General features: G+C 47.4%; 2 protein-coding genes and 1 pseudogene across 6 annotated transcripts; 2 read left to right on the top strand and 1 right to left on the bottom strand.

Moving 5' to 3' along the window:
- Nucleotides 1-57,552: 57,552 nt before the first annotated feature.
- On the bottom strand, nucleotides 57,553-109,358 carry SNAP47 (synaptosome associated protein 47). Of its 3 annotated transcripts, none has more exons than XM_045850508.1 (5): nucleotides 109,141-109,350; nucleotides 99,017-99,560; nucleotides 80,742-81,232; nucleotides 74,749-74,873; nucleotides 57,553-60,533 (listed from the first exon to the last, which is right to left on the bottom strand). In XM_045850508.1, exons 2-5 carry the CDS (start codon nucleotides 99,514-99,516, stop codon nucleotides 60,387-60,389), a joined length of 1,263 nt encoding a protein of 420 aa, XP_045706464.1. In that variant the 5' UTR covers nucleotides 99,517-99,560; nucleotides 109,141-109,350; the 3' UTR covers nucleotides 57,553-60,386. The 3 variants fall into 3 exon arrangements, 2 of the variants coding, with proteins under 2 accessions (XP_045706464.1, XP_045706467.1); XR_006787087.1 differs by lacking the exon at nucleotides 57,553-60,533 and adding an exon at nucleotides 75,956-76,194 and having other exon boundaries at nucleotides 74,764-74,873; nucleotides 109,141-109,358; XM_045850511.1 differs by lacking the exon at nucleotides 74,749-74,873 and having other exon boundaries at nucleotides 60,420-60,533; nucleotides 109,141-109,358.
- LOC123826529 lies at nucleotides 87,769-88,496 on the top strand (annotated as a pseudogene).
- Nucleotides 109,359-109,547: 189 nt separating the features above from the next.
- JMJD4 (jumonji domain containing 4) lies at nucleotides 109,548-114,643 on the top strand. 3 transcript variants are annotated; one of them, XM_045850506.1, is made up of 6 exons: nucleotides 109,548-110,075; nucleotides 110,324-110,489; nucleotides 112,522-112,647; nucleotides 112,970-113,237; nucleotides 113,833-113,907; nucleotides 114,229-114,643. In XM_045850506.1, the coding sequence occupies exons 1-6, from the start codon at nucleotides 109,811-109,813 to the stop codon at nucleotides 114,526-114,528; spliced, it is 1,200 nt and encodes a 399-aa protein (XP_045706462.1). In that variant the 5' UTR covers nucleotides 109,548-109,810; the 3' UTR covers nucleotides 114,529-114,643. The 3 variants fall into 3 exon arrangements, with proteins under 3 accessions (XP_045706462.1, XP_045706463.1, XP_045706461.1); XM_045850507.1 differs by having other exon boundaries at nucleotides 109,549-110,075; nucleotides 113,761-113,907; nucleotides 114,472-114,643; XM_045850505.1 differs by having other exon boundaries at nucleotides 109,550-110,075; nucleotides 113,761-113,907.
- The last annotated feature ends 7,551 nt before the right edge of the window (nucleotides 114,644-122,194 follow it).

Genomic DNA, 122,194 nt, shown 5'->3' with positions numbered 1-122,194 from the left:
TGGGTCTGCTTGCTGCTGCCTGCAAGCCTGGGGTGGGCCAGCCACCGCTTTTTTTTTTTCTGTAACCCCTCTCCGCCCAGCTGCCCAACTCTGCCCCTCCTACCAGTCTGGATGAATTGTATCTACTTTATCTCCTTGGTTGTCGGACTTCCATACAGTTCAGTTTTCTGTCAGTAATGGTTGTTATTTTGTTTCTAAATGTTTATTGTCCTCATTTTGGTTGTGCAAGGAGTCACAGTGTGTCTACCTATGCCTCCATCTTGGCTGGAAGTCCTGTTTATAAATTTTTGACTCAACTCTCATCAGATGTATGATGTACAAATGTCTTTTCATAGTAATGTGCTGTCTTTTCACCTTCCTGAATGTGTTCTATAACACACAAAAGTTTTAATTTTAAAGATGTCCAATTTATCTATTTTCTTTTACCATTGATACTTTGGGTTTTATATCTAAGAAACCATTGCTTAACCCAAGATTGTGAAGATTTACTCCTATGTTTTCTTCTAAGTGTTTTTTATAATTTTAGCTTTTACATTTAGGGTTATGATCAATTTCTAGTTAAATTTTCTGTGTGATTTGAGTTAGGGATCCAATTTCTTTCTTTTGTTTGTGGATACCTGCTTATCCCTGTACCATTTTTTGAAAAGACTAATCTTTTCCCTTTGATTGTCTTGGAATCTTTGACAAAAGACAATTGGCCACCAATGTAAGAGTTCATTTCTGGACTCTTAATTCTGTTCTGTTGATGTATGTTTCTATTCTTATGCCAGTTTCACACTACCTTTTTAAAAATATATATATTTACTTACTTTTAAAGAGAGAGGAAGGGAGGGAGACAGAAAGGGAGAGAAACATCAATGTGTGGTTGCCTCTCCCATGCCCCCTACTGGGGACCTGGCCTGCAATCCAGGCATATGCCCTGATTGGGAATCTAACCAGTGACCCTTTGGTTCACAGGCCAGTGCTCAGTCCACTGAACCACACCAGCCAGATGGCCACACTGTCTTAATTACTGTAGTTTTGTAGTAACCATGTAATCATGAAATGTTAATCTTTTTCCAACCTTTTATTTATTCCGATATTGTTTTGGCTGTTCTGAGTCCTTTTTCATATGATTCTTTGGGTGAGCTTGTTAATTTCTAGAGGAAGTCCAACTGGAATTTTGATAAGGTTGCAATGAATCTGCAGATTAACTTGGAGTGTATTACCATGTGTATGGGTTGGATTGTGCCCCCTGAACAGATATGTTGAAGTCCTAATCCTAGTACCTCACAATGTGACTTTATTTGCAAAAAGGGTCATAGTAGATATAAGTAGATTTAAGGTGAAGGCAAACTGGAATGAGGTGGGCCCCTAAGCCAATATAACTGGTGTCTTCATAAGAAGAGGAGAGAGAGGGATACAGGGAGAAGTAGGCTTTGTGAAGACACAGAGGCACAGAGATTCACAATGTGAAGATGGAGATAGAAATTGGATCAGTGCATTTACAAGTAGAGGAATTCCAAGGATTGCCAGCAATCACCAGAAATTAGGAAAGAGAAGTGTAGTCGACACTCCTTCAGAGCCCTCAGGAGGACCCACCCTACAGATGGCTGGATTTTGGACTTCTGGCCTCCTGGACTGTGAGATAATCACTTTGTGGTGTTTTAAGCTACTGCATATGTGGGAATTTGTTACAGTATCCCAAGGAAACTATTACAAATTTTGGTAGAGGAATAGAGTCTAACAAGCTCAAAATGTATAGAGAAGTCAGTAGCCTGGAAATTCTGGCAATAGTTGAAGTTACAGTCTTGTATCTGAAATCTGTAGGGCAGGTCAGCCTGCCTGAAACTGGGCAGCGTTTCTGTTTTGGTTTTAAGTCAGACCTCTTTCTCTCTAGGAAACCTCAGTTTTTGCTCCTGAGGCCTTTAGCAGACTGGATGATGCCCACTCACATATTGAGGGGAATCTCCTTCACTTAGAGTAACTGAATATAATTGTTGATTACTTCCACAAAAGACCCCTCAACAATATTGAAACAACACCTGAACAAACAATGGGCACCGTGGCCCCGTCAAGTTGAAATACAAAGTTAACCATGACATTCCTCCCTTTCCAAGATCTCCCAATCCAGACTTAATCTCCAGATAAAGGCAATAACCATGTCTCCCTTCTGTGTAACATAACACAGACACCCTGAACAACTGAAAAGCACTAGCCCTTTCCCCAAGAGAGGATGCAGAGTCCTCAGGTAAGGAGGCATGCTTTTCTCCTTAACATCCTATAACACATATACACATACATGCTTGTGTGTGCACACACACATACACATGCACACAAACACATTCATAACAAAGGGAGGAAAAATACTTCTATTATAGTCCTGGTTTCTTCAAATGGTCCTGGCAAGGACTTACAGCTTTCCTCTTCCACTACTCATTACGTAGTCCCTTTGCCTTCAGCAAGCACCTTAGCTGGGTATTGTTTTTACTTTCTGGGGGACTCAAACCTTCTCCCCTGAAGGATCTGGGCCATCAGCAGTCCTGCCTAAGTCAGGGTGTTGCAGTTTTTTAATTTTACTTGTGGAGTATGGTGACACCAGAGACACTGTAAGGGACCTCCTGTGGTTTTCACCTCCACTTTGGTTATCTGGTAATCAGGATCAATCACCCAGCCAGCACAACTTCTCCTTGTTGCCTGTTGATTCAGAGACATGAGGCAGTGAAACAAGCTGGGCAACAGTCTTAACTTGCCATTCAATGGCCTTGTTGCTGTGCTTCCTTTTGACAGCATCCCTTCCTGTGAGCTAAGACCCCTAGACCAGGGTCAGGACAGTAATACATAATGTTAACAGTATTAAATCAGGTACAGGGACATGAATGTATTTTTATTTATTTAGATTTTTGTTTCTATATGTCTATATGTTTTAGTTTCTAAAATCTATGTATAGAAACATATATAGATTTTGAATATCACGATTTCTTACAAATCTTGTGTTTCTTTGTCAAATTTATTCCTAAAGATTTTACCCTTTGTGATGCTGTCGTAAATGCAGTGATTTCCTAATTCCATTCTGGATTACTGTTGCAGTGTGCAGAAATGCATCTGAGTTCTGTGTATTGATATCAGGTCCTATGACTATTATTAGTTACAACATTCTTCAGTGGATTCCTTAGGATTTTTGTACATGCAAGATCATCTTGTCTGCAAATATGGGTCATTTTACTTCTTCCTTTCCAATCTTGATGAGAAGTTTAACTTTCTTTCATTTCTTTTTCTCAGGTAATTTCAAACAGAAGTAGCAAGAACAGGCATCCTTATCTTGTTCCTGATCTTTGGGGGAGAACTTCCAGGATTTTATCTTAACTACAATGAGAGCTGTGGGTTTTTCCTAGATGCTTTTTATCAGGTTGATGGAATTTTCTTATATTCCTAATTGATTGAAGTTTTTTCTTTTAAATCATGAAGGGGTGCTGGATTTTGTCAAATGCTTTTTCTGCATCTATGAAATAATCATGTAGATTTTTGGCCTTTATCCTATCCATACAGTTAATTACATTGGTTAATTTTTTTTATTTATTTTATTTTTAGAGAGGGAAGGGAGGGAGATAGAGAGAGAGACAGAAACATCAATGTGCGGTTGCTGGGGGTTATGGCCTGCAACCCAGGAATGTACCCTGGCTGGGAATTGAACCTGGGACACTTTGGTTCCCAGCCCGCACTCAATCCACTGAGCTACGCTAGCCAGGGCACATTGGTTAATTTTTAGAGGTTCACCCAACCTTGCTTCCTTGGGACAAATCCCCTACTTGGTCATGGTGTATGTTAATATGTTACTGGATTCACTCTGATAGCATTTTGTTGAGGACTTTTATGCCTGTATCATAAGAAACAATGGTCCATAGTTTTCTTGTGATTTTTTTTCTTGACTTCAGTGTCAGGGAAATACTAGCTTCAAACAATAAATTGAGAAGCATTCCCTCCTGTTCTGTTTTTTAAAAGAGTTTGTGAAATGGTGGTGTTAATTTTTCTTTAAGTGTCTGGTATAATTTACCACCAAAGTGATCTAGGCCTGGACATTTATTAATGGGAATGTTCTCAATTACTAATTCAATGTCATTACTTGTTCTGTGTCTATTCATATTCTGTATTTCTTCTTGAGTCAATTTTAAGATTGTCCAGTTCATCTAAGTTATCTCATCTGTTGGTGTAGCTATTCTCAATTTCCCTTCTCACCCTTTAATTAATTAATTAATTAATTAATTTCTAGAGAGAGGAGAAGGGAGGGAGAAATAGAGGGGGAGAAAGATTGATGTGCAAGCAAAACATTGATCTGTTGCCTCTTGTGCACTCGCAACTGGGGACTTGGGCGACAACCCAGGCATGTGCCTTGACCTGGAATCAACTGGGAGACCTTTCAGTTTGCGGGACAACACCCAACCCACTGAGCCACACCATTTAGGGCTCCCTTCTCATCCTTTTAATTGTTAGGGTCAGTAGTGGTGATTCCACTTTCATTCCTGCATTTAGTAGTTTTAGTGTTCTCTCTTTGTTTCTCTTGGTCAGTCCAGTTAAATCACATTGATTCTTTAGGATTGAACAATATATTTAAATATCAGCGAGAGGCAGTTCAAAACCATTATTTCCCAGTTCTTCAGGTTATTTTCTCCTGTCTGATATTGGGCTAATAATTTAAGTGCTGGGTGATTTGGAAGTGTACTTGCTTCATGGGGAATGAATCTGGGACTTTCCCTTAGGAGATATGATGATTTGGGGGGTGGAATGCATATATTCATCATGAATATTATGAATCCATAAATTACTGTTTTAAGTGTTTTGATGAGAAATGCATTGTGCATTTAATGCAATGTCTTCCTTACCCTTCTTTCTGAAGTGATGCAGCTTTGGTTGCTATTCCTTCTTTCACCCTTCCTATAGGAGAGAAAACATACCCCTGGATCCTCTTGGGTGGAGAGGGAAGCCAGTGCTACCATTCTGACACACCACGGCACCTGTAGAGCCCCCTTCTTCTTGCAAGTTGCCCTGCTCTGTTCTCATGGGGCTCTTGAAACTCCACTCCTGTGTCCCTCCAGAGGACCATGGGGTTCTGTTGGTACAGGTCAAATGTAAAATTCTTAGGCTCTCTCATGTCATAATCCATTCAGGTCTCCATCAGTAACTCAGAGGCAGCTCTCCTGACCAGTAAGCCCATTCTTGCTTGCAGGCCACCCCCAAACACCCTGCATCCCAGCATGCAGCTTGGGACCACTGCCCTTGGAGGCTTGCTGCACCCACATCATGTTTTCATGGACTCAACACCCTGACCTCACCTGCTGAGCCCTTCCCATATCCCCAGGCTGCAGCACCTATGCCTGTGGATGGTCCGCAGACAGTCTGTGCAATTGGAAGAAGACAAAGAGGATTTGGAGAAGAAGCTGCCCTGTTTGAAGAGGCGAGGGGATGAAGATCTTGAGGAGGGTGGGTAAGCCTCTCACAGTCCCCAGGGCGGAGCTTGCCCCTCTTGGGGTTAGATGCAGGAGGTGGACCGGGCAACTCCTGCAGAGTGATACTGACCTGTCCACACAGCTGGCGACATAGATGAAACATATGGATATAGCCTGTTTCCTTTATCCCCAAGCAGTTTGGTCCAGATAATCATTCTAACTGATGGCCATTTTTCTCCTAAGTATAACACCCTGGGAAGAAGGAATGAGTTTGCTTTGAGTTAGGGAAAAAGTGGGTTTGTCTGTCTCCTGTACCCACAACCCAGTCCCCAGGATTTCATGGCCAAGTGACTGTGTGCTGAACTGGGAAGCAGCCAAATGCTGGATCTGGCTCACCCATGCAGGTGTTGAGACAGGCCTCAGCCCTGCCCCCCACTGTCTTCAGGGCTTCCAGAGCCCACGAATGGTGTCCCCACATACAGAGCTGGAGCACTGCAGGACACAGGAGGCCTGGTGAAGACGGCACCTATGCTGCCATTCCCTCTTCCTTTGGGCCACTGTGTTTAGCAAAGCATGTAGCCCTAGGCTCTTCTCACTAGTGCTGGGGCCTCAGGACTCTGGGCACCCCTGGCTAGGGTGGGGGACTTAATTTTCTGCCTGCCAGTCCATGACTTGGGTAAGTCCCTGTGGGTGCTTTCCTAACTATCACTCAGACCAGGTGTGAGTGGTGATCCCAGAGCCCATCATCCCGTACTTAGACTCTAATGCAAGCTCCTGTTTGGTGACAGCATGCCCTCATAAGCTAAAACATTTGAAAAATGTTAGCTTTCATCTCTCATTTCTGCCATGAGCACCCATACTTCATGGAGGCTCTCACTTCACAAGAAACCTTTGTTCTATTGTCTTGGCACATAACAGGTCATCTTGGACTTTCTTAGATGAAGACCAAACATAGATAAAGGATCACCAAGGTGCACATGCATTTCAGTCTCTGGAGAAACTCTGAAGTTATGCCTGTTGCAAAGGCCAGGGTGGGGGAACTGGAGGAACGTTCCTATTATTTCTTCAAGCCACAGTGAAAACCATGATCTGTGAGCAATAAAGCAAAAACATGTCCTTGACAGGGGATGGATGGAGAGCCTGCTAGGGTGAATGTGGACCAAGGTTTCACCATGCACCTGTGACTTGTGACGAAGACCCAGGTGAAATTCTCACTTCTCAAACATGAGCACATTAGTGAGCCTAGGGAACAGCAAAACTGAAGTAGATTATTGCCCAGGCAGAGCAGGGGAGTTGCTGCAGACAATGTCAAACAGATGATGTGAGCCAGAACCCCTTCCTAGTCCCAAAGTCAAAGCAATGTCCTGAGCTCAACCCAGGTCAGAGAGAACTGGGTAATACACTTGTGATTATTTGGGTGCAGCCTCCATTGTTTTTGTTTTGGATACTCTTGTTAAGAAAGTGTCTTTCTTTTTCCACTTTACTAACAGTTTTAAATCATATATTAATGATGGTCATTATTAAAAACCTTTGTACTATATTGAAATGAAATTGTTTCTCTTTTATTAATGTGAATTATATATATTGCTTGTATTTTATAATATGATTCCATCATTGCCTCCCTGCAATGAAGAAACTGAAAAGAATAAAAGGAAAGGGGTGAAAGAGATGAAGTAAGTGTGTTCTGTGTAGAGGACCTTTTTTAGTTTAAAATCCAGAAGAATCTAATGACAAATTATTAGAAGAGTAGAAGAGTTTAATAAGTTGGCTGGAGATGAGGTAGGATATAAACACTCATATGCATAGACATGAGCAACAAACACAAACTGATATGACAGCATTTACCACACAAAAATGCCTAATGCAGCATGAGAAAAATTACAAAACTGTATTGAGGTGTTGAAGACAAATAAATGGAGACATGTCCAGTGTTTTGGATATGAAGGTTTAATGTCCTAAATATAACTATGTTCAAACCAATTTATAGATTCTTTGCAGTTCCAATAAAAATCCTTGCATCATTTTTTGGTATAAATCAATCTTTCTGTGAGACTGTTACAAGCCTCAGAGTCACTCTGCATCTCAATTTTCATTGTTTAGATCAACCCTTAACATGTGTTGCTAAGGTAGCTTTGTTTTTTTAGCTATGATCAGAGACCACTATTTTTATTTTTTTAATATTTACATAGTTTTTAAATGTACACTAAAAAGTTGTATTAAAAGTTAAAATTGTTGACCATCTTCACTGAGGGTCGCTGTGGTTTCCCACTTCAACAATGCTTGGATGAACTGGTGCTCAGCCCTCATCCCAGCCAGTCTCCCAGATGCAGCCCTCTGCCACCTCCTCACAGCCAAAGACACCCCCCACACACACTGCTCCAGTGCCATGCAGCCAATGCAGCCACAGTGATGACCATGTCCCCCTTGCAGATGCACCAGAACTGCCACCAGGACTCAGAAGCCACCATCAACCGCCTGATCCACCTGGAGCTCCTGCTTCCTATATCTACCTGTCCATGTCTTTCTACTTTGACTGTGATGATGTTGCTTTGAAAAACGTGGCCAAATATTTTCTTCACTAGTCTCATAAGGAGAGGGAACATGCTGAGAAACTGATGAAGCTGCAGAACTAATGAGGTGGCCAAATCTTCCTTCAGGATAGCAAGAAATCAGACTGTAATGACTGGGAGAATGGGCTGAATGCAATGGAGTGTGCATCACACCTGGAAAAAAGTGTGAATCAATCACCACTGGATTTGCACAAATAGACCATTGACAAAAATGACCCTCATTTGTATGACTTCACTGAGACGCAGCACCTGGATGAGCAGGTGAAATCCATCAAGGACTGAATGCCCACGTAACCAACTTGTGCAGGTTGGGGGCCTCTGAAACTGGCTATGACAGAGCATCCCTCTTGACAGAGCATCTCTCTTGACACCTGGGAGATAGTGAAGAGAGCTCAGCCTCAGGCTGGCTTCCCACAGCCACGGGGCCTGGGGGACTTCCTTCATCACCAAAGCAGTGCATGAATGTTGGAGTTACCTTTACCTTTTTTATAAGTTGCACCAAATCATCCACTTATGTCTTTCAGTTGTACCATTCTTAAAATAAATTTGCTACCCTCCCAAAAGTTACAATTCTGTGGCTAGGGAGGTACAAGGAGAATACAGCAGACAAATTTTCCCTTCAAGATACACAGTTGTGTTATGATGCTATAGTAGGTAAAGCACAGTGGTACACAGGCAGGGATGAAATAGGCTGGTAATAGGTAAGTGATGATGGAACAGAGCCCAGCGCTAGAGCTGACACACTTGCAACTTTAATCCGTGCCTGAGGAGGGGGCCTCTTCAACATGTGGTGCCTGGAAAGGTGGCTTCCAGTGGAGAAAAATGAAAGAACCCCACCCCACACTATACAAAAATAAATGCAAGTGACAAAGACAACACTAAAACTTTCAGTTTAAATTATGAATAGGTTTTCAGCAATTCCAACATTGCAATAAGAGCCTCCTGATGAAAACAACTAAAAATTCATGAAAGCCATTTCCTCAGAAGCAGGAAATGTCTAAAACATGGTGACGAAGCCCTAGACCTAAGGGAGCAAGGAGATCCAGAGGTGAGTCAGGCACACAAGGCTTTTCTGCCCTTTCAGAAATGCAGCTTCAATGACTTTGTGTCACTTTGGTACTTTTCTGGGGTTAGGGAAATAAAGGCAGGAGCCAGGACCCTCTGTGGGTATGGCCACAACAAAGCACACCTGCTTGGGTTTGAAACCAGATGCGATGTATCCAAGGGGTGAGCCAGCAGGGAGGTAGCCCACTTAGGGACTACAGCCCAGCCCTGAGTCACACGTGTGGCTTGGAAAGCCTCAGCTCAGACTTGTGTAATGTAACTCCACATCAGTAGTGTGCCCTGTGCCTTGAAGAAAGAAACAAAAATCCTCTTAGGATAATGGTAATGTCACCCTTAGCCTTAAAATATTTCTAAAAATAACATAAATACTGTTCCAGCAATAAACAAAGACAACCAGAAATGCGAGATAATACACTATGACCGAGAACCAGCAGAAAACAGACCTGAACCAATTCAGACTCTTGAATTAACAGCCAGAAACCGCGAAACAAATGTGCTTGTGATGTTCAAGGGGATGAAATGAGGCTGGTAAATTTCTGCAACCACTGGGGAGTATATATTTGACAAAGGAGGAGATTTGGAAAAGAACCAAATAGAACTTCCAGAAATGAAAAATAACAAATTAGAGCTCACTGAATGACTTTAACAACAGTTTTAGACACAGATGAGGGGAGCTGTCCATGGCTGAGAAAAGGAGTCAGAAGAAACTACCTGGAATAAGAAGGAAAAAAAAGTAAAATTCATAAAAAAACATGAATTGACTCTAGTGCTATATGTGACTATTTCTAGAAGAAGACATGCTATTTTTGTTTTGATTTTGTTTTCAATAAAATAATCAGACAAACTTCTACTTCTGTCTAAGATGAAGTAACAGGGACTAGATTTATCTTCCATCTGAAACAACCAAAAATACAAAAAAACAAACAAACCCTGGCCCAGTGCCTCAGTTGGTTGGAGCATTGTCCTGCACACCAAATAAAGGTTGTAGGTTTAATACCTGGTTGGGGCATATATAGGAGGTAACTGATTGATCTCTCTCTCTCTCTCTCTCCCTCTCTCTCTCCCCTCCTTGCCACCCTCCTTCACTCTCTCTCTGAAATCAATAAACATATCCTCAGTTGAGGATTTTAAAAAATACAAAAAGAATAAATACAGGAGACTGGTTTTCAAGACCTGAACATCAGATAGTGAATGATGTAATCCCTGAGAAACAGAAAATAAATGGAATTAGCTTTTTGACTATTTCAGTTTCCAGACCACATCAAAGGAACCCAGCTGGAGCTTAGAGGAGCGAGCACCTGAGCGGTGGTTCCAGGTCTTAGGACAGAGAGAGAGCCCTATCCCTGTGGGTGCTCAGCTAAATCTGGTCAGCATGCACATGTGAGAAAACTGCCCAAAGCTGGGTAAAGAATCTCCCAAAATAATGAGAAGGAACAGTGCTCTGCTCGTGCTGAGCTGGAAACAGTGCCTGTCTCCCCAGCCACAAAAAGCTCCCAGCACAGGGTGAGTGCTCATGAAGTTGTCACCTCAGCAGCAAGGAATAATTAACATTAGGCTGAGCACTGTACCAGACCCACTTGACAAATCATAAAAGCAAGACCTGAAAGATCTATTTCTATTCAAGTAACTTAAATGTATTCCAGATCAAAAGATGTGGAGGAATACAAAATACCCAGCACCCACAAGGTCAAAGTCACAACGTCTGGCAGCTGCTCAAAGGATACTGGACATGCCAAGAAGCAAGAAAACACAACCCATAATAAGGAGAATTTTTTTTTTTAGCAGGAAAAAACAAATGTTGGTGAGAATGTGGAGAAACTGGAACCTTCATGCACTGTTGGTGGGAATGTGAAATGGTGAGGCCACTGTGGAAAATAGTAAAGCAGCTCCTCAAAAATTAAACATGGAACCAACATATGATCCAGCAATTCTATTTCTGAGTATACACCCAAGAGGTTTGAAAACAGGAAACTGAAGAGCTATTTGTGCAGCCATGTTGAGAGAAGCATTATTCACAATAGCTAAAATGTGGAAATAACCCAAGAGCCTACTGATGAATGAATGGATAAACAAAATGTAGTCCATCCATATAATGGAATATTTTTCAGTCTTCAAAAGGAAGGAAATTCTGACATAGGCCACAACATGGATAAAACTTGAGGACATTGTGCTATGGGAAATTAGCCTATGACAAAAAAACAAGTGTATGTTTCCATATACATGAAATCCCTAGAGTAGTCAAAATCATAGAGACAAAAAGTATAGTGGTGGTTGCTAGGGGCTGGGGGCAGGCAACAATGGGGAAGTTTTATTTAATGGCTATAAAGTCTTTTTAAAGAATCTTTATTGTATTTTTTTACATTACCTTTTAGTACCCTTATACCTCCTTTACCCTAGCTATAGAGTCTTAATTTTGCAAAATTGAAAGAGTTCATGGTGGTGATGGTTACACAATAACGGGAATATAATTGATGACACTGAACTGCACATTTAAAAATGGTTAAGCTGGTAAATTTCATGCTATGTGTATTTTACCACAACAAAATATGGGGGGAACAACAAAGTTCTAGTATATGCTACAACACAAATCAGCTTTAAAAAATTAGCTCAGTGAATAAGCCTGATACAAAAGGATAAATGATGTATTATTCCACTTATCTAAGTGTCCTAGAATAGGCAAATTCATAGATGCAGGAAGTGATATAGAGGTTTCCAGGGGCTGGAGGAAGAGGAATGGAGAGTTGTTTCTTAAAAGTTACAGAGACTCTGGTTGGATTATGGAAATAAGTAGTGATGATGGTGCACCACATTGTGAATATAATGTAATTAATGCCATTGAATGATACAGTTAAAATTGTTAAATGGAAAATGTTATATATATTTTACCATAGTTTTAAAATTAATAATGTAATCTACCCAAGATCACTGAGTTATACAGTTTAAATGGGTGGGCTGTATGTTATGTATGTTATGTGGATTACATTGTAATAAAGCTGTTAAATTTTATTTTATTTTTATTTTATTTTATTGTTGTTTGAGTACAGTTGTCTGCATTTTCCCCCCAAATTTTTTTAATTTAAAAAAACTTGAAAAAAAAACTACTGCTAATATCTGTGGCAAATATAAAAGCAAAAATTCTCAATAAAATACTAGCAAATTGAATTCAGCAGCACATTAAAAGGATCACAGTGAGTGCACCCTGATCAAATGTGAGTTATCCTGAGGAGACAAGGATGGTTTGACACATGGAAGTCAATAAATGTGATGCACCATGTTGATAGAATGAAAGAAAGAATCATAAGATCATCTCGATGGATGCAGAAAAGGCATCTGACAAAATTCAACACCCACTCATGATTTTAAAAAAAACTCTTAGTAAATTAAGCAAACAACATACTTAAAAAAATAAAGGCCATATATGATAAGCCCACAGCTAACATCAAACTCAGTGGTGAAGGTTGAAAGATTTTTCTCTAAGACAGTAACAAGACAAAGGTGCCCATTTTCATCACTGTTATTCACACAATACTAGAAGCCCAAGGTAAGAAAATCAGGAAGGAAAAAGAAACAAAAGATATCAGAATTGGAAAGAAAGAAGTAAAATTGTCTCTATTTGCAGATGACCTGACTTCATATATAGAAAATTCTGAAGATTCAATCAAGAAACTTGTAGATCTAATCAATGAATTCAGAAGAGTTACAGGATTCAAAATTAACATACAAAAGTCATTACTAGTTCTATACACTAACAACTAATTTGAAAAGAAATAAATATGTCATATTTACAATAATATCAAAAACAATAGAAAAGAATAAAGTAGACAAGGAGGTGAAATATCTCTATGTTGAAAACTACAAGACATTGATGGAATAAACTGAAGAAGGCACAAATAAACGGAAAGGTATTTCGATTTCAATGGATTGGAAGAATTAATATCATTAAAATGTCAACAGTAACAAAAGTTATTTATAGATTCAGTGCAGTTGCTATGAAGATAACAATGGCATTTTTTTTACCAAATTAGAAAAAAACACTCCTAAAATTTACATGTAACCACAAAAAAACATAAATAGTCAAAGGAATCCTGAGAAAGTAACAAAGCAGGAGGCATCACACTTCCTGACTTTAAGCTATACTATAAAGCTATAGTCATCAAAATAATATGGTAATGGCATAAAAGCAGACAAATAGACCAATGGAAGAAAATTGAGATTCCAGAAATACACCCAAGCTTATATAGTCAACTAGTGTTTGACAAGAAGCCAAGAATACTCAATGGAAAAAAGGCAGTCTCTTCAATAAATGATGCTGGTATAACTGAGTATTTACATGTAAAAGATGAAATATTTTGGACTCCTATGCTACATCATTCACACACAAAAAAACTTGAAATGGTTTAAAGATTTAAATGTAAAACCTGAAACTATGAAACTCCTAGAAGAGAACAGAAATAAACCTCCCTGACATGGGTCTTTGTGATGTTTTGGAAGACAGGGATCTGACACCTAAAATGCAAGCAACAAAGTGAAAAATAAACAAGAGTGATATCAAACTAAAAAACTTCTGCACAACAAATAAATCATCAACAAAGTGAAAAGACAACCTTCAAGTGAACAAAAATATTTGCAAACCATCTATCTGATAAGGGGTTAATATCCAAAATATACAAAGAATCTTACAACTCAGGAGCAAATAACCCAATTTAAAAATGGGCAAAATGCCCTGGCTGGTGGGATTCAGTGGACTGAGCACCACCTTACAAGCTGAGGGGTCACTAGTTTGATTCTCAGGGCACAAGCCTCGGTTTGGGACCTGGTCCCCAGTGGGGAGTGCATGAGAGGCAACCACACATTAATGTTTCTCTCCCTCTCTTTCATTCCCCCCTTTGCCCCTCTAAAAATACATAAATGAAAAATTTTAAAAATAATAAAAATGAAAGTGGGCAAAAGACCTGAACAGACATTTTCTCAAAGAAAATATATGAAAGTCCAACAACTACATGAAAAGATGCTCAACATTACGGGTCATCAGGGAAATGCAAATTAAAACCACAATGAGATATCATCTCAGGTCTATTAGAATGGACACTGCCAAAAAGACAAGAGACAACACATGCTGGCATACATGTGGAGACAAGGGAACCCTTGTGCACTGTTGGTGGGACTATAAATTGGTGCAGTACTTATGAAAAACTGTTATGAAGATTCCTCAAAAAGTTAAAATTAGAACTACCCTATGATCCAGCAATTCCACTTCTGGGAATATATCCAAATGAAATAAAAACATTAACTCAGAAAGATATCTGCACCTCCATATGCACTGAAGTATTATATATGATAACCAAGACACGGAAACAACCAAGTATTCGTCAGTAAATGAATAAGTAAAGAAATTTTGAGATATATCCATTCTATATGTACATATTTACAATGGAATACTATTCAGCCATAAAAAATGAGAAACCCTATCATTTGTGACAATAAGGATGGAAGTTAAATACATTATGCTATGTGAAAGTCAGCAGGCAAAAGGAGGTATGATCTGACTCATACATGGAATCCAAAGAAATTCATAGAAAGGAGCTCAGACTTGTGGTTACTAGGGTGACGGGTGAGGGGAGGGGAAATTAGAGGAAGGTGGTTGAAAGGTACAAAGCTCCAGTTATAAGATAATTATGTATTAAGGAGGTAATGTATAATATGATGGTAGCTAACACTGCTGTGTGACAGGTAGGAAAGTTGTTATGAGAGTATATACTAAGAGTTCTCATCACAAGGAGAGCATGCGATTCTTTGTTTTCTTCTTACTCTTCTTTCCATTGTATCAATATGAGATGATGGGCATTAGCTGATTATCTATAATTGTGGTCATCATTTCACAACATGTAAATCAAACCATTCCGCTGTATGCCTTAAACTTGTACGGTGATGTATGTCAATTATTTCTCAGTGAAAGTGAAAAAAATACAATTTATCTCTTTAAATTTTTTAAATATATTTTGTGATTATGCTACTAAAGTTGTCCCATTACTGCCCCTTCATTCCCCTCCAACCTGCACACCCTCTCCCACCAACATTCCCCCTCTTTAGTTCATGTCCATGTGTCATAAGTTCTTTAGCTTCTACATTTACCATACTATTCTTGCCCTCCCCCTGTCTATTTTCTACCTACCATCTATGCTACTTATTTTCTGTACCTTTTCCCCCTCTCTCCTCCTCCCACTCCCCTGTTGCTAACCCTCCATGTGATTTCCATTTCTGTTCCTGTTCTAGTTGTTTGCTTAGTTTGTTTTTGTTTTGGTTTTGGTGTGGTTGTTAATAATTGTGAGTTTGCTGTCACTTTACTGTACATGTTTTTGATCTTGTTTTTCTTAGATAAGCCGCTTTAACATTTCATATAATAAGGGCTTGGTGATGATGAATTCCTTTAACTTGACCTTATCTGGGAAGCACTTTGTCTATCCTTCCATTCTAACTGATAGCTTTGCTGGATAGAGCAATCTGGGATGTAGATCCTTGCCTTTAATGACTTGGAATACTTCTTTCTAGCCCCTTCTTGCCTGTAAGGTCTCTTTTGAGAAATCAGCTGACAGTCTGATGGGAACTTCTTTGTAGGTTACTGTCTCCTTATCTCTTCCTGCTTCTAGGATTCTCTCTTTCATTTTTACCTTGGCTAATGTAATTATGATGTGCCTTGGTGTGTTTCTTCTTGGGTCCAACATTTTTGGGACTCTCTGAGCTTCCTGGGCTTCCTGGAAGTCTATTTCCTTTGCCAGATTGGGGAAGTTCTCCTTTATTATTTGTTCAAATAACTTTCTCACTTGTTGCTCTTCCTCTTCTCCTGCTGGTACCCCTATAATTCAGATGTTGGAACATTTAAAGATGTTCTGGAGGTTCCTAAGCCCCTCTTTATATTTTTTAATTCTTATTTCTTCATTCTTTTCTGATCGTACATTTTTTTCTTCCTTCTCATCCATTCCATTGATGTGAGATCCAGCTTTCATTCCATCATTATTGGTTCACTGTACATTTTTCTTCATTTCACTTATTGTAGCCTTCATTTTTTTCATCTAATTTGCAACCAAAATCAATCAATTCTGTGAGCATCCTGATCACCAGTGGTTTGAACTGTGCATATGATAGGTTGGCTATCTCGCGGCTGCTTAAAAGTACTGCTTGTGATGTTTTCATTTGTTCTTCTGTTTGAGCCATCTTTTTTTTTCCTTTGGTCTGGTCAGACCTGCTATGTATGAGGGGTGGAGCCTTAGGTGTTCACCAGGGTGGGGCACCCCAGTCTCTGGGTTGTGATGCTGTATGTGGGGGTGGGGTCTGGGAGTGAACAATGGCGCTTGCTCCTCTCTCTGTCAGACCTCAGTCCCTTCCCCTGCTTCCCCCGAGCAAATTGGGCCCCTCTGGTGCTAATTCCCGTGTGGGTGGGCTTGTGCACCCTATGGTTTTTTTCCAGCAACCTCTCCTGTGAGACTGGGAGTCTCTCCCTGTGCCTCAACCCCCACAGGTGTTTCCAAGTGCCCCCAGGCTCTATTTCCCAGTGCTGGGATCCTGGGTTGCACACAGTGCCTTGCTTCACAATCGCTGCTTCGCTGGGTCTGCTGGTTGCCACTACTCGGCCGGGATCTGCCAGCTGCCATTTGTTCACCCAGGGTCCGCCTGCTGCAGTCTTGTGCATTCCAGGATCCCTTACAAACCTGGTCCCACATTCTCTGCTCTCTGCGCCATGACCCGAGCCCGACTGCCCGGCTCCGCTCCTCCTACCAGTCTGGATGAATGTGTTTATTCCAACTTCTTGGTTTTCCGACTTCCATAAAGTTCAATTTTCTGTCAGTTCTGGTTGTTATTCTATTTATAAATTGTTGTTGTCCCTATCTTGGTTGTGCAAGGAGGCACAGTGTGTCTGCCTATGCCTCTTTAAATTTCTTTTTTAAATAAGGGTAACTTTTAGTTTCCTGTCTGGCATGTGAGGAGCTGGAAACAGGCACTCCATCCTCACAAGCATCCAAACCTGAACAAACTGAAATTCAAAAACTCCTCTTTGGTCCTTCAGAGAAATGAGGTCATAGGGCAAACCCCCCAAATTGGGGAGACAGGTGAACCCAGAGAATCACAACTTGCCAGAGCAGAAACACACGACCAGAAAGCCCTAGGTGGAGAACCAGTGCTGGGCAGGAAAACCTGAGCTATAACTGACAAATGCTGGAGGCTCAGTGTGGACAAGACAGAGTTCAACACCCCAGGGGCCCACACTTCTGTGAACTTAGCCTCTGGGAGCCATACCAGGTCTTCCCACTGAAGGTGGGAGAAAAATCCTCTCCTGATTCAGGTGGGGTGCTGGGGGAAGTAGCCATTGTGAATCCCAGAACATCAGTTCTTCCACAAGACCTGCCCTCAGGAGAAGTCCTTGCCCCGGAGCCTGACCCACCAGGGGAGGGAAATGCCCACCTCGGCCCCTTTGTCTTCCTGGTCCCAACCAAGGGGGCTGAGGAGCACGTGTGGAGGTCACAGTGAGGATACAGGCCCACCAATCCTGAGATATTCTCATAGGTCTATGGAATGCTCTCCTACCTCACACCTCACCACCACATATAGTAAATCAATTATAGTAAAACAATTTTTAAAAAGTTTCCTTCTCAGACAATATTTAATAAGTCTTTAGGGAAGCTCAAAGATCAAAGAGGACAGGTGAGACAAAATAAGGACCCACAGGCAAGTCTGTCCTCTAACAAGATAGCTACAGCATCAAGAAAACCAAACTTCTCACTAAAGATTGTTTTTACCTCAGTTCCATTGACTCATGTCACCTTTGACACACACAAAAAAACACAAAACAAAACAAAAAATACTAAAGGACAAAAACACAGTTTGAAGAGACAAAGCAAACATTAGGACGAGACTCAGATGTGGCAAAGATGCTCAATTTATGAGATGGGGAATTTAAAACAACTGTGATTAATATGCTAAGGGCTCTAATGGATAAAGTAGACAGCATGCAAAAGAAATGGGAAACGTAAGCAGAGATGGAAATTCTAAGGGAGAATTAAAAGGAAATGCTACAGATCAAAACATCCTAACAGAAATGAAGACTGCTTTTGATGGGCTCACTAGTAACCTGGACATGGCCAAGGGAACAATCAATGAGCCTGAAAATACATCAATAGAAACTTCCAAAACAGATGTGCAAAGAGAAAAATGAAAGGAACAGAATGCCCTAGACCTGTGGGACAAAAAAAAAAGGTATAACATACACATAATAGGAATATCAGAAGGAGAGAAAAGAAAAGAAGAAATAGAGCAACAATAGAGCAACTGAGAATTTTCCAAAACTAATGGCAGACATCAAACCACAGATCCAGGAACCCCAGAAAACACCCAATAGGATGAATACCAAAAAAAGTACACACCTAGACATATTATATTCAATGTAGCAGCAAATTAAAGACAAAAAAAGTCTTGAAAGAAGTCAGAGGGGAAAATCTTACTTATAGAGGAGCAAGGGTAACAATTACATTAACTTCTCAAAACCATGCAAGCAAAAGAGTGAAAGAAAATATTTAAAATGTAAAAAAAATTTTTACTGACTTAGAATTTTATATTCAGTAAAATTATCCCTCAAAAGTTAAAAAATGGAAGTCAAATCTTCCTCAGAAAAACAAAAATTAAGGAATTTTGTCACTAGTAGACCTAGCTTGCAATAAATATTACAAGAAACTTTTCAGAAAGAAAGGAAAATGATATAGGTCAGAAACTTGGATACAGAAGCATTGGAAAAGGAGTAAATAAAGCTAAAATAAAATATTTTAAACATTATTCACAATAGCCAATAATGGTAGCCTCAAGGCAATGACTAAAATATTCAAAGTGCTGAAAGAAAAAAAACTGTCAACCAGGAATCTTATGTCCAGGAAAAGCTTTAAAAAATGAAGACACAAGCCCTGGCTGGTGTGGCTCAGTGAATCAAGTGCTGGCCTGTGAATGAAAGGGCCCTGTGAACAAAAGGGCAGCTGGGTCCATTCCCAGTCTAGGGCACATGCCTGGGTTGTGGGTCATGTCCCCAGTAGGGAGCGTGGGAGAGGCAACCAAACATTGATGTTTCCCTCTCTTTCTCTCCCCCTTCCTTTCTCTAAAAATAAATAAATAAAATCTTTTAAAAATTAAAGACATTAAGAAAAACCCTTTCCAAGATAAACAAAATCTGAGGGAATTTGCTGCTAGCAGACCTACTTCACAAGATTTACTGAGGAAAATTCTTTGGGTGGAAAACAAGTGACAGCAGGTGGAAACCTGAACACCCTCTGGAAAAAACGAAGAGCTCTGGTAAAGGTGATCAATTGCTTGAAGCAATATATATATAATTGGAGAGTCAGTGACATAGGAATGTAATGTATTTTATAATAACAGCACAAAGTTGGTAAGTGGGTAAAGAAATCACATCAGCAAAGACAAATTCATAGAAAGGCATAAACAAACTGTGGTACATTGATACAGTAGAGCACTATTGCAAAATGTGAAGAAAGATTACTGATAAAAGCAACAGCAGGGATGAAAATTTCAAGAACCATTGCATCTGGTGCCTTTTTGTTTACTAGATCTTCCATCTGGTTCTCTTTTCTTTTGCATTTTTCCTGTAACAGCAAGAAGAAACCAAGCTTCCCCTTGAATACTTTGGAAACAATTTTTTCCAAGCATCTTTCCAAAACCTAAGAAGGGTTCTCCAGCCTCCAGTCACCTGTAGGCTTCTCGACATTCCCACTGATGCTTTTGTTCTCCTCCATGCTATCTAGGCTCATCCTGCCACACTTCTCAGAATCCTTCCAGAACCCTCTGCCTAATTCCAGGACATTACACACTTATGTATTTAATAAGGCAGCAGCTCATGCTTGGCACCAAAATCTGTATTTGTTTTTTCTCGGTGCATAGCAAACTCTCAGAAGCCTAACAGCTTACATAAAAACACGTGTTTAATATCTCACAGTTCTATAGGTCAGAAATCTAGAATGGTGTGGCTGAGTTCTCTACTCAGGGCAACACAGGACTTTAAAACAAAAAATATTACTAGAGATAAGCAATACCATTTAAAAATTATAAAGTGATCTTTTATCATGAATTATATCATGTATCATAAAGATACAATAATTATAAACATATATGCATCTAACAACAGAGTTCCAAAATTCATGCAGCAAGAACTGACAGGGAGAATAGATGAACAATACCAATCTGAGTACTTTAATAACTTGCTTTTAATAATGAGTAAAACAACTGCATTGGAGACTAACAATGATGAACAAGACTGAAATGATTACATGAACTGACAAGATGGAGCTGAGGTCTATAGAACACTTGGCCCAACAAGAGCAAAATACACATTGTTCTCCAGACCACATGGAATATTCTCTAGAACAGACCATATGCAAGGTCAAAAATGGACCTCAATGAACTTAAAGTTTTCAAATAACACAATTGTGTCCTCTAGTCAAAATAGAATTAAATCTGAAATGAATAAAATCTGTGAAACTCCCAAATATATGAAAATTAACCAGTATACTCCTAAATAACCAATGGGTCAAAAAATATTTACAAAGCAAGTGAGAAAATACTTTGAGATGAATAAAAATGAAAGCACAACATCACAACATGTCAAAACATAACAAATGTAGTTAAAGCAGGTCTTTTTTATTTTTAAATATATTTTATTGATTATACTATTACAGTTGATCCATTCTCCCCCCTTGAATCCCCTCCACCCTGAACACCCTCTGCTACCCACATTCCCCCCTTTAGTTCATGTCCGTGTGTCATAAGTTCTTTAGCTTGTACCTTTACCATACTATTCTTGCCTTCCCACTGTCTGCTTTCTACCTACCATCTGTACTATTTATTCTCTGTACCTTTTCCCCTCTCTCCTCCTCCCACTTCCCTGTTGCTAACCCTCCATATGATCTCCATTTCTGTAGTTCTGTTCCTGTTCTACTTGTTTGCTTAGTTTGTTTTTGTTTTTGTTTTAGGTGTGGTTGTTAATGATTGTGAATTTGCTGTCATTTCACTATACATGTTTTTGATCTTCTTTTTCTTAGATAAGCCCCTTTAACATTTCATAAAATAGGGGCTTGATGATGATGAACTCCTTTAACTTGACCTTATCTGGGAAGCACTTTGTCTGTCCTTCCATTCTAAATGAAAGCTTTGCTGGATAAAGCAATCTTGGATGTAGGTCCTTGCCTTTCATGACTTGGAATACTTCTTTCTAGCCCCTTCTTGCCTGTAAGGTCTCTTTTGAGAAATCAGCTGATACTTCTGGACAAGATGGAGGCGTAGGTACACACATTGTGCCTCTTCGCACAACCAAAATAAGGTCAGCAACGATTTAGAACCAAGATAACAACCAGATCTGACAGAAAATTGAACTGTATGGAAGTTAGACAACCAAGGAGTTAGAATATACATTCATCCAGACTGGCAGGAGGGGCGAATTCAGGCAGCCGGGTGGAGAGGGGTTGAGGCACAAAAAGCAATGCATAATGAGTCATGCATCCCGAGCGCACAGGGCACTGGCAGACCCAGTGAGGCAATGACTGTGAAGCAAGGCACTGTGTGCAAGGTGCCTGGCTGTCCAGGCCCCATTCCTGTGCAGATAAACAAGGCAAAATTGAGCAGTGAGACAGATGGCGCCACCCAGCAGCCCAGCCCCAGGAAATAGAACCTTGGGACACTAATTGAAAACACCTGTGGGAGTCGAGGTGGTGGGAGGGACTTCTAGTCTTTTTTAATATATATTTTTAAATATTTTATTTATTTTTAGAGAGGGGAGGGAGGGAGAAAGAGAGAGAGAGAGAGAGAGAAACATCAATGTTCAGTTGCTGGGGGCCATGGCCTGCAACCCAGGCATGTGCCCTGACTGGGAATCCAACCTGCGATGCTTTGGTTCGCAGCCCACACTCAGTCCACTGAGCTACACCAGCCAGGGAGAGACTTCCAGTCTTACAGGAGAGTGTGTTGGAGAGACCCACGGGGGAATGTGCACAAGCCCACCCACACAGGAATTAGCACCAGAAAAACCCAGTTAGCTTGGGAGAAGCTGCGGAAGGGGCTAAAATCTGACAGAGCAGAGCAAGCGCCATTGTTCCCTCTTGGACCCCGCCCCCACATACAACATCCCAACCCAGAGGCTGGGTTTCCCTGCTCTGGAGAACACCTAAGGCTCCACCCCTCATATGTAACAGGTGCGACCAGACCAAAAAAAAAAAAAAGGCTCAAGCCAAAGTACAAATCAGGGCCCCAGAGCCAATAGTTTTAAGTGACTAAGAGATAGCCAACCTATCAGATGCACAGTTCAAAGCACTGGTGATCAGGATGCTCATAGAATTGGTTGAATTTGGTCGCAAATTAGATGAAAAAAAAAATGAAGGCTACGATAAGTGAAATAAAGGAAAATGAACAGGGAACCAACAGTGATGGGAAGGAAACTGGGACTCAAAACAATAGAGTGGACCAAAAGAAACAAACAAACAGAAAAGAATGAAGAAACATGAATTAAAAAAAAATGAGGGGAGGCTTAGGAACCTCCAGGACATCGTTAAATGTTCCAACATCTGAATTATAGGGCTACCAGAAGGAGAAGAGGAAGAGCAACAAGTGAGAAAGTTATTTGAACAAATAATAAAGGAGAACTTCCCCAGTCTGGCAAAGGAAATAGACTTCCAGGAAGTCCAGGGAGCTCAGAGAGTCCCAAAGAAGTTGGACCCAAAGAGGAACATACCAAAGAACATCATAATTACATTAGCCAAGATAAAAATGAAAGAGAGAATCCTAGAATCAGCAAAAGGAGATAGTAACCTACAAAGCAGTGCCCATCAGACTGTCAGCTGATTTCTCAAAAGAGACCTTACAGGCAAGAAGGGGCTGGAAAGAAGTATTCCAAGTCAAGAAGGGCAAGACTTACATCCCAGATTGCTCTATCCAGCAAAGCTTTCATTTAGAATGGAAGGGCAGATAAAGTGCTTCTCAGATAAGGTCAAGTTAAAGGAGTTCATCAGCACCAAGCCTTTATTTTATGAAATTTTAAAGGGGCTTATCTAAGAAAAAGAAGATAAAAAACATGTATAGTAAAATGACAGCAAAGTCACAATTATTAACAACCACACCAAAACCAAAACCAAAACAAACTATGCAATCAACTAGAACAGAAACAGAACTACAGAAATGGAGATCACATGGAGGGTTAGCAACAGGGGAGTGGGAGGAGGAGAAAGGGGGAAAAGGTACAGAGAATAAGCAGCATAGATGGTAGGTAGAAAATAGACAGGGGGAGGATAAGAATGGTATGGGAAATGTAGAAGCTACAGAACTATGACACATGGACATGAACTAAAGGAGGGAATGTGGGTGGGAGAGGGTATGCAGGGTGGAGGGGAGTGAAGGGGGGCAAATGAGACAACTTTAATAGCATAATCAATAAAATATATTTTAAAAAAAGAAATCAGCTGACAGTCTGATGGGAACTCCTTTGTAGGTAACTGTCTCCTTTTCTCTAGCTGATTCTAGGATTCTCTCCTTCATTTTTACCCTGGCTAATGTAATTATGATGTTCTTTGATGTGTTTCTCCTTGGGTCCAACTTCTTTGGGACTCTCTGAGCTCCTTGAACTTCCTGGAAATCTATTTCCTTTGCCAGATTGGGGAAGTCCTCCTTTATTATTTGTTCAAATAACTTTCTCACCTGTTGCTCTTCTTCTTCTCCTTCTGGTACCCCTATAATTTGGATGTTGGAATGTTTAATGATGTCCTGGAGATTCCTAAGCCTCCCCTCATTTATTTGAATTCTTATTTCTTCATTCTTTTCTGTTTGTTTGTTTGTTTCTTCCATTTGGTCCACTCCATTGATGTGAGTCCCAGTTTTCTTCCCATCACTATTGGTTCCCTGTCCAGTTTCCTTTATTTCACTTATTGTAGCCTTCATTTTTTCATCTAATTTGTGACCAGATTCAACCAGTTCTGTGAGCATCCTGATCACCAGTGCTTTGAATTGTGCATCTGATAGGTTGGCTATCTCTTGGTCACTTAGTTGTATATGCTGTGGAGCTCTGATCTGTTCTTCTCTTTGGACCATTTTTGTTTGTTTTGTCGGGCCTGTTACATATGACGGGCAGAGACTTAGGTGTTTTCCAGGGTGGGGCAAATCAGACTCTGGATTGTGATGTTGTATGTGGGGGAGGGGTCTGAGAGGGAACAATGGTGCCTACTCTACTCTATCAGATTTCAGCCCCTTCCACCGCTTCCCCCAAGCAAACAGCCTTTCTGGTGCTGATTCCCATTGTGGGTGGACTTGTGCACATTCTAGGACCCCGTGGGTCTCTCCAACACACTCTCCTGTGAGGCTGGGAGTCTCTTCCAGCACCTCAACCTCCACAGGTGTTTTCAATCAGTGCCCCAAGGCTCTATTTCCCATCACTGGGACCCTGGGTTTCTCGGTCTGTCTCACTCCCCAGTTTCACCTGGTTTATCTGAACTCGAATGTGGGACTGCCTGGTCAGCCAGCCACCTTGTGCACAGTGCTTCGCGTCACAATCAACACCTCGCTGGGTTGCCACTCTGGGTTCAGTGTCTGCCAGCCACCACCTGCACGCCCAGGGTCCACCTGCTGCACTTTTGCACACCCAGGATGCCTTATGCGCCCAGTTCCACTGCTTTTTGTGCTGCAACCCCTCTGCACCTGGCTGTCTGACTCTGCCCTTCCTACCACCCTGGATGAATGTGTCTATTTTAACTCCTTGGTTGTGTGACTTTCATACAGTTCAATTTTCTGTTGGTTCTGGTTATTATCTTGTTTCTAAATTGTTGTTTTCCTTATTTTTGTTGTGCAAGGGGGCACAGTGTGTCTACCTATGCCTGCATCTTGGCTGGAAGTCCTCTAAAGCAGGTCTTAAAAGTAAGTTTATAGCATGAAATGTGTACATACAAAAGAAAATTCTCAAATCAATAACAAACTTTCACCTTAAGTAACAGGAAAAAGCAGAAAATAAACTCAAAGCAAACAAAAAAAAGTAAATAATAAAAGATTAGAGGTACTGGCTGGTGTGGGCCACTTGGTTACAGTGTTGTCCCATATAACAAAAGGTTGTGGGTTCAGTGTCCAGTTATGGCACACACCTAGGTTACAGGTTTAATCCCCAGTTGGGGCACATATAGGAGGCAACCAATTGATGTTTCTTTCTCACATCGATGTTTCTTTCTCTCTCTGTGTCCCTCTCTCTACAAGCAATGAACATATTTTTTATTTTTTTTAAGATTAGAGTAATCAATAAAATAGAAATAGAGAAAATCAATGAAACCAAAAGTTTTTTTGTTGTTGTTGAAAATATCAACAAAGTTGACAAACCTTTAGACTGACAACAACAAAAAAAGAAAGACTCAAATTAATAACATTGGGACAACTTTTAAAGTTGCTTTATGTATGGAGAAGCGGGTTTGGGGGAAGCAGTTCTTCTCAAAGGGCCGTACCAGAGCTCCTCTGTGGTGAAGGAATAGTTCTGTGCCCCAAAGGTGGGATGTTACCTGAATCTGTCTATAGGATCAAGTTGCACAGAAACACACTCAAACACATATGCACACACAGAAATGTAGGTTTTAGAAAGGTGAAAATTGACTAAGGTTTGCAGTCTAGTCCAGTATATTGCTCCAATGTCAATTCTGGTTTTGACATCATACCACAATTATGTAAGATGTCACTCTTGGGTGAAAGGTACCTGGGACTCTCTGTAATTTTGTACTTTGCATGTTCCTGCAAGCCTGTAATAATGTCAAAGCAAAAATTTTAAATGCCTTTCAAAAAAACATTTTAAAAATGCCCATTATCAGGAAACAAAGTTAAAAAGAAAACCAAAGAGGGTATTTTTTGAATTTCCAAAATATTTGAAGTTCATAAAGTGGCATCAATTTAAGCCCACAATAGTCACATAATTGACATAGGCTTTCACTGGCCAGGGCTGCATGCCATCACCTGGGACCTGCATGTCATCACCTGTGTGTAAAATGTACAAAATGAGCAGTCCTGACTTTTGGTTCTTTTCTGTGGATCATAAACATATAGGCTACTTGTTATGGGGAAAAGATTGACCTGAATTGTATAAAATGTGTTTAATTAATGTCATAAAATTAGATTTTAAAAAGCTTGTTTTTAGGAATAAGGTGCCAATAATAACAGGGACCCTGAATGTTGGGATCTCCAGAGTGTGTGACTGGAATGCCAGGAGACCATAAGCTGTCTTCTGAGTTCTTTCTCTTCTTTCATCTCTGGATGCCATTGAGTAGTTTCCCAGTTTATGTATTGAAAACCATTCATTTTTTAAATATTTCACTACTACAAGTAATGTTTTAGGCACTTTATTGTCATATGCCTTGTGGTAAAACATGCACTGCAGTAAACTACACATAATACAACATTCACTGCTCTGACAATCTTTTAAGTGTTCCATTCAGTAGCACTAAGTGCATTCCCAGTGCTGGGGAGCCATCCCCACCTTCCATCTCCAGAACTTTTTCATCTTCCCAAATAGGAGCTGTGTACCTGTTGTTAACTCCTGCCACTTCCACCCCCAACCCCTGGGAACCTCTATTCTGCTTTCTCTTTCTATAATTTATCTATTCTAGAAAACTTATCTAAATGAGATGATACAATATTTGTCCTTTTGTGTCTGGCTTATTCCATTTACCAAGGTCCATCCAGGCTATAGCATGTTTTAGAATTTCCTTCCTTTTTAAGGCTGAATAAGATTCCATTGCACAGATAGATCACATTTTGCTTCTCCATTCATTTGTCTATGGACATTTGGGTTGCTTCCATGTTTTACACTGTGAATAATGCGGCTATGAAGATGGGTGCACAAATACCTGTTTGTTTCCCTACTTTCAATTCTGTTGAATATATAGACCTAGAAGTAGAATTGCTGGATCATATGACAATGAGAAGTTTAAATTTTTGAGGAACCACCAACTTTTTCGCAGCAGGGTCCCCATTTCACACTCCCAGTGGCAATGTACGAGAGTTCCAATATCCCACATTCTCACCAGTACTTGTTATTTTGTTTGCTAATTATTTTAAAAGCCATCCTAATGGGTGCGAGGTGGTATCTCACAGTGACTTTGATTTGCATTTCCCCAATGATTAGTGATGTCAAGAATCTTTTTGTGTGCTTATTGGCCATTCACATATCTTCTTTGGAGAAATGTCTATTCAAGTCCTTCACCTATTTTTGAAATGATTGGTTTAATTTTTTTTTGTTGTTGTTGAGTTTTAGGAGTTCCCAATATATCCTGGATATTAATCCCTAATCAGATATGTGATTTACAAATATTTTCTCCCATTCAGTGGGTTGTCTTTTCACTCTTTTTATTGTATGCTTGATGCACAACTTAATTTTTTTTTATGAAGTCTGACAAATGATGTTCCAGGGTCTTCTGAAAGTTGCATGCCTCCCACCTTCCAGGTTCCCACCTGAACCTGATCCCAACCTATGGAATCTGGCCTCTGCCTTCAACCCACACAGTGGCCTGGCAATACCAGTCCCCCCAGTCTCGCCTCCAACTCTCCCATTCTTACCTGGCCTGATTCACATCTGCTCCAGGTAATACCTGTACTACCTCAGACCCTGGTCTTACTACCCACCACTCTGTCCCACCTGACTCGACTCATGTTCTCAGCCTTTCTCCTGTCCTAATCTGGTCTATGCCAACCTTAAAGGGCTTTGAGAAAACCTGCCAGTCACTGGCCACCCTGGACTCACCTCAACAACGAGGACCCCAGTCCTACCCACAAGGCCCATGCAGGTCTGAGCCCTCAGTGCACTGGGGCCCTGGGTCTGAGCATGCACTTTCTCCCCTGTGGCCTCATCAGCCTGGTGGGGCCTCATCATTAGACTGAGGCCTGAGCTGAGGACAGGTGCTTTGCAGGACCCCACCCTGAGCCCTGTCTTGCTCACAGAACAATGCCCCCTCCACTGCTGCAGCTCAGCTAGACTCATGGATGGAATGGGGAGACACCCTGCAGCCGAGCACAAAGAGGGACAAGCCTATCATGATGCCCTTTCTGGCCCTGGCCACACCACCTCCAAAATCTTCCAGGGAGTTAAGTGCTTGCAGCTCACTTTGTCTGTAACCTCAGGAGGACCTGCTGCAACCCCTCAATCTGAATTGGTACCATCACTCAGTGGCACCTGTGGTGCTTGCCACAGATGGTCTTCTCCCCCCAGAGATCCACCCCATTCAGGCCCCTCACAGTGTCAGCACAAAGCCTTCAGATCACCAAGGGCAGTGATCCTCCATCACAGATTCTGGGGATCAAAACCAGCTCTGCGTTTCAGACTCTAGACATCTGGAGAACCACACAGCCATGAATTCAAAGTAGATCCTGAGCCACTACCACCAGTAGAGAGGCCACTTGTCTGTCCACCAAATTGGTCATTAGTGACACATCCTCAACTGTTCTCCACCATCAGAGCAGGTCCCTGTCAACTTGTGCCCATCCCCATGGAGACCAGAGAATTCGATGGGAACTGTACCTTTTTGCTACTGACACAGGGCAGAAAACACTGCAGCCAAATGTCCTGGCCCCAAGCAAGGGCAGTGGGTTCTAGGCAGGTATAGCGGGGATAGGGGCTTCTTGACAGGTATCTGGGGAGGTAGGGGTTGGTTCTAGGACAGTCCAGAGAAGCAGGGGTCCTAGACAGGTCAGGACTTTAGGATAGGTGGAGGGAGAGGGTACCCCAGCTCTCCACACAGGCGTTCTTCTTCAACCCCTGACCCCCTGTACCCCACTCTCCATACAGGCATCAGGGCTCTAGGACAGATGGAGGGAGAGGGTTCTAGGACCATCAGGGAGCAATAGCATTCTAGAATAGATTTGTGGGGGGCAGTGGGTTCTAACCAGGTGTGGGGGCAGGGACTCTAGGACAAATGGGGCAGGGGCTCTGGGACAGGTAGGAGGCAAGGGTATCTAGGCTAGGCCTGTGGCTGGGAGGGAGCTCTAGAACTCCTCTGGTTGGTAGCTAGGGTTTCTATTTGGATACCCTTACCAGGTCAGCACACTAGGAGCCCCTCCCCTATCAGGTCAGCACACTAGGAGCAGTGGGACAGACATGCTACACCAGCCATCTGCCTTTGAACTCAGGAAAAACAGTAGGCAGACTCCCAGGGTGCAAAAAGTGTCTGCTGGTGAGATTGTGGTCGCTAGCACCTGGCCGGGCGGCGGATGAGTTCGCCAGCAGCCCGCAATGCGGGCTTGACTTGCCCTGGGCATAAGGGACTGGACAGCAGTGATAACAGGAAGCCATGGCCACAATGTAATTGCAAAGGCACCTTCAACTGTGGCAGTTGAAGGCCTCTCACCCTTGACGCCTGCTTGGCTGGCATCAAGGGTACTCCGGTGGCTAGGGTCCCGTGGGAGCTACAGGGCCAGTGCACAGGGGATGACAGCACCTCCAGCGGGGTTTGGCTCCCCGCCCCCAGTGCCTGAAGGCCGCGCCCCGCTCTCCGACTGCGCTCTGGGCCAAGGCAGGGAGCAGGGCTTTGGAGTGGTCAGCTGCCCGCTGCCCTCCACGGAGCAGCCTGGTCTCCTGCGCACGGGGGAGACCGCGCTCTCGAGCAGGTATCGACCTCCGCGCGTGCATACTTAACCCGTTACCTCTACTGCCTCGGTAGCCACGCAGCCAGGACTGTTCAGTCTCCTCCAGGACCGCAGCCCACCAGTGCCTGTGTGACCCGGGGAGGCCCCCTCAAGTCCACGCCTAGGGGGCAGGCAGTTACGTGTAGACGTAGGGGAAAGTGGGTGAAAACCCAGTCAACGCACGGAGGGAGCCTCCACATGAGCAGCATACCCTTTTTTACAGAGGTCAACGGTCTGAACAACCCCTAAACAGGTCACTTTCTCACTGTTACAAGTAATGCCCGTTCCTGCACACCACGACTCATTCCTGTAGGATTCATTTTTTAAATGCATTGGCTGGCGGGAGTGCCAGCATTGTCAGAGGCTGGTGGACAGATTCCCCTAAAAAGGTTCTACTAGTTTAACTCCCGCCTGTTACAGGGCCATGGGGTTTTCTGAAAGAGACAGAGCTGCTTCACAGCGCTTAGCAGCGGTGCACACCCCGTGCCCAGTGTTGCTTATTAGTGTGTTGGCATGGTGTTTTTAAAGACATCACAACTCTAGCTCAAGAGTCAGCAAACTCATATTCACACCTATTTTGGATGTCCTCTCAGCTAAGAAAAATGTTTACATTTATAAATAGAGAAAAAAGAGTATTTTCTGACATGGGAAAATTATATGAACCTCAAATACCAGTGAGAATGAATAGGGTTTGATTGGAATGTGATCATGCTCAATTGTTTACAAATCATCCTGCCTGCTTTTCTGAGACTGCACAAAGGTGAGGGCACAGCCACGGAGCAGGGCCCCCTTTCATAGAGAACCATCTCTGGACCCACAGCGGCTCCTAAGCCAGGACCATAAACTGATGCAGTGAAAGTGAGTCCGGAGCCAGCCTGTTCCTTTCACCCCCTGCCCCTCTGTACCCCAACTCCTCCCCACAGGTGTTCTCCTTCACCCCTGACCTGCTGTACCCCAACTCTCCCCCACAGGCATTCTCTCTTCCTCATGTTTCTCCTATACCTCACTCTCCCCCAAGGACCAGCTTCATCTCTGTATGTGTCCCCTATACCCCAATAGTCCCACATGCCTGCACCTTCACCCCCAGGTCCCCCATTTATCCCCCACTGAGCTGCTCACTCCACCCCCCACATCCCCACCCACACCCCGTGTGGCACCCACTGACCTATTATTTCCACCCACATGTCCCTTCTAGTACCCCAATAGTGCCCATTGGCTGGCTGCCTCCACTCCCATGTCCTCTCCTGTACATCACCTGTCCTCACAGGTCAGCCCCTTCAAAACCATGTCCCCTCCTGTATGACATCTGTCCCTCACCGGCTGGCTCCTTCCACCCCATGTCCTCTGCTGTATCCCAATTGTCCCCAAATGCCTGCTTCTTCCACTCCCAGGTCCCTCCTTTATCCCTACTCTCCCAAGCCTTACTTATACCTGCCCATGTCCCTTCTAGTATCACAACTGTCCCTGCCCTGCCAGATCCTTCCAGCCCCATGTCCCACTAATATCCACCCCCCACACACCCTGCTATGGGGACCTCCCCAACTTTAGCCTTTCCTCCATGAGCTTTGTGCTGAGCAGGGCATCCATTAGGGAAGAGGCCTGTCCTGAGACAGGCCACACTGACTGTCAGAGGCCATGGGCTCTTGGGTGTAGGCATCAGCCCAGGTGTAGCCACTGCTGCCCCCTGCCTGACCCACATGACCCACACTGCTCCCTCAGAGCCTGGACAGAGGCCAAGCAGCAGGTGTCTTGTGCTAAGCTCATTGGACTAGTTAGGAAGCCTGGACTCTGCCACACTCCACCTATGGCCCCTATGGTCCTCCCCAGATGCAGCCCTCAGCCGTTGGCCTGAGACTAACCAGCAAGAGACAAAGCCCGTGTCCCTGGGAGACAGGAAGTGGGGAGGTGCCTGGGCCCTGAGCTGAGTTGCAACTGAACCAAAGGAGGGCATGCCTGCTCAGGAGGCCTCCATGGGGCTCTGGGGCCTGACGGGGCTCCTGTGCAGAGAAAGCCTGGGGGAGGAACAGTTTGCCTGGGGCTGAGGACAGGCAATGACCACAGTGACCACAAGGCCACCTCTGGCCAAGGACCCCCAACTGTAGTCTGCCTGATGAAGCCCTGGACATGGTCTGCTGTGGGCCTCAGTTTCCCCAGCTGTAGAGCTACCCAGGCCTTCCCTGGGAGATGACATGAGCAGGAACCATGGCCTGCCCCTCTTACAGACAGCTGGCTCCCATCAAAGCAGGGCTCTGCCCCCCATAAGTGAACTTGTCAGGCAAATGCAGAAACCCGATTGTCTCCTTTACCTACTTCTAATCCTGGGAGCAGGCAGAGCTGCACCTGCCTCCCCGGTCAGCTCATGAGGACTCACTCCGAACAGGCTGCAGCAGCAAGAGCTCCAGGGAGAACAGCTGGGATGTGACCCTTCCATCAGAAGAGCCATATGAAGAGCCCCTCCCACGGGCTGGAACCCAGGGCAGGCCCAGGCCACTTGCCCCTCTTTCAGGGCCAGACACCAGCTTGTCCTCTGATGCTGGCATACTGGGTGGGGCTGCAAAGGGTCCCCTTGCCCTCTGAGGACCCACCAGCAAGAAGGAGGGCAAAAGCTACCCAGGCCCCCAGTAGTCCACCTTGCATGTGCCCCTGGGGTCATAACTGGAGAGCTGCCATGACCTCACATCTTTACCTGCCCCAGTCCCATCTTCTCTCCCTACTCACTGGCCTGGCCATGTCTGCCCCTGCCCTGGCAGAGCCCTGGCCACAGCCGCCTGTCCAGGCCAAAGCAAGGGTGACCAGAACCCAGTGTCCTTCCTTGCCACAGGGCTCCCTGCCTGGGGGTGGCTGTGTGCTTCCCATGCCACCACAGTGGCTCCTTGGCATGGCACAAAGGTTAAAGGGACAGTGAAGGACTGACCCTCAGACAAGCTAGTCCTTGGGATGTGCCGAGACCGTGGCCAGGCTGCATACCTGTATGGGTGCCATGTGTTGTGTGGGTGTGAAAGTCATGCCCTGTGTCCTTTCCTTGGGGCCACCATGAATGTGCCAGGGTGCTCGGCCCGGGGAGGGTAGAGGCCAGTACTGGTGAGACCCGCCAGATAGCAGAGGCCTCAGCCCCAACCCCCAGGTGCATGCAAATGCCGTCCCAACTCTTTACCCTCTAGATCAGGACATGATGCTCGCACCTGGCTAGATGTGCTACTCCTGCTCTGGACCTAGCCCTGACCTGCCCCTGTAGCCTCTCGGTGGAGCCCTTCTGAGTGAAGGGCGACCAGGGCAGGAGCACAGAGATCCTTCATCTTTCCCTGCCATGGGGCACATCCCCTAGGACTCCCTAACCTGAGGCCTGCAAAGTGGCACTGGCCCTGGCTGATGAAAAGCTGGAGACCCAACCAGGTCAGGAAGAAACTCTACCTTGAGGTCCTGAAACTCTCAAGGTTGGAAAGGAGGCCCTGAGGCAGCACAGGGGTGGCCGCTGGTGGCCTGGAGGGTCCGTCATGGGGTTGAGGGGCCCAGGACAAGTGTCAGCCAAGCTGTGCTGGAGAATCAGCCCAACCCCAAGGGAGTCCAACAGGTACTCTGGAGATGGCAGTGGCCTCAGCCTCCCTGCTACACACTGGGAGCCAACCAGGACCCTTCCCAGGTGGGATTCTTGGGTGCAGGTCCAGTCCAGCCCTGGGCTCTGTGATTCCAGCAGACCTGGAGCCTGGAGGGTCTCTTGCTCCTAGGCTCTGAGACCTCTTGGCCCTCAGGTAACGGTCACCACTGCCCAGGAGTTCTGCCCAAACACCCATCTCTCCTGAGGGGCCCACCTGTCCATCTGTTCCATCTGTGCTCTGGGCTTGTCCCCCTTACTGCCCAGACTGTGGCCCTCAGCCTCCATCTGATCCAGCTCCCCACCACCTGGGGCCAGGGCTCACCTGCCAGTAGCATGCCTTTGCACTTCCACTCCATTCCCTTTGGGCATCACTGTGGCTGCAGAATAGTGCCTTGAGGGCATGGCCAGACCCCGGCCCTTTGTCAACCACCCAGGGTGCTGGTCCACACCAGACACACAGGCAGCATGTAGGAGCATACACACTCATGTGTGCACACATGCAATCACACACAAATACTTTGTAGGCATGCAATCACACATGAGCCCTGGCATACATGCATGCATGCACTTGTATGCATGTATGTGATTGTGCATGCACAGTGTATGTGATTCACATGCAGTGGGTGTACACACTGTAACTATACACATGTACACTGCACACTTGCATCTGTGCTATACAGATGTAGGTGTGAACAAAGCAAGCTCCATCACTGTCCTGGATTTCATTTCATGCTTCAGGCCCATGCTGTGACCTTTGACCTACCTCACTATCCTCAGGGAGCATATCAAAGCTTTCTAGTTGATCATTATCTGTGTTTCTTTAAATGTGGCCATAAATATTTTTGTTAAGAACAGCAGGAATGGAATGGCAACCAAGATGAATATCAAAGTGGAGACAGTATAGATTTTAAACAAGCATGTGTCACAAGACCACCAAGAGGGGTGGCTGTGGCTCTAGTGAAGTCTGTGTCTGTGTGTCCTGCTGCAGCGCCCAAGTTCAAAGGTAAAAAAAGGTGCAGTACTGCGGCTCTGTGAGCCGGGATAATCCGCACAGACCTGCTGGGTCGTCGGTCCTGCCCAGCCCCACCTTTCCATGAGTCACCCTGTAATCAAGTGCATTATACTCTTGGAGTTGCCTGCTTCATTTGTCTGTCTGAAAATACCTCATTTCAGCAGCCATTGCAGTTTTGCCCCACTGCCAGACACATGTAGTCACACCCATGAGCATGTGTGCACTTGCACACACGTGTGCACGCACACATTTGTGCTCGTGCCGGCACACATGCACATATGTGCTCCAGCCACACCAGCCATGCCTGCCTTCACTCTCTTTCCTTCTCTGGACTTTGAGTTCAGAAGTCCCCAGCCCTTCTGTCCCTCTTCCTGGTCAGCTCATTGTCAGTTCCCATGAGTTCCCTCTGTGTAACAGGCAGCCCTCAGGTGAACCCTCAGTTGATGGCAGTGGCCATCTTGAGGGCAGGACTGTTCTGGATACATCATCCCCCCAGCAAATGTCTGCCCAGCTGACAGGCAGTGACATACCCTGACTGAGCTTCTCCAAGGGCTCTGGGGTCCAGGCCGAGCGGTGTGGTGTGAGAGCTAGGCCTTCATGCCTGCACACATGGGCTCGGCACCAGGTGCAAGTGCAGGAGCAAGGGCTGCCCGACAGTCCCAGGGCTTTGACAGGACACACTCCCGGCTAGGACTGTCCTGGATGAGCGAATGCTCTGGATTGTGAGTATGGGGGTACCTATGCCCAGCCCTCTGCAGGAAAGGCTCACCTGGGTTGAGCAGGGAGGCACGGGGAGGGCAGGAAGATGAGACGGAGCAGTGTTCTCCCCATGAGTGGGGTTCCTTTCAGGATAGACATAGGTAGCACTGGTGAAGAAGGGCCAGTGCCAGCACATGCAGGCTGCCACCAGATTGGCCTTAGAGAGACTTATGTGTCACCCCCATCATGCCAGTGGGGAGACTTAGGCCCTGGCAGGGAGAGTGAATCAGAGATGAAGCTGAGCAAGGACCCGGGAATCAAATACTTGGGAAAACAGAGTCCTGGCGGGACTGAGGGAACAGTGGTGGCTCAGTTGCAGGGGCAGGTCCTGGCACAGGGACAGACATAGGAGCAACAGGATGGAGCTGGGGGTCCCAACACATACTAGGCAACCAAGGCCAATAGAGTTCACAAGGATTGCCAAGTCTACTCAGGGGAAAAGAATAGCCTCCTCAACAAATGGTGTGGGACAGCTGGGTGGCCCCATGCAGAGGACACAGTTGGACCCTGACTGCATATCACCCCCTGAGCCAGCTAAAATGGACCTGGGACTTGAAATTGTAAAATACATAGAAGAAACCACAGGTGCCCATCTCCATGACCTGGGATTTGGCAATGAATTCTTATCTATGGCACCAAAAACACAAGCAATGAAACAAAAATAGGTTAGCTGACCCTCATTAAAATCAAACATGTCTGTGAATCAGAGAACATTATTGAGTGAGTGAAAAAACAGCATGCAAAATGAAAGAAAATATTTACAAGTCATACATCGGAAAAGGGTCTATAAAGTATGCAGAATATATAAAGAATTCTTACAACTTCGCAACAAAAAGACACACAACTCAGTTAAAATGGTCAGAGGACACCCACAGACATTTTGAGCAGTCACACCAGCAGCCAGCAAACTGGTGGAAAGCCCACATCGCCTTCAGTCACCAGGCCCATCAGACCCACCAAGTCACTGTCGCCTGCAAGAGGGTGAGACTGAAAACAAGACAGAACAAAAGGAATAAGCTGTGCACGAGGGTGTGGGGAGATTGGAACTCGGTACAGTGTTGGTGCAACAAAAAATGGTGCATTCACTGTGGAAAATACAATGATGATGGAAAAAATACAATGGAAATTAAATTTAAAAAAGAATATGAAAATACAATGGTGGTTCTTTTTAGAAAGTAAAATAGATTTGCCATGTGATCCAGCAATCTCACTCCAGAACAGAGTTTCTGGGATTGACTTGGGGGCCCAAGCAAACAAACACACCCGTGTTCATGGCAGCATTTTCACAGTCGCCAAAAGGTGAAAACAGCCCCATGTCCCACAGTGGTGAACACATAAAACTCATGTCAAAGAAAAATAGCAAATGAAGCCACTTTAGCATTGAGCCAGAGCTGCCATGCCCAAGGAACTGCCTCACATGTCTTATGCCTCAAACCTTTGGGACATCAAAGCAAGGCAGAGTGACCTTCGGAGGGAGTCTACACCGGCGACAGCACGGATGAACCTCAAAAACATGATGCTCAGTGACAGGAGCCATACACAAAAGGCCGCACTTTGATCCCACTTACAGGAAATGTCCAAAGCAGACAAACCCACAGAGACAGAAGGCAGGTCGGTGGCTGTGAGGGGCCCAGGGAGGGTGGTTGGCAGGAACTGCTGATTAGAGATGGGGCTTAATTGGGTTTCATGCAAATGTTCTGGAACTAGAGGTTGTAGCTTCACAACACTGAATGCATCAAATACCACTCAACTGGTCACTTAAAAATGGTTCATTTCCTATTAGGTGAATTTTACTTTGTCCTGGAGGGGTGAGAGGACAGCATGGGGTATGTCTTCTTAGGAACAGTGCAGATTGGGGAGGCGAGGAGAGACCTGAGCCTCACCCACACCTCTGCATCCCAGACCCCCACCCTGACCCTGGAGATGGATAAGAGGCTGGTGGAGAGTCAGGCAGGGCCAGGCCATACCTACCCAGGGCAGCTGGCTGGGTTGCTGTATCCCCCTCAGCCTGAGGGTGGGGCCGAGGCCCTGGCAGGCCCTGTGGGCTAGGTGGGGGGTCCAGTGCCACTGCATGCCCTGAGCAGGCCAGCCAGTCTGGCACTCCAAGTCACATCCATCTCAGGGTCTGGGAGCCCCTCAAGGAAGCCCCAGAGATGGCCACACCAGTCGGCACCCCAAGCAGCCCTCACTTTTGAGACCCTGCCACAGGAGAGTCCCCTGTCTGCCATGCCCTGACCCCAGACGCTCCCTCTGTGTGCAGGTCCTGGGGAGAAAGGAGCACTTCTGTCCCTTTTCAAGGAGGGGGCTTAGTAGCCAGGTACAGGTGGAGAAAGGTATTCATAGGCTTCAGGGTGGTCAGGCTCCCCAGGGTTTTGACATCAACCTGTTTGGGGGTCCAGAAACCTGTGTGTGCCTCACAGCCTAGATGAAGTGGGGAGGGGTCAGAGGCCCCCTGACCCTGTGGAAGTGGTATGAGGAGCTGGAGAGAGTCACCCGGGTCTGGGGGTGGACCACCTTCTCCACCTCCCTCAGTAACCAGAGACCCTTGTGATGTGCTGGGTGTACCAGCTGTGGCTCCTCTGTCAGCAGCTTTGCAGGGGAGGCACTCCCAAAGCACCACTGGCTTGCAGACGCACCTCAAGGCACAAAGGGAGGCCCTCCTGCCATGTAGATCCCTCCCATTGAATCCCAGTACGAGGGCATGGGTTTTTTTTTTTTAACCAGAAAAATATTCTAAAGGAGTTGTCTGAGTTTGCTTTGGAAATTACTAATTTCAATTTAGCAACTTTCTGTGTATATTTACAGGCCAACATATGCATTGGGAGGTCTCAGGCATACTGGCAGTTCCTAGGAAAGGCTGCAGGTCCCAGCACTGGGGGGGGCAGGGTCCAACATGGCAAGTCCATACCGGGGAATGATGCATCTTGATCTCCAAGGGGCTTTGCAGGTGGGATGAATACATTCAGATGCAGACTGAATTACACATGTGGGTCCATGCACATGCACACAGGTGCATGTACACACAGAGACACACAGGTCCATGCACACAGACACATGTGCATACCCACAGTCATCCACAGGCTCCTAGACGGCCGCTGCCCTCCCTGAGCTGGTGACTATGCTGGGAGAAGAGCAGGAGGAGCCCAGCCCACTGGGCCCTCTGAAGCCCACTCCTTGGGCGCTGAGACAGGCTCATCTCACAGAGATCCTGGCCCCTCCTATGCTTGACGCCTGTCTGGGGGGTTGAAATCATCTACTTTGAGAACCCCACCATTCAGGACTTTGGGGAACTTTAAAGCAACAGCACAGGGCCAGAGGCTGCAACATGGGGTGAGAAGCTAGGCCTGAGCCTGCCTCCTTCCAGCCCCTCTGAAGGGTGGGACCCGGGGGCCAGGTGGCTGGGAGGCACTGTGGAGGAGCTCTGAAAGAAGGAGCCATGCAGGCTGGCTGGGGTCTGGGCCCAGTGTGGACAGCAGGAGAGAATAGTAGCCAGGACTGCTGCCGGGGAGGGAGTCTCTGGGGAGGCAGGGGGGATGGATGAGTTTATGGTCCTTGGGGTAAGGAGTCTCAATAGGGCAGGCAGGGTCTGAGCAGAATGTGGTATGTAAGCAGGGGCTGCAGACCCACCTGGGCAGAGAAGCCAGATGTTGGGGGCACTGGGAGACCCCAGCCCTTGGCTGCCCAAGGCCAGTTAGGGCCTCTCTTCTCCTTGCACAGAGAAAGCACATCATCACTAATGCAGCACTTATTCCTTCAGTCCAGGAGACTCAGCCAGTCTCGGTGGGGGTGAGAGCTGCTCCAAGAGCAAGGGGGCTGGCTAAGAGGGTGATGGGGGAGTTCCAGCCAAGATGGAGGCATAGGTAGAAACCCTCCACTTCCTTGCACAACAAAAGGAAGACAACAACCAAGCTAAAATCAATAAAAAACAACCAGAAGTGCCAAAAAATCAAACTGCATGGAACTCTGACAACCATGGAATTAAAGAAACAGACAAACAGAACAACCAGACCAGTAAGACGGCAAACGGAGAGAAACCGAGGTGAGGCGGTAGACCATAGGGACGGGGCAGGCTGTGCTGGAGGGGCTGACATAAGGCGAAACTGAGATTCAGAGGTGGCTATGGAATACAGTGGTTGTCGCGGTGGGAGAAACTCCCAGTCTCACACGAGTTTATTGAAAAGTGTGCTAGAGACGAGCAGGTGAAATGCACTATTTCCTCTCTGGCCCCTCCCCCACAGGCAGCTCCAAAGCCACAGCAAGGAGGTTTGCCTTGCTCCAGTGAATATCTAAGGCCCCGCTGCCTTACAACTTAACAGGGGCCTCAAGCGAAGAAATAGGGCCAAAATGAAAGAACAGAGCAAAACCTCAGAAAGAGAGCTAAGCAAAGGGAATATAGCCAATCTATCTGATGGAGAATATAAAGTCCTGGTCATCAAAATGCTCACAGAACTCATTGAGCTTGGTCCAAAAATGAAAGAACAAAAGAAGGATACCCGAAATGAAATTTAAAAAAAATATTCAGGGAACCAACAGTGACTGGAAGGAAACCAGGACTCAAATCAATGATTTGGAACAAAAGAAAACAATAAACATCCAACCAGAACAGAATGAAGAAACAAGGATTCAAAAAAATGGAGAGAGTCTTACAAACCTCTGGGACAACCTGAAATGTTCCAATATCTGAATTATAGGGGTGCCAGAAAGAGAAGAATGACAGCAAGAAATTGAAAATTTATTTGAACAAATAATGAAGGAAAACTTCCCTAATCTGGTGAAGGAAATAGACTTTCCAGGAAGTCCAGGAAGCCCAGAGAGTCCCAAAGAAGTTGGACCCAAAGGGGAACACACCAAGATACATCATCATTAAATTACCCAAGATTAAATATAAAGAATCTTAAAAGCAGCAAATGAAAAGGGGACAGTTAACATACAAAAGGAGTTCCCATCAGACTGTCAGCTGATTTCTCAAAAGAAACCTTACAGGCAAGGAGGGGCTGGAAAGAAGTATTCCAAGTCATGAAAGGCAAGGACCTACATCCAAGATTGCTCTATCCAGCAAAGCTTTCATTTAGAATGGAAGGGCAGATAAAGTGCTTCTTAGATAAGGTCAAGTTAAAGGAGTTATCATCACCAAGCCCTTATTACATGAAATGTTAAATGGACTTATCTAAGAAAAGGAAGATAAAAAATATGAACATTAAAATGATAACAAACTCACAACTATCAACAAATGAACCTAAGAAAATGAAAGAAAAAAAACAATGGAAACAAAAACTAAGCAAACAACTAGAACAGGAACAGAATCAGAGAAATGGACATCCTACGGAGGGATTTCAGTGGGGAGGGGGAAGGGAGGAATGGGAGGGGGAAGTACAGGGAAGAAGAAGCATAATTGGTAGGCATTAGATAGATGGGGAGAGGTCAAAAATGACATAGGAAACAGAGAACTCAAAGACCTTATATGTACAACCCATGGACATGAACTAAGGGGGGATGCTGGAGGGTTGGGGCTGTGGGATGGAGGTGGGATAAAGGGGGTAAACTGTAATAGCATAATCAATAAAATACACTTTAAAAATAAATTATTAAGACCAACTTAAAAAAAGTTAAGTGACTTAAAAAAAAAGAGGGTGATGGGGCACGTCAGGCCAAGGCAGCTCAGGAGTTGCCTCAACAGCAGGAAAAACCCCACAGCAAGCCAAGGCCTGGCGGTCCAGGACAGATCACATCCCTGGGGCCCAGGACACTGGGCAACACAAGACAGGGATGGCCGCTGCCCTTGACCCACCTGTGAGGGACCTCCAAGGGTCCCCAGATCCCACCCCACAGAAGGGGGAGTTGTGGGATGCATGGGAGGGTGGCTCCACTCTTCCTGGAAGCAGATCAGTGTAGTTCTGGTGAGGCCATAAAAATTTTCTAAATGACATTTCTGGACAATCAATGGGTCAGAGCAGGCTGCAGGGGGGTGGGGCGGGGAAGGCTGGGAGCTGCCCCTGCCCTCCTCTTGCCTGTAGCCCAGGCCTGGCAGTCCACCCCTGCCACCCCACCCTGTGAGGCCCACAGCACCTCTCAGTGTCTGGTGTCCCAAGTATAGATTTTACTGAGAGAAACAGGGATCATGGTGACCTCCTGCCCTTTGTTGGGACAGAGGAAGGGTAGGTGGCCAAGAGATGTGTAGCCATATGGCCACAGACATTTCCCTCCTTCTCCAGGTCTGGCCTCCCCTGCCACTTCTACCCAGCCAGCTCCATCATGTCCCAGCTTCATCAATGCTCCACGAACATTTGGAATTGCTCCCTTTCACATGGCTGCTCCCTCTCACCCAGGATGCTCCCTTTTATTTAGGCTGCTCCACCTCCACCAGGCTGCTCCCTCTGACCCAGGCTGCTTCATCTCAATCGGGTGACTAAGCTGGAAAGGGCCTGAAGAGGGAGGAAAATGCCTGTGGCCACATGGCTGCACAGCTGGAACCATGCCTTAGCCACCCATCCTTCCTCTGTCCTAACAAAGGGCAGAGATGGTGACACAGGGAGGGTCCCCCAACCATTCTCAAAGTACCCTCTCTGATCCCCAAACCACACTTGGCCTGTGAAGACAACCTCCAATGACCCAACAATGGTCTTTGTCAATGCCAAAGCTGTGGCATTTGTCTGGAGTGTGAAAGACACAGACACAGCTATGGGAGATCACAGTGTGGTGACCCCAGGAGGGAGCCTGTTCTGTCACCAGAGGCACCAACACGTGCCAGGCATGCCCAGTGCTGGTCACCAATGTGGTTCAGGGCAGTTCCTGTTGGAAGGTTCTGTGCCTTACATGGTGACACCATCAAAAGATGCAGAACAGGAGCTTGTCCCTCACCTATGACACAGGGACTGACACGGGAGCACTGGATGTCACCATTGTCATCATTGTGTTTTCCATTTGCTTTTACTCCCAGCTCCATCTGATGTCACTGTACTTTCTCCTATTTTCTTTCTTGTGACTAACCTATTTTCAGAGGAATTTTATGTGTCCTTTCTAAGGTATCCTAAGATCTTTGGCAACAAGGTGCATTAAGTGAATGTTGTGTGTGTGTCAGCTTGCACGTGTCTGCACATTTCCATGTGTCTGCATGTGTCTGCATGTTTTTACAGGTCTGCATGTTTCCACGTGGGTCTGCATTTCTCTGTGCATCTTTGTGTTTCCTTCTGTGTGGATCTGTGAGTTTCCATGTGCCTTCAAGTTTTCATGTGTCTGCCCATCTGCCTGTTTCTACATGGGTCTGTGGTGGTCCTCATGTCTGTATCTCCACATGTGCTGTGTGTGTCTGTCTATATGTGTGTGCCCCATGCATGCATGCCTCTGTGCACATATAACAAAGAGATAAATAACTTCATAATTACATCTGAGTTGGCAGGGGATAGAGAAGTCCCAGGTGACTGTCCCATGCCCAGGAGCCCTGGGATGGAAGGTATGTTTCCACGTAGTGGCTGCCACAGTTGACCAAGACATGGCCTCCTCCTCTTAAGTCCAGTGCCACAAGAAAGAAATTGTGTGGCAAATGCTGCACAGACAGAAATATTGCACATTACAAATGAACCTGCTGTGACAAGGAGGGCATGAAACTGACCAGCAGTTCGGGTGTGCATTGCTCCCGGGGCATGTGTGGCTGGAAACTGCCGACAGCTCTCAGAGTGGGGGTATCCAGATGCACACTCACCATGCCTGTCTGCAAGTCATAGTTTTCCTGAAAACAATGTGCCTTTTCTTCTGTGGATTAAAACTAACTAGAGAAGAAAACTACTTTCCAGCATTCACGTCCCCCTTCTTTCCTCTCTCAAAGACTATCTCCTAACCCAGTTGTGGGCACATCCCTCAACACCAGCTCTGGAGGGAGGCACAGAGCTCCACCCCCCCCGCCCCCCGCTCAGGCCTTGCGAGGATGTGTCTGCACAGTTACTGCTGAAGATGGGTCTGGTTCTTTGGGGCCAGCTATTCCTCACAGAAATTGGTGTTTGGTTGTCAACCCTTCATTAGGATGAAAACTGCAGGTGAAAAGCAACCCCAGGGAGGAGATCTGGATTCCAAACTGGATTTCAGATTCATCTGTGGGCACACTCAACCTGTGTGTTTACACTGCACTATTCACAAAGGGGGCAGGAGGAGGTCCTATCACCACTGATCTCAGCAGCAGTGCATTTCCTTGGTCGCACAGTACATCCAACTGTGTGATTTTTAGACTTGCCTTGCAATATCAACACATTTCAATTAAGCTCATCCAGAAGCTTGGAAGAAAGAGAGGAGGCAAATGTGTGTCCCATGGCTTAATACAGCTGCTTGCCTATAAAAAAAAAGAAGTGAGCAAGGAGCATCCAACACTTGCAAGGCCCTGGAGCCCTCCCTAATCTCTGCAGGTATTTAGTTCCAGGGCTTGTAGGTCACAGAAACAATAGGCCGGTTCCAGGATGGCAGCCCTGGTGCACCTGCCCTGCCTCCACCTCAAAGATCAGCCCCTGGCAGCTCAGGGGCACGAGGTTTATGGAAAGAGCCTGCCTATCTGGGAGTCTACAGCTTGCCCACGTCCCTCCAGGGACACCACAGCCCCTGTGGCCTAGGCCCCTGGGACTCTGGGAAGAGCCTCCCACAGTGTTTCTGCACACTTTCCTGGTCTGTCTCCTCCTCAACACGGTGAGAGCTCCCCAGGCATTATTCTAATTGTAAGTGTTCCATAGGGATGTTTAATTTAAGCCAGCATGATCCTTTTTGAGAGGAACTGAGCACAAACCACTAATTAGTTGATGGTATGTGCATTAATTACAGTGGTTCCTCATTATTCAAGATTCAGTATTTGTGACTTTCCGTACTTTTTAATTTAGATTTTGGGAAATGCTCTCAACTTGTTCAGCCTCTTTCGGTGGAGACCTGGAAACACAGGACTGGAGTTGGGGAGAATGCCTGCCCTCCCGAGCAAGTGGGCTCTGCTCCCCTCTGAGGGCAGCTTAGAGGGGCAGCTTGGAGCGCCCATTTCCTGCTCTCACCTCCAGGGGGCGCGGTGGAGCCAGGGTCTCAGCCTCCGGGCTGTAAGCAAGAAGAGATGGTGTTGAAACAAGGGGTCTCTCCTCCTCTTAAACCCCACGGGCAGCCACTGCCTCAGCTCTGGGCAGGCTGCTACTCACGGAGAGGATGGGCGGGCAAGGGAATGCTGTCCCCGGTAGAAAGCGGGCCCCAGGCCCTGTTGGGTCGACAGCCCTGGGCGCCCTGCAGTGGGGAGGGTCCGCAGCGCTCAGGGAGCAGCCCGCCAGCTGCCTGGGGGGTCCCGAGCTGTGCCCACCTGGAGCCTGTAGGTTAGCAGAGAGAAAGCCCGAGGGCGTGAAGGGGAGCTGGGGTAGCTGGATGGGGACGATGGGTCCGCAGCTCCTGCCCTTGGAGGGTAAGTTCTTCGGAGGGTACAGGAAGGAGCTGGATCCTGTCGGACCGGCACCCTGATCCTCCCCACCCATCCAGGGCTCACCCCGAGTTTCCCTGGGCGTTGCTTTGAGGAGAGGGCCCCTCAAGGCAAGCATTCCCGGAGGAGGAAGCAGCTGGGGTGGAGCTGCGGGAGTGCGGGCAGTCCCGGAGCCCCCTCCTGAGGACATGCCTGCCCGCGTTTGCCTTTGCGTGGGAACAAGAGGAAGGCTGGAGCTGCTGGGGAAGCACTGCCCCTCTGGTGGGACCACCTGGACCTGCACTCCCTGGGGTTCCTCAGGTCCAAGATCGCGAAGCACCGTTCGAGTCCCGTGTCCTGGGAAGCTCCTCCGGGTATGAAGGGCCAGGTGCTCGGTGACGCTCTCGGAAGACTAGGGGAGCAATGCAAGGGGACACAGAGCCCAAGATTGTGCAAAGTGCTGCATCCGCAGAGGGTGAGGAGGGGGCGGGAGGCACAGGGGGAGACCCTGCTCAAGAGCCTTCCCCTCTCCGCCCTGCCCCCAGACCACGGGGCTTCTGCCCTCACCCGTTCCCATAGGAGATGCCAACGTGCCGTGAGAGCTGCGCACTAAATGGCTTGGGCACAAGGTCCCCAGACCCCTGACTGCCCCTCTAAGAAGACTCACATTTCCTGGTTCACATGTTACAACTAATGTTCAGTGGACAGTGAGCTGTCCCTGCCCAGGGCCTTGCAGCTTCCTGGGGACATGCTGCCAGACATGCCCGCCTCCGCCACCATGAGGTGGGACTAGGCAGAGCACACCCTCCCCAGGCACACCCACCCACCTAGATACCCACCACATGCCCTCCCCTCACAAACACAAGGACACACCCACACACCCTAACTTTTCACACACCCATGCACACACACATACACACTCAAACCCACACTCCCTACTTCCCACACCCAAACCCTCACACACGCCCACACACTCATGTGCACACCCACACCCTCCAACACACACACCTGACACTGCACACACACACCATGTACACATGCACACACCAGATATACATACCATGCATGCCCACTCCATGCACTCACATATACACACATAGTCGTAACCCTCTATCACACCCACCCACTCATACCATATACACACTCACAATGCAAGCGCATACCATGCACATACACCCCATACACACAATACCACGCACACACAATGTGCACACTACACACCATGCACACACACACCCCATAACACCTATCCACACACACCCCATACACAATACAATGCACGCACACTCACACACTCCCAACTTCCCATACCCAAACCCTTACACATGCCCCCACACACTCCTGTACACACACAAACCCTCCTACATACACCTGACACCACACACACATACACACACACCCCAAATACACATACCATGCACACCCATTCCATGAGCACTCACCAGATAAACACTCACATACTTGTAACCCTCTATCACACCCACCCACTCACACCATATACACACTCACTTACAATGCAAACACATACCATACACACCCACTCCATGCACACACTCCATGCACACACACACCACTTGTCCTAAGATATGTCTGCACCCAGCACCAGGATCACTGACAACAGCCCCCAGAGAGCCTGGTGAGTTACAGAGTAGAACACTCTCCCCCACTGGTCCCTTCACCCTGGACACAGGCCAGCCCTTCCTCTTTCACAGCATACTGCTGTCCCCACTGCACCTGTGAATGGTGCCAGGCATGTGTCCCCTAACTAAACATAGCTCTGGAGTCGGGAGGGAAAAAGGTCAGCCCTAGGCAGGGCTCCTGATTAGTCTCCTGTGCAAATCCTGATGGTCAAGTCCTGAAGAGACAGAGGTTAGGGGTTGAGGGGTCAAGAAGTCCATAGATATGGTCAGAAGTGGAATGCTCATCAAGGGGCTAGGAGCCTCCAGGGTGGGCTGATGCCTTCCCAGGCTGTGGGCATATGTGTCTGTCTGGAGGGCCCCACAGTATGGGCAGGTACCACTGTGTCAGTGAAGTTAGTTTCCAGATCATCTGTTGAGGCTCCACCCTGTCCCCTGCTGAGGCCTGGCACCTGGAAAGTGTGGCTCTTTTGTTCCCCCAACCCAGATGCTTACTAAAGACTTACTGCATAAAGAAAAATGGCTCAGCATCCAGCCCCTCCCACCTTCCACACACTCTGGGTTCCAGCTGTAGTGAGATACTATGGAGCTCTGCACCAGCCTCATGCTGCTCCCCTCCACCCCGTCTCCTAACCCCTCTGCATGGATGCTCTTCCTCCACCCAAGTCCAAAGCCCCTGTCCGTGCCACTCTGTCCCTCTGCACCACCGTGGCCATCAGTAGGCTCTCAACCCTGGGGAGCTGGCCAGGAGGGCCAGTACAGCGTGCCCTCCCTGCAGACCAGTATGCTCAGCAAATGAGTGAGTGAAACACTTCCCCCTACATAGAGTTTACCTTAACTCTTTTCAGCACCATGTGGGTAGCAGGGCCTCAATCTGTACCTCATTTCTATCATACTCTGAACATAAGGAAAGAATTAAGCTTGAAAGAGGTATCATTTCCAATCTAAGCAGATTTTTGTTTTGGAACCTTCTCCTTTGAAAATCACAGAAAGCCAATCCTGACAGAAATGCTTTCTTCTGCAATTGCAGAGTAATTTATTTGTTTTTCCAGGCCATGCACTCGCTGGGATGGCATCTAGAGATAAACATCTGCTTTTGATGAGAGTCTGCCATTTAGTCACGTCAGGCATACGGTTCCTTTGGCCACACAAATGCAAAGTGCCAGGCCCACTTTTTAAAATAAGAGACTGGTCAGAGTTAGGCCAGGTGTGGAGTCTGCCACAGGGTGGCTGACTATGGGAAGGAACCTTAGGAACATCCACCTTTCTCTCCCAAGGATCCTGCTCCAGACCGTCTGCTTTCTGCCTCTTTGCCCCACCTCCCACCCCACGAAACACACCCAAGCTGGGACTTTGAGGTTTAGGGCAATAAAGAGTTATGTCTAGGAGAGGCACGCCCTCAGAGGAGGCACTTCCCTCCCCTGCCCAGCTGGGGCTTCAGGTGGCCATGGCCCTAATGGGGTTAGGTGCTGGCTGTATGCCTAACTTGTACCTTACAGATGCAAAGGACTCCCACTTCAGTCCCATGGGCCCAGGGCGAAGGGCAGAGGAGCCCGGCCACACATAGCTCTCATGAACACACCCAGGCCCTAACTGGCCCTCCAGTGTCACTTCTGGACTTCCTTGCCACAACCACCTGCTGAGGGATGTTTGTTGAACAAATCGAGACCTCAGGGCCAGCCCAGAGGGCCAGACTTGTCTCTGGCTCAAATGTGAGCACTTTAAGTCAGGGGCCTTCTTATAACAAGCTGTGAGGAAGGCAGGCTTCAAACCACAGCTTTATGAGGAGGACATAAGAGGCCCCCTTGTCCATCTCTCTGCAAATATGAGGCCATCTTTCTGCAGCCACTGTTTGGGAGCATCCTGATTTCTGGAAAAGCTCCAGTGACAAGGAGCTCACTACCTGTGCGGGATGACTGCCAGAAATGCTCAACGTGTATGACACCAAAATGCTGTGGGAAGGAACTAAACATGGGGCACCTACTTCCAAACAGGCAAGATTCAGACCCCAGAGGCCAGGAGCTCCTGATTTGCCTCCCAACCAGGGACGCCAGCTCCTCATCAGGACCCGGGCCAGGCAGCCTGCCTCTTGCACACATGTGTGGTGTGCAGAGAACTGAGGGACCCCAAGTGGAGCAGAGGGAGCTCAGCAGAGTCCTGGCCCCCAGGCCGCCATCTTTCCCACCGTCTTATGCCTTTGCACTGCTGCACCTGGAACAGTGGCACACTGGAGTGTGCCCTCTTGGACCCTGACTCCCTCCCCTGGTCACCAGGAGCAGGCAGCTACCTGCAGACTGCTGCGTGGTGTCTGGGGCCTACACGACCTCCTGTGTGTCCTAAATTCACTGCTGTAAACACTGTGCACTGCAATAGAAACTACTGAGTAAGAAACATGCAGAGTGTGTGGAACAAGAAAGAATCTGTGGCTGGGGCTGGCATCCACCCAGCCATTTGCACTGGACGTCCCCAGCCACTCCTCCCTAGCCCAAAGCGGATTCTGGCCTGGCTGTCATCCTGCAATCAGCTGGCCAGGAACTACAGCAAGAGGTTCCTGCAGAGGCAGCAAGTGCCCATTACCTCCCCGCTGGGTGGAAAGTGGGGGCTGCACCCTTATGTTGGGCTTCTGCTGCTCCCTCTGCTGCTCAAACACAGCAGCTCTCCCAGACCTCGGAACTAAGGGGCTCCAGGAACAGGAGTGGCTTCGCTGTCTCCCGGTTCTTGAAGCCACCTTAGGACACAGATGACGAACAGAGAGGTGGGAACAGCCTGCGTTGGGGCTGTCTGGTTGTGACAGAGAGCCTTCAGGGTCCCCATGTTACATATGCAGAAAGGGATGTTCAGAGGTAGGAAATAACTTTCTGAGGCCCCAGCACCAAGGCTCAGCCTCCCCGTCCTGTAAGTGAGGAGTAAGGGCCAGCCTTCGGCAGCTCTCAGGTCAGCCTTGGGCAGGTCTCAGGCAAGCCTGGATGGTGAGACAGAAAGTAGAAGATCCTAAGACACCCCTACATTCCTGCCTGGTGGGCACACAGCTTCTCCCAGTTATTCAATCGAATACTAGGTGCTGCTGCAGGATTCTGCAGATGGAATCATGGTGTGGATCAGAGGAGCTGAAGATCAATTCTCAGGGGTGCCTGACCTGACGCATAAGGCCCTTTAACATCAGAGTTTTCTCCAGCTGACCACAGAAGGGAAGTCCAAGAGTCCTGGCATAAGAAGGGTTTTACTACTGCTGCCGGTGTGGCGATGCAGGGGCCCCAGGCTGAGGACCATGCGTAGCCACAGGAGCTCAGTGTGGCCCAGCTGATAGCCAGAGTGGAAACAGGGCTCTTGAGCCCTTTGCCTAGGAGCTGAATTTTGCCAGCAACCTGGATGAGCTCGGGAGAGCCCCAGATGAGCCCAGCCAGTACACTCTCTGATTTAAGAATGCCGGCCTCCATGATGGTAACAGAATAACTTTCTGTGGTTTCAAGTGCCTAATTGTGCACCTTTGTTATAGCAGCCCAGGACACAAATACCTGGATGTAAGAAATACCTACAAATGTAGGGGTGCTTTGGAATTAGATAGCAGCTTGAAATTTCTGGGACACAGGGTAGAAAAAGCCTAGACTACCTCAACTAGCCTGTCAGTAGAAACACAGACACTAAAGCTTCTGCCAGCAAGGGTCAGGAGGAAGCAAAGAGCATGTCACTGAAGCTGGGCCAGCAGGGGGGCGGGGGAGGGGCGGTTGGGGGCTGGTTGTAAAACTGCAGAGAATTTGCCTGAAAAGTGAAAAGAAGAACTTGTAAACAACAAACCTGACAAAATGTCTAAGCAAAATGTTGATGGTGAAGCCTGGTTTCTCCTTCTTGTGTATAGAAAAATGTGAGAGAAAAGAAATAAATTGAGGAAGGAAGTGTCAAGCAAAAATGAACCAGCCCCTGACAATTTGGGAAATAGTCTGTGTAGACTGCAAAAGATGCTTGGGTGAGAAGACTCATGTCTGGGAAAGGCTGCCCTGGAGAGAAGGCTGACAATGTGGCCAGGGAGAGTAAATCTGTGCCCTGAGGCTGCACTCAGCCATCATAGCAGGAGCCCCAGACGGACGGGGTGCCTAGGAGAGCTCTGCAGAAGACGCCCTTCTCTGATGGTGTGCGTCCCCATGACAAACAGGCCACCCACAAGGTGTTTGAGCATGTTCTATCAGCAGAAAAACCACCAGCTTTAGACCAAAAGGGACAAAGTGAAACAGGGCTGCTGGACTTCCAAAACTCTACAGGCAGGAGGTAAGGTGACTGCACTACTGAGCCGCAAGCGTGGTCCCCTCCACCAATGACTATGACCATGGAGTTGTAGGTGCAGAGGGCAAGGCCTGGAATCCCCAGGCTTCTTCTCAGCCTTGAAACCTGATACAACCCACCCTGCTCAGGCCCAGAGACTCTTTCCTTCCTCTACCTCCATCCTTTCCTTCCTGTCTTTTTTTTTAAGTTCACTCTTTTGAAAGATCAGTTTAAGGTTCACAGCAAAGTGAGTGGAAGGGACAGAGAGTTCCCATAAACTCCCTGTCCCCACATACATACAGCACCTCCCGCCATCACCATCCCACAGCAAAGACTGCATTTGTTACAGCAGATGAGCCCACACCCACACACCATCATACATAGGTACAGAGGCCCCAGTTCACACAAGGTACAGCATCACTGGATGCTGTATACCCCATGGCTGTGGACCTATGTGCCCGCCATTACAGCATCATGCAGAGCAGCTTCATTGTCCCGAGAACCCTCTATGCTCTGCCAGTCCATGCTCGGTCCCCACAACCCCTGGCAACCACTTATTCTTTTACTGTCCTATAGTTTTGCCTTTTCCAGAATGTCATTTAGTTGAAATACAGTATGTGGCCTTTCCAGATGGGCTTCTTTCACTTAGTGATATATATTAAAGGCTCCTCCATGTCTTTTTATGGCTTGATAGCTCATTTCATTTTAGAACTGAGTAATATTCCATTGTATGAATGTAGCAGTTTGTTTATTTATTCATTCAGTCCTTTGGATAACAGTCCTTTATCTGATGGGTCTTTTGCAAATATTTTCTCCCAGTTTGTAGCTTGTCTTCTCATTCTCTCGACAGTGTCATTATCGAAGCAGAAAACTTAAATTTTAGTCAAATCCAGTTGGGCCTTCAATGTTTTATCTAAAATTATCACCATAGCAAGGATGTCTAGGGTTTCCCCTCCGCTGTCTTCTAGGAGTTGGACAGTTTTGTGTTTTACATTAAGGCTGATGGTCTCTTCTGAGTTAATTTTTGTGAGGGGTGTGAGGTCTATGTCTAGCTGAATTCTTTTCTTTTCCTCCCTCCCTCCCTCCCTTCCTTTCTTTTGCATGGGGATGTCCAGTTGTTCCAGCACCATTTGTTGAAAAGACTACCTTGGCTCTATTGTATTTCCTTTGCTCCTTTGTCGAAGATCAGTTGCCTATATTTATTATATATTAAGTGGGTCTATTTCTGGGCTCTCTGCTCTGTTCCACTGATCTGCCTGTTCTCTCACCTGTCCCACACTGCCTCAAATACTGTGCCTGCACTGGAGTTGTGAAGTTGGAAGGGTCAGTGCTCTGACTCTGTTCTCATTCAACATGGAGTTGTCTGTGCTGGGTTTTTTGCCTCTTCACATAAACTTTAGAATCAGTTTGTTGGTACCCACAGGAAAGCCCATGAGGCTTTTGATGAGGATTGCATTATATCTATAGATCGAGTTGGGAAGAACTGTCATCTTGACAATATTGAGTCTTCCTATCCATGAACATGGAGTTTATTATTTAGTCCTTTGATTTCTTTCATCATACTTTTGTAGTTTTCCTTGTATGGATTGTACATATTTTGTTAGATTTCTACCTAAGTATTTCATCATGGGGAGTGCTAATGTAAATGACACTGTTTTAAATTTCTGATTCCACATTTTTATTGATGGTACAGAGAAGTTATTGACTTCTGCACATTAACACATCACCTGTTAGTTTCCATAGAATTTGTGCATTTTTTTCCAGGTTTTATACACAGACAATCATGTCCTCTGCAGGCAAGATAGTTGAATTTTTCCTTTCTAATCAGTGTACTTTTTTCTTTCCTTTTCTCATCTTATTGCATTAGCTGGGACTTTCAGTGTAATGTTAAAAGGGATAGTGAGAAGGAACATCCTGCCTCATTCCTGACCTTAGTGGGGAAGCTTCCACTTTCTCACCGTTAAGTATGATGTTAGATGTACATTTTTTGTACATGTTCTTGATGAAGTTGAGGAAGCTCCCTCTGCTCCTAGTTTGCTGGGAGCTTTTATCATGAATAGGTGTTGGGTTTTGTCAAATGTTTTTTCTACATAGATTGATGTGATCATGTGATTTATCTTCTTAGTTTGTGGATGTGATGGGTTATATTGGTTGATTTTTGAATGCTGTACTAGCCTTGCATACCTGGAATAAATCCCACTTGGTCATTGTGTGTAATTATTTTATGCATTGTTGATATGCTAGCATTTTGTAGGATTTTTGCATTTATGGTCATGATATGGATCTGCAGTTTTCTTTTCTTGCTATCTCTTTGGTTTTGTTGGCCTCACAGAATGAGTCAGGAAGTAGTCTCTCTCCTTCTATCTCCTGGAAGGGACTGTAAAGAATTAATATGAATTCTTCCTTACATGTTGGCAAAGTTCATCAATGAACCCACCTAGGCCTGGTGCTTTCTGTTTGGGGAAGTTATTGAGTCAACTTATTTTTTTTTAAAGATTTTATTTATTTATTTTTAGAGAGGGAAGGGAGGGAGAAAGAGAGTGAGAAACATCAATGTGCGGTTGCTGGGGGCCGTGGCCTGCAACCCAGGCATGTGCCCTGACTGGGAATCGAACCTGCGATGCTTTGGTTCACAGCCTGCACTCAATCCACTGAGTTAAGCCAGCCAGGGCGAGTCAACTTATTAATAGGCCTATTCAGATTGTCTATTTCTTTTTATGTGAGTCTTGGCAGATTGTATACTTCAGGGAATCAAATTATTTCATCTAGGTTATCAAATTTGTGGGTATAGAGTTTTTCATAATCTTTTATCATTTTAATGTTTATGGGTTCTACTTGTCCTTTGGCAAGGTGATTTTTTCCCCTTTGGCTTCTTTCAGGATTTTTTATCTTTGATTTTCTTAAGTTTGAATGCAATGTGCCTAGGTGTGGTTTTTGTTTGCTTTTGTTTTGACATTTATTCTGCTTGGTGTACTCTGAGCTTCCTGGATCTGTGGCTTGGTGACTTCCATTAACTTAGGGGAAATTCCCAGTCATTATTGCTCCAAATAGTTCTGGTGGATTCTGTCTTGCTTCTCTGCCTGTCTTCCCATCACACATATGTGTCATCTTTTGTAGTTGTCCACAGTCCTTGGACATTCTGTGCAGGGTTTGCTTATGGTTTGTTTGCTTGTTTGTTTGTTTGTTGTCTCAGTTCTCTTTGCTTTTCCATTCTGGAAGTTCCTCTTGACATGTCTTCTGGCTCACTGATTGTTTTCTCCACTGTGTCCAGCCTACTGAATGAGCCCACCAAAAGCACTCTTCATTTCTTACAATGTTTTGATCTCTAGCACTTATTTCTGATTCTTAAGAATTTCCATCTGTGTTTACATGGCCCATGTGTGTTTGCATGCTGTCTACTTTACCCATTAGAGTCCTTACCATGTTAGTCACAATTGTTTTAAGTTCTAGTCAGACAATTCCAACATCCCTGCATGTCTGGTTCTGATGCTTGCTGTCTCTTCAAACTGTATTTTTTGTCATTTGGTATGCTTGTAATTTTTTCTTGATAGCCAGATATGTGTTGCATAAAAGGAACTTGAGTGATGTGTCCGTGAGCTGTGGGAATGGGGAAGCATTTTATAATTCAACAAGTAGGTCTCAGGATTGGTGGGCCTGTATCCTCGCTGTGACCTCCACACGTGCTCCTCAGCCCCCTTGGTTGGGACCAGGAAGACAAAGGGGCCGAGGTGGGCATTTCCCTCCCCTGGTGGGTCAGGCTCCGGGGCAAGGACTTCTCCTGAGGGCAGGTCTTGTGGAAGAACTGATGTTCTGGGATTCACAATGGCTACTTCCCCCAGCACCCCACCTGAATCAGGAGGGGATTTTTCTCCCACCTTCAGTGGGAGGACGTGGTATGGCTCCCAGAGGCTAAGTTCACAGAAGTGTGGGCCCCTGGGGTGTTGAACTCTGTCTTGTCCACACTGAGCCTCCAGCATTTGTCAGTTATAGCTCAGGTTTTCCTGCCCAGCACTGGTTCTCCACCCAGGGCTTTCTGGTCGTGTGTTTCTGCTCTGGCAAGTTGTGATTCTCTGGGTTCACCTGTCTCCCCAGTTTGGGGGTTTGCCCTATGACCTCATTTCTCTGAAGGACCAAAGAGGAGTTGTTGAATTTCAGTTTGTTCAGGTTTGGATGCTTGTGAGGATGGAATGCCCGTTTCCAGCTCCTCACATGCCAGAGCAAAACAGGAACTGGGGTACCTCTCTCATGTCCATGTAATTTCTCTCTGAAGTGACTCATCCACCCCTTCCCTGTGGCGGCAGCTCATTTGCCTTCTGGTCCCACAGCCTGAGGTGGAGAGCAGGCTGCCCTGGGAGGGGCTATCCCATAACCTCACTGGAGTTAGAGACTAGCACTATGATCAAATGAGGTTTTCGGACAAAGATCTGCTGTGCAATGATTGAGACTTTTGAGATGTTGGGATGGAGCAAATATATTTTATATGTGGAATGGATGTGAATTTGACAGGAATAGAGGGCAGGCTATCATTGGTGGAAGTGTTGCCCGGAAATATATGTCTGAGTTCTAATTCTAGGAACCTGTAATTGTGAACTTACTTGGAAAAGGTATATCTGCAGATGCACTAAGGTTAAGGTTCTTGAGATGAACAGGTCATGAAGAATTATATGGAGCTAAGGAGGAATCTGAAGTCAGTAGACAGTGAGGGGTGGGGGATGAGACCCCACTCATGGCAATGTCCTGGTGTTGGGCAGTATGACAAGGCAGAGCTGAGCAGGCTGTGGGCGTTCAGTCACCTCGGGCCAGTCTGGGATGCCAGGAAGGCAGACGTCTGTCTCACAGGATAAGACATGACAACTTCCCTCGTACCTGGCACACTCCAGCAATGTGAGTGATGGGGCTGCTGGTTCAGGTACTTCTCGGACTTTGGTCTGTGCTGGAGAGATCAGGACACCTATGCCTCATAGGACAAGAACCCTGGGAAGTAAGGCATTTTGTGCTCAGCAGGAAGCTCCCGCCCTAGGTAGGAGCCAGTGTGCTCTGAGAGGGCCCATGAACGGGCGGGTCTGCACCTGTGCACTCGGGTTCTGTCATGTGCACCCTGAGTAGCACTGGCCTGTCCTGGCACACCTCATGATGTGGGACCCTTTCTCTTCTGGCCACACTGTCTCCCCTGCAGGCTTGCTTTCCTGAACAGTCAGGACCTAGTGTGTAGATGGAGGACCGCTGCTGCCAGAGACTCAGGTGTGGACCCTGGGCGTGTCCATCCCCTCAACTGGAAGAGGCATGAACAGAGAGTCTCTGCAGGGGCACTCTGTGCATGGAAACAGACATGAGCATCTGATTTTCAGAGGCAGCACTTGCTGGGCATTGGAAATGAGCCCTGCACTTGTCCTCTGACCTGCTCACATCATCCTCTTTCCTACTCTTCCCTCCCCAGCGGGGGTCTCAGTGCCCTTGTCCCACATGCAGAACTGAACTTCCTCCAGAGCATCACTTCCATGGGAAGGTACAGCCCAAGGCTCAAGCTGGGATCTCATGGAACTGTGCTTTCTTTGCTTGTCCTCACCCCATGGTGTGGAAGCCCAGCCACTGGCTGCTTCCCTTCCCCCAGGATGACTGCCTTGGGCAGTGGGGCAGCCAGAGAGTTCAGAGGAAGGGACTCCAGGGCAACAGTCCAGAGCCATCTGTGCACACGCTGGCCACTTGGGTTTCTGCAGGCACACGACAGACACTGGCCCTTCACTCATCTAGGAAGTGTGCCCCTGCCCTACTGCTCCAGCCTGCTTGAACAGAAAGGATTGTTGGGGGGGAAATGAGTAGCTCGTCCCTCAACTCAAATTCCTCCATCCCCAGGATGAGAGGAAGAGGCAGAGGTCAGGATGAGATGGTGAGTAAAATCCAAAGAGCCCTGAGGAGTGGGTGCTGCTTCAGACCCATGACAAAACAAGCTGGAGGGTTCTGTGGCTCAGGTACCCTAGGACAGCAGCCGTGTGTCATGGGATGGTGGTCACAGCTTCAGGATGCGTGTCTACCTCTGTGGGACCCTGGATGTGCAGTCAGGACAAGAGCACAGTTTGGACCAGTCCTGCTCCCAGCTCCCTGCCCTGCAGCCAGGCTCCTTATCCAGGTCCAGTGGCCTTCACTATGGCTACTTCATGTGGTCCATGCGGCTCTCCAGCATGAGCAGCTCTTGGTGTCTGTGAATGGTCGCCTGCCCTCTCTGCCTCTCTGAGGACTTGGAGGAAGGGCAGAGCCTAACGGCCTTCTGGAAAGCAGGAACGCCCCCGCCCTCAGACAGGCTGTAGGACTAGCCCTGTGGCTTCTCACTTTCAAAGTGAACCAGAGAAAGTGCCTCCCCAGCAAGCCCACTGCTGTGCCAGGTTCCAGCCAGTGCCAAAGCTGGATGTGCATGTAGAGATCGGTTGCAAATGTGAAAACTGATGACAATTTGTGTGTCTTTCAAGTTTTACCCAAACCCACAGCTAACAAACAGGCAGCAGTAGGTGGAGGGGTTCCTCCCAGGGAGGCCAATGGGCCTCAGAGGCACCCCCCCACTCTGTCATGTGGTCTCACAAGGTTCCTGCCTCAGCAGGACAGCTATCTCCAGGCAGGCACTTCATCAGACCCCAAACCAAACCAAAGCCCCACCCCGACAGACTGCATACAGTTGGCTGTTTTGTGGTGTTTGAAAATGTCTCAAGGGCTGATGGATTTTTGTTTTTTCCTCTCTCCTAAAATTTCTGTATGCTGACTTGGGGCATCCAGAGAAAATCACTGTGAAAACTGGCATGGGCTGTCTGGTTGTTCTCTGCTCCCCACCACACCCCTCTTCCCAGCCCCACTGTTAAAGGGCCCCAGAGAGAGGAGTGCAGCCAGGGAAAGAGGCCCCCGGCTGTGGCCCTGGGCTGGCTTTGGCACTGGCAGCAGAGTCATGTGGAGGGCTCAGGCCATTCCAGTTTGGGGCCAAGGGCACTGAGTCACCCTCCAGGACAGACAGTGCTGAACAAGTGCAGCTGCAGCCTGGGGAGGTCACAGCCCCAGGCAGGTAAGCAAACGGCAACCACAGCACAGCACAGCCGCCTGCACACTGAGGGCCCATTTGAATTTTCACTGGTTGAAAGAAGAATATCAAAACAAGAATCACATTTGTGACACATAAAATTCTAGTTTCACCGGCAGTTTTATTGGAACACAGCACACCCACTGCCCCCAAGTCCATGCTGCCTTCCTGCAGACAGCAAATCTGAGGTGTTGTGACAGACCCCATACAATTTCAGAGGATGAAGTGGTTACCACCTGTACTCTCAGAGGAGGCCTGCCAAACCCTGCCCTAACCAAACAAGAGTCAGCCCTTTCTGATGAAACACTGGAGCTGTTTCGGTTCGGTTTGGCTCAGTGTGAGTCTCACAACTGCGTTAGAGGCAGGACTTGCACTATGTTCACCTCCACGTGATGCATAACTGAGCTCAGAGCACTGTCTTAAGAACTGCAAACACCATGCAGGGCAGCAACAAACTGATGCCATTACTGATAGAATTGGCAGACAGGCTCTGGGGCAGGAATATGGGTGGGGAGAGTGTCCGCCCCCCACCCCCGGGGCCAACGTCAGTGTCAGAGCATGAGCTCCAACGCAGCAGAGGGGAGCAGGACCAAAGACACAGTGTGCTTCTGCCAACAGCTCACTGCAGCCTCCATCAGACTCCAGAGGGTCTGCTGGCTTGGTGTGACTCACCTGCGGGGAGCCACCAGGGCATGTCCATTGGGATGTGAGAGATCCCAGCTTGCCTGCTAAACTCCTTCCTCTAGTCCAGCAGGAGCATCATAAGGTCCCCTCCTCTCATGTCCTTCCCCACGGCCCAAAATGAAGCCAGTGAGCCAGGTGAGGGGCAGGGAGAGAGGAAGATGGAGACTTGGCAGTGGGAGCACCACAAGGTGCTCCTATCACGTGGGGTGTGGGAGTCAAGGCATTGGAATTTATGCCCCTAGGTGAAACGGGGGGGGGCGGTACCTAGAAAGGTGGAGCTGATGCACTGGGGTGGGAAGCAGTGGGAGGGAGTGGTAAGTGCCTGGATGTAGAACAGGGCTGTAGTAGTGAGTTCTTGGTGCCATAGGAAACGGGTAAATTTCTGTGCTTTGACTCCAATCATCAATTCAGTTTGGCAGAAGGAGCCTTGGGAGGAGGCCCAGCCCTGTAATACTGACCTTGGATTCCTGGCCTCCTGACCTGTGGGGTGGATGTGCCTGTTGTCCTACATTCTATGCAGGGCTTCATCAGGGCGGCAGAAACCCAGCACTGCACAGTATGGGCACCCTGAGCCCACTCAGAATCAGAATGCAGCAGACAGAGGGCCAAGGTGAAACAGCCTCTGAGCCTGGAGGGCTGCTTATTCTCAGTTTCCAAAGACAGACCACAGTCTCTACTGATTTAATTACAGGTAGGAGTAAAAAGGGAGGGGAATAATTCTCTAAGGGGAAAGTATTTGGGTCCCACACACACCTTCATGCCCAGAGGGGCTGGGGTTTACACATCCCCAGGTGACTGACAGGGAAGGAGTGAGGCCTAGAGCTCACAGGACAGAAAGGGTGAGGCCCTGCTTCCAGAGGCGTGTCCCATGCAAGCTATGGGTGCTGGGTGGTGCCCCTTTTTAGGACACATGGGTGTCACACAGCCTGGGCAGGCTGATGGCACTCCTGAGCAGCACTCTCTGGGTGGGCAGGTTTGTTTTCCTCTCTCTGCTCAGGGTTCTCCAGGGCTGTACGTGGAGAACCCAGTCTTTGGCTCCTGCCTGCCTACCCAGCAGAAACATGTGGAGATCACAACACTCCCACTGATTCAGGCTGAGGGACTGGAGCCCGTGTGTGGGTATGTGTGCTCTGAGTGTCTGGGTGAGCCCAACTTGAGTGCACTTTCTGCACATGCACATGTGTACACATGTGTGAGTCTCTGGGTAAACCCAGCACGTGTGTGTCTTTTCTGGATTTCTGTGTGAACCTAGTGGGCACTGCAGGGCCTGTGGGTGCCTCCCAGCAGCTGCAGACACTCCCCAAGTTCTGAGGAGGCTCTCTGTGTCCATCCTCCGAGCTGTTTCAAAGCAGCCTGGGAGATGCCCACTTCTCTATGTTCCTCTCTTCCCTCTGAGGGGCCTCTCACAGACTCCAAACTGAGCAAAAAGCAGCATCAATGAGTATCTTCAAAAAACATTCTCATAGTAGCACTTTTCTTTTGTTTCTGGATAGAAATGTGGCAGTGAAAGCAAAAATCAACACTTTTTTAAACAGGTACAGTATGTACTATTTTCACATTTGGCTAAAAACTGGGGAATGAAATAGTATTTTAGGTGTTTCTATGATGACCTCAAGGTATACTGGTCTCTTAGATTCAGTTAGAAACTGGCCTGTCCACCAGAGAGATGGACAAGTGAGGGGGTTGCTGAGCGACCATGGAGTGGGCAGGTGCAGGCTGCATGGAGGTGGAGGAGGGACTTGGGATGCAGGATGCGCCTACAGCACTTAGACTACAGCACTTAGGGTTAAGAGTGAGCAGACTTCATTCACAGAGATTTAAACCTTCCCTTTACGCCTAACAATAGCAGAGAAAGGATGACAGTGCAGCTACTGGAGATGCTGGGGACCTCAGGTGTGGCCATGCAAAGCAGTCCCCGAGTGCTGGGCATAACCCACCCTGACTGCGGAGTCGTGTGGCCATGCAGGACCCACCGGGGCTCAGCTGAGTTTGAGTTCGTGGGTGCTTCCAACTCCCCAGCAATTCGAGAGGGCCTGGGCAGAACACCGTGTGCTATGTCCACAGACAGAACTCCCCTCCTGCAGCTGCACCTTGGTGCCCTGCAGGGGACCCTGCATGGCTGCCCCTGGTCTGCACAGCCGCCCTGGGTCCTCCTGGCGTCTGCATCTGAAGGCAGCATGCAGAGGTTGAGGATGACATACCAAAAAAAGTGATTCTCATCAAAAGCTCTCACTTCTGCGCTTTTGTCTTTCTAGGTCAGTTTTCTCACTCGTCGAGTGTGCTTGTCAACTGTCAGGGTTGTCTGGTCCACAGCGGTGGCGATGCTGTCCAAGGCCTCATCCTGTCTCTCCAGCTCCGCCTTGGCCTCCAAGGCGAGACCCTTCAGCCTCCCCAGGATCTGGGAGGAGCACAAAGAAAGAGGGGCTGACTTAATGTAACCTCTCAAAGACAGACGATGTTTATTTCCATCATTTTCACAATACTTAAGGAATTTTGTGAGTCAGGGGGGATGATACACCCCCATGGTGGAGCCCAGAGCCAGAGCTTGGTTTGGATCTGGGCTCTGCCGCTGACTGAGAGCTGTTAGGAGATGACGCCTTTGCCCCTGGCCTTGCTCCAGGCCACGGGCAGCAGTCTGACCACGTGTCCCTGGGGTGCTGCTATTAGAACTCACGGTGTGCTGTGTCACTGACACCTCACCACATCCTTGAGGAATTCCCGCCACAGCAGCGGGCCCATGACTGGGACCCAGTAGTTTCCAGCTACTGCCCAATCATTGTGTTCATTACCTGTCTGCACCCAAGGGTCCAACCATGCACTCAATCTCAAAATGCAATATTTAAGCCCTCACCGGTGTGGCTCAGTTGGTTGGGCATTGTTCCACAAAGCCAAAGGTCGCCGGCTGGATTCCTGGTCAGGACATATGCCTGGGCAGTGGGTTCAGTTCCCAGTTGGGGTGTTTAAGAGGCAACCAATAGATGTTTCTTTCTCACATTGATGTTTCTCTCCCTCTCTTTCTGCCTCCCTTCCTTTCTCTTTAAAATAAAATCTAAAAAACCCCCACAGTAATTAAAAAAAAAAAGCAAAATCTCACTGTCGTATGCTTGAAACCATTTCACATACAAATACGAAAGGCAGAATAGAACATGGCACAAATAACCCAAATCACATAGCACAGACCCCCACCCCTCCTGCCCCCAGTCTGAGAAACTGAGACACAAGGAAACTGACCAGGAAGCACAGGGCCTGGGGCTCTGGGAGGCAGAGAAGGGACATGGGTGAGGACACATGGAGGGCAGAGAAATGCCACAAGCCACAGTGATACCACAGGGGAGGCCGTGGGCACCCGAGGGGTAGAGGCTACTCCAGCAGCAGAGTGGGGAAGCAGGTCAGGCTGGGCTGTGGCCCCTCCCTAACTTGTGACTCATGTCATCCTCACACAGTGTCTCATAAACCAGCAAGTACAGCTGTTTTATGACAAGTCTACTGAGACGAACTGCATTGTGAAATGTACTTTAACTACATTCTTACTGAGCCTGGGCTGAAAAATTTAATATCCTCAAGATGACAAAAGGAATGATTTTAAGAGAAACTGTAATGACCAACTACTTACTGTAAATGTTAATGCCTCTTTCAGGGAAACATTCAGATCCCTGGTTAGGTTGAGAAGCAGGAACACAGAATATGAGTCAGCACGAGCGGCCATTGTCCCAGGGGTCAACCTGCCTTGTCACACAGGGATGGACGTCCTCAGGGAACAGCCTGGATGACCACCCCAGAGGACCCCAAGTTCAATATATTGATAACACGTTGTGCCCCATAATGGTATTGGCCGCAGGTCCCACCAGGTGGTCCAGGACAATGCTGCCCCTGGGACACCAGAGTGGACAGCCCCACATGGTGTTGGGGACGGCACCCCATTAGGTCACATGGCAGCTCTGTGCTGAGAATCAGGAGAAATGCCTAACCACCTGACCACCACCAAATGCCCAGAGGGCTGCTTCCTCCAGTTTTATCGCGAAACAGGGTCAAGATAGGGTGACATTAGGGCTCCCACGGTCAGCTACCTCCCCAGGACTGAGGAGGCTGCAGTGAGGTCATAGGTGTGAATGAGCTGGGGAAACTGAGTGCTCCATGAGGCACTGGATGCCACCCCCCCAACCCCCCCCATGGAGGGAAAGAGATGGGCAGAGCAAGGCTGTCCCCAGGCAGCCAAACACAGGCTGGTGGCAGAAGCAGGACCCAGCCCACACCTCTCTCCAAATACAGCACTGTCATCGGACCTTCGACACCAGACATGAGTGAGTCATGACCCCAGTGCCCAGGCTCAGCCACCACCTCTCTGCACCCCTGGGAGCTGGTGGAAACTCCATCAGCCGAATCACAACGCATGAAAGAAACAGCGCTCACCACCATGCCAGGTCCTGCCACGTTGCTTTCTCTGATCAAATGCTCCCTCTGGACTTAGCCCATCTTTAGTGTGGCAGCAAGGTGCTCTACCAGGAATGTGCACAAAATGTCCCCTGGAAGACTGGCCTGTGCCACATGCCCACACCTGAGCAGACACCCCTGGGGCCTCTCTCCTGCATTGGGTGCTGGGGCTGCATAGACCCTGCCACTCTCTGCACCATCTAGGTCACTGTCAGTCATGTCCAAGTGGGGTCCAGTTCATTTCCAACTGCACTATCCTTCAGAAGCACCAGGGCCCCAGGCTCTAAACAGCCACCCCTGGACCAAGTGGAGGGCAGAGGCGGGCTCTCAGCAGGCAGCCACTATTTCCTTCCTCGCAGGTCAGGACAGAGCTCAGAGAAGAGCCCCCCAAATCCAAATCCAGACCAGGGCCATGGCTGGACACACACTGTCACAATCCCAGGGTGCCTTCCCCTGGCTCCTTCCACACTGACATCCACTCACACAGGAAAGTACACTGTGGTCCGAGTGTATACACACACATATGTCCTGTGTCCTCACCCCCTAGCCACCCTAGTCAGATAAGGCTGAGGTACGTGGCTTCTGCTAACCTTCAAACCCACTCTGCTGTCCACACCTGGCTGAGGCTGCTGGCTGACTCACCTGTTTCCTATGTTCCTGGGATGCAGCTCCCAGGGTGGCCCTGACATGACTGTCACAGAGATACCAGGGGTCACAGTGCAATGACAGAGGTCACATCACTATGACACAGAGAGAGATGGAAAACATCCCTTAAAAAATGGCCAAAGGCCCACCACTAGAGGGGCAGGACATTCCCACACCATGGGAGGCCAGGGTCAGGGCTGTGCTGGCTTGCTGAGCCCTGGGCGATGGTGGGAAGGGGTCTAGAGTGAGGAAAGCCACACTTGTAATGTTAAATTTCCTAATATACTTTAAAAACTAGAAAATGGTACGTGTGATTAATTTTAGTAATATTTAACCCAATCAACTCCAAATAGTATCATTTCAACATGAAATTAACAAACAATTATTAATGGGATATTTTATATCCTTTTTTCCTATGAAGTCTTAGCAAGCCGGTATGAATGCTATATCTGCCATATCTCAACTTGGACCAGCCAGCTGTCAAGTGCTCAGCAGCCACATGTGGCTGGTGGCTGCTATGCCACATAGCAGAGGACCATGCTGCCACATGACAGCCTGCCCACGTACTCCCAATTCCATGACAGTCCCCGTGTGCCCCTACATGTCCCTGGGCCAGCCACCTGCTTTACTGAGCTGAGTGGACCACCTCTGCCCCCGTCCACAATGAAACAGTGGCAAAAGCAAGAACAGCTGCACCCCCATGTCTGTGGTCACTCAGCACAGTCACAGTAGGCATGTCCTACTTGTTCTGTGAGCAAGAACAGCTGACTTGCAGATGCTGAGCATTTTACTGATGCAGTACAAACAAGGGCTGGCTCTCCTGGACTTTTTGACTTAGAAATGTCTCCCAGAGGATGGCCATAACTGTAGCCCTCATTCTGTGCAGCCTGTTGAGACCCTTGGCTGCTCTGTAAAAACTGTACTTGAAATTAATTCTGCAAAAACATAAAAAGGACTTTTACTAATTGCACAAAGACAATTCCTGAGTAAAACACCAAATTACTGGTACCTCACGATGTAGGTCCCACATCTTTTTCCTTTAAGACAGGGATTGAAGTAATTAAATGGCATTGTGTGCATTCTATATAACATGGATGGAAAGAAGGGTGAATAGGAAGACTGGCCAAACCTTAAAACAGTTTTTACTTCTGTGGCCCAGGATGACAAGCTGTCTAGTCATCCACATAGGACACTGCCAGCCTCTGAAATGTCAGCCGGACGGTCAGAGGGGCCCTCCTGGGGTTCTGAGTCAAAGACCAGGCTCAAAGTAGACTCTCCTCTGAGTCTGTGCAACACTAATACACCCAGAAGTTTTCCTTCCAGCCATATTCATGCCTATGTAGAATTACCTGGTTAAAAGTGTGAGTGTTATAAGGAAATAACTTTATAAATTCCAAAGAAATACACACTCAGAAATGCACTCAGCACAGGCAAGATGGGAAAGTACCTACTGGCTGCCCAGGCCTGGTGGGGAGGGGTTCTCCCACTCCTCCACTGCAGGGTCCCTTCCCCCAAAGGTGCCATGCTCAGCAGCCTCCAGGACTGGGGAGGGGAAGCCACACACGCAGGCAGGAAGTGAGAGGCACCTGAAGTGCCCGGGACGGAGCACCCGGGACTGTCCTCTCCTGAAGGTGAAGAACCTTGACCTCGTTGCACACCAGGGCACCTCCGTCCACCTAACACCACCAGTTCAGGACAGCAACACGAGCGTGGACATGGAGACATTTTTGTCTTCCAACTACCTCCCTCTTGTTTATAAAAACAGAAAGTAAGTTATGGAAAATGGCTCATCCAGTAGGGCAGGTCCACTTACCAAAACAGATGTTTAAACGTTTGTGCCTCCCCTGAGCCACTGCTCCGAGCTCTGCAGCGAGCTGAGCCCTCCAGGGAGTTCTAAGCAGCTGTCACTGCACCAAGGGAAGGACAGAGGACACAGACGTATGGGCCTGGTGTTTCCAAAATGTCTGTAATATTCCAGTTGTCTCAACTTACAGTCAGAAAAAAGAAAATATTTGTTTTACCTCATGAGAAAATCTCTAGGATTCAGAGCATTACTACAGTATTAAGCACTTAAAGTTAGTTTAGTATAAGCTAGATTGTCTGCCCTCATCGTGTTATTAAGCTGACTCACTGCAAAACTGAATTTTCTTACAGTGAGCAATTAGCAACCATTTAAGAACAGAGCTGGGATAAATCAAGCTGTCTGCAACTTCCAACTCCCAACAGTCCTGCCGGCTGGGGTCATTAATACACTACAGAGAAGGCAAAGGGGGAAAAACAGGCTTCCAGCACTGCCGAAGCTCTGGGGGCTGTGAAGAACATTTTAGGCTACAATCTGTCACATCCAGCACTCACAGACCACCCCCATGTCCCATCAGGTCCCTCTGCATTCCTGAGGCCCTGGCATGGGGTTCTCTTCTAGGGGCCCATGTGCCCCCATCCTCACGTCCCCTCCCAGCACACAGGGCAGCAGAGCTGAGCACAAGCCTGCTGACCAAGCCAGGGGCGAGCCCGCACGGCAGGGACCAGGCCACCTCAGTCACAAGTGGCCTCTCTCTCCAACTCAAGGTCCACCTGGGGAAAGCACAGGTGAGCACTTCCTGTGACCAGAGGGGTCCTGGGAGCCAACCTGCCACCAGACCTTAAACAGTTTCCCACAATAAGAACCAGGTGAAAAGAAGAAAGGAAGACACTCAATTCCCTGAAGGTCTCTCTTACACGCGGAAGTAAGCCCTCAATAGGCAATTCTGAGTATAAAACATACGGAAAACACATTAGGTCTGAGGCTTTTCATGCTGACAGGCTTGCGACCTACTGAAGACCCAATGACACACTTGTCTGGAGCTCACAAACAACGTGCCAAAAGGTGCAGGCCCTCTCTCCTCATCTCTACACAAGCCTTCTGAAGGGGCCCTGTCCTGCAAAGTGTGGCAGGATACCGGGGAAAGGTGCAGCCTGTGCAAGGCCACAGTGGCACAAAGGTAGTCTCTGGCCACTGGAGGCCAGGCCCCCATGTTACAGAAGGGACGGGCAGATGTGCTGCTGAGGACGTGAGGTGGAACTGGTTCCCATGTTCAGTCCAGTCCTTCTCCTCAAACCACACAAGCCAACTTCCCAGCCTGAACTGAAAGCCAACTAACACCTGCCATTTAAAATGATATCAGCAATGGAAACAGAGGAGTTGAACGACACTACACATCACCGGGACCTAACAGATCCCCAATCAGCTGAGCACAGACATCCTTCCCAGGTGCGCACAGAGGTCGCCAGGGCTGCCGGTGTGCTGGGCCCTAGAACAAGCCTCAACTGCAAAGAGACTAAAGTAACAGAAAGTAAGTTCTCTGGCCACTGTGGGATAAAACTAGAAATCTATAAAACTAGAAAATTCATAAATATGTAGAAATTAACATTCTTAACCAATAGGTCAAAGAGAAATTAGTAAAATTTTTTGAGACAAATGAAAATAAAATATAACATACTAAAATACTAGAAACCAAGTCCAGAGACTTACTCCAGAATGCAAAGGTGGTTCACTGTGTAAGAAAATCAACGGCTATGACAAACCACATTACTAGAACACCAGCACACCGAGGGAGGAAGACACTGGTAAAACCCCACGTGCCTCAGGGAAGCCCTGGGTGGTGAGCCGGGAGGGTAGTGCCCAGTGCTGCCAGTGGATGGGTAGTAAGTAGGGAGCATAGCTCCAAGGAGGCCCTCCTAGACATCACCCCATGTGTCTCTGCATCTGGCTGTTCCCTATCTGCATGCACCCTTTGTGTCCCTACATGGAGTGAGTTCCTGCACTGTGTGAGTAGCTCTCATGAACTACCAAACCTGAGAGGGGTCATGGGAACCCCCCAGACCTGTAGCCCGTTGGTCAGAAGTGCAGGTTGTTGGGGACCCCACTGCAGCTGGCGTCTCAAGGAGGGGCAGTCCTGCTGAGGAGCAGGCCCACGGTGGGGCCTGTGCTAACAATGGACAACTAATTAATGCCAGAACTGGACTGCAGTTCACCAGCTGGGCTTGGTAGAATTGCATCAAAGGGCATTACCAAGAAAGTTAAAAGACAACCTACAGAATGGGACAAGTATTTGTAAATCACATATCTGAAGAGGGTTTGATATCTGGAATATATAAGGAACTCCTACAACTTAAACAAAAAGATAAACAACCAATTAGCAAATGGGAAAAGAACTTGAACAGACACTTCTCCAGAGAAGACATATGAAGGGCCCATGAACCATGAAGGGATGGTTCACAACGGCAGTTGTCAGGGGTGCACAGATCAAAACCACAATGAGAGCCCTTCACATCCACCAGGATGGCTATTACAATTTTAAATTTTTCAAAAAGAAAATCTCAAACTGTGTTGGAGACAATATAGAAAAACTGAAATCCTTATGCATTGCTGGTGGGAATATAAAATGCTGGAGCTACGATTAAACACAATTTGGCAATTCATCAAAAAGCTAAACATAGAATTACCCTGAGAACAGGCAATTTCACTCCTAGGAATATGCCCCAGAGAGTGGAAAGCAGGACTCACAGACGACATACAACAGATGCTGTGCATGGATGCTCACAGCAGCAGAGTCACAAGGGTCACAGGCAGAAGCAACCAGGTATCTATCAACAGATAAATGGGTGAACAAAATATGGTATCCATACAACAGAATATTATATACCCATAAAAAGGAAAGAAGTTCCAATTCATTCTGCAAAATGGATCAGCCCTGAAAACACAATACTAAGTGAAAAAAGCCAGACACAAGGGAAAACTATGGGATGCACCTTAGAGGAGGTGCTCAGGACAGGCAAATGCAGAGACAGAGGCGATTAGTGGTGCCCAGGGGGTGCAAAAAGGGGAAGCAATTTTGGAAGCATCAATGGTGGTGATGGTTGTATATTTTGAATGTAATTAATGCCACTGAATTGCACACTTAAAAAGGTTAAAATGAAAAAATTTGTATTATATATGTATTTTACCATAATAAAAAACATGGCTGTAGTCGATATAAATAATATACATCTATAACCTTCCATAGGCAGGCACTCAGTAACAGAACGATCAAACACCTACTTTTAGGACTCAAGGTTCACTGAAATGCTGACTGAGAAGATAGGAAAATATTCCATAGAGAACAAGTCATCCTCTGTTCCAAATGCCAGAGTGTGTTTCCTGCGCCCACATACCCCCACCACAGCCACAGCTGCTCTGGGAGAGGCTCCCTGGGATGCTGGCATGGTCTGGATTCCTGGAGCTCCTTATCTGGCAGCCCCTTCCCATCCACAATTCTCAGGACATTGGAAGGACGGACACATTCCCAAGACTCATATGCCCTGAGACCATGCAGCCCAGATTGAGCCATGGCTTCTATGCAAGGGAGGTTCAGCGCACCTGCCCAGCCTCTTGTCTGCTGCAGACAGCCACAAGCTGGGCAGGCCTTCCCACTCTGAACAACCATGGCCTCAGACAACATGGCCCATGCTAGCGAGGTGACCACATTCAGCGTGACAAGAGCTGACGGCTGTTCTGGGGACTTCAGAGACCACAGCAGGCAGGGTGGGGCAGGGGGTGCTGTGTGTCTGTCAAAGCAGTGCACACAGTTACCAGTGACCTAGTTAACCAACTTTGCAGACAGAAAAATCATGAATGAGTAATTAAAAGGCGTGACATTTTAGTTTTTGCCATGGACAGTGGGGACTGAAGTCAGGGCCTTCCTTGCCTTTCATCCATGGTGATTGAGGCCACGGGAGGAGCAGCCCACCCCCGTCTAAGGGCCAACAGGGCAGGGCCAGGACCCCAATTCCTAACCCAGGGCTTATCCTGGGGCATGTGTCATCCTACTAAAGTGCCAATGGTGTCTGGATGTCAGAAGTTACTAGCACCTTTTCCCAATTACCAAGTATGGTTTTAACATTTAGAAATGACATAGGATGTTATGTCAGGAACATTTATTTGTTATTCACAATTAAAGTAACAGTGGACCAGCTCACTGGCATATCTAGACTGGTATCAAAGCCGTAAATAAAAACAGCATCATAAAAACCTCCCCCACAATTAAAGAATGAACAGACAGGCAGAGGTTCCAAAGGCACACGACAAGAAAAGAAGCTGGGGGGAATGGGCAACGGTCTGAAGCTGTCCCACCACTCCTCACCCAGTCCTCAGTGACTCCAAACTGCTTACAGGACACAGTCCTGACCACCTACCTGCCTGGCAGGAAGGTCTCACTGTCTGTGCCACATCCCTTGCAGGTCGACAGCCACCTGTCTTCCTAATGCATTGGTGCTGCTGCACAGCTGACATGAGGACACCCTGCTGGTCACTGAGTCGCTGTGCACTAATAGTGAACACGCTAACCACTCAGACATTTATTTGGGGCTGAAGAACACTGGTTAAATACGATCCTCTTACTGTGATTAGGTCTACAAGAAATGACTGATGCTGTTGATGATTTCCTTTGCTATGCAAAAATGTTTTAGTTTGATGTAGTCCCATTTCATAATTTTTCTTTTGTTTTCCTTGCCCAGGGTGCTATATCAGAAACACTATTGCTACAACACATGCCTGACATTTTCCTGCCTATGTTTTCTTCCAGGATTTTTATGGTTTCAAGTCTAACATTTGTCTTTAATCCATTTTGAGTTTATTCTTGTGTATGGTGTAAAAAGGTGGTCTAGTTTGCCCTGGCTGGTGTGGCTCAGTGGACTGAGTGCCAGCCTGCAAACCAAAGGGTCACCGGTTTAATTCCCAGTCAGGGCACATGCCTGGGTTGAGAGCCAAGTGCCCAGTAGGAGATGCGCAAGGGGCAACCGCACATTGATGTTTCTCTCCCTCTCTTTCTCATTTCCCCTCTCTAAAAAGAAATAAAATATTTTTTTAAAAAAGGTGGTCTAGTTTCATTTTTTGCACATCTGTCTAATTTTCCCAGTACCATTTACTCAATAGACTATCCCATCGTATGTTTTTGCCTCCTTTGTCAAATATTAATTGACTATAAAGGTGTGGGTTTATTTCTGGGCTTTCTATTCTTTTCTATTGATCTATTTGCCTGTTTTTATGCTAGTACCACATTGTTTTGATTACGATGGCTTTGTAGTATAATTTGATATCAAGTAATATGATTCCTCTAACTTTGTTCTTTCTTGAGATTGCTGAGGCTATTTGGGGTCTTTTATGGTTCCACATTCATTTTTGGAATATCCTAGTTTTGTGAAATATGCTATTGGTATGTTCACAGGGATTGTATTGAATATATAGATTGCTTTGGGTAGTATGGACATTTTAATGTTAATTCTTTCTATCCATGAGCACAGTATATGCTTCCACTTTGTCTACCTTCTTCAATTTCTTTCCTCAGTCTCTTATACTTTTCAGAGTACAGATCTTTTACATCCTTGGTTAATTTATTCCTGGGTATTTTCTTCTTTTTGAAGCAATTGTGAATAGAACTGTTTTCTTAGTTTGCCTTTCTGATAGTTCATTACTAGTGTTTAATGAAAAAACAACCCACTGAATGGGAGAACATATTCTCCAATGATACATCTGATAGGGGTTAATGTAAAAAAACTTTAAAGAACTTGTAAAACTCAACACCAAATAACAAACAATCCAATTAAAAAATGGGCAGAGAACCTGAAAATACACTTCTCTAAAAGCAACATACAGATGGCCAGTAAAACAAAGGAAAAGATGCTCAATGTCACTAGTCATCAGAGAGATGCAAATTAAAATCACAATGAGATATCACCATACACCTGTCAGAATGTCTATCATCAACAAATCAACAAACAAGTGCTGGAGAGAATATGGAGAAACAGGAACCCTGGTGCACAATCACCAAGATTTGGAAGCAGTCCAAGTACCCATCTGTATTAGAGTGAATAAAGCAGCTGTGATATACCTACACAGTGGAATCCGATGCAGTAGAAAAAAAAAAAAGGAACCCTTTGCGATAGCATGGATGGACCTGGAGGGCATTATGCTGAAATAAACTAGTTATATAAAAACAAGTACCATATGATTTTGTTCACCTAATGGACAAAATGAATAAAAGCAAAATGGAGACAGACCCATAGACAGAGAGCAGGCTGCATGTTGGGGGCAAGGAGAGAGGTTGAGGGGCTGCGAGTGTGGAGGGATTGAGATAAAAGAAAACAGAGAAAACTCATGGACACAGACAGCGGTGTGGTGACTGCCAGGGAGAGAGGGTGGGAGGAGGCAGGAGAGGATAAATGGTGATGGAAAGAGACTTGACTTAAGGTGGTGAACACATAACACAGAGTACAAATGTGTTGTATAAATGTGCACCTAAAACCTGTATAATTTTGCTAACCAAAGTCACCCCATAAACTCAATAAGAAAGAAAAAAAGAAAAGACTTTTTTTCCAGGACTATGAATTAGGACAAGTTTCAATATCAAGGAACAGAGAATAGGGGGAAATGGCCAGGATGCCAGTCACTTGAGATAAAATGTATTCTATCATTTCTTTAAAAAACAAAATGACTTGAGTTTCTTAAGATAGTTTCAGAGCCAGCAGGGAACCACGCACTCTTTTCTGCCCTAGAGTTACTGCAGGAAAGTCCCTCAGAGTCGCTAGCACAGGAGCCTGTGGAACATGCTCCACTGGGTTGGCAGGCAGGGGTGGGAGGTTGGGGTGGGGCAGCGCCCAAGGCCCCAGGGAAGCAGTGGGGTCACCTCCCACCCCACCTTGGCGAGGCTGCCTCTGAAGTTAAATGCTTCTCTTCACACCAGCCCACCCATTGTCTTCATTTTCCAGTGAATAGACTTTAATTGAACTGAATGTATCACCTCAGTTTTTCTTCTAATTTTTGTGTTTATTGTTTCTAAAGATATTAGACACAACAGGCAGACTACAAGCCCTAATATAATCAGACAGAAAGTTCACATCTATGACCTAAAACCTTCCCTGAAGCCCATACTGTGCACCCTCTTTACCGGGAGGGAAGGGTCCCTGCAGCTCTCAGTGCAGGGCCCAGAGTTCCCATGACGCCCTCCCCGCAGCCGCAGGGTGGGGGCTGCTGCACCTGCCTGCAGCAGCCAAGACAGCAGACCCATGACAGCTCCTTATCTAGCTCTTTTGGTGAAAGAGGGAGGCGGGGTGAAGAAAAACCAAGTGCAGGACGAGACGGAGGAGTGGAGGTTCAGAAGTCACTAAGAAAATGGCCATGAAACCGAGATGCCCTCAGAGGAAGTCAGATGTGGTTTTATTTTGTCATCTCTAAATGCTGCATCCAATATGTGGCAGCAGCACACACTGTAACAGAGAGCCACAGTTCCGAGGCAGGGACACCCACACACCACCAAGCACGACCCTGCGCCAAGCACGACCCTGCGCCCCCCCGACGCCCCCATCCGGAAATCAGGCGTGCAGGTTCTCCGCACCAACTGCCATGGAAGACCTGCTTCACAAAATGACTCGTCCAGCATTTGTAGCGGGGGAAAAAAAAAAGCTGAATTGGGGGTGCTCTTGCATCGTTTGCTCCCCCCAAATTGAACTCATTTCTCCTCATGATTGGGCTTCACTACGCGGCGCAACCTCGCCTCTAACAGGACACGTGATTGACGTCTAGACGATCATCTCTCCCGGAAGCCAAGTTCCCCGGCAGAAGGGGGCCAGTCCCAGGAGAAAGCCCCGCCCCTTGACCCTCCCCGCCCCGTCCCCCTGCTCTGGTCCCCACTTCCTCCCCGGAGCGCCCAGTGCAGAGCCCTGACTCATCAGCCCTCACACACTGTTGACTGCAGGCTGGCCACGCACAGAGCGCTCACCCGGCCGCGGCAGGGTTCTCTGTGGACGGGCACTCTTGGATGCCCGGCAGCCTTCAGAACTAACAGTTGAGCCCCCACACCTCCCTTCTGAAAGCCGCTCCGTGCTCACCCTCAGCGGGCACCCTGGGGCCCAGAGGAGCCCTCTCAACCACAGCACAGCGGTGATGGGGAGCGCTGGGGAGCGAGGGAGTCCCAGACTCCTACAGCCTGAGCCGATGCTCTGGTCCCCCTCTCAGGGCGTGCATCGCAGCCTTCCCAGGTCAGGGGTTCTCAGTCCAGAGCTAGGAGGGCTGCGCATTCTGGAAGTGATGGGGAACCTGCCCCACTTGGTAGCTGCAGCTAAACAGCAGCATTTCTGTGTCATTACAAAAACTAAGTTAGAGCAGGAAGAAAACTGACAAATCATGTATATTTAAATTACCCCACAGCAAAGATGAATATTTTTTTCCCCAGATGGAAAGGGCTAAGCCTCGGAAGTCCATGCCTGGGCAGACATACAGAAAACAGGCCCCAAGCATGCAGTCTTCTTGCCCTGGTGCAGTGTGCAGCTGACAAACTGGTCTGTCCAAAGAACAGTGGGCCTCACAGGCCTGAGAGCTGTAAGCTGACTTCAGGGCACTGGGGCAGACAGCATATTCCCCACCCATATTCCAAGATACCAAGTTGGGAAGGCACAACTGCAAAACCTCATTCAACAAATAAACTGCTAAAGAGAAAGGAAAGTCGACAGGGAGAAGCTGTGCACTAAGGCACCTCCCTGGACACAATGCCCGGCCTCATGCTCTGAGTTCAAGTGCACAGCACATTTCCTAGGAGGACAATGGTCCACTGGTGCACTGGCTTCCTGTCAGGTGACTCCAGGGTATTACTTTTTATTTTTTTAAAGTGAGTATGGTGTGATGTTGGTTTTTAAAAACAGTTCTTATCTTTTAAACAGGAACACTGGAATATTTAGAAAATGTCTATTTGCTTCAAAATTATTAAAAAGGGGGGAAAGCCATTGTATTATCCAGCAATAACATAAGAAGACAAACTAAAAGTATTTCTATCAAATATTTAGATTTCAACTCCCTATACACGAAGTGGCAAGTCTCCTCAGAATCCAGTCGAGTACTTTCAGAGAGCAATGACAGAGTAAATGTCCTCAATTGGATGCACACACAGCACACAACCTGATAACACATACACCACACATGTATGCACACACTACATATAACACATTACAGACTCACAGCAGAAATGCATACACGTGCACACTACACACAGCACACACACCCCTACAGACATACAACATACACATGCACTGGCTCAGCAACATGCACACACACATTCATAACATGTATAGACTCAACACACGTATACAAATGTAAAGATTCACAACACACATGTATATGAGTATACCAATAGCACATGTACACAGCACATGCAATAGAGAAGTAGCACACATAGCACTTACACATATACAGAATCACTGCACAGACACACACAGCCCACATGCATGTACATTAGCACATGTGCATACACATACATGACTGTGTGTGTCTGCATGCACAGAGCACAAGGACTAGAGATGGGTACGGCCTTTTCCTCCCTTCTCCTGCTGCAGGATAAAGAGCACACTGGGAGGTGCCCCAGCTGCTCTTGTGGGTGAGAGGCAAGCACAACCCTGGAAGAGTTGTTTCCAGGCAGGAAAGAGAAGGGAGTCACCTGCAAGGGAGGGTGCAACCCCCAAACGCACATTACCTGTCTCAGTTCCTGGGTGTCTTCCTCAGCAATGAGTGGCTCTCTTGTCTGCAGCTGCAGCAGCCCACCTTCTTGGTTCCCAGAGGAGGGCTCTTGTGGCCTGACACAGTCCATTAGCCCGGACGCTACAATGAAGGCAAACAGCAGCTACACCTTCCATAACTTGCACACAATGCAAAAACACTCCTGATTTGACCAAGCTCATGCCCACTCTATGGGCCAACAAAGCTTCCTCACCAGCTTCTCTCCATTTGCAGTCTCTGTACTTGCTGGCCTTTGTCCTGAGGCTCCACTAAGCGGAGCAGCTGTGGGGCCCACCCAAGCCTTGCCCTCCACTCCAGTCCCAGTGGCTTCCTTACCCCACCTTGGTCCCAGGAAACACTGTCAATACCGAGGCTCTGGTTCTATAACTGGCTCTCAGAAGAAAGGCCCCTAACCAAGAGTGGTCATTTTCTTTATGAGAAAAGACTATAGATTTGGAGTTTAAAACAGTGCTGGTTGAACCCCCATGAAACCCACAGGATTCTGCAGGTCTGGAAAGTAGAGGGGATGGCCAGGTAGCTAGCCGAGCACAGGGGACTATGGAGCCAAGAGGACAGCCACTGCTCAGAACAGGTTTCTACTCACACAGCACCTGCCTGGGTAACGTCCCCAAGGGGCAGGAGGACAGCCTGGTCAGAGTGCTAATCAGGTGGCTCACAGCCCCTCCCACAGTGTGCCACCTGTCCTTTATTTAAAGAACTGACTCTACCCACACCCTGGCATGTCAGGTCCAGATAAGAAATCAACTGGAGCCTGCTGCCAGCCCCTCTGCACAGACCACCGCAGGGATGGAGCATGACTACTAATCATGGCACTGGGGAGGACAGCAGGTAGCAGAAGGTGCCCTGATCTGAGACCCAACACCAGCTCCTCTGAGCAGCCTTCTCTGCTCCAGGGAATAGGGAATGTGGGGCACAGCAGGGCCAACAGGTGACCCCAGTGGCAGCCAGCAGAGCTGCCCTTTGTCAGAGTGGCCTGGAGCAGCTGCTAAGGAGAGGAGAGGAGCAAATCTGTTGGGGTAAGGCTCTCACTGGGCCCAAAGGGCTAGAGCCCAGCTGGTGTTTAGGACACACTGACTGTGCCAGCCCCTCCTCACCGGAGGTCAGCCACCCCCAACGTGCACACAAACACCCCCACTATTCCCATTTCTTAAAATAATTCTTACAAATAACACTCCCTGAGAGTGTCTGGCCTCGTTCAGGACGAATGTAGGCTGGAATGAGGACAGGAAGGAGATTTCTCAGGGTCCCAGGAGCAAAAGGGTTATGCCAAGTGGAGTCGGCTCAGGAAGCAAAAGAGGAGCAAGTCTGCTGGAGGCAGGGCCCTGGCCCTCTCTGTGCAGGGGACAAGGGCACCCCACACAGAGTTGCCACATTCACACTGCATCTCCAAGTCTGAAAGAGTCTCACAAGACAAAACATGCATTAAAATGTCTGCAGTTGTAGTCCATTCTTTAGAAAGCACTGGTCGAAACCCCTCTAGTCTAATGTTGTAGCTTGTGTTCTAGACTTGCTAAGGCCCCACCTGCACTGGCACCCCAGGGCTACTAAGGAGCACAGTGTCCAGTCCAGCGTGGTCTGAAGTGCTGCGCACTGGGAGGTCACTTTTCTAAAGTGCACCCGCAGCAGAACACCTTCAGGGCCAGGTCAAAGCTAGCATGGCACAACTGAGGCAGTGTCCTCCTAGTTGTAAGTTAAAGGAGAGGCCACCTGATGTGCGATGTTAAAGCATTATCAGTGATGGCAAAGTGCACGTCACCAGCCTATGAGAACAGCAGTTCTCAGCCCAAGGGGTGAGGAGTACCTCACTCAGCAGAGTGGCCCTATCCACTGCTCCACCCAGCTGCGCCTATCTGGCAGAGGGCTATCTCCCAGTGCTACGAACGGCAGCATGTCCTGCAATCCAGGCCTTTCCACCAGCAGCGACATGGGTATCATTATGTTTGCCCACCTTTTAATGAATTTGCTTGGAACTACCCCTGCTGTTTACTTTTTCAGCCTCTTCCCCTGCCAGGATCTCCTGACTAGCTCCTGTGAGCAGAGGTCCCACCCACACACATTGCGCAGGGCTGTGCTCTGGCACCCGCTTCCATACCCGCAGCTGCACTACTGAGAGAGGCTTACTCTTTGAACATTTAACCAAAGGGTATTGATGAGAAAGCCAAAATGGAGGATGTTTCTTCCTGGAATATACTAAGGCAGAGATGTTTTTCAGGACAAGCTATGGGTTCGGGGGACCCCTCCCAGCCCAAGGCTTTGGCCACCCCTGGTGCTCCATGTTGACAATGGAGTGGCTGACTTAGCTACCTCAACGCCTTGAAATATCTTCTGAGAAAAATTAATTTGGTTCAGTATTAGATGTTTTTTGTCTCTAAAGTCATTAATTATCTCTGTAAACCAAAATAAGCACACATTGTTAAAACTACAAGGGAACTTATAGATGGTTCACTTTCCAGGAAGGAGGAGACATCAAGGGGACCTGGCTGAGCAGTGGAAGCAGCACCAGAAGGCAAATGTGAGGCAAGATTTCCTAACGGTGAGTGAGCAGGTGACCAAGACATCTTAAATCGGGTGGTTGGGGGAGGACTCTCTTAGAAGGTGAGTAAACACCAAAGACAAAAAATTAGTGTCAAAACCCTTGACAGTACCAGGCGTGAATCCCGTTCCAATGGAGATGGGTCAGTGGGCCTCCTCCCAGACCCGCCACCCCAGCACCGGGACACAACCTGGGAGCAAGCTGCTGCTCCTAAAAACCATCAAGGCCACCAAAGCAAGAACAGCTGACCAACTGACAACGTCAGGAAGGGTGCAGGAGACACAATACTGAAGTATCACGTGGGGTCCTGGAAGAGTAAACTGTGAGACAATCTAGATAAAATATAGACTTATGAGAATAGCAACAAATCCATGAAATTCGCTGATTATGACAATGAATGACACTAATGTCAGGTGACAATAAGAGGAGACACGTGAGAACTCTAAACTATCCTTGCAACTTTTTCTGCTAGCCTGACACTATTCTAAAACTTTGAAAATTATTTAAAAGATGCTATGCAGAAAAACAGCAATTTGCAACAGTTCTTCCCTAAGGTGAAAATCTCCCATCTGTGTTGTGCCCAGCCCTCACCTGCCCTCACAACATAGTACCTCAGAGGTCTCTCTGGAAGGTTCTTCTAGGTACCCACCCTGGGCAAACATGGATCTCCTGTTACTAGACTGCCACCTTCTGGCCACATATTTCACCCAAACACCTCATCCAGTAGAGGAAGACATCTCTGAGTTGTCAGTCAACATGCCCACCCTCCGCTGTCCACAGTCTCCAATGTGGACCAGTAAGGCAGAGGTGATGGCAGACATGATGCAGAGGCTATGGTGAGATGCTGGCTCCCTTTGCTAGGGCTTGGAGAGGACACTGAGAAGTTCCCAGCCAGTCAGATACCATCTTGCTTACTGAACTCAGCATGCTGGCTTCTTCCAAACGTATCAACTCCTAGTCACCAGAGCCTCTCCAAACCTACAGCTGTTGATGCATCAACACCATGAGGCAGGGTGGCCTCACTAAGGGAGGATGGCCTGTCCCACTCGGTGCAGGTGCAGATCCCCACAGGGACCCCACCCAGAGGCTAGTTAGCCCCAAGGTGAAAGTCCACGTGTCAGCTCATTCCACAAACATTTGATCCACCACTGAGACAGGCCAGGACACAGTGCTTCAGCCCAACCTTAATCCCCATGTTGTTGTCAAGGTATTGGATAGAGAAGGCCTAGCACTGCTGGCCTGAGGTAAGGGAGACATCCTAGACAGTGTGGTAGACCTGGTGCAATCAGTTGAAAGGCCTTCAAAGCAGATCTGTGGCTTTCCAGAGGAGGAGGAGGTCTGGCCGGGGTCAGCAATCTTAGCCAGCCCTTCTTGAAGCAGACCCTGGGAACTCACCCTCAACCCTCTTCCTCATCTGCCTGTGAATGCAAAGGCCCAGCACTTACTTCCTGCTCCTCCCCAGCCTGTCTGCCACCTGGGCATCAGGATCAGAGTGTGCCATCCACCCTTCCATGGCACCCAGCAGCAAACCCAGCCATTTTGTGTAGCATGACCTTGTGCCATATGTGGCGTGTTTGCATCTGCCACCTCATTCCCTATGTTCTCTTGGAAACCATCATGCATAACTAACTCACAAACATGTGGAAACTGTGAGAAGGAGGGCTGTGGGTTCCCTCCCCCCCAAGACTGTGGGTGCCTGGCACCATGCCTGGCACTACGGGGTTCTCCATCAGCGCTGGTAGAACTAGCGGCTGACAGCACTCTGTGTGTGGTCCCTCGAGCCAGGACCTTGCCCCCCTGCTGAGGCCCCTCCCAGGGGAAAATGCAGTGGGGTGAATCAGTCAAAACTGGGGCATTAGAGCAGCTGGCCAGATGGGTTTATACATGGTCTTGCCTGAAGGGCCCTCTGCTCAGGGTCTTCAGGCAAAGTCACATGCAAGGTCAAGGCCTTTCTGGTCCTTTTATGGGCCAGCTTCTGAGTCTTGCCTTGAGTGAGGGACCAAAGAAAAACCAGAAATGCCAAGAAAGTAAGTTTTTAAATTCAGTTTGTACATTAACATTCTAACATTCTGGATCTTACTAGACTAGATCTGTTATCAGGGTATTTCTTTTTGAAACTTGAAGCCATCTAGAATAATATAAACATATTCTATGTTAGGGAATAGGTTACATATTAGAATTAAAATCAATCACTTCAGAGAAAAAAAAGAAAAGGAACCAGAATAGTAACAAACATCTCTCTTAATTTAACAGACATCCAGGAATGAAAGCTAATAAGGAGAGACTATACCTGTCCAAAAAAATCACAGTAAGTACTAAAGTAATATTACCTATAATTCTAGTATTAGAAAACAGTATTTTATGACTTTGAGATTTCTTAAACAGGGCTCAAAAACAAAGTTAAAGGGGAAAATGGTGGGCCTGACCACAGCAAAAGTACCGATTTCTGCAATGGAGGCTGACGGTCCGGGAGAGCACTGGCCTCTCAGGTCAATACAGGATGAGTATCTAGAACAGGTAAGGAACTCCTGCAAATCAGATAAACAACAAATGGGAAAAGAACCCAAAGAACCTGAACAGTCAATCCACAGAGAAAAAACCTGCAGGGCTAAAAAGCAAATAAGCATTCGATGCTCTGTCTCACAATCAATTAAAGAAATTGAAATAAAAATACCATCAAGATGCCACAGAACACCTGTCAGAATGGCAAAACTGGGAAGTCAGACAACATCAAATTATCCTATGCTAGAGAGGAGGCTGGAACCCAAGAACCTTGAGATGTGTGGACATGTGACATATCCACATGTCTTGCCTCCCACTGAACCCCACTGGCCACCCCAGCTATACCCTCCACATCCCACAGAACTGCAAGTGGACACCGCGGGCACACTGCCAGGGGAAGTCAGGCTTTCTGAGTTCCTCACAGATGCCACTTGAAGCACACAAGACACTGCAGTTTGCATAGATTCCCCACCTAAACACACACCTGGAAGGTGGTCTGGGAAGACCTCAATCAAAGGTGAAGGCAAACAGGAGTGAGGCTGAGTCAGGGTTGGGGGAATGGAGACAAAACAGGGCAGGTAGGGCTGGTGCCAATTAAGATCCTGAAGTACTGGTTCTCAACACAGATGGAGGAGAGTGAAAACTCCTAACTCAGACTTTCCCTTTGTTCTGAAAGGATCACCCAAACCCTTTCAGACCTATTTGGAAAATGAAATGACTTGAGATTCACAGTTGGCAAGTACTAAGGAAAATGGCCTGAAGTTATTTTGATTTGCAAACAAGTGGGAAGTTGCTGGGGGGCTGGAACCAGCAGCTGCTCCCAGGGAAGCACCAGGTTAAGGGTGCACCAGGGCAGGCTGGGTATGTCTGGGCTGCCAGAGGTCTGGGCACAGACTGTGCTCATGCTCACTCACCTGCCTGCCAGACTGAGTGGCCCTTCTCTGCTGTGGAAGAGGCTCCAGGGCTTCTGAGCATCATGGCATCTTCTAAAAACTCGATCTTTTTGCTGAACTGCATTTCCAAAACAGGGATCACCTCTGGCATCCTGGCAGATATCAAATGAAAAACTATGTCTGGCTTCCCGATGAACCTCTGGCGGATGCTAACTTTATAACGTGTGTGAACCTTAATGTCATCTACATCTTCTCTCTCAAATCTGTGTATAAGCGAAGAATTTGAGTCATGGATTTCTAATCCAGAAACAAGGATGGTGAGCCTTCCTGGTTTAACATGAGATTCTGTTTTCTGGGAAATAACAACAGGTATTCTGATCACTATCCCTTCCTTTCCAAGAGCTTTGGAACTAGCTGTTGAGGAGCCTTCTCTGAGCTCTGTGTCAGACGGCACCTTCCAAAACTTGAAGCTAAAGGGCCACCAAGAAGGAGATTCCAGTTCTGTCAGCAACCTGCAAGATCAAACAAAACACAAAACACTGGGTCAGTCAAATTGTAATAACCTTTTTAAAATGTGGCTTTTATATTAGAAAACATTTTACTATTTTACAGTTTTCTTTTGCACAAGTTCTCCATGAAGCAGAAAGAGAAGGAAGGATTATCCCATGGTTTGGGAAAGACACCTAAGGCTAAAAGCAGTAGGGCATCTGCCCACACACACAAACCTAGTAATGCGGTGGACACACAACAGAAATTCGCATCTTCTGACTAGAATGTCACTCTTACCACACTTGACTCTGGCTAATTCTGACTCAAAATAAATCCTGATCTTAATCTCTAGAGAGCAAATATAACTTTTGGCAGTCATCTGTACTGTCTAATATGGCACATATGGCTGCTGGACACCTGAAATGTGACTGATGTAATAAGAAACTGAACAGCATAGCTTTAAAGTAACCACTAATAATACCATCAGATATATCTAAAAGTCAATAAAAGAGGGGAAAAGTAGAAGCAGGGTTGGAAAAATAAAGGAATAAGGATCAAACAAAATAAACAGAAAATAAAGAAATAAGATGATAGAATTAAATACAACCATATTAGTAATCACATTAAATAAAAATGGACTAAATTCTCTAGTTAAAAAGCAGCTAATAAACCAGAGTAAAGTAAGACTCAGCTATATCTTGTTTACAAGAGACACTGAGAATTATAAGGATACAGATACATCAAAAGCAAATGGACTGGAAAGAAGGCATGTCATGCCAAAAGTAAACTTTAAGACAAGTGTTACCAGGAATAAAGAGGACCATGCATAAAGGCTTAACAACACTAACTAGGTATGTACCTAACAACAGAACTTCAAAATTCACCAAGCAGAAATGGATATAACTAAAAAAGGAGAACAATCACAGCTGTACATTTTAACAAATTTCTCTCTACGGTTGATACAGCAAGACGACCCAAATAATGAGAAAGAATACAGAAACTTTGAGCAACACTATTTAACTCACTCAATCTGACTGGTATTTATAGAAACAGTATCCAACTGCTGACTGCATTCTTTTCAAGTGTATTCAGAACATTAAAAAAATATACATATATATATAAAACGAGCCTCAACAAATTTCAAGTATTGAGATCAAACACAGTATATTCTTTGTCCCCAAAGAAATGAAACTAGAAGTCAATAACAAAGCTAACTAGAAAATTCTCAAATATTTGGAAATTAAACAATTCTAAATAAAGGATATCAAAATACATGAAGTGAATGAAACTGAATACATAATACACAAAAAATGATGGACTACAAATAGAGCAGTCATGAGGGAAATTTACTGCTCTCAACGCATGTATCTGAAAACTTTTTGGAAAGGTTTAAAAAGTCAGTGATCTAAGTTTCTATCTTAAAATGTTATAAATTAAACCCAAAGTAGAAGGTAAAGCAGAAATCAATAAAGTTGAACATAAAAAATAAAAAATATTAACAAAGCCACATGTCGGTTCTTCAGGCTATGTTTCTTGCCCTGGCTGGTGTGGCTCAGTGGACTGAGTGCCGGCCTGGGAACCAAAGGGTTGCCAATTCGATTCCCGTCAGGGCACATGCCTGGGTTGCGGGCCAAGTCCCCAGTACGGGGCACGTGAGAGGTAACCACACTTTGCTGTTTCTCTCCTTCTCTTTCTCCCTCCCTTTCCCTAAAAATAAATAAATACAATCTTTAAAAAAAAAATAAAAAGAGCTGGCAATAGAAGGGGAAAAAATATGGCCTAGGTGGCTTCACTGATAAATTCTGTAAACACATAAAAAAAATAACAAGTGTACACCAACTCTTTCAAGATTAGAGCCAAGAGTACTGTAAATGCTTTGACCATTCAGTTCACAGACCACTCTAACTCCTATTCCAAAACCTAATAAGGACATTATAAGAAAATTAAGAACATGGCAATATCCTTCAGTAACACAGATGCAGAACTCCTTATTAAAATACTAATAAATCAAATCTAACAATACAGCGGCACCTCAGTACTTGTCGTTAATTCATTCCAGAACTCATGGTGAGTGCCAAATCCAACAAGTACTGAATGACAAAGCATTTTCTCTTGAAGGGCAGCGTCATGATTCACACAAGTTCTAGCAAGTGCAGTGAGTCCCGAGCAAGCATCAAGTGCTGAAAATACCTTTTTCTCATCAAAATGTAACAAGAACAGGGTTTGACGAGTTCTGAAGCTGACAAGTACCGAGGCATGACTGTATATAGAAATTATTATATCATGCTTAAGTGGTATTGATCCCAGGAGACTGCGGTTGGTTTAACATTTGAAAATTAATGAATGTATCTCACTGGTAGAAAAACAAAAGAAAAACTGTAGGAGTGTCACAAAAGATGTAGAAAAAGAATCAGACAAAATTCAACATTCACTCCTGTTAAAACTTCCAGCAAGCTGGAAACAGAAGGAAATTTCCTCAATCTGAGAAAAGACCTACCTTATAAAAAAAACCTTGTAAGTAACTGCATCCCTAAGGTTGAAAACGACAATGTCTCCTATCTAAGATCAGAAACAAAGTTTCAAAAAAAGGTGGGGGCAGATTTTGAAACTACATGACTTTTGAAAGTATTCCGGAAGTCCCACACAGACCCGAGGAAGAGTCTTCTCAGCACGGGGTGTTTCAGTACAACCTCTGGCTAATCGACAGCTGACCGCTCAGCTACACTGATGCAGGAAGAGCCCATAGGAACCAAGCCAAGCTTAAAAATTAAAAGAATTACAAACAAAAACAAAAAAGCTGAGCAGATGACAAATGTTACACACACAGTAGAGATACACTCTGCCAAATTAGTCTGGGCAGCTTCCAAAAAACGAACAAACAAAAACTATCATCAACAGCACCACACTGTAGTGAGAACAGACATCAGAATCCAGAATTGCAACTATATTTTTTTAAATGCCAAGTTTTCTAACAAAAAAGTAAGATATACAAGGAATCAAAATGTGACCTATACACAGGGAAAAAAAACAAAACTAAACTAAACAATCAATAGAATCCATTTCTGAAAGCATTCAGATACTGGAATTAACACATAAAGACTTCAAAGAAGTATTGTAAATGTTCAAAGAATCAAAGGAAACCGAATTTAAAAGGTTAAAGAAAAGCATAATGATGATGATTCATCAAATAGAGGCCATCCATAGACAGAAATTATATATGTAAAAAATCAAACGGAAACCCTCAAATTAAAAAGTTACAATAACCCAACAAAAAAAGTTCCGGAGCAGACAGCTTTACTGGTGAATTCTAACAAACATTTAAAGAAAAATTAAAACCAATTATTATCAAAATTTACAAAAATTACAAGAAAAGGAGGCACTTCCAAACACATTTTTTAGGCCAGCATTACCCTGATACTAAAACAGGACAAGGACACCATAGGAAAAGAAATGTATAAACAAATATTCCACAGGAGCAAAGATGCAAAAACCTCAGCAAAATATTAGCAAACCAAATTCAACAGTATGTTAAAAGGATCACATACCATGACCAAGTCAGACCTATTCCAGGATGCAAGGATAGTTTGACACTTAAAAACCAAGCATGTGATATACCATTTTAACAAAATTAAGGATAAAAATCATATGACCATCTCGATAGATGCAGAAAAGCATTTGACAAAATTCAACATTCATTCATTCATGACAAACTCCCAACACAGCGGACATAGGGGGAACATACTTCACCATAATGAAGGCCATACATGACAAACCCACAGCTAAGATCATAGGCAACTGTGAAAAGCTGAAAGCTTTTCCTCTAAGATCAGGAATGAGACAGGTATGAGGTATGAGATATACATGGAAACCACTTTTATTCAACATAGTGTTGGAAGTCCTAGCCAGCCACAGCAATCAGACAAGAAAAAGAAATAAAGAGCCCCGGATAGTGTAGCTCAGTGGATTGAGCAAGGGCTACAAACCAAAGGATCGCTGGTTTGATTCCCTGTCAGGGTACATGCCTGGGTTTCGGGCCAGGTCCCCAATAGGGGGCACGTGAGAGGCAACCACACATTGATGTCTCTCGCCCTCTCTTTCTCCTTCCCTTCCCTGTCTCCAAGAATAAATAAAATCTTAAAAAAAAAAAAAAGGGAAAGAAATAAAGAACATCTAGCCCAGGCCAGTGTGGCTCAGTTGGTTGGAGAATCATCCTGTAAACTGAAAGGCTCAAGGTTTAATCCCTGGTTGGGGCACATGCAGGAGGCAACCAATTGATGTTTCTCTCTCTCTTTCTCTCTAAAAGCAGTGAAAAAATGTCCTCAGGTGGGGGTGGGGGGAGAAATAAAGAACATCCAAATTGGAAAAGGAAGAAGTAAAATTGTCTCTATTTGCAGGTGAGATGATTATTATATATAGAACCGTAAAAACTTTACCCAAAAACTGCTAGAATAAGCAATTTCAGTAAAGTTGCAAGATACAAAATTAATATATAAAAGCCAGTTGCTTCTGCATGCTAATAAGAAGCTATCAGAAAAAAATTAAGAAAATCCCATTTACAATGGAATCAAAATGAATAAAATAAGAATAAATTTAAACAAAGAAGTGAAAGACTTGTACACTGAAAACCATGAGACATTGAAGAAAGAAATTGAGGACACAAATAAATGCAAAGAATACAGTAGTCCCCCCTTATGCACAGTTTCCTTTTTTCAGTTTGTTACCCATGGTCAACTGGCAATCAGAAAATACTAAATGAAAAATTCCAGAAATAAAAAAATCCATAAATTTTAAATTGCGCTCCATTCTGAGTAGTGTCATGAAATCCCAAGCCACCTTCATACAGGGATGTCATCCCTTTATCCAGCATACCCACACTGCACTTGCTACCTGCCTGCCAGTCAGCCTCTGTCTCGATTTTCAGATTGACTGGTGTGGTATTGCAGTGCCTGTGTTCCAGTCACCCTTATTTTACTCAAAACTGGCCCAAAAGCAAAGGAGCAGTAATGCTGACAATTTGGATATGCCAAAGAGAAGGCATAAGGACTACCTTTAAGTAAAAAGGTAAAAGATTTTGACTCAATAAGAGAAAAAAATTGTATGCTGAGGTTTCTAAGAACTATGGTTAAGAACACATCTTGTATCTGTAAAACTGTGAAGAATAAAGAACTTCGTACTACTTTGCTGTTCCACTTCAAAATGCAAAAGGTATAACCACAGTGTGTGATGAGTACTTAGTCGAGATAGAAAAGATTAACTTTGTGGGTGGAAGACAAGAATAGAAAAAAAGACTGAAGACAATGTGTTGCACCAGAAAGCATTGAGCCACGGAGCCTACATATGAAGACTTCAGCAAGGGATCCTCTTATATGAGTGACTTCAAGCCATTTACTACTTGTGAATAAGGGATGGTTACACAGATTCAGGGATAGGTTTGGACTAAAATGATAAAAATTACTGTAGACCCTGGCTGGTGTGGCTCAGTGGACTGAGTGAAGGCCTGTGAATTGAAAGGTCACTGGTTCAATTCCTAGTCAGGGCACATGCCTGGGTTGCAGGCCAGGTCCCTGGTTGGGGATGTGTGAGAGGCAACCAACTGATGTTTTTCTCTCTTTCTTGCTCCTTTCCCCCTCTCTGAAAATAAATGAAATCTTTAAAAAATTTACTGTGGAGACCATGTCCACAAATGAAGAAGCTGCTGCCACATTTCCGGAAGAGTTGAAGAAATTGAGAAAGCATACCATCCAAAACAAGTCTTCAGCTGCAATGAAACCAGGTTCTCCTGGAAGAAGATGCCCAATAGAACCTACTGGGTTGGCCCAAAAGTCCATTTAGTTTTTCCCGTAAAATAAAAGACACATTTTTCATTTCACCAATAACTTTATTGATTTGGGTATTTTGAGTATGTTGGCTATCTCCTGTTATTGGCTTCTAGTGAGTAGAGGCCAGGGGTGCTGCTAAACATCTTCCAATGCATAAGACAGCCTCACAGTAAAGAATTATTTGACCAATATGTCAAGAGTATCAAGAAACTTCGCAAACTGCTTTTGACACAATTAGTCACAGCACCTTCTCCATACACTGCACAAATTTTTTTGTTTCAGTTGCATTTTTCTTTCTTGAAATAATAAAGCATACTACACAGAAAATGTTGCTTATTTTCTTGCACCTTCAATATTAAAATGGGTACACAAAAATTCACCAATTTTGATAATTTTTTTAAATGTATGGTGCTATGACAGCTGTCATAATACAATCCAACAAAATTGTTTCAAATAAAGTTAAGGACAACTAAGCACTACTACAGCCATCATACGGAAAAAAACTAAATACATTTGGGAAAATGCAAAGGAGGGGGTGAGCTGCAGATGGCCTGTGGCTCTTGCCCTCCAGCAGGAAGCTGTGGGATCAGAGTAAGTGATTATGAAACTGTACACCATGTTCTTCCTATAGACACTCCAGCAGAATCATGATATCCTGGTTTTGAAACACCTGCAGGAAAGGGCAAAGTACTTTTCTATTAATAAAGCAGATGCTTCATCTTGCTCTGAGAACCATTACAATGGTCTTCCTCCCAGCACTGCTGTTTCTGGCTGCTGTGCTGCTTCCATCTTTATCTGCAGAAGGAAAGCACCTAGTCTTTACTGCTTTGTTAACACTCAAACCTAAGTCTAAAAAGAGACCGTAAATAAACACAATGAACTAAGGAAATCAGTCTCTCTGCCTGCCAGCAACATGCTAAAGGTGTACTGGAGCAGAAAAGCAACAGCAAATGCCCCGAAGTAGAGAACAAATGCAGTTTAGAAAACAATAATGCAGAGGACCAAAATACTGGTACAAAATATGGTGAGAATTTCTGTGTGTCAAGTGAGCCTACTGTCTGATCAAATGCAATCCAAAACATGTAGGATAAGAGCCATAGTTCTGTCCACCGTGTAAGACCAAAGAGTTCCAGCACAGTTGTCAGACATTATATTCAAGTTTTTGGCTACACGTCTCACCATGTTGAATGTGGAATTTCCTACTGTCCCAATCAAGAGAGTCTACATTACTACTGTTTGTCACCATTGTCCTACTGGTAATAATGTGAATAAAAAGAATAGCCCTCACAACAAGAAACATCCTGTGCCAGCTGCCCTGGTAACTGTGACAGTGGAATGTGCAGCGATTGTTTCCAGTATGAGGATCTCCTAAGTAACTGATTTCTTGATGACAACAGCTAGATGTGAACAAGAACTGCTCAAGGAAAAGTGCAAGGCCACTTGCCAATGTGAAACCAAAATCTGCTGAAATGCTCAACGTGCACTGCACAAGACTAAGTGGAGAAAGGCAGTATCACTTAATTGACACATCCCAGAGGAGAAATTGTGGGCATGGATCCTGGTTATACATTTAATTCCAAACAATTTTCCCTCATATCTTTACAGGAATCTCTTTCACATACTAATTTACAAATGAAGCATAGTCCATGATGACAACTTTGGACTTTAATATAAATTTGGTACTTTAACAAATTGAATCAAGTTGAGGATTTTTTAAATTGTATAACCACAGGACTTAGGTCACTAGAACTTGGCTTAAAATGAAGAATTACATGTTTCCTGAACAAAATGCAAAAAAATAAAAACAACAAAAACAACTTACATCATTGTCATTCCTACCACATGATTTTTATGTGTATAAAGAATGAATTCAAAGACTGGCATCTACCTTTGTTTATGACTTCCTCTTTACACAAAGTAATCACCTTTTAGAATAAAGAATTTATCTAAGCAACAACATAGATCTGATTCTTGTGCAATATTTTACTGTATTTATAATTAACTCCAGCTAAACTCAGCCCAGATAAATGATTGTACAGAACATTTCTAAATATTAAAAAAGAAGAAAGTACAAAGGAGGCATAGGAGGATGGATTAATGCTGCTACTATGTAGCAATGCTGCAGGACATATGATAAAGCCAGACATAGTAGACACTGCAAAGAACTCACAACCTCTGAAAAAAACTCAAAATTAGCTGCCTGTGTTCTGGCAACATAGTCAAAACCTGTGGTGACAGCTCCCTTATTTATGGAATGGCTCCACCAATGTAATACAAGAGTACAGGACAGTACGATGTTTTGAGAGAGAAAAAGGCCACATTCACTTAAGTTTTATGACAGTATACTGTTATAATTATTCTAGTTCATTACTCCTTATTGTTGTTAATCTCTTATGGTGCCTAATTTATAAATTCAACCTTATCGTGTACATGTATGCCCAGGGGAAAAAAAAATATATATATATATAGGGTTCAGTACTATCTGTGGTTCAGGCATCCAGTGGGGCTCTTGAAACATATCCCTCACAGATAAAGGGGACCACTGTGCTGTTAAAATGTCCACACTACCCAGAGCAATTTACAGATTCAAAGCAATCCTTATCCAAATACCAATGGCATCTTTCCAGTAATAGAACAAACAATCTAAAAATTTGTATGGAACCACGAAAGACTCCAAATAACCAAAACAATCTTGAGAAAGAGGAACAAAGATGAAGGCATCACCCTTTCTGAGTTCAAACCATATTACAAAGTTATAGTAATTAAAACAGATAGTATTGGCATGAAAACAGGAACACAGACCAGTAGAATAGAGACCCCAGAAATAAACCCCCACATATATGTCAATTACCACATTTTTGGGGCCATAAGGGGGGGAAAGAGGAGTGCATCTTATAGTCTTAATGTAGCTTACTTGGCTAGTAAGTGTAATTTACATTTACATTGGTGAAATATTATGTTATTTATGTCATTAAATATCTTACTACATTTTTTGCTTCAAACATTTTTCCCCTATTTTCCTCCTCTAAAACCTAGGTGCATCTTAGAAACTAGGAAGTTTCTACCTGCACTGCTGCCTAGGTGATCACAGCATGTTGCTCTGGGTCTGGGTCTCAGGAAGCTCAGTGGCGCCGTGACGGGAGCTGAGGGTTTCTTTCAGGGCACACCCAAAACGTGCAGGTCATGTAGGCGGTGCCCTGAGCTCAGCCTTCCCTTCCCAGTGAAGTGAGGAGCAGCCAGTAATCTCAATAATGCTCATTAGCTTGACAGAAATGCTGTCTGGTATGGAATACACGGCTGGTCAGAACCTTGTCTTTCTAAAGTCTTTGATTGGGAGTACTGTATGGCAACATTTGTGCATCTCTAATGCCACATCATACCGTGTCTCTCACTGCCCCCATGCCACTGGAAACAGCATTATCAGTGGCTTTAAATCTCATCAGAATAGAGCCTTGGCTGTTGTGGCTCGGTGGACTGAGTGCCAGCCTGTGAACCAAAAGGCCAATGGTTCGATTCCCAGTCAGGACACATGTCTGGGTTGCTGGCCAGGTCTCCAGTAGGGGGTGTGCAGGCAGCAACCACAGACTGATATTTCTCTCCCTCTTTTTCTCTCTCTCTTCTCCTCTCTAAAAATAAAAAAGGAATCTCATCAGAGTAGAGATCCCAGAAACTGTGGAGCCAAACTTACCCTTCACTCTCATTACCAGAATCTGTGTCAGTCAGAGTTCTCTACAGAAGAACTGGTAGGATACTTATAGACAGATGGACGGACACACAGACCACACAGGAACAGAAGAGAGAGGAAAAGACAGACTGGTTTACTTGAAGGAACTGGCTCACATGACTGACATGAATTTTGATTAACAGACAAATTAACATTCTGTGATTTCTTTGCCCAACATTTATTGCTAAGTGATTGTAAACAGCAAGGGCAGCCAGACGTGACATACCGGGATAATGCCACACATACTGACTGAGCTTGTGGATGATAATGCTCTTCACGACAGAGGCTCAAGGGCTGCAAGTCCGCTCCCATGGTACTGCCTGGGCCCACTGTGATGGTCTGGGCCACAAGGCGCCCAAATCCTAGAGAACCACCGCCATCAGTGCCCACCCACCAGGGCTGCAAGGCACAGCCAGACAAGAGGGCGCAACAGTCTGTGTGTCCTTGTGGCCTCTGGGAAAGCAAGCAGGGATTCGCCTTAAAGATGATCAACTGGCAAATGAGATCTTCAAGGAAAATGATATTGGGAGAAAAAACACATGCATATATACTCCTACCCAAGAATCTCAAAACTGAAGAGAATAAAAGGTGCTCCGGGCCCATGTTCACCCGGCATGGGTGTGAATCATCACAACATTCTATTAGTAAAAAGCTCACTACTCATTTGCAGTTTTTCAGCTACACAGAGTCAGAGAAGTTCTTTGGGAAAGCCAAATTTTCTTTTCCAATACCTCGCAACTAAAGGCTCTTGTTTAACTTCCAGACAAAAAAGGCTCACTTGACAGCCTGGTGCTTCCTGGGAGCTCTGGCCACTCAGTCTCCGCTCCACTGAGGCTAACGCCGACCCCTCCCCCCGCCCCGCCCCGTTCCCTCCCACAGGGGCAGTGCCCTGTCCCCTCAGTTTCCAATCAACTCTTTACTTTCTCAGTGTTCCTCCTGAAACGTGCATGCGGTTCTCTCATTTTCCTAAAAAGAGCAGGACGGAGTCCCCAATTCACTTCCTAAGATCACATATGGCTGTTTGTCAACCATATGCTGCTATAGGCATTTAAACACAAAGCTTGAAGGCTTTAAAAGAGTACTGGTTTCTTTCCTTCGCAATGTGTTTTTCTGACTTGCTTTTCAAAACCCTGAATTAGATTCTGTTTTTTTCTTACATATGTTCTAAGTTTCTCATACTTCTGCAGGCTGAAAACCACGTATCAAAGGCAGTAGGACTGCTTACACCTAGAAGGTCTGGCATGGGTAGGAGACAGATGTCCTCGGACCACCCAGCATGGCTCCTGAACACTGTGACCACAGCCCTTTCAGCAGATCTAGGCTTCCAGTAGGAAAGACAATGAATTACAAAGAAATCTAATAAAATGCAAGCAGTGAGGCACACAGGGCACTAACATGAAAGCGTTTATTCTCATTCTTCTGAGTACAAGGTGCTGGTTCTGAAGTGTCAAGAAGTCTGAGCCCAGCAGCCCCGCAAGGACTGCTCCTAGAGACACGGAGTCCAGGCTGGAATGAAAAGTGAGGATGGACAGAACAGGGCACTGCAGGATGGACATAGTGGAGTCCTTTCCACAGAGGTAGTCTGTCAGGGACACAGTGGTGCCAGGTCCCATGCAGAACAGGAAGGACAATTGTCCACAGGGCCACTGAAGAGACTTCAGCATGGGAAGGCAAACCAACAACTTGTGGGGCTGACCCAACAATGTTCAGACTGTCTCTCTTTGATTCAACATTTCTCTGGGTCAACACTCAGTTTTTAAGACAAGGAACAAATATGTAAAATGAACCAACCACTCAGATTATCTCAAGGCCATCATTTTTAACATCATTTTCTAGTAGAAATCAAAAGCACATAACAGAACCATGGGTTAACACAGCAGAGGACAAAGCCAATTTTATCTTTCTCTTATTAATTTCTCTTTACAACAGCTATCCAGATACAGACCAAGGCAGAATCTGGCAACAATATGGCAAATCAAAAGAGAAGACCAAATGCTAAAGTGTGACTTATTGGATGGATACAGTACCTTTGCTAACTATGTCAGTGTTTCATCCTGTAACTGGAAACAGGACAAGGCTTCAACATGGCAGGAAAAGCTGGACTTTCCTCAGACAGCCTCTGCTGGGTCAGGTGGAGGGCCAAGGCCAGGGTCCTCTCTGTCCCTGCCCCCTCCCATTCAAATCATCCTCTGCAGAAGCCCCAGGAACCGGGCCCCATGATACACCTCGCAGGGGGCTGTGGGGCCTGGAGCCCAGAAAGAAGCACTGTGAAGAAGGTATGTCAAAGGCTCTGGAATGCCAACAGCTGGAGGGTGGTGAGCAGACCCCAGTTCATGAGCACATACAGTTCTGAAAGGCAGGTGTGATGATGCATCATCAGGGTGTGCCACAGGGCCCAGATATTTGCCCAAAGAGGATTCTGGATGTTTCATGAAGGTTTCTGGGTGGGATGAACAATCAGTAGACTTTAGGAAGGCAGATGTCCCTCATCCAAGCAGCTGAAGCCCTCCACCTACCCTGAGCAAGAAGGAATTCTGCAGCAGATGCCTCAGACTGGAGCTGCAATACTGGTGGTCCCTGAGCCTCCAGCCTGCTGGCCTGCCCTGCAGATGTTGGACTTGCCAGCCCCACATCCGTGTAAGCCAATTCCTTACAGTAAGTCTCCCTGTTGGTTCTGCTTCTCTGGAGAACTCTGACAAATCAAGCAGGGAACCTGTGGTCCGCCAAGAGCTCTGTTGTCTCCAGCTCCCAGAATAGTGCCTGGCACAGGCCAGGTCCCCAGTGACACTGTCAGAACTGCCTCTGGCTTAGTAACAAGATCTGACCTTAGCCCAGCAAACCCACATGAACACAGATGTGTGCACCAACCTGCTTCAGATTTCAAGCTCTGTGGCAGGAGCTGCCACCATGCAAGACAATGTTGGAAGAGATAGCATTCCACCCACTTGTGGCTGCATCGGGTGTCCTCCCAATAACAACAGTGATTAGAAAGAACAGATCTCAGAACTATTTTTCAAAAAAAATTATAGAAATTTAAAACAAAATTTTATCTTATTTCTTTTTCGATTTTATTTACTTATTTTTAAAGAGAGAGAGAGAGAGAGAGAGAGAGAGGGAGGGAGGAAGAGAAATATCAATGTGTTGTGGTCTCTTGCACACCCCCTACTGGGGACCTGGCCCACAACCCAGGCGTGTGCCCTGACTGGGAAACTGAATCAGCGACCCTTTGGTTCACAGGCCAGCATTCAACGCACTGAGCCACACCATCAAGGGCTAAAACAGAATTTTAGATAAAAATGTTACAGCAGGTATTAGTTCCTAACAAAGAAAGGGAACAAATGGAATCAGACAGTAAGTAGGAAGTGGTAGCTTTGAAGTACATGGTGCTTCTTCTGAGAGGAGGAGTGATGTTTCTCCTCCTCCTTGGGAGATCCTTCCACTGAGGATTGCACAGTAGAAGCCAAGATGGCGACCATAGAGGGTAGACAGACCTGGGGAAAAGATCAAACAGGATTAGGATGCAAGCCTGGGAAAAGCTAGGGAAGAGATTGGGCAGTTTGAAAGAAAGCCTGTTCTCTCCCAAGCCCAAGAAAATACAGGGAAGCCTGACAAGGGTCCCAGTCTCCTTGTGGTAGCTGCACAGTCCATACAGCAGCCAGGAGCAGAGACTGTACTGAGCTGAACTACTGGAGCCTTGGGTGCCAGGGGAAGGTGCCATAGCTCTGGGCCCTGGGCCTCCTGGTTCGAGGAGACACGGGTATAGGCCTGCGGCCCCAGAAGCTGGATTTCTCCTGTGGCAAGACAGAGCTAAACCACTTGGTTGTGGATGAGACACTGGACGTGGTGTACCTTGGAACAGACCAACGTCAACCAGCTTCTGCAGCTGGACCTGCCAGGGAAGTGCCTCATCCTACTGGGCAGCCTTCTCAGAGGAATCTGTGCCCTGCCCACCCTTCCTCGGTTCATACTTTTGCTTTCTTTTCTCCTGAACTCTAAGGGCCTCCACAAGACTCATGACCAGGGAAGAAGTGGGTTTTCAAGACTCCCCTTTTTGCCTCTATAACTTACTTTCCTGAATCTAGGCAGCTCAGTCCAGGCTCACTCCTGCTGCTGTGATCTTGCCTCTTCTATCCTAAGTCTTCCTTTGTTTTTGCCCTAATAAATCTTGCCACTAGCACTTAAAATTCTCCTACATGTATGTCCCTAAAATTCATTTCCTGTGACACAGTGGAAGAACCTATTTCCTCTGGTAACAAAAAATTTACGTTGGCATGCTAAAAGAAGACACTCAAGGATATGCCTTTATGAAAAATGGGTGAGAGAGGACTGGTTAAAGATGTGCTCATTCTGACACCAATTCTGAGGTATGGTTTTTCCCCACCACCAAACACCCAGCTCAGCTGTGACACTGCCTGCCTGAAGACAGGGTCAGACCCCACAGGTTAGGGTCTCAGTCCCACAGGAGTGACTCCCCCTCCTTAAGACAATAATGGCAAAACCAGGCTTGTCATCAATGCTGCTGACTGACCAGTTACAGATTGGAGGTTTCTATAACCCCATCCTCGGGTTCCATTAATTTGCTGAAGTGGCTCATAGAATGTAAACATTTACTTTTTGGTTCATTATAAAAGAATAAGATTCAGGAATAGCCGAGATGGAAGAGGTGCTCAGGGCCAGGTATGGGAAGGGGCTGGGGGCTTCCCTTCTCTCTGAGCCCACCACTCTCTTTATCTCCTTGTGTACACACACTGACCCGGAAGCTCTCCAAACCCTGTGCTTTTGGGTGTTTATTGAGGCTTCATTACACATGAACCATTGATTAAATCACTGGCCACTGGGGATAGATTCAATTTCCAGCCCCTCTCCTTTTCCCCAAGGGACCAAAACTTTCAACTCTCTAATCCCAGGGTTGGTTTCCCTGGAGACCAGCCCCATCCTTAGGGGTGGAATAAAATCACCTCGTTCACAAGAGACCTTTGTCATCAGAGATTCCAAAGGTTTCGTGAGCTCTGTGCCAAACCTAGAATGAAGACCAAATATAGATTTCTTAACTATAAATCACAATATCACAGATGGCAAACTGAAAACATTCATCTTCCCCGAGGGCTAAGAGAAGAGACATCGGTAACATAATTTTAAAGACTCAAAAACAGATGTAGCAAATCCAAGAAAGTCAACTGTAAGGCAGCAGTGGGAATGTTACCGTAGTATTTAACTAGACATTGATCAAGGAAAGAGAGCAAAGTGAACTAGACACATTCGGCTTAATACACTGGAGGCATAAACCTGCTTACTAGCCAGGAAGCTATAGCATCACACCCAGGGGGATTATAGCTCTGTGTTCCACCCAGGGGATCAACACTCTCCCTTCCCCACTCCAGTATTCCATTGTTGGGGGCACAGAGGGAGGTGCTAGACCATAGAGGCCTGTCAGTCCAGCCTGGGGAACAATGGATTGGCTAAGGGGTGGACCCCTCCAAAGCCTGCAGACGGCTGGGAAGTTGATTGGTTCTTCTGAAAAAGGGACCTTGCCCCACCCAAACCCAAGCATATATAATCCCAGGAAATAAAGAAGCTCACCCTTGCTGTTCTCTCTCTTTCTTCTCTCTCTCTTCTCCCTCCCCCCACCCCCACTCTGTGATGCACTTGCCCATTTGTTCATGTGCTCTCTTGCCCAGAAGCACGTGACAATGTGGGTCTAGCCACTATGAGGCCCACAGCTGATGGTGTGGGCTCCAAGGACTGAGCTCTCTCACCCACCTAGAACACTCTGGCCCTGCACGCTTGCACATTCTCTCTCTACAGCCATGTGGCCTTAGCAACCACATGGACTCTGCCACCAGAGCAGCTGGGAACAAGCTCAGCCACCTAGATGGGGACTAAGACCATTTAGCAGCCACTGGGCTCCAAGGAACTGAGCTTTAATATGAAGCAGAAACTCTGGATACTGGCTTTTGTCTTGGCATTTCTGAGGACACAGTTGGACATTTTCCATGGCAGGAGGGACAGAGATGGGACATTGGTAACCCAGGTGGCAGCTTCTATTTCCACACAAATAAACGATGCCACTCCACAATCTCCCATGTGTGGGTCCTTGGAATGTTTTCCTTGTGATTCTATGGAAGAGCCTAATTCCCACCGGACAAAGGAGAAGCTGAAAAATGACCTAGGTTGCATGGCAGTACCCTAACTGGAAAAACAGGTGGTGCCAGGAATCTCTGAAGACAGAGGAAGAGTTAGGACTGAAAACAGAAGAGCAGGCGAGAGACACCCCCCACATACTGACCCAGCCTGCACTGTTGGGCCCCATTCAGAAGCAGAGGGACCAGAAGGAGCCCACTGGACTAGGCCAGCATGTCTGGAGGCAGCAGCATTCAGAGGAGAAAAATTTCCTTCTGAACCAGGTGGCAGGCCCAAGCCCTTCCTGCACAAAACCGCCCATAAGTCCAGGAGACAGCACAGAAAGCCCATGAAACAACAAGAGCATCTAGAGACCACAATATAACTCTTGGAAATTAAAAATTTGATAGAAAATAGAAGGGTAAGAAGATAAAATACAAGAAATATAAAGTAAAACAAAAGAACAAGGAAAGAGAAAAATGAGAACACTGTTAGATCAGTCCACGAAGTCAGATAACCAAAAGGAATACATTTTAAAAACTGAAGGGAAGCCTTGGCAGGCGTAGCTCAGTGGATTGAGCGTGGGCTGCGAACCAGGCATCACAGGTTCGATTCCTAGTCAGGGCACATGCCTAGGTTGCAGGCCATGTCCCCCAGCAACCGCACATTGATGTATGTATGTATCTCTCTCCCTCTCCCTCTCTCTCTCCCCCCCCCTTCCCTCTCTCTCTCTCCCCCTTCCCTCTCTAAAAATAAATAAAATCTTTAAAAAAAATAAAAAAATAAAAACTGAAGGGAAGAAATTATCAAACAATTAACAGCAGAAGCGTCCCCAGATGTGAGGAAGAAGCGAGAAGACTCGCTGTAGGCCCCGAACCTGAGGAGCACAGCCCTCCAGGAGCGCCAGCTGCTCACTGCAGAAGTGCTGCTCAGGTTTCTCACCGTCACCCTTTCCACAGTTTTCCCATTGTGCTACTTTGCACATTTAATCCACCTAACACATAGTATTCTGCGGGATCTCCAAGAGGCAAACTGACAAAGATCTAGTGCCCTTCATCTCCTCCCCGCAAGCCCCTCCTGAGGGTAGGGTCTGGGGCTATGTCCTTGCAGCTGGCCCTTCACAGGCAGGTACTCGGGGAATCAGCCACAGGTGGTGCGTGCGGGTGGGGTCCCTCAGGGGCAAGGACCCACCTACACTACCCACGCAGACCTCATCCAAGGTGTCAGGCTGTGCTCAGGGCCCATAACCCAGAGGCTGCCCCCACCCCTCCCCCCCCACATGTGGAGAGAGCTATTCCTACTAGACTCTAAGACCCCTGGAGAACTCTGCATGTCTCAGTGTCAGACCAGCACCTGTCAATGTGTGGTCAGCATCACTTCCTCATGGTGCCACAACATTCTCCAGCTTTGCTGCTCTTGTTCCATCGGGACTGGACAGCATGGCACTTACTGCAGAAGCAGGCTTGAGAAACCCAACACTCCCCTAGGCCTCACTTTACAGAGATGCAAAATCTCAAACAGCCACTCTTCATTGAGCAGGTTTTGCTTTATAACATTATTGTTCAAAAAAATGTTATTTATATTACTAGGTCATGAGTTTATTATTGTATTCTGTAAGTGAATAACTTTGAAATTTTTAGCTTTAAAAGTACATGGTAAATATAACATAACCCACAGAAACAAAAGCTCTTCAGGTGCCTCAGTTTTTGAGAGTAGAAGGGCCCCACAACCATGGTTGGAGAGTGGCTGGTCCAACAGCTCAGGTGGCAGCTTCTGGAGCCAACATGTTTTAGTTCAAACCCAGCCACTCCACAGCTATGCAAACAAATAAACCATGCTAACAAACTTAGCATGTATGACCTTGAACAAATTCCCTGGCCTCTCAGCCTCAGTCTCCCCATCAGCACAGTGAAGCCAGCAACAACTTGTCCCTGACTAGTCTAGGGATTAAATAGGGGATCCTCACTGAACTCACACGGACCTGGCAATGGTGCGCCTGCAGTCAACACCGGTCCTTTCCCCCTGCACGCCCAGCGCAGCCAGCCTAGCACCCCTGTCCACAGCAGGTGTGAGCCATGTTCATACGGGTTATAGAAGACCCCCTAGCCACCAAGAGCAGCACAGGACTGCAGCACTTGCCTCACCTGTCAGCCACGTCCAGGTCGGAAGCCATTCTGTCCAGGCCGCTTGCTATGCTGTCCAGCTGCTCACCCTGGAAGTGTAGGACCGTGGCTGCATCTTCCAGACGCTTCTGGGAACAGGCCATGAGACCAGTTAGCTGCTTCCCCTTGGTCTCAGGGGAGGCTGATGACCCCCCAGCAGCTCCTGGCTGAGACAGCAGCACCTCTCTCCAAAAATGCTCAATGACATGGAAAACAACATTCCGACTAGGCTGCAAGGAGCTGAACCAGTGCTTGACATTGTCCTTTTCCAGGATGGTGACAGCACCAAAGATAAAATGAGAAGCCTCTTTCTTGATCTCAACTATGTTGGCAAGGGGAAAGTCAACAAGAAAGCCTCCAGTTTTATCAGTCATAAATCTTACTGAGCGTGAAGTTAACAAGAGTTTTCCAGGAACCCATCGCTTCTCAAGTTCTAAATAGTAGGAGCACGGCCAGGTGTGGATGTAGATGTCTCTGCTCATCTGGTTCCGGGCTCAGCGTGCACCACAGCCAAAGCCACTCCACTCTGAAAGAGAAAGGACAAGTCAGCGGCTGTGTGAGGCTGAAATGTCCCATCACACTTGAGCCAGAGACACTAGGACACAGCCAGTGAGGGTGTCAAGGTCTCGGTTCAGAGCAGACCCAAGACACTGGCATACAGCAGGTCCCCACCTGGCAAGAGCGCTCACCCCATATGGGACAGGGAGGACAAAGTCTTTGCCCCTCTTAGCAGACAAAGGATGGCCACATCTTAGATTCATGCTCTTCCCAAAGCTGCAAGGCCCTGGGCTCCATGCCCACCGGAGCACCTCCCCTGGGACCAGGGTCCACAGCTGGACATGACTGAAGGAAGAAAACTGCTAGAAGCCACCACCACAAGACCCTTCATATGAACACCATTTCAGCTGTGATGGCCCGATCCCTACGCATTCTTCACAAGTCTCTAAATGGACAAAGAGTCTCCTTTTGAAATTTTTATACACATAATTTCATAGAAAAAATAGTCCTACAAACTTAGAGTTCCACTCAATGATGGAGTTATATATATACATATATATGTTTATATTTATATGTACTTTTATCTATAGTTAGCATTTATCAATGTAGTTTGAAAAGCCATGAAAGGAGGACGTGAAACCTTACAGAGCAGGTAGCCCAACCTCTTGGACAGATGAAGACTGCATGGCTGCAGAAGGACAAAGACCTCATCCAGAGTCAAACTGCTCGGTCATGATGCCAACGGGGCTAACAGGCAGGCCTGGCCACGCTCTTCTAAGCAGCAGTCCACTGCAAAACCACACGTCCTCCACTTCTCTCACGCTCTCTCACATACGCTCTTCAACCGTGATGAAGCTTCATTTACGAAAATTAAAATGACTAACATTATCTCTTAAAATAATGAAAAGTTTGGGCTTTCACAGTCTGGCTAGAGGCCACACAGATTCTCTGCATTTGGTCAATAGGTTTCTGCCACTACGCCACCATGTGGGCTGCAGGGACAAGAGAAATGACCGTGACAGAGTCCTGAGCTCTGTAGCTTAGAACGCAGGGGAAAGCTATGAATTTCCTCCCCGAGCCACACTCCAGAAACCTGGACTCCTCATGCAATTGCTGTGCAGGCTCCACATCAAGCAGCATAAGGCCTGAAAAAAAAGTGGACTCTGCAACTAAAGAACTTGTGTAGAACTGATTCCTAACTATACAGAAACAGCAATTTGAGAAAAGGCAATGTATCATCAAATGCAAAGGGAATTAACACAAACATAAGTCCAAAGCCTATAGGGCTGTCTCCTGCTTTTGGCATTTGTCACCCAGAGCACTGAACGTTGCCACTGCGATCTCTCCATAAGGAGAGAGCCCGGCCATGCAGCTCTTACCTCTCCACCCAGCCCACCCCGCCTACTGTGGGGTTATGCAGACCAGACACATTCACTGCACCTACATGCAGTAGGATGATCACTTGCTTATTTGCCTGTATGCTCTCAGAGGGCAAGTATTTTGTTCATAATTCTAACTCAGAGGACACTCTGTGACTGAATGAATGGCACAAACACTGATGGTTTATAGCAGAGGTGGCAAACACAAGGCCCGTGGGCCAAATCTGACCCTCCACCTTGTTTTACCTGGCCCGGCACCCTGTTTCTACCCAGCAGCAGCACCGCACTCTCACTTAACTGTCAAGGAGTAATTACGTTTACACAGTGCTAAAATTACATTCTGCCCTTTCTAGGCAACCATGAGGCTGATGTGGTCCCGGTGAAAATGAGTTTGACACCCCTGGTTTACAGCATTTGTCTAGCAGGGACCCCCTGCCCAACTGAGGTCAGTGTCACAGGCTGGCCTCCTCTAGCTGTCTGGAGTCCTGCTGATGGCAGCCGTGCCACTATCAGACAAACTGCAGACCTAGCCCCAGTCAAATCAATCAGAGGGGCTGACGGAGTGAAATGGGGACATTCACCAAGGCTAAGGTGATAACGAAACAAGAGGTGGGCATTATTGAGAGGCACATCTGGTGTGAGCGTCTGTCCCAAACCGTAACTGTCTTTCTCTCAGCTGCAGGCGCTGTCTCCCTCTGGTCAACCTGGATAACAGGGTACTGTCCTCTAGGGGGCAAGAGTTAGGCAGGTTTGTTAGCAGCCCCCTTATAAAATTGGAGGGCCCTTGCTGTGACACAAACCCACACTGTGTGCAGCGTGTACTGGGCCCTCTGAACCTTGGGTGAGGAACAGCAGCCCCTGTGAAGCCTGCTGTGCCTTGCACAACAAGCCCTTTCTCTCTGACCAGGGCCTCCATCTGCTGCCACAGGCACAACTACAAACTGCAGCAGGTTTCACTCACTGATGGCCTGCTGGTCTCACTGTGATGGAGCCCTGCGTGGTTCCTAACTGTGATGTGCACCAGAGGTCATTCTGCTCGGAAAGTTGGTTCTTCACATCAGAACCTCTAATAAAACTAAGTATTTGGGAAGTAAACTCAGAAACCCACTCTATCAATTCATAACACCCTAAGGAATATTAAAAGCTTCCCCAAATTTTAATTCATTTAAAAAATAAGTGTATGAAAAGCTTAGAAATAGAAGTCAGAATGCTTACAACTGGGTGGCAGGGAGGGGCCTACAGGAGCCCCTGAGGCTGGTGACGCACCTTTGCTTGGCCTGGGTGTGCTCATTCGGTGGTACGTCAAGATCTGTGCATTTTCTATTCTTATAATTTGTTCATTTCTTTGCATTAGTACTTCAATGAAAGGTGTAACAATACAAGCTATATTAAAACTACTAATAAACGTACATATGAAAGATATACCAGATGCTACCATGTCACAAACACCTGAAATCACTACGATAGGCAGAAACACAGCTGGACCACAGAGGAGGAAGATCTGAGGCTGACAGGGTCAGAGATTTGCCCAAGAAGACAGGAGACCATACACCCCCACATGGCTGTCACACTGACAACAGTGACGTGCCACTCACTTGCATGTGACCCCAGCCAGTTACTTAGCCGCTCTGCCTCCCTTTCCTGATCTGTAGATGGAGATAAAGCTGTACCTAGTCCACACCTCATGGTAAGGCATAACTGAACTGCTGTATCAAAGGGCTCTTACATGCTCCATGGGACATCATGATCCTATTTAATCCCTCAATGTGTCTGGAACTAACACTGCCCATCCCTTGGAAGTGGGAAGAATTTATAGCTTCCTCTTTACCTTTTTTGTTATTTCTCAGATGACTGCTAGGACACCACCTCACTGAGAATCTACCGTCTGGCCTCCTTAGTTCTTATCGTGTAATCTGAGCTAGCTACAGACAGCACCAGGCCACAAACACACACACATGACAATGAAGAAGAGGAGAAGATGGAAGAATGTACCAGTGAACACAAAATTAAGGTGTCAGGTTAGAACAAAACAACTTGATTCTACCACAGGACAAATAAATTTAACTTTGATATTAATCTGACTCAAGTGCTTCACCAATGCGCCCTGGAACTTCTCTTCATCATGACAACAGGGCAGGCCCACACTCCCTGGACACACACATGTGCCCCCAGTTCCCATTACACAGTCCCCCACAGCAGTCCAGCCGAGCTCATTACAAATACCTGAGATCAGGACAAGCCTAAAAAAGATCTGCTACATTCAGTCTGAGAACTTCGTCATCATCACAAAATCAAGTAAGAAATGGGACTCAGACATAATAAATACAAAGATATCAGGGCTGGCAGGGCCACAGAGACCTCTGTCCAACTCACATTTCATGGATGAATGTGCAAGCACATCGTGGCAGCAGCTCTTGAAGTCCATTGACACCCTGGCCAATACTCTTTCAAGAGTACTAACATCATTGAGTGTCATGCATAAGCGTCAATTCTAAGAAAGTAGCAGCCTCAGGATCTGGATATTTAAGGAGACACCATACAGTTCAAACACCAGAGGAGTATACAGGTGAGGAGACAGAACACTTACTAGTAAGCACCAGTAATACTGCACATACTTCCACGGAAGAGCAAAGATAATATGCGGTAAAGAACATTCTAAAACAGGCTGTTGTGGATGAAGACCACAAGGAAGACAAGCCTTCTACCTGGAGAATGTGGTAGGACTGGGGCAGGGAGCCGCAGGCCCAGGGCCACCTTCCCGTACACTGATGGGCATCAGCACCCCAGGCCACAGAGGAGGGGGACCTGAGGCTGACAGGGTCAGAGATTCGCCCAAGCAGACAGGAACCCAAGAACCTGTCTTCTTGGCCAGGAGAACAATCAGTGCTAGACCGAGAGAAGTCTCAACACTAAAGATGCAGCCAACAACAGCCTCACTCTCACCTCAGGAGACTCTGTGAAGAAGCCAGGGAGTCCACGCGCTCATGTCACTGAGAAGCCAGTGAGGAGGTCCTCAGCTCTCTGACCCCTGACCTCTGAATATAGGACAGTGCTATGTTCTTGAGGCACATGCTGGGCCTCGTGGAAGCTCACTGCAGGGGCAGAGCAGCTGGGCCTGCCTTTCCTTGTGCGACAGCACACACAGGGCAGAGGGAACCGTAGGGCACCTGCGTCCTTGCTCATGAGAGGAGCACTCAACTGGGCACTCTGAGACACATGCAAACAAAATGCATAGCAGGCTGCATGGGGCTGGCCTCTTACAGCCCAGGGAGCAGGGGCCACAGGCCCCAGCCTGTTGTCGCCAACACACCAACCACACAAACAACCTGCTGGACTGTGAAAAATGCAAAAGGGCTCTACTTCCAGAATTAGGAGATGACTAACAATATCATTGTCACCATGGTCTCCAGCATTTCCATGCCTAAGATAATAAGCTGGCCAGCCCTGACCAGGGCTAGACCCTGGTCCCCCTGCTGACAGGAACCTCCCCCCACCTGCCACCCACAGCAGCCATAAACCATGTCTAGCCTCTGGAGAGGGCTGGGAGAGGCATATCTTATATGCCACCGCCCAGTACTTTGAGAGCGGGGTTAGCATGGAAACTGAACTGATGTGAACAATTGCCAGGCCCAAGCGCTGAGGGAGACTCTGCACACATGTCCCACAGAATTGCTGAGTCTGGCCTGCAGCATCTGAGGAGGCATGCTGTACTTCCAACCTCAGCCCCACCACAAACTTTATACCAGAGAAAAGTTACTTCCCTTCTGAGATGAAAGACCTGAGGACAACATCAGCTCTAACATATTGTAAAATTCAAAAAGGGAGGGAAGAGGGGAGGGGGGAGGGAGGAGAGGAGAGTGAGGGCAGAAATAGGAGAAGCCAAATACTTCTCACTATTATACTAGCCATAAGAAAGATGAATAAGTACTCAGGTTTGACAAACACCAGGGAAAATCAACAGGAGTCTCCTGTGGCTACAACTTTTCCTACCTGTTTCCATGGCAGCTTTCCCAACAGACCACAGCAGAGCACCAAGTGGACTCCACCTACAGGCCCCCACCTCTCTGGGTGCTTGTCTTCCCCAGGCCCCCCGTCCAGCTCACAGGGAAGAATGTCCTGCTTCCTCAAAGGCCAGGCACCTGTGCCCCTGGCTCCAGCCCTGCCCCTCTCCAGCAACATCAACTTCTCCCTCCCCATGGTCCCAGGGGCTTGCTGTCCTGCTAAGGGCCAGACAGCGCCCAGCTTAGGCTCTTGGGCCTGTGGTCTCCAGCACCATGCTCGTCTGGGCCGCTGGACAGCGGAAGCAGCAGAGACCACATGGAAGAGTGTGGTGGCTTCAATGAACCTCACTTATGAAAAAGGAGCAGCAGACTCGGCCACAGGCCCAGTCACCATCCTGCCCTCCATCTTCTCCATAGTCTACACACCTTCTCTAGGAGCTGTACCTGCCACACATACACACACCTCCCCCACCTCTCTATAGCCCTGACCAGCTGCCACCCTTCCAACAGACACCTATGGTCCCCTCTGCTCATCCTGCCCCACACAGGCTCCTGTTCCCACCACTCCCTGGCACAGCTCTACACAGGCCCCCAGGGGCCAAACCCAACACCCACACTGCTCTAACCTCTGTCCAGCACAGCCACTCCTCCAGAGACACCACATCCTGGCTCCCTGGGCTCCTGCCCCACTTCTCCAGGTGCGTGTTCCCGTCTCCTCTGCTGGCTCTTTTTCTTCCCCGACTGCTGAATGCTGGGATAATCAAGGACACAGCCTGGTCCTCTTCATCAACACCACACTCTCCTACTCAGTGAGTCAACACAGCTCTGTGGCAATGAAAGTCCCCTCTGAGCTGCTGCCTCCCAAGCTTGACCTCTAGCCCAGGGTTGCTCACCATGGACATCAGAATAGCCTGGGTATCTCCCCTCAACCACCCAACAAGTGTCTCCACCTCTCCTCCTGCCACTCCATGATGGCACCACAGGGGAAGGGATCTCCTGGATCCCCCTCCCTCATCCCTCTCAACAATCCATCAGCAAGTCCTGGCAGCTGTGCCCGCATCTGCCCTCTGCCCCAATGCCACAGCCACACCACCAGGCAAGGCTGTCACCACTCTTCCAGAAAACCCCTCGATGCCCTCCCCCCAGCCTCACTCTGCACCTACCGCCCATTCTCCATCCAGCAACCAATGTGACGGTCATAACACAGGATCAGGAAATGTGGCACACAATCCCAGGTATCTTACTTCTAGATATATATTCAGAATGCTAGTACAGTCATAAAAAAGGAGGAAATTCTGCTATTTGTGACAAAAATAGAGCATTAACGTTAAGTGAAATAAATAAGATAAAGTAAGTCAAAGAAAAAGGCTGCTCTTCTGCCAAAAGCTTTCCCCACATGCTTTGAGCCGAATCTACTCCCCTCTGCAGCCCCACAGGCTCTGCTGAGCTGCAGCCTCACCACCCAGTCCCTCCCACCTGTGCTCCACTCTGTTCCCCAGGGCCCCACCTGCTGCCCCAGGATGCTGAGTAACCTCTGCCCCAGGGGAAAATTCTCCCCCCACCCCCGCCACCTGGGAATGGAGCCCTCACCCTCCACAGCAGTCACCACAACTCCAAGGGGCCTGTGAGTGTGCCCACATGAGGACCAACTGGGTCTATACAATGGAGAAGCAACCACACAGAGGGTGCCTTGTGCACCCTGCTGGTACATTCAGGTGCCCAGGAAGTGCCTGCTGAGTGATGCCTGAGTCATGCCAAGAGGAAACATTGCCTGTCCACTGCAGACCACTGTCTTCCTTCTACGTGCTGACCCAAGTCCAATCAATGCTGAGTTCTGGAGTCCTTACTTGGTCCTTGCCTGCTGTAATCTAGAAAACACATCTGCCAGTGAAAGACTCACAGACCTGCATGGACCCTAGGAATAGAGCTGAAACAGAGAGGGAAGGTCATGGCAAGGCCCCCCAAGGGCATCTGGGGCTCATCACCAGTGATGCTCCCAGGCCCTGGGCTGCACTTACAACACATGACAGTTAGTAAAACAGATCTCTCTCAGCCCTTGCATCAGACCTGTGCCTGCAGTGAGACTCAGCATCAAGTAAACACCTATTTTTAGTTAATTTCCAGAGAAACAGAACCAGCAACGTTTTACACACCTTCCAATAACTCCTGACCACAAGAAGGCTCAGAGTCGGAACAGTGGGAGCAGTGTCTGCAGTGGCTGCAGCCAGCCTTTTCCATTACCTTCACCTCCTGCTCCTCCAAGGCGCCCACTTTCAATCTGGGAGGTTCCAAGTGCTATTGGGGATGTTTTAGTGAAACAACAGTGTGTATTCACAGGGTGTGCCCTCATCTTTCTAGCTCCTCAGAGCAGACAACCAGGATTTTATGTAATTCCCACTGCATTTCCTATAAAGTGTTTACTTTTTACTCCCTTATGCTGTTTTCTCTCTGGCCCTTGGAGGGGTGTGCCACTAGGAAGTGCCCGCCCCCAGGATGTGACCACAGTGAGTCTGGGTGGGCCCCAGGCATGTACTTTTCTCACCAATCCCAGGTGATGCTAAGGCTGCCGTCTAGTGGCCTTGAAGGGACACAGCTCTACTGCTGATGCTGTCAGAGCTGCGGATGTACAGTGGAAGTGACAATGCTGATGCCAGAAGGCCACCATGTAGACTAGGGAAAACATAACACAAATGCCTGGACCAGCCAGTGCTCCAGAAAGGAGACCCTACATCCTACCTGAGTAACAGCCTTGGGAGCCTGCCCTTTCTTAGGAAATTCACTCTCAACCACATGCCTTCATTCAGGAACTGGATCCCTCCCCAGCAACCCACCTGAATTTCACATTTCTCCAATAGGGCAAACTTAGACCGATACTTCCCAAATCCTTAGGTACTTATGATACTTTCCTTCCCATACTTTTCCCGCTGCCCTCCACGACCTGCACTCTCCACAGCTGTGTGAGTGTACAGGGAGTGAGGGCAGGGGGTAAGGAGGGAACACGAATGAATGAATGAATGAACACATTCTACCTCAAAAATGAAAACATGCTCCTCTCTGGATGGGATTACTGGTGACTCTTTTTCTGCATTTTGCCTTCACTGTGTGTTCAAACTGCCTGTCCTACAATGGCCCGGTGAGGAATACCACACCTTAACCCCACAGGCAAAGAAGGTGCATGGGACACAAATCACACACCACCTCCCACTGCTCCACCTGCCACAGACAACTCCCACCCTCAGTCCCATCTGACCAGTGTTCTTTGCTCCCACCTCAGATCCCTTCCACCTGGGCCTCAGATTCCCCCAAACTTACTTTCCTCCTAGTCCTCCCTTCCCTGCCTTTCTGCTTCTGGTACTCCCTGTTCTCCTTCCAGGGAAACTGTCCTGACTGAACTGCAAACACAAAGCTCCAGGAAGTCAGGAGTCTCTCCCCCAGTGCAGACTGCACGGCAGGTCCATCTTTCCTTTCAGGAGATGAGATGAGAGAGGCCCCATTGCTTCTTTTTCTGCTTTAATGTGTGGGAGATGTCAAGTTCTGCATGACTATGTCCCCTCTTGCTGACACTCCACATACATCTGCCAAGTTCACACAGTAATAAGTCTGATGTCTTTCTTCCCATGCTGGTGTGGATAGGTTTGTGACAGTAGAACCTTGACTTCTCCAATATGCTGAGACTGAGACTTGTCATCCCCACCACATCCCCACTCATGTACCATTTTAGGCCTGTGGTGTACATTTTAGGCCTCTGGATCCCCACACTCTCATTTCAGGTCCTCCTATTCCTCCACCACCAGGCTCCCAGATGCCTAGTATCTCCCAGGGCACCCAACATCTCCTCGAAGGTCCTCACTATCTCTCCATACCCCACCCCCCAACTTTCAGGTCTCCACCACCCCCTAGGCCCCCACATGCCCTCGGGGTCACGACCATGCTTTCTAGGTCCCCACCATCCCCCAGGCTCCCATCATCCCCTCCAGGCCCCCATGATCCCCGAAGGCCCCCCATTATTCCCTCCAGGTTTCACCATCACCATAGGCCCCATTACCTCCTCCAGATTCCCACAAAATCCCTAGGCTCTCCTATTACTCTCCATGTCCCCATCATTCCCCGAGGCCCCTATCATCCACTCCAAGTCCCCCATCATACCCTTAGTCTTTCACCATCCCCTAGTACCCCACCTTTGGCCCTTCTGCACCTTTCTCAGCCCAGCCCACAATACACCACCTACCCCTGCCACTTGGGCACTGAAAAAAGAAGGGGTCCTCCGCGCAGCACAGGCCCAGACACAGACTAGAAACGACGCATTCCTGAGTCTTGAAGTGCTAAGACGAGGAGACCCGGGGTGGACGCGGACAATCTCAGATGTGAGCAGGCAGTTCTGAGGTCCCCTCCCAGCGCGTGCGCCCACGCCCGGTGAGGGCCGCAGCAAACTGTGCGCATGCGTTCAAGGCCCAGCGCGCTTTGATACGCATTCCTGCAGGAACGCTGCCCGCAGCTTCTTGGTTCCGCTCAGCAGCGTCTGGCCTACAGCGCAGTAGTGTGTGTATCTCATTTTGTTCTAGCCGGCGCGGAGGCTGAGAGCCACCAGTGCCCACAGCTTCTGCGCCGGAAGTAGTTTTAGGAAATACTTCCTTTTCATTTCCTAGGTTAAAATGCCAGACTGTGGAAGTCCGGGGGCCGGGTCTGGCTACCTCCTTTCGCCCAGTGGCATCACTGGCACGTCGTCCTCCCAAGCTGCGTCTTCCCTTGCAGTCCCTCCGCTCTCGGCAGACGCCCCCTCTTCCCCTCCCGACCTGCTGGAAGCTTCTCCATTCCACGACACACCCGTTTGTCCCGTCCCGAGCCTCCCCTCTGTCCTTTGAAGCCCTGCACCGTGTGGACGCCGAGCCTGGCCCGATATGGACAGGGAAACGCGCGTGTTCGCAGAGAGTCACTTCCGACGCCTCCGAGGGCGTCTCCCCAGCAGGGTCTGCCCTACCCCAGACCGTGTGGACTTTATTGAGAATCCAGACTCCTTTTCCTACGCGGACTTCTTCAAGGGTTACCTGCTCCCCAACTTGCCGTGTGTTTTCTCCAGCGCCTTCACCGAGGGCTGGGGCAGCAGGAAGCACTGGGTGACACCCAGTGGGAAACCTGACTTCGATTATCTGCTTCAAAATTATGGTAAGGACTGAGGGCGAGCGCCAGCACTGGACTAGAGCAGGGTCCTCTGAGTCTCATTTGGCCAAGCTTCCTTAGATCATACTGCAGAGGACACCACTGAGTGTTTTGGGGGAAGGCAGGGCATGAGTGGGTTCCCGGAAGAATTGATGTGGAGACGGTGTAGCAGTGAGTTGGAGGGTGGGCAGGGTTGGAGAAAATGGACAAGCTGGAGGACTCAGAAAAACCTGTATCTGACCCTCCCCTTTTAGGAGATGTAGTTGTACCTGTTGCAAACTGCGGGGTCCAGGAATACAACTCGAACCCTAAAGAACACATGCCCCTCAGAGATTACATCAGCTACTGGAAAGAGTTCATCCAGGGGCACTACTCTTCTCCACGGGGCCGTCTCTACCTTAAAGACTGGCACCTGTGCAGGTAAAGGCATGGTTCACTGGCCACCGCACTGATTGTTCCAGACCTGAGTGATCCTTGGCTGCACATGGGGGATTCTGTCTTTTTCCCAGTTAGAAATTTAAATCTGTATAAGAAACACAGCTCTCTGCAGAACAGTGTGGCCGACTCGTAGTATGCACGCAATAGGCTGCGTGGGGAACGTGGGACTGGTGGAGGTGCAGGTGGGCTCTGGTTATCACCTCTTGGTCGCATTTGCCCATCTAATTGGCAGCACCCAGCCCTTGTTCCTCCTCTCAGGTGTCCCCTGGAACAGCCTACCTTTTTTTTCCTTTTTTATCTTCACCTGAGGACATGCTTATTGATTTTAGAGAGGGAGAGAAACATCAGTTGGTTGCTTTTTGTACACATCCGAACCTGCTACCCAGGCTTATGCCCTGACCGGGAATCGAACCTTTCAGTCTGCAGGGCAACACCCAACCCACTGAGCCACACCAGTCAGGGCCCAATCTCCCTTTCCAGCCCCACTACTCCAGGTCCATCCTGTTGTACTGCTAGTCTCCTGAATGGCCACCTGCCTCAATTCCTGCACCCCACTGCTAGGCTTTCCAGCAGGACTGTGTCCCTCCTGCTTAAGGCCTCCCTCACTGCGGAGCAACACCAATTCCTTAAAGAGGAATTTCTTTGCTCCCTCCTATACATTTCCATCTGGAGAACTCAAACGATGCTGTTGTGAAAACATCTCTCTCTCTGTGCCCGGCCCACTCCTGGAAGTGGTCCCCTGGTGTTTGCCCCCCAGAGGCATGCACTTCACCAGAAACAATCATAGTCAGACTTCCCCCAGCTGGCAGCTACTTGCTCAATTAACATAAGATGAAAGAGGACACAAATCGAAGTTTTGTTATGCTGATGTGGAAAACAAGGCTTAAAAAGGCATAGTGAGACTAGAACTAAGGCTCCAGTGACCCTAAGACCAATGTTAGAGTACGTGAGACCCACCAGCACCAGCCCCTACCTGCAGCACCCCCAGCATGTCCTCATTTCTCCTGCCACTACTCTTTGAGCTTGGCATGGAGCTTTCTGTGTAGAAAGTGATTAAAGTGTGACCAGACACTGGTCCTGGCCCTCAGACCTTGTATTGGACTTGTAGGTCCCGACACTTATGCACTGTGGAGTCGAGCTACAGATAAGCAATAAGTGGTTTTTCGGGTGTAAGTATATCCCAGATGGGGGTATACTTATGATAAAAACTTCTTATTGTTTATTTGAAATTTGGTTTTGACTGAGTGTCCTGTGTTTTCCTTGGCAACCCTAAATGAACAGAGCAGAGCAGGCCTGGCCCCGGCAGACAGTCTGGTACAGTCTGGTAAGCAGGCAGGAGTCTGAGTGCACAAAGGCCTGGTGTTTGGGCAGCTCCAAGTGGTTTGGTGCCACTGGGCTCTCACTGTGGCCTCTGACTGAGTGAGCATGGCGTGTTAGCGAGCCCAGAAGCTTACTCCAGCCTGCCGTTCTCCTTTGGATAGGTTTAATGTGTTCCTGTGCTAAGGTTGGCTTGTGGGACTCACTGTGGAGTAAGGTTGGAGAGGCTGAGGGTGAAAAGGACCTTGGTGTGTATAACTCCTTGTGCCTGAGTCCATGACCTTGCGTCTGCGCAGCAGAGCCCCCGTCACAAATGTGAGTGAAAACACTGAAGAGGCCCACAGTTTCAGAAAGCCAGTCTGATTCAGGTGACTCATTAGACCCCAACTCAGCCAGAGTCTGAAACTGTGGGACTGGTGCTGGGGGGCCCAAGGCACCTGGGTTGCTACCTACCTGGGTCATCTGGGTGCTGTCACAGTACCCACAACCATCTCACCTGCTCACCACTCTGGTTCAGTTATTTAGGTAAGCTCAGCTGGGGTCACCGGGAGCTCTAGTCATCAGTGGTCAGACTTAGGGCTGGGTCATTGGAGGTGGCCCCACTCAGCCTGGCAGCCCAGGGTCCCTCACATCAGGGACCATGTTGGGCCCGGGTGTGTGGAGGAGACAGCATCCTCATGCCGCTTGCTCTCCGAAGGGACTCCTCTGCAGAGGGCATATTCACCCTGCCTGTGTACTTCTCCTCTGACTGGCTCAACGAATACTGGGACACCCTGGATGTGGACGACTACCGTTTCATCTACATGGGGCCCACTGGCACCTGGTAACCGTCTCTCTGCTCCCACCCACTGCCTTGCACCTTGTCCCTGGTTACTGTGCTGAACCATGTCGGCTCCCTTAGAGCTTCTGTGAGAGTTCTCTTGGCCTGGCATTTCCAAATCCACTTCCACTCTTTCCTTTGTGGCTCTGCCCAGAGCCTGTGCCCCTCCTGCTGGGTGTGCTGGGGTGGGGAGGTCTGGCTCACCCCTGTGGCTCACAGACAAGCGTAAGAGCTGGGGATCTCAGGCCCCAAATCGTGGCCAGTCTATTTGGAAAAACCACAGCCCACACCCCGGCCACAAGGCACCAACAGGGACTCTTTGCAGGTCGCCATTCCATGCTGACATTTTCCGCTCCTTCAGCTGGTCTGTCAATATCTGCGGGAGGAAAAAGTGGTTCCTCTTCCCACCAGGGCAAGAAGAAGCCCTACGGGACTGCCATGGTGGCTTGCCCTACGACGTGACCGCCCCTGCATTCCTGGAGAGCCGCCCACACCCAGGGCTCAACCACTGCAGCCCCCCACTGGAGGTCATGCAGGAGGCAGGCGAGATGGTGTTCGTGCCCAGCGGGTGGCACCACCAAGTCCACAACATGGTAGGGTGGGCTCACCCTGTCCCACATGCCCAAGAGCTGGCCCAGGCAAGCAGGGAGACACACCGTGTGGCTCAGCAGGCTGGTCCTGACTCCCTCCCAATGCTGCCTGTTAGCCTGCCCTTGGCACCTTTCTAGATGCTTCCTGAAGACAGAGGGCTGTGCCTACCCCTCCCGACTCCACAGTGGGTAGGTTGTCCCTTTGGGAGACCCTGGGTGTGTGACAAGGCAGGCCATGGTGAGGCTGGTCCTGTGTGTTGGCATGTCAACTCCATACAGCGTCCTAAGGATTTCTAGCCCCCATTCCCTCCTTCCTACATTACCTTCCTAGTCCTCACACAGGGTTGTCCAGGGCCCCTATGGAGTCCCACTCTGGGTTAGCTGTTGACTCAGGTGATCCCAGGCCCAGTTTCCTCTTCCCCGCTCGCACCCCCTGGGAGACAGGTGGAAGCAGGCATTCCCAGCTGAGTAGGGATGAGAGGACCTCAGGATGGGGAAAAGACAACCTGCAACCTACCTCTTCCAGGAGGACACTATCTCCATCAACCATAACTGGGTCAATGGCTGTAACCTGGCCAACATGTGGCATTTCCTGCAGCAGGAGCTCCGTGCTGTGCAACGGGAGGTCGGCGAGTGGAGGGACACCATGCCTGACTGGCACCACCACTGCCAGGTGTGGTGTCTGGCCTAGAAGGCAGTGGGGACAGGCCAGGGCCACCCACGGAGGGGGTGGGGAGCTCACCTGGGATAGGGCTGCAGTTGGGGGGAGGGGTGGCTGCCTGGCTTGCCTGTAAGAGGGTCAGTCTAGGGCTGAGGCAGGTCACAGGGGCTGCCAGGAATCATTGACTGGCCCCCAGGTATCTGTCTCCATCCTCAAAGACAGGTCCACAGCTTGGGGGGTCCTTTGCAGCTGGGACTCTGTCCACAGTCAGCAGAAACTTGCTGATTGATTGCAGGTGAGCAATAGCTCACTGGTCACTCCTCTCTGGTCTAGGTCATCATGAGGTCCTGCTCTGGGATCAATTTCAAAGAATTTTACCACTTCCTCAAGGTCATTGCTGAAAGGAGGCTCCTCTTAGCAAAGGAGATAGGCCCTGGTGAAGTGGAATATGGTGAGGGCTCTGGGCTGGGCCCCCAGCAGACCATTTTTGACATCAGCCGGATTGCTGAGGTGCTGGCGTCTGTGGTAGTCAACCCCGACTTCCAGAGAGTGGACACCAGCATGCTCTCTCCGCAGCCAGAGGATCTCCTGCAGCAGCTAGAGGAAGTCATGGCCAGCATGGAGTCTCTTTAGTGTGTGCTGTGAGGGTGACAGGACATGTCCGGACAGGACCCTTCAGGCACTACCATGGGAAGCTGTTGCCCTGCTCTAGGGTCCCTTCCAGAAGAAATAAAGCTGCATCCTCCCATATGGCTTGGGACATGCTGTCTCTCTGCTGAGTCTTGTTGCCTTGGTTTCCCAGATGTAGTTCCTGCTCTTAAGGGTGTGGCACTGTCCTGTTATTGCCGGACCTCTGCGCTTGTCCAGAGGGCCCAGCAGGACTGGGGACTGGGATCTGGTGAAGGGGTGGGTGAAGAGTTGCTGGTGAATTGGACCTATGGCAAAGCTGGGAGGGAGTATGCTGGGGGCTCAGGAGTGTAAGTGGTGTGGGGCTTGATTTTCTTCCTGTCTCAGCCTTCCCTCAGCAAATGCCAGCCCCAGGCCAATGGGCCTCCTACCCACAGCAGCTCAGGCCCCCTCCACAGTAGTGCCTCACCCCCAGGCCCACACCTCTCCCTCTGGAGCAAGCCCCTTCAGGTGGGAGAGAGACACTGGGCCCCGGGCACCCCCATGCTGCAGGGCCTGTCTCCCACATTTGAGCCACTATTTAGCGACTTCCTTTCCTCTGCTGTCCACTGGCTCCCCTGGCAAGGTCCTGAACCAGAGATTCCATTGGTCAGTGCTCTGGGCCAGGGCCCCAGGCATCAGGTACTATAGCAGGAAACACTTGGGCCCTGTGGACAGTAAGGAGCAGGTCACAGCACTCATGTGTTGTCTCCCTCCAGGACTCCAGGGCCACCCTTCTGCTCCCAACCAGCAGTGAGAGGGCCCTGGTTAGGGTCCACCTGCAGGCTGGCTGGAGACAGGCCTCTTACACACTTGTCCTGCACCATCCACCTACTTGTCACACAAGTATCTGCCATCCAGAGTCACTTTGCAAACCAATTCAACAACCACTCTGCACACTCATTCTTCCCACCCAACTCCCGGTCCTTGCACACTTCTGTGTACCAAGCAAACAGCATTATGCACTGTTTACATTTTAAGCTCTGCACGCCTATCTGCATCATCCCAGTTCTGCTCCTTGCACACCTGTGTGCCACTCGGTCACAGGATGTGTTCTGCAACCAGCCAGATGTATGGAGAGAGATGGGGCCAGTGAGTGTGAGTCCAGGGAAGCCTGGAGCAAGAGACCAGAGTTGAAGTTGTCGTGGGTCCAAAGGCTGGACCTAGGCAAGGGTTCTGTGTTGCAGTCTGGAAGCAGAATTGCTTTGTAAACCTTGGTCCTTGCTTTTAAGGCCTCAACTGATTGGACAAGGCCCACCTGCAGGGTTTTGGCAGGTCATCTGCTTTATTTGCTCAGTCTGCTGAGTTAAATGTGAATCTTATCTAAAAACTCTCAACAGCAATAACCACACTGGCATTTGACCAAGTGGCACTGTGGCCTTGCCACGTGGGCACATAAGCTTAACCAATGTGATCATTCTGTGTTTGTTCACAGGGATTCAGCAGTCACTGCTCCCTCCAGCACCCCCCTGTTAGCGCGGACATGCAGCACTTTCTCCTTGCACAGTTGCTGTAGGCAATCCAATAAAGCCCCTTGGTGTACTCACCTGCACCGCACCTGCTCCTGCACTGCCATGTGACAGTCCCTCTGCACACTTCCCTGAGTGTTTTTCAATCACTGATTTGGCACACTGGCTGAACTATTCACACTCACTGGATTAGTAATCACCCTTTGCACACTGATTCCATACAAACTTACATTGTTTGCACACCCACTCTGCCGTTTAATCACTGCACACTCACTGTGTAACTCAAAAGCCACTGCCTTGTTCTCTGTTCAGCCTCACACTTCATATACTTATTGTTTGCCAGCCACAGTCACCTTCTACCCATTCACCACATGTGGTTCAACAACCAACCCATGCATGTGCATCTCGCTCCATCCAACTTGCACTCCAGCACACCCTCTGTGGCATTGAACAACTGCTTGCTCCCATGCTCATGGTCAGGCTTCTGCTTTTCACAGCCATTGCAAGCTGTTCAACCGTGTCTTGTCACACACTCCCTGTGCAAGAGCCACTCTGAACACCTACTGAGCTAGGTTACCAACCACTCCACCATTCTGCACCTTCCAGCTCCCCATCCAGCACAACCACTGTGAGCCATTTGGCAGTGCTTGCACACTCAACAAACCCACAAGCTCTCTTGTGCACGCTTGTGGCAATTAAGTCTTCCCTTGCAGATCACCTCTGCACCCTCCGAGTTTGACTAAACCATTAGTAATCAACCTCACAATCACTGGTTCAACAACCGCTTTCACCATTTCTTCTGTCCTCTGCCTACTTGCAGTCACTCTGGGCCCTGCAGGGGTGACCCTTGTAGTCATAAGGGGGGAAGAGAGAACTCAGAACCAGCCTGCCCTTCATCAGGCCCCTGCCTGTTTGTTCTGGAACTGTTGGGAGTAAGTGGTGGAGGTGGCCACAGGCTGGGCCAGGCCAGTATCTCTCCGAAAGGCTCATTCTTGGAGCCCAGAGCCTTTGAGGGACCCCTGTGTGTCCCCGTGGTGCCTGGCTTCTGCCTGAGCCTCTCCCCGAAACCATTTTAACCACCTTGGAGCCCCTGTCACCTGCATTGGACCAAGTAGAAACAATAAAGCTTTTTGCAGAAAAACAAATTGATGAAGTACACACAACAAACTTTAGTATCTTAATCATTTGTAAGTGCATAGCTCAGTGGTATTAGTTACATTCACATTGCTGTGCAGCTGTCACCACCACCCTCTCCAGAACTCTTCTCATCTTGCAAACCAGAAACGCCATCCCCCTTCTCCTTCCACCCTCTGGAAACCTCCTCCAGTTCCATCTCTGTGAATATGACTTCACTAGGGACATCATGCAAGTGGGATTATCCTATATTTGTCCTTTTGTGACTGGTTCATTTCCCTGGGCATAGCATCCTGAAGGCTCATGATGTAGCCTGTGTCAGAATTTCCTTCATTTTCAAGGCTGAATAATATTCTGGCAGCAGGTAGCTTTAAGGTGGGAAGGGTGAAGGGGCTCTCAGCTGCCTCCCCACTATGTCCTGTTTGAGCCTCCTTTGGAGGCTGAGAACTTGGAGCTTTTCCCCCAGGGGCACCAGATTCCCAGTGTACAGCTGCGCCTGGGAAATGAGGTCCTAATTTGGCCCCACAGACAGCCCTGCAGCCCACACTCAGCAAAGAGATTCACTAGTTAAATGTTAGGTATATGTATAATTTTGAACAAATAAAAGTTGCACTTCTAGATTGAAAAGGAGTCATTCAAATATCTCTGCCCAGTGCCTTCCACGCAGCAGGAGGATCTGGTGAAATGGGACCCAGGAGTTTCTCCTGGCCTCTCCCAGTTCTGTCAGAGCCTCCTGGGCTTTGTCTGCTCCTCTTCCTGGCTTCCAGACCCTGGGCTGGGTCTGGTTCTGTCGTCAGCTCAGAGTTCCTGCCTTCCCTGGAGGAGGCTCAGCTGACCCTGAAAACTTCCACTCCAACCCAGGAAGTCCCATCTCTCTCTTAGAGGTCTCCAGGATCCTGAAATGTTCTGGTCCCAAACCATAGAAAAGGCTACACAGATGGATAGTCTGATCCAGCTCCTCACATAGGCAATCAAGGCCAGGGCAGGAGGAGATGTTTGCAAGGCTTTCCATAATGCCAGTCATTCACCATTTATCTGTTATGAAGTACTCCCTATGTGCCACCAGGCACCAGTCCTCACGTCAGGAGTAAGAGGCATTTAAAAAAACTTATTTATAACATATAGACACAGTAGTTGTGATACCCAAGTGTTCTAACCATTTTTCAAACATTAGTTCTTTAATACTCTCCAGAATAACCTCAGAGAGGGTATGTTTATCATTATTGCCAACCGTCAGATGGAGAAACTAAGGCATAAACAATCTTGCTGCCAAACCTTGCACCTGTAAAGTACGAATGTTAACACCCCAGAGTTCTGCAGACCAGGTGTTTTGGCCCAGTTCAGCTGATTGCCTCTGCTCCTCAGCTGATTGCCTCTGCTCCTAGGTGTCTATGAAGTAGGGGCTGCGTCTCAGCTGAGGCTCAACTGGGGCAGACTCGCTCCCAGCTCACTCACCTGGGTTTTGTCAGGATACAGTCTGAACTGGGAAACCTGAGTTCCTGCTGTTGACCTTGGCACTCCCTCAGTTCTCTCCTGGAGGTCTCTAGACAGGACAGTTCGAAACATTGCACTTGCTCTCCCAGTTCAGGAACTATGGCTGAGAAAGGGATAGACAGGCAGAGACAGAGAGAGACAGAAGGAAACTGAAGCAGAGGTAGAGAGGAAGGGAGGAAACGCAAGAATAAGAGTGTGACAGAAGTGACCGTTTTTCTCATTCAACTGGGGCCTGACATTCCCTCACCTTGGCTGCATTCTGTTGTTCAGAAGCCAGTTACTGACACTCAATGGATACACAAGGATGATCCCACCTGCAGGCAGGATCACTAGGAGCCACTGTGGAGGCTGGCCCCACAGGGACTGACCTGAGCACAGGGTATGATTCTTTGTTTAACAGAAGGACACTGGAAGGTTTTAGGCCAGTGGATGACAGTATCTGAATTTCCTCTAATTTTAACCCCTTGAAGGTACAGATCTGAAATGAGGTCAAGCTGGATGGTGACTCCCCAAGATCACACAGCTGGCCCTCAGGCCAGTTTTGAGTGGTGTTCCATACCACATACCACTCATTCCTGTCATTCTTCTACCTCTATGTTTATACATCAGATTTCTGTGACTCCAGCCCACTGGCATTATAGGTACTACATCCTCCACAGTTGATGTCCTCAGGAAGTGCGTCACCACATTGTGCAGGTTGGAAGTCTGGGGAGGCCTGAGAGGCACAAAGGCTTTTCCAGGACTGGTAAGAAAAGAGAGGCATGAACTCAGTTCTGTCCTCCAAGCTGGGAACCTGGCACATTTCCAGGGAGCCAGGGGCAGGCTGTGTGGGGCATGGGTGAACAGGTGGGGAGATGACATGAATGAGGAGGGTGAGTGGTCAACAGCCCAGAAGCTGTGTTGGATGAGCCTGGTTGGAGGAAAGGGCCTAGGTAATGGGACCTTGAAGAAGTGACCTCACTTTCTTGGTGACACTGGTAACTAGGTACCCACAGTCTAGAGATAGCCCCCTGTCCAGCTTACTTGACTAGAGACATTCAACAGAGTAGCATGTTTTCTCATTTCCTGACTTTCCAAATCTCTGGGCTAAGGAAAGCTCAGAATGAGAGATGTTGCTGCTGCTATAGACATTGGCTGATCCCTCACCTGCAATGCCTCAGCTAACACAGGGCAACCCAAAGTAAGACAATCCAGCCAGGCCACAACTGTGATTCCCCCTAGGCAGCCCCACGCCCCTTACCCCTCATCCTACATGAGTGCATGTGTGTGTGTGTGTGTGTGTGTGTGTGTGTGTGTGTGTTGGAGGGTGATAAGGGAAAGCTTGGGATGAGGGGCCCATCCTGGGCAGGACCACGTGGCTTAGTGTTGGATGCCTGGCAGTTTTGTCATTTTTTTAAAATATTAGTATTTTCTTTAAAGCAAGGGTGAATTTTTTAAAGATTTTATTTATTTATTTTTAGAGAGAGGAAGGGAAGGAGAAAGAGAGAGAGAGAGAATCAATGTGTGGTTGCTTCTCACATGGCCCCCACTGGGGACCTGGCCTGCAACCCAGGCATGTGCCCTGACTGGGAATCAAACCTGCGATGCTTTGGTTCGCAGCCCATACTCAATCCACTGAGCTATGCCAGCCAGGGCAGTTTTGACATTTTTATACCCAGGTCATGGCTGGCAGGATGTGAAGGGGAGTGTGGGGATCAAGTTTTTCTATGTACTTGTTAATCCTGAGCCCCAAGGTGTCATTTTGGCCCCCCTCCAGGCTGGAGGTCTGTGCAAATGCCCCTCTGGGTCTGATCTGTGGAGCAAAGTTTGTCATGGGTGTTTCCCATGTCCTGGTGAACCCTTTGGTGCCTCCCTGCTTGGCTACTGGGTGCTGTCTTTGCAGAGCTCTCCTGGGACAGCACAGAGGAGCAGTTCGACACCTACAATTACTCTGTCTCCTGGGATGGGGCAGGTGTACCAGGCCACCTACTACAGCCAGAGATGGTCTGAGGTGCAAGTGAAGGGACAGGGCTCTGTACCTCCAGGACCCCAAGATAACTAGACTCAAATCTGGGGACTCCCATGGGGACCCCCAGGCCTTCCCACTGGAGTGCCCTATAGTCCTGCTACAATAGGAATCTGGACCTCCACTCCCCCAATGCTAGTTTCATGAGTATGGGGAAGAAAGGCACTTCTCACATATTGGTAGGAATGTTAGAGAAAGAATTAAATTGTTTTCACGTCACAGTAGACCATGAGCATCTTTGCAGTGTGCTATTTTTTCATTTGAGCCTGCCCCAGGTATCGTGCATAGCAGTCAGCTCGCCTGTCCCTCCAGACCTTCTCCAAGCCTTACAGGAGGGTTTGCACACAGGAAAGGGAGTGCATTAAGCCATTCCATCCATTTCTCTGTAGCTTGTCATCTCACAGAAGGTATCACGCATACCTGCGAGGTCAGGAGCTGTGACCTCACATGTCCCCATAACACTTCATAAGGGAGACTGTTTGTCACAGCAATGCAGCCTGTCAGTGCTGTGGACCTTAATGTACTCAATCTAGTTGCCACATCAGCAGGGCCACTGGGAACACCTAAGTGTGTCTCAGTGGACTGTCTCTGGGCAGCCAGAACACAGCGTTGTGTTGGGTGGGCTCAACAGCAGACATTCATTTTCTCATATTCTGGAGGGCAGATGTTTGAGATGAGGGTATCTTCAAGGCTGGCTCCTCCCAAAAAGTCCCTCCTCAGCTGTAGGTGGCCATATTCTGCATCGCATGGATGCCCCTCTGTGCTTCCGTGCATTCTCCCTCCTTCTAAGGATGCTGGTCTGTTGGGTTAGGACCCAGCCAAAAGAACCCAATCTTAACTTCTCCTTTAAAGACCATAAATCCAAATACAGGCACTTTGTGAAATTCCAGGGGTTACAAAGTCAATATGGGAATTTGGGTGACTCAATATATACGGACCCCCTGCTGGACACTGCCGCCCAGGCATGGGACTGCTGGTGGGAGGACTTGTGTGTGTAAATTTTAATAGCTACAGCCAATTCCAAATCGAAGAGGTTGCATGAATTCTGTTGCCAACAGCAGCCTCATGGTGGCTGCTTCCGATCCTCTAGTCCTGAACAGGGATTTCTCATTCATTTCAATTTTTATCAATTTGACAGCAGGTTGTCCAATACAAACACCATGGTCCCTGATTTGCAGTTGCCTCACGGATATTTGAGTCACCTGCCAGCTTTTTATTAGCCCCATAGGTTTTTTTTCCCCTTCCTGCATCATCTACTCAGATTCCTGCCTGGCGATCAGACTTCTCCACTCTGAAATGTCCAGGCATGTGTCCTTTTGCTAATCTGGGATCTCCATAAGAAGGGTCTCAAAATGCCCTTTAATGTAAAAGGAAAATACGTGTGTTTTCTGAAGTCAATGGTTTTCATACACTGTGTGTTTTTTGTACAATGTCTTCAAATTGCAGAGGGACAAGGTTCCCCAGACCCTCTCCTTGTCACTGGCAAAGTGGTTCTTGCTGCCCCTCTCAAGATAGAAATTAAAAAAGGCAA

The sequence above is a fragment of the Phyllostomus hastatus genome, unplaced genomic scaffold, assembly GCF_019186645.2.
Source record: "Phyllostomus hastatus isolate PE091 unplaced genomic scaffold, TTU_PhHast_1.1 phas_contig_81, whole genome shotgun sequence".
Classification (NCBI taxonomy): Eukaryota; Metazoa; Chordata; class Mammalia; order Chiroptera; family Phyllostomidae; genus Phyllostomus; species Phyllostomus hastatus.
Note: the sequence above shows the minus strand (reverse complement) of the source record. Positions and strands in the feature narration are given on the sequence as shown.

Coding starts and splice junctions, on each gene's coding strand:
- SNAP47 (XM_045850508.1), bottom strand. CDS start 99,516: ATGAGCAGAGACATCTACATCCACACCTGGCCGTGCTCCTACTATTTA. Junction 74,874..80,741: donor CCACTCAGTCTGGCAGGCAG/GTGAGTGAGCAT, acceptor CCTTCATTGTAG/CGTCCGGGCTAATGGACTGT. Junction 60,534..74,748: donor ACACCCAGGAACTGAGACAG/GTAATGTGCGTT, acceptor TGCTCCTCCCAG/ATCCTGGGGAGGCTGAAGGG.
- JMJD4 (XM_045850505.1), top strand. CDS start 109,811: ATGGACAGGGAAACGCGCGTGTTCGCAGAGAGTCACTTCCGACGCCTC. Junction 110,490..112,521: donor AAAGACTGGCACCTGTGCAG/GTAAAGGCATGG, acceptor TGCTCTCCGAAG/GGACTCCTCTGCAGAGGGCA. Junction 113,908..114,228: donor ACTGGCACCACCACTGCCAG/GTGTGGTGTCTG, acceptor TCTCTGGTCTAG/GTCATCATGAGGTCCTGCTC.